Source organism: Lytechinus variegatus, chromosome 1 (genome assembly GCF_018143015.1).
Source record: "Lytechinus variegatus isolate NC3 chromosome 1, Lvar_3.0, whole genome shotgun sequence".
Lineage (NCBI taxonomy): Eukaryota > Metazoa > Echinodermata > Echinoidea > Temnopleuroida > Toxopneustidae > Lytechinus > Lytechinus variegatus.
In genome coordinates this window covers 24,469,419-24,613,597 of record NC_054740.1, presented here as the reverse complement: position 1 = coordinate 24,613,597, position 144,179 = coordinate 24,469,419, and the positions used below count along the sequence as shown (strand labels likewise).

The 144,179-nt window shown below is 36.0% G+C and overlaps 3 protein-coding genes and 2 long non-coding RNA genes across 7 annotated transcripts; 3 read left to right on the top strand and 2 right to left on the bottom strand.

Annotated features, from left to right (window-relative positions):
* The first annotated feature begins 2,932 nt into the window (after positions 1 to 2,932).
* LOC121409810 lies at positions 2,933 to 6,127 on the top strand. Its single transcript, XR_005969243.1, has 3 exons — positions 2,933 to 3,020; positions 4,945 to 5,074; positions 5,713 to 6,127. It is a non-coding gene; the product is annotated as an uncharacterized LOC121409810 (long non-coding RNA).
* A 5,141-nt stretch (positions 6,128 to 11,268) lies between these two features.
* On the top strand, positions 11,269 to 28,395 carry LOC121409784 (ankyrin repeat domain-containing protein 10-like). Of its 2 annotated transcripts, none has more exons than XM_041601669.1 (5): positions 11,269 to 11,658; positions 13,139 to 13,291; positions 14,676 to 14,767; positions 17,989 to 18,203; positions 23,493 to 24,301. In XM_041601669.1, the coding sequence occupies exons 1-5, from the start codon at positions 11,458 to 11,460 to the stop codon at positions 23,924 to 23,926; spliced, it is 1,095 nt and encodes a 364-aa protein (XP_041457603.1). In that variant the 5' UTR covers positions 11,269 to 11,457; the 3' UTR covers positions 23,927 to 24,301. The 2 variants fall into 2 exon arrangements, with proteins under 2 accessions (XP_041457603.1, XP_041457602.1); XM_041601668.1 differs by lacking the exon at positions 23,493 to 24,301 and adding an exon at positions 26,319 to 28,395 and having other exon boundaries at positions 11,271 to 11,658.
* Positions 28,396 to 42,340: 13,945 nt separating this feature from the next.
* On the bottom strand, positions 42,341 to 51,836 carry LOC121406328. Of its 2 annotated transcripts, none has more exons than XR_005968773.1 (3): positions 51,821 to 51,836; positions 45,229 to 45,267; positions 42,341 to 42,628 (listed from the first exon to the last, which is right to left on the bottom strand). It is a non-coding gene; the product is annotated as an uncharacterized LOC121406328 (long non-coding RNA). The 2 variants fall into 2 exon arrangements; XR_005968772.1 differs by lacking the exon at positions 51,821 to 51,836 and adding an exon at positions 51,475 to 51,510.
* Positions 51,837 to 52,774: 938 nt separating this feature from the next.
* On the bottom strand, positions 52,775 to 79,116 carry LOC121429940 (putative defense protein 3). The gene is made up of 4 exons (XM_041627202.1): positions 78,601 to 79,116; positions 61,461 to 61,695; positions 57,988 to 58,058; positions 52,775 to 52,836 (listed from the first exon to the last, which is right to left on the bottom strand). Exons 1-4 carry the CDS (start codon positions 78,833 to 78,835, stop codon positions 52,775 to 52,777), a joined length of 603 nt encoding a protein of 200 aa, XP_041483136.1. The 5' UTR covers positions 78,836 to 79,116.
* A 17,376-nt stretch (positions 79,117 to 96,492) lies between these two features.
* LOC121409768 (E3 ubiquitin-protein ligase CHFR-like) lies at positions 96,493 to 135,153 on the top strand. The gene is made up of 20 exons (XM_041601667.1): positions 96,493 to 96,637; positions 107,227 to 107,320; positions 108,079 to 108,124; positions 110,252 to 110,318; positions 111,062 to 111,145; positions 112,003 to 112,079; positions 113,783 to 113,867; positions 116,806 to 117,040; positions 117,528 to 117,603; positions 118,019 to 118,097; positions 118,420 to 118,484; positions 119,703 to 119,821; positions 120,668 to 120,771; positions 122,780 to 123,010; positions 124,207 to 124,290; positions 125,086 to 125,156; positions 127,092 to 127,182; positions 128,403 to 128,519; positions 132,248 to 132,323; positions 133,569 to 135,153. The coding sequence occupies exons 1-20, from the start codon at positions 96,538 to 96,540 to the stop codon at positions 133,603 to 133,605; spliced, it is 1,938 nt and encodes a 645-aa protein (XP_041457601.1). The 5' UTR covers positions 96,493 to 96,537; the 3' UTR covers positions 133,606 to 135,153.
* Positions 135,154 to 144,179: the final 9,026 nt, after the last annotated feature.

The window sequence follows — 144,179 nt, the reverse complement described above, 5'->3', positions numbered from 1 at the left end:
TTTTCACTCTAACTTTTGTATATCAATAGACAAATCATTTCACACCCGATCATGAAAAGAAAACAAAATTAAGTCATCAGGAACCATACAAAATTTGAAATTCATACATTTTATATTACATAACACATGGAGTAGCTGCTCGTTTATGACGTCACAAATCCAAAATTTTGAACTCTAATAACTTTCTAACCCTTTAACGGATTTTCCTCAAACCTTCACCAATATTTTTTACTATTTTTTCTGCTATTTTTACAACAAAGTTTTCTTCAGGGTGAACTTCCCCTTTAAATTAGTTTTGTAAATCATGAAAAGGATGAGTAAGTGGGGATCTTCCTTACATTAATAATGCGAGCGCAGAGCGCGAGCAGAAAATTTTTGTATACGTTTTGAACTGCTCGAAATTATACCTGTTATGGACTGCTTGCTTTTAGCCATGAAGACGTTCCTTTTTTTATCATTCAAATATTGCGAGCGCGAAGCGCGAGCTGAACATTTTTTACCTTTTTTACCTGAATAATGGAAATTCTAAGCACTTTTTGTAATCTTGGAAGGACTCTATGTATATAAGCTAAACATTATTGATGCGAGCGCGAAGGAGCGGAAAAATTCTGGACACTCTAATCATGTTTTGTAAATCATAAAAAGGATAAGTTATTATCAATTTTCATACATTAATAATCCGAGCGCAGAGCGCGAGCAGACACCTTTTTTATATTTTGATCTGAAACTGGATAATGATTTAAATAGAGAACAATCTGCGTATCTGACATGTCTGAATAAACGTGTGTTTTAGATTTCGACCTAGAATTTGGGTGTTCCAAGTACCTTTCTTATTATGAATATGAATAAAGCGAGCGCAAAGCGCGAGCTAAAAATATATGATATTCCGATCTAACAAAGGGTAAATTTAAGCTGTGTATTGCAAACACTTTGTGGGAAAATTGTGAATTATGATGGATCACAGTTAAAAAAGTGCTGATGTATTTTATTATTATTACTTTGAGTTTTTACACAGGACCGGGACATATTCTATAAGGGCTTATGTCGAAAGGGTGGGTGCTGTCGCGTTAGAGTGCGTCAACGCGAACGCGAAGATTCGTCCAAAGCCCCCCCAGTTTGGCCGAAAGGGTGCGTTGGGAGCGTTAGGGCGCGTCAGTGTCGACAACGCCCCCAAATGGCACAACCGGGGGGCGCGTTTCCATTTTACACCCTGGCGAAGGCATTTTCCGAAAAAGTAGCCAAAAAGCGACTAGTGAAGAGTCTACGTCTACGTTTGTTTACATTATCAGCTGGGCGCGCGATCCAAAGTCCGCACCGAAGTTATCCGCACAACATACCGTACTTGGAAATGCAGCTGAGCTTATACTTCCAGGTTCAACTTACGAATGTTTGCCTTGATCATTTGCCTTGCCGATTTGCTGATGCTTGTCTGTCTTTCTCTCTATCTGTCTATATATCTATCTCTCAAATTCTATCTATCTATGTAACTGCAGTATCTATCTATCTAATAATCTTCTCTGTCTCTCTCATTCTTTATCTAACATCTATCCATCTCAAATTCTCTATCTCTCTCTATCTACCCATCCATCTGTCTGTCTTTCTCAATTTCTCTCTCTCTACCTACCTATGTAACTACAGTATCTATCTGTTAATTTGTCGCTCGTCTCTCTCATTCTTGATCTATCTGACATTTATCTATCCCTCAAATTCTCTATCTATCTCTCTATCCATCTATCTATCCATCTGTCTGTCTTTCTCTATTTCTCACTATTTTTTAACTAGAGTATCTATCTATCTGTTAATTTGTTAATAATCTTCTCTGTCTCTCTCATTCTTTAATTATCTATTTAATATCTCTCTCTCTCTCTCTATCTATCTATCCATCTTTCTCTTATTCTCTCTATTTATCTATTTTTTTAACTTATCTATCTGTTAATTTGTCAATATTCTTTGTCTCTCTCCCTCTATTTAACATCTATCTATCTCTCATCTATCTATCTCTATCTATCCATCTGTCTGTCTTTCTCTATTTCTCTCTATCTATATATCTATGTATCTATCTATCTGTTGATTTGTCTACCTTCTCTGTCTCTAGCTCTCATTCTTTATCTTTCTATCTATCTAACATCTATCTATCTGTCTCTCAAATTCTCTATCTCTCTCCTTCTCTAGCATCATTCTGTCTGTCTTTTTTCTCTCTTTCTCTTCGTCCGTCCATATTTCTATCTACAGCATCTCTCTCTCTCTATGTATCTATCTATCTCCCCTCTCCCTCTATATATCGACCTCTCCGTCTCTCCCCTCTCTCTATTTATCTATCTGTCCATCCATCTCTCCCTCTTTCTATCTATCTATCCACCTCTCTCTCCCTCTATCTATTTCTATCTATCTGTAATTGTCTCTATCTATTTATCAGTCTTCTATATCTATCTTTCGGCAGCTTCTAAGTGTATCAATCCATCAAACTTCAATTTGTCTTTCCATTATAAGTATCTGTTTATTTTGATTTTGTCTGTCATTCTATTAATTTAGTTAATAATTTATATTTAGAAAAAAAACTATCATAAACAACGCGACTGCAAAAGCATGTTCGGATTTCACTCCTGACTGCCGCTCTCTCTGTACATGAAGTGCCGAGGAACTCTGTGCTCTGATCAGTAACTGTGCAAATTGCATGCGGTGGTGGACTCGCCTGTGTCGCACGTGCACGCTGCATGCAACCAGCGACGTGTGTAGACTCTTCACTAGTCGCTTTTTGGCTACTTTTCCGGAAAATGCCTTCGCCAGGGTGTAAAACGGAAACGCGCCAACCGGGGGGCTTTTCCCGAACCTTCGCGTTCAGTACATTTTTATTTTACAAATCGTCTTGAACGAGGTTCGCTGACTAATTAGGCCACGCCCACTCCCAAAGTTTTGATAAAAATGTAAAGTTTGTTTGATGTTTCGCCGCGATGATTCGAAATGAAACGAAGAAATTAGCAGAAGTGAAGGTCACCGGAGAGGTGAATGAGGATTTTACCGTAAGTAAAACCATTCAAAATGTCGTTCATATTATATGTAAGGTGATGAATAATTTGTGGTGCGTAATTATCAATTGAATTACAAGAAAAGATAATCTTCTGGCAGGAACCCTGTCGATACGATCGACAAACTTGACAGTACATAATCCAGTCTAGTCCCATACCCGTGTTTCTGTGTCTGCAGAACTAAGTATCTGACTGAGGTCCACACAACGACCCATCGCGACCCTGTCCATACACGTTTTTATGATCCACACAGGGCTGTAATTTTGCTAAGAGAAATCTTTATATTGTTTTACCTTTATGACATTCGGCATTATCGTGATATAGGGAACCACCGTTCACTTCATAGTCATACAGCAGCGCTTTATTCAGTCACACGCGCACGCACTACCCTATTTCCACCTCCATTCACTTTGTACACAAGTGCTCGTACACAAATCTACGAGTGGTTCCCAAAACCACGATTTGGCCTGACATTCTATATTAAAAATCATAATTTTTCTTTTCCTTTGGTTTTGTATTAATTTTGTTGCTCGGTGTGGTCGGGGATATCCTCGATTACCAGCGTGTGCAATAGATGTACACAAATCCAATGTGGCCATCCCAATTCTGTGTTTATCACGTTTATACAGTCATTGGAATTGGACAGGAGCTAAATCACATATTGATAGTGTGAGTGATAAATTGGACATTCTCAACTTATTTAGCATATAGGCTTAGCGAACACAAGTCAAACGAAATGGAGGCACTCGACAGCAGGCGAGGATTCAGGGGGGAGTTTAATATGTGGCAGAGGTGCGTTCACACCCAATCAAAATCTAGATATTATAAGTTTTAAATGGTGCACCCGTGGCAGTAGACCAAAAGCTTCGGTCCCTGTTTTGCTGGTTGTTCAGCTGAACTCCGTTGGCTTCACTCACCGAATACAGAGACCGAAGTTCTAGCGCGATCTGTACAGGGGACTCAATGGCCATATGTTTACGTACTTAAGATCGGATAAAAAGGGGAAGTGAATTTGCGCAACAGCCGAGGTATGTCACTATTTTGTTCCTTTTAACTTCAATTTTCTCCGTTTTGGGGAATTATTGCCAAGAGGGAATATAAATTTGCATTTTGGTCGCGTTAATTTTCAAAATTGTTATTCATTAAAGACAAAATTGAAGAGCCCCGACGGGGGGATTTTGCATTGTAAGTCCCCTAATGGTGGCTGCACAATAGCAAGCCGTCTGTGTATGAGAAATAAAAAAAAATTTTAAAAACTCCTCGAAACAGACAGCTGCCAGCTGTCTAGCTATCGTGCAGCCACCATTATGGGACTTACAATGCGAAATCCCCCAGTCGGGGCTCTTCAATTTTTCAATTTTATTTTTCATTTTTATCGTACCACATAAAGTTAGAGTCTAGATCTAGTCAAACCTAACCTTAAATAGCACGTAAAGGTACTTAAAGGTCCATTCATTAAAACAAAAATAAAGGGGAATATGCAATGGATCTCATCAAGCCCAAGTATTTTTTTGCCTTTGAATCTCATAATAAAGTACTATTGAACAAAGTCCAGTAAATTAAACCAGCAAGGTATCCATGTGCTATTGGGTTAGAAAAAACTTTTATTTTAATTCAAAAATATATTAATGACAAAAATGTTTTATTATTTGTATGATTAATATGTTAATGACTGTCTTGCTTATAATCAAGTGGAAATTATGTGAATTAACAAGAATTAATTGTTGACCGATTGTTGGTCGATTCTAGAAATTTCAGGATAATACAGCAAGAAAGAAAAATGATTGGTATATTTGAATCATTCCCCTTTATAAAATGTCAACAATATTCATAGAAAGTGCAATATTTTTCAATGATCACTGTGTCAATCTACATATTTCTTTGTTATATCAATGTAATATTAATGTTCTAATTTCAGACTGGAACTAGAGAGCTTGGCTCTGACTGGTCTACTACAGCAAGGAATGTGCCAGGGGCCAATCTGATGAACATGTGGCAGAAGATTTGGCAGTGGGTGAAGAAACACTGAGATTGAAATGCAACCACAGGTAACATGTAGACTAGTAAAATGCTATAATGATGACAAAAAAATGAAGGATATTGTTTAGGTTGCAGAATGTTAAATCATTAAAACCCACATCAATGATAATGAAATCACACTGTACCAGATTTTAAAGTCAGTTTGTAATGTAGACATTACATAGACATGAAAGACCATGACCATGCAAAAAATCATCCAGATGGTCATTTTTGTACATGGTTTTGGAAAACAGTGCGGGAGCTGAAAAACATAAAAATTACCATTTGGTCATGATTTTTTGCATGGTCGCTCACTTTAAAAACTCTACAGTTAACATGCGACCCCAGCCCCCCCCCTTCTGTTTGCGTAGCCCCTACTCACACCCCTCAATCCATTTTTCACTACTTGCTCATGTGTATGTACATACAAGCTACATTACGAGGAATAATTTCTCTAAGTTTCTCAGCCAGAGCATATGTCATTTACTATTTTTATTTTTGATTAACATAATAAAAGCTTGAACCCTTTGTTTACCCCCTTCTATATGAGTTCTGGTAATCAAAAGATGTTTTATTTCCTGTTTTTAGACATGTACATATACATGTGAGAAGAAATACAAGATTGTGGCAAATATTTTAATTAGTTCAATACTCTTTTTTCCTTCAGGTGGAGGCTTCACCCAAACTTTTCAGACGGATGCGAGATACAAAGTTACCCAAGTATAAATGGTTGAAGGTTTTGGAGAGCCAGACAAGAAGGCAGGAAATGTGATGTCACTTGTAAGTTAAAACACTCTTAAGTATGACTGCCTCACTTTGGCGAAGAAAGTAGTCACATTAAAAAAAAATTAAATTACCAGTACTGTTCTCTTCTTTATTTGGTCTTCTAGCAGTCAATATTTGAAAACAGTGACATCTATAAGTCTATAAGATAATAAGTGCTTAGATGCTTAAATGATTAATGATGATATTTCTTGGACAGTTGTAAAACATCCAATATCAATCAATGCTAGATGCTGTGACTTGCTTTCTATTGCCAAAGTAGTAAATGAATGTTCCATTGTTCTGCATTCCTATTAGAACCCCCACACACCATCACCCTCACACACCATCACCCTCTGCTTTGTCAGCTAGGAACACTGCAAAATTACCCAAAAAAGAACACAATTTTTTTTATATCTCTTGTAGGCCTGTATAAATCAGATAAATTTAATGACTACAAAAGCAGTCATTAAACCTCACTTATTCAAATGACTTGGTAGGGGGGGGGGGTGGCTCAGGATCTTGCCTGTAGATTGTGCACTCACTTCAGAAATCAGCAGGTTGGTTCTGAATCACGAAATAAAAAACAAATGTGATAATTTTGGATTTTGACTCCCTTTATTTTGGTATTAATGAGAAAAACTCAAGTCATTAAAATCAATTATGTATACATGTACATTTTAATTTTTTTCTTATGCATTTTTTTTTTGGTTGTTTAACCCTAAGAAGACGGGGGGGGGGTCGACATTTTTCGCGATAAATCAGCTGCTCAAAGTTTTTTTAATATGTCGCTCGCTGACTTTTTACTTTCAAGACTCTCGCGCAACTTTTGAGACCAAAATTGTGACCCCCAGGTACGCGTTTCCGAAATTACGCAACATTTCGTAAGTGCATGCAGACCCAAAATTGCTCAAAAACATGAATTTGTGTACAAATCCAATGCAAATAGTGTTTTTAGCCAAAATTCGTAAAATGTATCATTTTTCCTTTTACTGCTTAAAATCATTTAATTTTATCTTGTCTATGGTAAAAATAAAGTCCCCGTAAATTTCCATTGAAAACACAATGAAAAGCAAAAAGTCATAAAACAAAGAAATACATAAGAAATTTAGAAAACAATAGAATACATAAGAAAATAAATGTGATGTGTACATTTTTGAAAAATAAATTTGATCAGATGCCTATCTAGAGTATGTGAAACAAAAATGAGCATTTTAGGGGCTTTGTTGTCTCACCTGCATAGCAGAGTGAGACTATAGGCGCCGCTTTTCCGACGGCGACGGCGTCAACATCAAATCTTAACCTGAGGTTAAGTTTTTGAAATGACATCATAACTTAGAAAGTATATGGACCTAGTTCATGAAACTTGGCCATAAGGTTAATCAAGTATTACTGAACATCCTATTAGAGTTTCATGTCACATGACCAAGGTCAAAGGTCATTTAGGGTCAATGAACTTAGACCATGTTGGAGGAATCAACATCAAATCTTAACCTGAGGTTAAGTTTTTGAAATGACATCATAACTTAGAAAGTATATGGACCTAGTTCATGAAACTTGGCCATAAGGTTAATCAAGTATTACTGAACATCCTATTACAGTTTCATGTCACATGACCAAGGTCAAAGGTCATTTAGGGTCAATGAACTTAGACCATGTTGGAGGAATCAACATCGAAATCTTAACCTGAGGTTAAGTTTTTGAAATGTCATCATAACTAAGAAAATATATGGACCTAGTTCATGAATCTTGGACATAAGGTTAATCAAGTATCACTGAACATCCTGCATGAGTTTCACGTCACATGACCAAGGTCAAAGGTCATTTAGGGTCAATGAACTTTGGCCGAATTGGGTGTATCTGTTGAATTACCATCATAACTTTGAAAGTTTATGGATCTGATTCATGAAACTTGTACATAAGAGTAATCAAGTATCACTGAACATCCTGTTCGAGTTTCAGGTCACATGATCAAGGTCAAAGGTCATGTAAGGTCTATGAACTTTGGCCATGTTGGGTTTTTTTTGTTGAATAACCATCATATCTCTGTAAGTTTATTGGTCTAGTTCATAAAAAGTGGACATAAGAGTAACCATGTATCACTGAACACCTTGTGCGAGTTAGAGTAGTATTCAAAGTTAGAACTGCTGCTATATTGAACCGCGTGATGCCGGTGAGACTGCCAGAGGCATTCCACTTGTTTTCTTTTATTCTTCTTCTTTTTCTTCTTCCTCTTCTTATTCCTCCTCTTCTTATCATTATTATTATTTTTATTATTATTATTATCATTAAGCATATTTTATCATTATTATAATTATTATAATTATTATTATTTTTATTTTTATGATCCATAGGAGAAGGAGCATGCTATTATTTAGATTATTATTATTGTAATTAAAATAATTCCTTCGTTTTTTATTTTCTTCTTTCTCCTCCTCCTTTTGTTCTTCCTCGAACTTCTTCATCTTTTTCTTCTTCTTTTTCTTCTTCTTCTCTTCTTCTTCCTCTTATTATTATTCTTATTCTTCCGCTTCTACTTTTTCCTCTCCTTCTTCTTCTGCTTCTTCTTCTTCTTCCTCTTATTATTATTATTGTAATTAAAATAATTCCTTCGGTTTTTGTCTCGCCTGCGTAGCGGAGCGAGACATAGGTATCACTATTTCCGGTGTCGGCGGCGTCGTCGTCAACAATTGTGTTGTACACCCAATAACTTTCTACAGCTTCGAGGTGGGATCACCAAATTCATACCAGAGGTCCATCTCGTGAAAGCACAGGTCAAGTTCGAATATGAGTTGAATTTGAATAAGGTCAAAGGTCAATGAACTTTCCATGACTGGCTCTGTGCTATGTTGTACACCCAATAACTTTCTACAGCTTCGAGGTGGGATTGCCAAATTCATACAAGAGGTCCATCTTTTGAAGGTGCAGGTCAAGTTCGAATGTGAGTTGAATTTGATTAAGGTCAAAGGTCAATGAACATTTTACTTCAGAACTCAGTACTCTCTATACTTGAACCAGATTTTGTATTTTACTTGTTTATTCTTTAAAAGCTGTTGTTGTTATTTATTTAATGAGCTATAGTTCTTGACACCATTTATAATATTCACACAAATTTGCCAAAGGTACAATAGAAAAGCTGTCAAAGTTTTCACTCACATTGTTATGAATTACATTCTTTTTCACTAACATTAATTTCCTTACTTCCATGGAAGTCATTATACATGTAGCTTCATAGTATTAACAGCATTCTTAGTGTTATCTCATTTCCTAGGGATAAAGTAGGCCTATAGCATTATTGCATATGTAAACTGTCAGAACCACAATTCACCCCCTAAACTGCTGACAGCCTCGGAAGTCATACAGCATAGTTTTGACATACATTCTCTTCATGACTGCAATATGCAGGCGAGACAACGCTTGGCGTTTGCCTTGTCTTCTTCTTTTTCTTCTTCCTCTGCATCCCTCTTCCTCTCCTTCATATTATTATAATTACTATCATTATAATTATTACTAAATTTGTATTTTCATAATTGTTGTCTGTGATATTTTTTTGTTATTGTTGTTCTTCATCATTATCGTATAGTATACTCCTTTTTCTTCTACATCATTTTCTTCTTCTACTACTACTACCTCTTCTTTTTCTTCTTCTTCTTCTTCGTCTCCTTCATATTGTAATTATTTTTTTACTATCATTATTAATCATTGTTGTTGGTGATATTATTTTTCTTGTAATTGTTGTTTTTCATCATCATTATCTTATTCTCCTCCTCCTCCTTCCGCTTCTTTTTCTTCTTATTGTTATTGTAATTATTATTATAATTATTAATATTACCATTATTATTATTATCATTATTATTGAAATTATTATTATTATTGTTAGTATTATTATTACTATTATTATTATTATTATTAAAAACAAAATAAAACGCACCCTTTCGGCACTTCCGGGGGGGGGGGGGCTTTGGACGAATGGACGCGTTCCAGTGAACGCGACGTGACGTAACGCTCCAAGCGCACCCTTTCGGCCAAGCCGGGGGGGCTTTGGACGAATCTTCGCGTTCGCGTTGACGCACCCTAACGCGACAGCACCCACCCTTTCGAAATAAGCCTTCTATAAGGGCATTAAGTCATCATATGAAAATGATGACTATATCTTCCTATTTCTCTTCCTAAGCATGAGAGCGCGAAATCTGTCAATATTATGGCCTGAAAACTGGACATTTAAAGCACTTTTGTAATTATGCATAAGATGCATGAAAATATCTATCAATGCGAGCGGATATCGCGAGCCGAAATTTTTGATAAACTGTCATGTAGTTTGATTTAGAATTAATATTGGGATGTACATAACTCACTAATCAAAATGCTAGCGTGCAGCGCTAGCTGATACGTTTTGACAATCTGACCTGAATAGGGATATTTTGAGAACTTTATGGAATACAGGAAAATAATAGGTACCTGACAAATCAAATTTTGCGAGCGCGCAGCGCAAGCAGAAAATGATAATATTCAGACCATAACAGACATTTTTACAGAGCACTTTTTAAAAATCAATTAACAAAATAATGAAAGTTCAATTTCCCAGCTGAAATATGTTTTGTATATTGACTTCAAAGTTTGATATTTCAAGCTTCATATTGAGCAAGATATGCAAATCCCCTAAAAGACAATGCGAGCGCGAAGCGCGAGCGAAAATTTAACATCCTAACAAATAGATTTTTCAAAAAAATGTTTTCAAAATCTTCCCCTCATGTTATTTTATTCAATCATGTTTCTCCTTTTATCTTTGCCTTTCTTCTTTTCCTTTCCTTTTCTTTTTTTGCTTTCTTTTTGCTTTTTGCCTAGGGCCCCCCTGGATATGCACAGGCCCATGTAGTCCTTACGATGATGATGAATCATCATCACCATTAAAGGACAAGTCCACCCCAGCAAAAAGTTGATATGAATAAAAAGAGAAAAATCTAACAAGCACAACATTGAAAATTTCATCAAAATCGAATGTAATTTCGGTATGCAAATTAAAGAACTAATGACATCACCCATTCACTATTTCTTTTGCATCTTATTATATTAAGTATTCTAATTTTGGCATTGTCCTGTGGAACAAAGTTTCATTTCGCTGAGCATTTGGAATTACCATTGTTTAACATTTTATGGTTCAGTCAAGTTGGTCTTTATTGTCAAATCTGTCAATATTTATAATTCAAACAATACAAAAACAAGAGCGAGTGAGGGACATCATCGATGCATGTGATTAAATTGTGCGTATAATTATTTTGTGAAAAATAAGTAAAATTTAAAATGTCATTATCTTCTTATTTTACATCTGATTTGATGAAGTTTTCAGCATTTTGCTTGTCTGATTTTTCTCTATTGATTTTTTCTGAGGACCACAGCTCGACTTCAAAATAATGCTTGGCGCCAACTGCGTTCTGTAATTGTAAGTTGGCGCGCTCTCAATTTTATTTACAAAACAACAAAAGATTCAATGCCAGGCGTGAGATAGCAGGGAATACCCGGGCCGGGACTGAAATCATCTTTTCACTCCAGAAAATACTTTGTCTTTGAGTCCTCAAATCAAGATTAACACGAGGAGAAAGGCCTGCATTCATTCTTTTGAATAAGCTAGAATAATCGTGCGACGAAGGTGATGGAGACCGAATTCAAGAGAGATTTATGTGGCGCTGAAGATCTGCTTCAATCGTTTCCTCTTCACCGTGCATGTCGTGATGGGGATCTCTGTGCTCTGGCGGGCCTGCTCGGCGAGGCAGTGATGTCTGTGTGCGATGCTTCCATTCAGGATCCTCTCTTCGGTTGGACACCCGCACACTGGGCTGCTCACAACGGAAAGGTACTCATCGTTTGCTATTAAACAAAGGAATGGAAATTAAAGTGTATTAATTACACAACGATCTGATGTCAAATTAAAGGTCTAAAGGACAAGTCCACCACAACAAAATGTTTATTTATTCGAATAAAAAGAGAAAAATCCAACAAGTGTAACACTGAAAATGTTTATCAAAATCAGATGTAACTCAAAAGTCAACATGGGAAAATAAGTTATGACATTTTAAAGTTTCGCTTAATTTTACGAAACAGTTTTCATGGTTTTATTCGCATCCTGCTTGGTATGCAAATGAGCTAGGATACTGATGATGTCGTTCACCCACTATTTCTTTTTATAATTATATGAAATATGAAATTTAATCTAAATTTCTCATTGTCATTGTCAAGTGAAACTGAAGGCCCAGTTAATACCCTTACCAGGGTTTGACTCTATAATACTTTCTTCAATTACCATACTGGTAACAGTTACAATGTTCAATTATTCCATTTTTTTCAATTTAAATTACCAATTACTTTTGTCAATTCCAATTTTAATTACTTTCTATGAAAGAGATGAAATCAATTTGTATTCTGTATGTACTAGCACCACCAATTTCAACATAAATCTAAGTGAAAGAGAAAATGACAAGATGAAGGTTTTATATTAAGAGCATGGATTCTGCCTATTACTCTCTTTGCTGCTGAAGCAGTTGACAGGAAAAAGGTGATGAAATTAAATAATAAATTAAGTTTATTTTAAAGTAATTGAATTTGATTAAAAGTAACAGTAACAGTACTTGTACTTGAGTTGTAGATTTCCTTCCTCCGTTCTTCGGAGATTGGCAGCAACTAATTGAAGTCAAATAATATTTTTTTTCAATTGCAATTACAATTACTTTTCCTTTCAAAATTTCAAATACAATTACTAAAAAAATGTAATTACATAATTGATTAATTACCTTGCAATTGAGCCCGACCCTCACATTTGCATTGCATAGTGTTGATATTACTGAACCTAAAGTAAGAGTGAAGAGAAAAGTGTGGTTGTGCAAGTTTTATCTGATGAAATGGACTATTATCAGGGACCCATCTCTATACGGAGAGTTGCAATTGACCAAATCAACCACAACTATGGACAGCCAGCAATGGGAACATCTTAGCTGCATGTTTATTCAAAATATAAATTCAAAAATGAAATAGAGCCTTTGCTGTACAAGTATATTCATAGATCCATCTCTTCTTGAAAATTTGGTGTGCTCTTTGTTTGCAAAGGCCTTTGTGCAAATTTCCTGTACAAAAATTCATGACATTGATTGATTACCATCAAGTTGAGGTTAATCCGATCAATCGTAACTCTTTGTAAGATGGGGTCTATCAAGTATTGTCTAATGTACATTCAGACGGAATGATTCAGTACACATCCACTGTTTTTATGTCAACTCTTGTCTCTCATGCAACTAAACAATATTAACAATGGTAAATTTTCTTGCTACTTATTGTTTTAGGTCGAGTGTTTAGAGATGTTGGTGAAAGCTGGTCTACCCTGTGATATTGCTACCCATGGAACTGGTCTAACTCTAGCTCATGTAGCAGCTTTAGAGGGACAAATGGCTTGCCTGACATGGCTCACTCGAAATGGCATCTCCATCAATGCACAGGTATAACTCCCTGCCAACCAGTTACGGTACATGTTGCTGGCTATCAATGAATCAAATATTATGTACATGTAGGCTCGCTTTTTTGAAAGTTATAAAGCAGTGTTGCATTTACAGGCCTCGAAATAGGATTTTTGGGGGGCAAGGCCACTTTTTTGAGGGGCACTTTTTCACTGAGGCCAGGCAGCAGAGGGCACCAAGGCCATACAGAGGGGCACCAAGGCCACTTTTTAAGGGCATGTAATAAATTATTTGTAGGTGTTACAGTTTCGCGGCGTGGGGGGGGGGCTTTCCATAGTCGATGTTATACATCAGATTCATTACCAAACCACATTATTTACTTAAGAAAAAATGAACTTTAATAGTCTGACAACACTCACTGTATAAGGTTTTAAAAGAAAGTCGTTCGTAAGTTGTTCGTAACTGACGAACAGCTTTATGAAACACTCCCATTCGAATCACTGTACTTACGCATCGCGCGCGCTCGCCAGGACAGTACAGCGCGCGCGACATTTGTGTAGTACACATATGGAGCTCGCGCTCGTCCATTCTTATGCTGCATCTTACATAGCATACGTAAAGCGCGCTAGCGGCCGGCCGGCCGGCCAGCTGTGTATAGCTAGCTCATCGTTCGGTGCAGCTTCGGACTAGACTGCATACATGCACTGGACGTCGCTGGTAAAGCTAAGGTATTGAATACTTTTTGAGATCGGAGAAGTTTTTCTCGCTCAGAAAAAAAGGTGCAGACTTTCAAAAGGGGCACATTATATATCAGAAAAAGGGCACATTTATGAGAAAAAGGGCACCACTGCCGTATAAAAAAGGGCACATTTTTAGTGGCCGTAACTTTTAGCAAAAAGAAGAAGGGCATGACGGCCAGTAATGGGGGCATCGAGGGCCATGGCCGTCGATGGCCGTCGATTATTTCGAGGCCTGCATTTACATTTCATTTTAAAATTAGTTTTGTTAAAGACTTTATACATTTTAGGTATTAAATTTGTCTTGATTTACAATGCGAGTGCTGTCAAGATTTACAATTGATAAAGACTTTTTAGTAAGTTTACTAAAAAATTGAAGCTGTACTTGGCACTTTTATACGTTTGTAGAATTCCCATTTTTCATTATTGATGAATTTAAGGATTTTAAAAGCAACATGTCCTTTTATTCATTATGAAAAATATTACACCATATGTGTAAAAAATTGAAGAATACAAATATATTTTTCAGTTGAAAGTTTGAATAGGAATTTTATTTTAAGAATTTTCCTTGGAGGTTTTGAAATACTAGTATAGTGAAAGACATGTTTTGAGTTTGAGGAATGATTTAGTGTTCAAGAAGAATGTGATGGTTTGTGGAAGAATTTGAAGTGTTGTTTTGTTTGATATAGGATCATATGGGAGAGACAGCAGCTCATAAGGCTGTACGATGTGGTAGTGTTGAATGTCTACATATACTCAGGCAACATGGTGCTGATTTAAGGTAATTATAATCTTCCTCTATAAAAGGCTTTAATCCCTTCTTTTATCTGATTTTGTGAGCTGATACTGAACATGATTATACATGTACTTCATGCAAGTTACAGAGACCTTCAAAACTAACTAAAAACTAGTGCTGCAAGTCAGGCGGCATGTTCGGGTTCGGTTCGGCAGGGTTCGGCAATTTTTTTCCGAACTTTGGTTCGGTTCGGGGTTCGGCAATAAATGCCAAATTAAATTTAACATATAAAAAATAAAGATCGCCGACCCACAACCAAGTAATCTCCAGGATGATCTGTCATATATTTATAATCAATTTTGTTTCTAAAAAGAATAGTTATGAAAATTGTTGAACTTTCTTTTGTTTTAATCTTTAAACAAAAAAACCCAGTCATTTTTAAAATGAAAATTAAAAAAATCAAAAGAAAAAAATATTGATAACGAGAGAATCAGGACAGAAACAGAATTACAAAGATCAGAATATTTTTTTTCATGATTATTTCATGTAGCTATGATCATGATCGATTACGATGTCATTGCCAACGCAGCTTCTCAAATTGGAAAGTGTTGATCGGGAATGTCGAAACAGTAGACAAACAACCTCCACTCAACTTATTATACCGGTAAAATTCACATTCCAAAGAATATGAGTGTTTTAGAAAGTCCCTATTTTCTGAAAAGTTGTAAAATCTGGTCAATGAATTACTTTAAAAAGATAAAATATCAGTCCATTCTTGGCGCAGAGAGATCGACGCTACGTGACTTCAAACGTATTTCCCACACGAAAATGAGTACATGGGACTGTACTGTGTATTTTAGTGTCGTGAAATCACTTGGCGTTGATCGTCAGAACTTAGACGGAACTGATAATTTATCATTTCATTTTCAGTAATTGACCAGATTAAGAAAATATTGACAACAGAAAAATGTTTCAAGTTCGGAATACAAATTTTACCTGTATGATAGCAACCGAGAGCAGGTTGTTTGGACTTCCTGTTTCAACTTTCCTTTCCAACCATTTCCGGAACATCGATCAGGGAACATGCGTTGATTTGGTTTGAAGTTTTATCTTTTCTGTTTTTTCACCCTCATTCCTTCATCTCTTATTTATCTTTTATATTAATATGGAAATTTCAGGTGGAATATATATACTTTACCATTACTTTGTCAGTCACAAGGAATTAATTTATGTCTTGTCTTTTTTTTTTTTAAAATACAAAACAATTAAATGTACGTCCGATTACAGCAATACGTAATTCAACTACACTTTTAAACTGAGTTAAGCTAAAAATGTCCCCACATTTTATAAGGAAAAAAATATATTCATGTTTATTAAAAAAATTGAAAATGATAAAAATTTAATCAAACACGAGACTGAAACTGTCATACTTTGTCATTTACGAGGAATGAATTTATGTCTGGTTCTTTTCTTTATTAAATACAAAATGATTAGGTCCGATTACGATCACGATCGATTACGGCATACGTAATTACACCACACTTTTATACCGAGTTTAGCTTCAAATGTCCCCTCATTTTATCAAGAAAAAATATATTTATGTTAATAAAATATTCTTAAGTTGATAACAGTTCAATCAAAGACGAGATGGGAGCTATCATAGTGGATTCAAAAAATATATTGAGTGGAATTCTCTTTGTGCACAATTACTAACCAATATTTTTTTTTAAAATTTTATACTTAAATCTATGTAGTCATCGCACTTACGCATTTGCATATAAACATACTTTTTTTTACCGAACTTCCGAACCATGCCTTTGCGTTCGGTTTGGTCCGGTTTGGAAGTGCCAAGTTCGGCGAACTGCCGTTCGGTTCGGCGGTTCGGCTGCAGCACTACTAAAAACCTACCTTTTTCAAGAGAGTATCAAAGAAGTCACTTTTTTGTTATATAATTTGTAGAGATAGTAGGCTTCCCTTTTCCACTAATTATTAGAACTTAATCATACTTTTGTGTATTTATTCTAATTATTTTATCTATTTTTACTGTAATGCACAGTTGAGTATATACAAATAGAAATTGCACAATATGAATTCTTAGCGGTTGTCAAAATAGTAGGAGTATTAATAATTGCATCAATGTATGTAGTAGAAGCAGCAATAGCAGCAGCAGCAGCAGTAGCAGTAGTCGTAGTAGTAGTAGTAGTAGTAGTAGTAGTAAGAGTAGTAGTAGTAGTACTAGTAGTAGTAGTAGAAGTACACTATAGCAGTTTTAGTACTTAGTAGTAGTAGTAATAGTAATACATGTATTAGTACTTGTAGTAGAAGTAGTTTTGTAAGGAGTAGAAACAACAAGACAGCTTTTGAGCGTGAGCCCCACCCATAAGAATATGAAGGTACACTGTAGCATCTTTTGCCTCTTAACTGTTTGCCTTTCCATTATTTTCCTGTATTGTGTTGGTTTCTGCACAATCACTACCTCTTTTTATACCACTTTTTTATTGATTCGGTAAATTGTATTCGTAACACTTTTCTTTGTGGGTGTAATTATGATACAGTTCAAATTTGAATTCAGACTTTGATCCACTCTCTCATATGTGGCATAAACGGATTGTAAAATTGAGCAAATTAAGAAGGAAGATAATAAAATATGCTATTTTAATATGCATGATCAACACCAAAACGATGTATTCAGTTTATTTTTGAATAGGTAGTGGAATTTTAGTGGAGTATAATGGATTACATGTAATTAATATAAATGGAGCATTAAACTGGATAAAAGATGCAACACGGTTTCAGAAGGCAGGCACATTCAGCAATATTGATCCAATTAATCCGCAAGAAATCTGCATTTTCATGCGAACAAATATGCTAGCCATATATTGAACTCATCAATTTGATCTAAATTTACACTTTTCTAAGTACTATTGACTGGATTTGTGTCTTTCAATTTAGTGCATCAGGTTAAAATAATGTTAGTTTTCTGTGGGGACTTTTTTGGGGCACTACTTTTCAAAACCTGTATGAATTTGTATCATTTAAAGCTTTAAAATTGCAGTGAAAGGAGATTTTTGAGGGCTTTTTTTTCTAGAATTTTGGTTGCAAAATCACCCTGATCTCTTGTGTAATTTTCCCCCTGGAATGAATAGATCTGATTTGATGGATTCTGTATGTTATACATTTCTTCCAGCTTAAAGTATACAACTAGTGATAATTGGTGAAATGACAAAGTGGTCCTATTTTCTTTTTTCTCTATAATGTTTGTGAAGTCTTCGAAGTAGTATAGGAGCTACCGTCATGGACCTAGCCATTCAGAATCAGCAATCTCGGTGTATAGAGTACTTCAGGGCTGGTGGTGACAGTCACCTGACCAATCATATGACTGATCACATGACCTGTATGAATGGAAGACGTAAGAGAATGCAACCCGGTGAGGAATCGGAGCCAGACATGGACTCAGCCAAGAGACCGAAGGTTGAAAATGGTGGGTATAATATGCATTCAGAAACGATATGTAGTCGAGGCCTGATGGTATCGAGTCATGTAGCTGCTTGAGAAGACTTTTTCCCATAGAAAGTTTTTTACACATGACTTGGGACAAGGTAGTCCTCGACAACATCCCTTTTAACCCTTTGAACCTGAAAAGCCAAAAACGGCTTCACCATGAACGTGCATATACCCTAAAAGCTGGCATACTGGCTTCAAATCATGTGACTCAAAAAAGCTAGGGTTTTGGATGTCGGGTGACCTTTTTAAGAATGACACCATCTTGGAGATATTTGGTCGATAACTTCAGTTTATAATTTCTTTGATAAATGGCTTTTAGTTGGGAGGTTTTAGCCTTTGATAATGGGCAAAATATACCAAGGAGGCTCATGCGATAATACACTGATACGGACTATGCGTAAACTATTGGTGAATTTTACTTCCTTCAAAGCATTGATTTTGAGACAAAATTTGAGATTATTGCTAGTTCGGGAAGCTACACAACATCAGCCAAGCCAGGCTGGGTACCAGTGGCCTAAGGTGCCGCTTGAATGGCTGTGCTCGAATCATGAGAATAGGAGATCATTTATTTCAAATGTCCGTTTTTTTTTTCCTTTTGCCTATTAGCTTGACATCTGTAAATAATTCAGGGTGAGGGTCACGACCGTCCCAATTAATTCAGGGTTCAAAGGGTTAAGAAACCTACATGTATCAGTTACTGTGTTCAGTCTTGTCATGAAATATACGTGTAATTAGATGATCTTAAACACATAGGAGTAATGCCGAAAATTTGTTCACAAACTGTAAATTGATTGTTTCCATACATGTAAGTAATAGCAGAATTAGGGGTTAATTATAAAAGGGTCTCATATTTGAAATAAGAGGGGGTCTCTGTCCCCTTAACTCCGATTAGGGCCCTTGAGCTGCTGTTTGGATCACTATTAGAGTGTGGTGTATTTCAGATAAGAAATAACACTTTGTTTAGCCTGTTATACTGACGGGTTAAAATTGATTTACAACCTATTTAGAGATCCAGATGACCTCCACCACAAGCTCTCTCTCTCTTTCTGTTTTACCTTGCAGAAGTAGTTGTTTTATCTTGCAGAAGCCTCCCCTCCCCAAAAAAATATCTTGTAATTTTTCTCTTTTTGAAATGTGAATAGGGAAATTTGTAGTGTGTTTAATCTTATTCTTGGAGACAGTGGTAGAAAGTAAGAAAAGACAATAATTCAGACTTGGATTTTTCAGATGAATGAAAGTGTTTTTATTTTTAAGTGAAGACAAGTTTTAGAGTAGGTTTGACTGTTCCTGTATGTACAGTACATTGGAGTTCTGCAACATTAACATTTGCAAAGGAGTTAAAGGTTCATTCTTGCTCCTCATTTCTTCAATCTGCCTGCCAACTACGGACACAGCTGCCCAGTCACACGGCGACCTCACAGCACCCTTAATGCAGTACGATCCAACCCCAACTCAAACCCGACCTGATCTGACCAAGCTTCATGGCGATGAAAGTCTTGCCATCAAAACACTGGAAGAAGAAGATGAGATGGAAGCAGAAGACTTGAACAAGTTTGCTTCATGTGAGATGGCTGAAGATAAAGCTCTGCTGCCCTCTGTTGCTGTACTTCCAAAAAGAATCCCCAAAGAAGACCACTGGAAGTTTCAACCATTCTGTATATGACTGCGTGTGGGCAGGATCGTTTTGAATTATTTATCCGCACGTCCCCTCTGGAATGGAACACACATGTAGAGTTGCCACTTATAAATGTGATCAAATTGATCGTGAGAGCAATGATCATTAGACTTGATTTTGTTTTAGCAAGTGATCAGCAAATAATACTGTCTCCTCCTTTTCATCTTCACATTTTACTATTTATCTTCTACTCCTCCCTTCTTTAATTCTTATTCTCATTTTCCTCCCTATTATTTTTACTATATTCCTCATTTTTTCTATTTTCTGAAGAAAAGTGAAATAATTCCAGGAATTCATTTATTATAGAATCAAACTTTATTTACTGCATTTCATAAACCAAATATGTTCTCATGTCACCAAGATTCCAAAGAGATAACTCACAGCTATGCACTTATATTTTGCAGCTGTTTAGTAGTCAAATCTACATTTAGATCATGCAGATGAAAGATTTTGTATTCACTTTCACATAACAAGTTAACAGTGTTTTATAAGCCAAATTATATTATAAGAAAAAAAATGGAAATCTGTTTGTTTTATTGTCTGCTTGTGGCACATTACACTGTTGTTTGGGCTACTGTCAAGTACAGGGATAATGAATATTTTTTTACTCTTCAGCTTGGATGTGATGAAAACAATATTTTGTTAGGAGTACATGAATAGTTATGAATTCACAAATGCCTATGTCAGTGACTTGAAGAACCACCTTCATGGTTTATCTCAAATGACCTTTTACTGTTCCTGTGCAGTTTACTACTGTGAACAGGCTTATATTACTCATTTAAATCAAGTCTCAATTAAGTCTTATAGGACTCCAAGTCCAAGCAATTCTTCAAGGAAAAGATTTAAGAATTGTACAAACACTACTATATTTTTCTGTCAATCAACCCTGCCATGATTTTCCTACATGATTTCTATCAACTGTGCTTGTAAATTATCATCTTTCTTTCTATCTCACACATTCCTTGTTTCTTTTTCTATAAGGCTGACACGGCCCATCACAACTTGTGCAATATCTGTACTAAATTTTGTATGTTTTTATTAGAAGTGTATTATGCATATTTATTTTTTGAGTATTTATTACACCAATAGTCATTTGTTGTTGGCAGATGTGACAGTATTATTTGATTTATATGGAATTTTATATTCCAATTATTTGAATGTGCCTGAACTTAATGTACATGTATGGCAACATTAGGTTTTATAATTGCAATGCACAATTCACTTACGTGGTGTGTATATCATGAACCTTTCACCTACTTACACTGTGAAACAATTGCACATCTCGCAGCTTTAGAGGACCAACATGCATCTTGATTAAGGAATTTCAATCCAGCATGCCGCAATGGGTGATGTCAAGACTGATGTTGGCTTAGCAAGTGGTGATGCTGGATTTGGAATCACATTTTTTATTTCCTTCCAGCACCTAATCTGAGTTCAAAGAATATTCCAAATCAGAATATTGATAGCTTGACATCAATACTGTCCTCACAGCTGCCTAAAACACCGCTTTAGTCCCGCAACTGTCCCAAGACTGTAGCAGTGTTGCCCTCAGTATGGATGCTCGGGTACATGACAATCTATCACGGAAAACCTTGCCTTGCTATAAACTTGCAACAAACTATTACTCTCAGACCATAGAAAGAGCTCGTGACAGTCCCGCGGCTGCCATGGTTTGCCTTCAGTATGAACGCACAACACCTGGATAGACCACTTTTGGGTTTCTTTACGTTCCCTGCAAAGGGTTGTATAAATTGGACCAGAAAAAAGGCTACCAATTGATTCAAGTCAATTTTGTTGTTATGTGGATTATAAATTTGATGAAATTTGAATATTTTGCATATCAATTGATGTTGCAATTCTGACTAGAAGCAATAAACAAAAAAATGAAAATAATGTTTTGGTGGAGTATCTATCAAGCAGACATGCGTTTCAGGCACTGATCTGTATATTAAGATGAGTGGTTTCTGGTTATATCGGGTTCAATCACTGGGTGACAATCCGGCATGTATTTTTTTGAAGGGAGGTAATACAAATGACCCACTACAGTGTGAATGGATACGTGTAATTCATCTCAGGACTGTGCCGAGGTAACTCTTACTGTGACTGCATTTATACAATAGCTGGTTTATGGCGGTGACGCCATCTCACGACAAGCACTGGGATAAATTTGAAAACCACTGTGAAGACATACTGAAGGCAAACCACGGCAGCCGCAGGACTGTCACGATGCTATTACTATGGTCTGAGAGCAAGTGGGACTTGTCTTTGTCTATAGACCAGCCTTATCTTTGTTTTGATGCTGTGCTGATAAAAAGATTGGTCCAACGAGAAAAATGAAAAGTCAACTTGAAACCACCAAATACCAGCTACATGTAGCTAGCATCTAATTTAACATTGAATCTTCTGTGTTGACCCAATTCATCACTATCATCAATTGCATGCAAACATTGTGTATTTGTTTAGCTACATGTATATCTAATACCGGTACTCCATCTGCATTTGCTTATAAGTATAGGTGAAGGTTATTATTGCAGTGATGACTGCTCAAATTTGTCTTTTTACAGCTGTGCACAGCTACATGTGTTGATATTTATTCTCAACTTGTCTGTTTCATAAAGCTGTCTATGCATGAGTTTATGAACACTTGGAATGTGTTCTTGTGCAAATGAAGATTCCTTGAATTTTCCCAGCTATTTTAACCAGGTTGGCATGAATTCCAAACCTTTGGACAAAGGGTAGCCCTGAAATGTTCTTTAAGTGCCTGTTGCATTTTGGCTTTAAACATTTTTTTTTTATTTAAGGCCACCTACATTGTAATTGTCCACAATCGATTTGTGGTCATATAATTTGATAGAGTGTTTTCTTCTCATGTCATTTTGAATGGAAAATTGGTCTGTATATAGTCACATGCAGAAGTCTTATTGTTGTCAGGATGTACTTTGTATTTGTATTCAGATTCATAAAGAGCCAGCGAGGGATATGATGTTTGAGATGTTCATGTAAATTAAAATACTGCTGTTCTGTTTTTAACCATACTTGAGTGTAACGACCGTCACCACTACACTTGTGGTGAGAGTCGTACAATCTACATGTAGATGTATTTTCTTGAAGTGTGTCCAACTGTCCATGTACAAGTAATAATGCAGTTTGGACAATTTTACTTGGCTTGCATGTTTTACACACCATATATGCTGAAATTATGTTTGGTAAAGACTGCACCATATAAGTAAAATCAATTCACTTATTATGATTTATCATTCTATCCATGGAGAGTAGATTATAAGTCTAGATTTGTTTTTTTCATGTGCTGCACTCTGGAACAAAGCTGAATAACTTCCAGTTACCCAACTTAGAGACATTCTTTGGTTTACTATGCTATGCAAATGAAATAATGCCTGTACCACTTGAGAAGGGGAATATACCAAACTTTGTATGTGGTCTGGTGGTCTTAAAAATATTCCATTTGGGCTGATTTACAACACCTGTAATATATAGACACCCAAATAGTGTTGAATAGTCTATGAAAGCCAACTAGTCTCTGACTTTGACAGGAGACCTTTTTTATACTGGGTTTCCAATGTACTCTCACAGGAGTATCACATGCTGGAAGCAACCATTCTGCAAGACAACTAGACCAGATGATGGGCACCGACGGTCCTGACATCACTCAGGTGGCAGCGGTGGGATCATCAACTTTACACCATCATATGAACAGTTATTCTATTCATCCTGAGACCGTTGAAGACATGGCTGTTGAAAAGGACTCCAGCCTTCCATCTTGTCTTCAGGATACCCAGTCTGTAACAAGAGATAAGTCAGATCATGAACATACTGAGAACATGTGTTCTGAAGCGGTTGAAGGTCAGCAAAGACTTGGTCTTCAACTTCCTGTCAGATCTTGTGGCAGGGACTCAAGTGTTACTCCAACAACTCATCCAGATCACAGGACTAGGGATTATTGGATGGAATGCTATGTACCAACACCAGTTCCGAAGTGTAGGGCTCTTAGTGGCCACTATCTCTAACAAACTGTACTCCCAGATTCTTTAAAATTAATTACCTCTTTATTTGAAAATTCTATTTCAGATTTAATCTCAGAACGTTTTACCCTGTTAGATACAGTTTCAAATGTATATTAAGATTACAATAGATTTCCAGCAATTCTAGGACCTGTAAAATATTCCACTGTATTTTTTTTATGCTTATTTTGCTTATTTTGATAGGTGACATGATATTTGCTTCTGTGACAAATTGCTTTTTGGCTTTATTTTGTCTAAGATGTAGGGTTAGGGTTGCAGTAGGGCAGTTTTAGGGTAGGATGTGTTATGTACTACATCCAGGGTTTTGATAAGTGTGTGGAATTTATAGGCCCGAATTCACAAAGGTGGTTTTGAAAACCCATGGTTTATGCAGATTTACTGAATTAAAGGAAACCAAAACCCAAGACGAGAAGCAATCTTACTGGAAAGAGTAAAATGAGAGGAACAATTTAAAAAAAGTTTCATCAAAATCGGTTATGAAATAAGCAAGTTATGGGAGTTTGAAAATTCTTGTACTTTCTATGGGGTTGTCCACAAAATCAGCCATTTTGAAGCACGTTTGCCAATTTGAGGATCCCCATAGAAAGTACAAGACTTTTTAAATGTCCATAACTTGCTTATTTCATAACCGATTTTGATCGAACTTTTTAAAAATTGTTCCTGTCATTTTACTCTTTACAATAAGATTGCTTCTCTTCTCAGGTTTTGGTTTCCTTTAATTACGCTTAATTTAGCGCGTATCGGGCGCGTGTATGAAACATGTCCAATGCTGATGCGCGCATTTGTTACAGTGCGCCAAATTGACGCCTATTACCATGGTTAGATACGCTATTTTATTCACGAGTCCACTGCTTTTAATTTTATTCATGAGTCCACTCTTCAAACAGTGGACTCATGAAATAAAATAGCTTATCTAACCATGGTAACATGCATCAATTTGGCGCACTATAACAAATGCGCGCATCAGCATTGGACATGTTTTATACACGCGCCTGATACGCGCTAAATTAAGCGTAATTTATACAGGAAATCTGCATAAACCATAGACTCAACCGTGGGTTTTCAAAACCACCTTTGTGAATTCGGGCCATAAAGGAGCAGCATCGCGGGAGCAAATGTCATGGAAGTATTTTCTGTACCTGACATTTGTAATGTATGTTTCTAAAATGGAGTGCTTTCTGATTTCTGCAACAGTGTGCAAAGTGTTGGTAGTGTGTGACAAAGTATTCTGTTCATTTGGACACCCACTGCCCTTCTTTACTATGGGTGTGTTTGTTTATCAAATGTCTTAGGTTAGAAAAAGAATCACAAATTTAGGTGGAAGATAAAAAAATGTGAACTGGTGTGTAGTTTTCCCTTATGCTGTCCCCCTCAATTTTAAGCTCACCCACCATGCATTATTTGCAGAATTTAAACCGGGGGGGGGGGGGCACTTTTATTGACAAGTGGAAAATACGGTTTCTCTTAACCACCTCTGGGAGGTGGTTATTGCTCTGTTTGCCATGTTGAAATTTTCTGTAGAAACACAGCGAAAAAGCGTATCGTCTTTAGCAAAAGTGCGTGAACCCAAAAGGCCATTTCATGGTGTATTTGGCCTTTTCGATCTCGAAAGCTGACTTAACACAATGCATTGCGAGGTCATAAGTTGAATTTTTAGATTTGCGACACAGAATGTGAGTTAATTATTCGCTCTGTAGAAACAGGTTGGTTTATAAAGGATGATACCGTTTTCAAAACCACTTTTAATGATTCTCTGTAGAAACACGCCAAATGTACAGTATATATTTGATAAGGGCTCTTGTCTTATAGATCTACATAGCACATTCCTACACCACAGCATGATGGGAATAATACTAAAAGGGCACACAAATATCCATGGCCAATAAGAGGGTTGATGCCATGGCCTTGGGTTACTAGCAATTAAAGCCCTCTTTCACTTTTGATATTTTTTTCTAAAGTGGGACAGGGAGTACCACAAGGCACTATTATTCATGCCTACATGTTCACATTTATTCTGTATGCCTTTCAGACAAACAATTATTTTTTTATTTTCGGCGGCTACTTTTCACAGCTTACTGCCTATATCTGCCACATTGGATAAAACATGGCATTGGATGGGGATCTTCTACGGCTCCTTTTTGAGTTCCCACGGCTCTTTTTCCCCTTTTGCCTTTGATGTACAACCTTTGGTATTTTAACATGAACTCTAGACCTCAAAACGTTGTACCATTCTGTTTTTAAGTAATTATTACCCATATTTGTGTATGCATGTTTTATTGTCTTGTAATTCCTGTGATTTGCATGTCATTCTTGTTATGTTATTTTGAACCGGTCTGTGGTTTGTTTTTCCCGTGTCTTGTGATTTTTGTTTGCACAGAGCATGAACATCCACCGTCATCCCTTATGTGTAACCCTATGACAAGCCTTGGAGTGGGAACCTGTAGTACTGTTGCAGGACGTCATATACAAAATGGCGTGAACGGTACCTATTCTAATGGTGGTTCCATGAATGGATCTAAAGAGCTGGACCAGGAACTGGCACAGGACTATGGTACCGTGGTACCGTGCTTCCAACCCGTGTACTCTAGAAAGCCTATGCAATCAGGATACGAGGAATCTAGCTCCATAGAAATGGTCACTGAGGAATCGAGCGAATACCGTAACGGTCATGGTGTGAATGGATATTCAGAAAACGATGATAGACCTGCTGTAAGATTGAATGAAAACTGCATTCACACAATGTCTACGGGTGTCATGGAGCATAATGCCATGGTAGAACAGAGTGTAGGGTATGATACCACCCTGGAGACTATGTATAATAGTTACGACTCCTACCTGTGTGGACATGCCTATTGATGAATGTGAACGCATCTTGATCTCAATAAGCAGACACCCATTCATTATGGATAGTTGTGCATCTTAAGGGTAATTTTGAACTAAAATGGTTTGGATGAATCTCTTTTGTAAGGAATTATGGAGTCCCTTGAAGATAACGCTGGTACTGGTATCAAAACATACTATTAAAGGGGGGGGGGGGTGCAGTACTGTATGTAATTTGGGCAAATTGCTCCGAAGTGGTTGTTTGACTTAAATGAAAGTTGGCTAAAGAAGGATTTACCTTGTAGACCTTGTAGAATTGTTTTATTTGTACATTTGGTTTTAAGAAGTCTAACTTATTGTTTAGGGTAAACTGCTGCAATTTTTAATCTACCTTGTTTTTTTTATGATATAAATATGGACGGCTCTTTTGAATCAAAAGTAACTCCTACTTTTTGCAACATTTGTACTTAATTTTTTTTTTTTAGCAAAATGGGGACATTCTAGCTTATTTTTCTACTTTTTAGAATCCATTTCTAACTGATATCCTTGTGGAAAATACTTATGTTCTGTAAAAGAATGTGTACATTGCAGTGTGTTTTGTAAATGAGTAGGTTTTCTTTTTAGTGTCTATGCATAAACTTAAGGATTGTTGAATACTGGTGCTTGCTGTGCTTATATTTTTATATGTTTTCTAGCCTTTCATACTCTAGGCTTATCCAAAGAATGAAGTGTTCTTATTGTTCCATACGCAGTATCTCAAAGGCAATGAACAATAAATTTATGATTAGTCTTTTGAAGACAAATTTTTATTTTAACTGTTCACAATGTACTGCAAGTTCGTTTATCACAGTCAATTCTTAATGTGTAGAAATATGTCCAGGGGGCCGTTTTATAACGCTTTCTTGAGTTAAGAGCGACATCAAGAACGACTGGTGAACTTTTCTTACGTGAATAACCATCGCCAATGAATATACCATTTACTACAAGAAAGGATCACCAGCCGTTCTTAAAGTCGATCTTGACTTACGAACAGCTTTATGAAACACCCACCAGAGAAAGAATTATGGGGGATCGAATTGCCTCATGTTGATGTGTTCTATATTTTGTTTGAGTGCACCACTTCTGTTCTGCTTGGTGCACAAATCATCAATTTCAAAAAATTATTTCTTTATATCACTAACCAACCTTATTGGCAAGCTTTTATCAACTGATAATTAGCGCTTGGTTATGGGGCAGATCTTCATGATTAATTGTATACAATAGAGTACCGAAGCGATAACGTCACAAAAAACTTTTTTTTTGCATTTCAGCATTTTTTTTATACCATACCTCAGCAGGGCATGATGAAAAACACCCACTTCCAAAATTCGATGGGAATCGGTCGATGGGGGACTTACTTAGACCTCATGAACACCCATTGAAGTCAACTTGTATAGAACCTGGCAAATAATACACTGATTTCAATGGGGCTTATGACTTATGTATTCATAAGGTCATATCTATTAGAGCCCCCATGTACCGATTCCTACCAAATTTGGGTTGTGGGGGTATTTGATCATGCTCTACAAAAATATCAGAGGCCGCGGAATAGTTTTGAAAGTGCAGGGGCTGAGCCGAAAGTGGGGGAGGGTGCTGACCGTGCAAAAAATCATAATTGGGTCCGTTGCATTTTGCCATAAAATATGGCAAATAAACAAAAACTCTGGCAAACAAAATTATGTCATTGAAAAACCAGCTTTTTTCATCGCAAAGTTTTATACAACGGGCCCCAGATGGTGATTTTTTACGTTTTGTAAAGCCCCCGCTGCCCCTGTTTCTGCGGCCCCTGAATGTGGTATCTAAAACACTGAAATGCAAAAATGTTTTTTGTGACATCACTTTGGTACTCTTTACTATCATTGAATTGTTCAGCTCTATGTTACAGTATTTTATCTCCGTGGATACAGGATTTAGACTTGTTATCAGACCCCTGTCTTACCAAGAGTTACGATTGATCCAATCGACCACAACTATGGAAACCAGCAACGTCAACATCGAAAACACATGTTTGTTCAAAATATTTACTATATATGATGTATACATCATAATTTTATTAAAAAGTCAGTGTGCTTCTCTTTGTTTACAAAGGATATTGTGCTAATTTCCAGTAGAAAAAAACTATTACATTAATGGATTTCCACATACTTGAGGTTGATCGGATCAATCGTAACTCTTTATAAGATTGAGCCCTGATCTGTATTTATTGTCTCAAAATTGAAGGTTGGTAAAAGCCTAACCCAAAGTTAACTGTATGAGTTTCAAAAGTTGTCTTTATACTGTCCTTTTTCTTTTCAAGCACTGGTCTATTAGAAGTTGGCAGAAAGGGGCAACTGATTCCTTTGTATAGCTTACATGCAGAGTGATGATCAAATTGTGTATAATATGTGCATGTACTTAAAATTACTAGAAATAATTTAGTAAGACTTCTGAATGGATTTGGAAATGCAGCCATCTGAACATATGTAAAAAAGTGTGTGAAATCTGATCTCCAAACAAACTCTTGACTTTTCAAAAAAAAAATTTCTTCAAATTTTAATGTGAAAGAGATACATGTAAATAACGCATGCTAAGCACAAGCTAGGTGTTTCATAAAGCTATTTGTATAGTTATGAGCGACTTTACAAATGACTGGTGATCCTTTCTTTGGTGCTAAATCAACGTCAATGAAAATGCGTTGTTTATCCTTTACTACAAGATATGATCACCAGTCTTTCGAAGCCTTATGACTTTTTACTAATGCATACTGACGTATTTTTACAAGTAAAATTACCAATACCTGTCTAGCACCTAAATTTGTATTTTCCAGTAAGACAATCTTTTTTAAAGTCCACCTTGCCCTGTAGTCTATAAGTGCTTTTACAAACATTCCATGTTGCAATATTTGCCTTTTTTATGTATCACTAATATACATGTATTGATTTTAAACTTAAACCTTGGTTTTACACATAGATGAGATCATAGCCAAATCCCCCTTTTCTCAGATTTTGATCAAATGTGACCAGCCACTCCAAAACCAGCAGTAAATCGCCAAAATGAATTTTGAGATTATCATTGAGCTTCAAAAAGCACATCCCAATCTTTTATATAACTCGTCAAAATTGATCAATAGTAACTCACTTCAGTACCTGATTGAATGCAGAAGAATTTCAGCAAGACCTTAAAAAAAATAAGGAGAAATTAAAAGAAGTTTTGCAGTTTAGGTTCACTCCTACATTAGATATGCTCACTATGCAAGCTCAGACAAAACTTTCAAACAGTCCGAAAAATGGTGTCATAGAAGGTCTTTTTATTTTTTATTGAACTTTACAACTTCCAATTGGTCAGTATGAAGAACAGTAATGATCCTTCAGATAAACCGATTTTCTAATTTTTGTTTCTCGAAGACCAAATTATTTTTTTGCCATTTATACCTTGGTCACATTTGCTCTACGGCGGCCGTACGGTGAGTCAAAAACAGCCGTTTTATTCAATTTTATTCAAACCACCTATATTTAGCTTGTACAAAAATGTTAAAACGGCTGTTTTCGATTCGCCGTACGGCTGCCGTAGAACAAATGTGACCATGGTATTACAGAGAATCTTCCCTGGTGACTTAATATTTTTGGGTTTGAGCTGGCAGGTCACAAACACAATTGGGCAATTCCATAAAATGATCAACCTTTTTGTACGTCCGACCCCCATATTTATCAAGTCTTACTTCACTTCATAAACTGATGAAGGCATGGTCCTTTGAGAACTTTACAGATTGTCGAAAGAACAAGAAACCAGAGACAGACAATTTCATGAAGGTCCCACATATAGGGGGTTGGACGTACATATTTTATGGAATTGCCCAATTATGAAGTTTTTTATCAGAATTCTTTGACGTATTAAAGAAAAGTTTGACTAAAAAGAAATGAATGCATTTTATAATCTGTTCTGGAAAATTATTTGACATATTGAAAGTAATCGTGATTGTATTTCATTTTCAATTTCATTTCTGTGCGTTTGGACAGATCTTGATTATATTATTAGCAGAAAGGGAATCTATGATACCACGTTGTAACCACGCATAATTGTTATATCTGATGCCATCTAAAGTAAAGTTAAATGAAATAATTGATTATTTATTTTTAATGTTCGCTGCTCAGTGCATAATGACTTAAAATATACATCTAAATGGATGGATTTAATATTGGAATTTTCAAATTTTCAAATCATTTTTATACTTTCTGAACTTACAATGTATATCAATAAAATGGACTTTAATATATGTCTGGAATCGTATTCTAGAATTTCGAAATATTAGTGCATCTCTATTGAAATATTGAATGTCATTTAAATTATTCGCAATCTTTACAGTAATGTAAAGTTTGACAGTCAGATCTGATGGTATAAAAAACATGTTAAATTATTTACCTTACTCTGAGTTTGGGCCACATAGAAGACCACTTTGTATTGGTAAATGTATATACTCTGACATAACTTCTGAAATGATGGAATGAATAAGTAGATGGCAGTGTTTTATTACTCTTTCTGATCCCCTTCTCCCTACACCCTTACAATGAACTGGCGGAGGTTAAGGGGGGGGGGGGTGGATCAGGGGCGGAAGGTGCGGTTGCAATCCGTAATGAAATTATTAATTAAAAGTACCGGATCTGCAGCTCAAGAAATAGATTTAAATACTTGTCATGTCATTGAATTGATTGCATTTCAAGGGGAATTGGTGGGAAACTCGTTTCATTCTTGAGGTATATCTTGCAATCTGAATTTCATGTGACTGACTATGCAATGTTTGCATATTTTTGTTCACATTTTTTGTCTCACCTGTGAATCGTGTGATGCAGGTGAGACTGCCAGAGGCGCTCCACTTATTTATTTTTAAGAATAGTGTGTGTGAGGTACTGAATTGCTGGACTAAACCCACTGCTATGTGGAATTTGAGATGAGTTATATGATTTTAAAAACAGGGATGCCAGTTTTCAGGCAAAAGCCTGAATTCAGGCTCTGGCAATTTATTTTCAGGCCATACTTTTAGCATTTTTGTGTACAAAATATTGTATTCTAGGTGATTTTCAGGCCTTCTGATCAATTCCAACTGGCATCCCTTTTAAAGGATTTTTTAAAAAATAATCTCAATGCTACATGTATGTTTGCATAAGCTCTGACAGTTAGATATGCATCTTAATTGGAGAATGAAATGAATATTGTAGAAAACTTATAGGTTAATGAAATATATTGTCTCTTTCAATTATATGTTGATTTAAACAGCTTTGAAGATGTTGAAAAAAGAAGCTTATTTGCAATAAATTGCAAATTTTGATTGCAAAATGACATTTAATGCAGTCCACATATCAATTTTTAGGGCAACAATTTAGCCAGGTCAACACTTATGTACATTATGGGTGCATACGTTTAAGAATAAGTAACCCCTTATTCAATATGGTGGAACTTTTTTTCAAGGCTGTCTACAGCAATGTCCTTTGGCAGTAATGTTCATCAACCTATGGGCAGGATTCTGTGCAAAAATGAAATCGATTTGTTTACGGATGAGTGAGCACGCATCAAAGTGAGAAAATGTGTATTTTCAATGTCACAGACTCATTTTAAAGGGTAATAAGGTGAATATTGGGGGCAAATACGGTTTCAAATGTGACTTTAATTGCTGTTGTTTTTATCATCCATCATTTCTATCACCACACACTTACCGAACTTAACATTTTCATGGTTGAGCGAGCACATTCAAAAACTTAGGAATGAATACTCTTTATACTGCACAACTATTATTTTCCGAACAATTTCTCATGATCAGTTTAATTTATGGACAAATCAGTGGTGGATCCAGAATTTAAAAATGGAGGAGGGGCCTATAATCGGGGGAGCCACTAACATTTTCAAATTTTAATATGACCTTACAAGTTGTAGAGGATACTACCAAAAACCCATATGATGATACGTCACAATACAGGGGCCGCGGAACGGTTTTCAAAGTGTGGGGAAGGGGCTGAGCCAAGGGGGGGGGGGGGGAGGGGGGGCTGACCATGCAAAAAATCACAATCGTATGGTCATTTTTACATTTTTGTACATGATTTTAGAAAAAAAGTGCCCCCCGCACCCCCGCTTCCACGGCCCCTGCGATATTGTGCTCAACCATGAACATACGATGTCAAAATTGTGTGTGGAGTGGCTAAATGGTGGATATCAAGACGGCTTAACACCATAAAATTCACCTAAAAACAACTTTTGCCCAACTTTGTATTTGCACAATCTGAAAAACGACTCTTGTGACTTTCAAAAATTGTCATTTTTAATTCAATCTTTAATTACTACTGCATGACTCAACCGATCAATCTCATTTTTCCCCAGGAGTTGCTTAATGAGTGTAGAAAACCACCTACGAAATATCATATCTAGAAAAAACTCCGTTCAAAAGTTACAGCAATTTGATTTAGGGGGGATTTACTTTTTTTGTTGTGTGTATATATTATATATATATATATGTGTGTGTGTGTGTGTGTGTATGTGTATATAATTCATATAGGCATTATAGGGTTCAGTAAAAAAAAAATTCAATTTTGTGAGAAATTGATTTTTTATTGCGTATTTACCATAATTTTATGATTTGCAGGCCCGGTTTGCAGGAAAGCTGCTTCCATATGACGTCACAAACAAATAATCGAAATGCTATAACTTTTTTTGATGGATTTTTTCCCAACCCTTCGATAATATTTTTATTATTTTTCTGCTATTTTACAAAAACTTTTTGTCAGGATGAACTTCCCCTTTAAATCTCAATATCGTGTCGGATGGTGGCGTATATATGCAAACAATATTAAAGGTCAAATCCACCTCAGAAAAATGTTGATTTGAATCAATAGAGAAAAATCAGACAAGCACAATGCTGAAGATTTCATCAAAATCGGATGTAAAATAAGAAAGTATGACATTTCAAAGTTTCGCTTATTTTTAACAAAATAGTTATAATTATGAACGAGCCAGTTACAGCCAAATGAGAGAGTTGATGATGTCACTCACTCACTATTTCTTTTGTTTTTTTATTGCTTGAATTATACAATATTTCAGTTTTTATGAATTTGATGAATAAGACCTCCTTGCCTGAAGCACAAAATGTTAAAATAATGGAATTCTATGCACGTGTTCAGGGAGGAATGAAACTTCATTTCACATGACAATGACGAGAAAATCAAAATATTTCAGGGGCGGTATTATGAAAACCGTGTTAGCATAAAAACGGTGTTAGCTAACACGATTGGTATTCTGAAAATCGTGTTAGCATGAAAAACACGTGGTTCAAGTTGAAACACCGCGCAGGTCATGAAATACGCAGAGCGCAACCCCCATACGCGGTGTTAGGGAGGAAGATAACACGAAATTTGGTATTCTGAAAATGGTGTTAGCTAAAATTTTGTTCAAAGATAACACGAACATTTAACACTGCATTCAGGAGAGGTTAAGTTGGGATGACGATGGCTGCACTTTTTTTAGCAGAGGCAAACGTCAAAAAGAACATAAACGGACATATAGCTATCGTCTGGCAGAATATACCGTAATTTTCTTTCATTTTTCCAGCTTTATTTTCATCTATACTTTTCTCTCTACTAACAATGACTAAACAACAATTTCTTTGGAATTTCCTGTGAAAATAAACTTCAAATGCATCTTTAATTTGTGTTAATTAAAATCACCATCATAAATGCTCATGAGTTATTTATATAGTTACTTTTTGCCATAATATAAAAAAAAGAGAGGAGAGGAAGAAAATTCAAAACGTCTTAAAAAGAACTCACAAACAGAAATAAAGAATAGAATTGGCGATTGGGGAACTCTTCTATAATATTAATAATTTTCCTCCTTTTTCAATCGTTATATAATTCCAATAATTACACTTTTTTAAAAAAAAATTTCACTCTCAATGCTTCTGGGTTATCTTTAATTCATTTATCCCGCCAGTGAATCTATATGCTTCGGATTTTTTTTTCTTGGGGGGGGGGGGGGGCTGATCGCTGTACGCATCAAATTTTAATAAAGAAAAAAATAATTTTTGTATGTTTGATATTTATATGTCAGGATTAATTTTTCTTAAAGTGCTTTTCATGCTTTTCTAAATTTACATTGCATATTTATTTTTTCAAGTTCTTAAAATTACTAGGGGCATGTATGAATTATGCTTGCCCCCATATTGTAGGGGCAATCGTCCCCTGCCTGCTCCACAATCGATCGAGGCCTCTGTCTCCTGTCATAATTTTGTATCCATGCTCTCTGAAATAATTCATTCTTAATTGTCACAATCGCCCATCCCCATATCGCCTCTTTCTTGCTCTATCTTTTATTTAGCTGTATGCGCTTTCAAAAATGATGTCACAATGCAGGTTTCGTGTAAGATCGTATCTCTGTGTGTCACCGAGCGCGCACTCCCCTTTTCCCTGAAAATTTTGCGCGATTTGTTTCTTTAACAGCGCATTTGATTGGATTACATAGATGCAGAGTGGGAGGAGCCGAAGATAACACGAAATGAGATAACACGCAGATAACACGGTTTTCAGAATACCGATTTGGGGGTATGTTAGGGGTGTGTTAAATCAGAGAGATAACACGATATTTAACACGAAAGTTAACACGATTTTCAGAATACCGCCCCAGATTTCAAACAATAAAAAACAAAAGAAATAGTGTGTGAATGACATCATCGACTCTCTCATTTGGATGTAGCTGGCTCGTTCATATAACTGTTTTTGTGAAATGAAGCAAAATTCTGAAATGTCATAACTTATTTTACATCCGATTTTGATGAAATTTTCAGTGTAATGCTTCTTGATTTTTTCTCTTTTTATTCAAATCAAGTTTTTTGTTGGGGTGGACTTGTCCTTTAAGTTACGCCCCCTCCCCCTCTTCCCAACTGCACTAATACATGCTTGCATGGTATAAGCATGGACCTATTATTGATATTTGTGATAGGTCCATGGTATAAGCAAGGGACGTGGCAACAGAGCGTGGAAATTCAATTTAAATTTAACCCGTTATGCTCATTTCGCTTTTAAAGAATCTTCAAATTTACCCTGATATTAAACAGAAGAGGTTGATCAAAAACTTGACATCCATTTACATTTTTCTGTTTTCTTTAGTTTAATGATTAAGAGAAAATATTAAGTTCACGAAATCCCTGGCATTAAATATTCATTGTTTAGTAATAATTAGCGACATTGGCAAATGTTTACCATTACGAGTGGTACAAAATCTAATCTGGTGCGTTTATCTTTGTTACAAAGATCCAGATTCTTTTGAGAATTTCTTCCTCATTTTCCCCCTTTTTATTTTGCAATGTCTACTAAAAGTCCACTCTTGGAGGTGAAAAAATTTTCATTAAAATCAAGTGGATGAATATGTTACATGAACATATAATACAAATATTTTACCCTGCTGATTTCTATGAAAATAAAGTTTCCTAAAATAAAAGGGGCGCGAAAGAAAGCAAGTGGGTGAGCTTTAAAATCGTGTGCCATTTGAAAAGGCCTATCTTAAAAAAAACTTTTATGAATTAAACTATCAAATTCACCTTCAAATAGAGCGAAGACTTTGTCTCTCTATTCTCTTTTATTTACATTTTTTTTTCTTTACCTTTTCCCCTTTTTTCGGTGGTTGTGCCACCAGCCTTCAAAGTGCCCCCGTTAATCATTCCTATTTCCTCCTAGATGCACCATTGTTAACAAATCAATGTACCTTAAAGGGAAACGAAACCTTTGGAAGTATAGGCTTGTGTAGAAACAGAAAAATCAAAGAATAAGAACAAAGAAAGTTTGAGAAAAAAATATTGTAATCACTAATGCCATGGAGATCCTCCCATTGGCAATGCGACAAGGATGTGTGATTGTCAGATCTTGGGACTGAAATTCCCAGTCTGGTAATAGATTTGGTTCTGTTTGAAACGAAAGTAGTTACCACTTGCAATAATCACACAATCATTCAATATCTATATATGTAACAAATTTAATTCAGAGCGACCAGCTCTATAAATGTACATATAGTTAAAGAAATTGAACAATCAGAATTAAATCATGAATCACATGCATATCATCATAACATCAAACTGTATTTAGCAGTTAGCATCAGCATGAATAATATTAACCTATACTGAATATGTTGCAATATGTATCTAATGAGAGTGATTTATTTAATCAAGGCCTAATAATTTGGCATCCAAACGTGACAATATTTTTGGCTATTAATTCCACCAATTAAGTTTCATCAAAAGAGGGTTTATACTTGGATGAATACCTACACTGGACCGTAGTATATCTAATCTGGTTATAATTTATATAGTTCAGAATAAGGACCCCTTCGACATCGTCAATGACTATCGTTGGTCCGATGAATATAGTCGTCTAAGAGCGAGCTGCCGTGGCTTCGACGACGCGAAGTAATTAAAGCGAGGGAACTCTCGACGAAAAGCCAGTCCAGATTCGCGGACGAAATGATGAGGGCTGAGAGCGACAGTACGAAGATTGCTACGATGAATCACAAGTCACGAACTCTGAGTTCGAGGATGAAGTACGAGCCCAGCTCGTCCAGTTCTTTGGAACAGTCGTGCCTGGTGAGATGAGGGCAGATGTGGTGGCTTTACCTGGCCTGTGCTGCCTGGATCCAGCCTGCCAACGATGGGGATTAAGACTCAGCTGTGCCTGCACTACACTGCCTGCACTACACAGCCTGCAACATTCACCCAAAGTAATGGCCTACGAGAACCACACCCTCACACTCCGAGTTAAGACCAAATGTGGAAGGGTCTTCCTCTCCCGAGAATCAAACGATTTCTGATTTGCTTTTACTCAAACACCACTCCATCTTGACTCTCACAAAGACAAAGTCATTAACATTCTCAATATTCCTCTGCTTTACTCTTCCACGCTGAACATATCCAATTAAAACTACTTAACTATCCAAGCTTTAATTTCACCTATTCAAAACTCCCATCTCAAACATTCTCAACAATCTTTTCCTCTCATACATAAAAACAAACATCTATAGAATTTTAGAGCCCCATTGAACTTAACTAAATATATCAAGTTAAATGACCCAATGCTCATGACCTAAGCTTGTCAAGAAGTCAAAGTAAAATTCTAATCCTTACACCCCAGCGGGTTTGATCACTTACTTAAAGATACAGTTGATTGACTCTGGGACTATGACAAGAGTCAACCACCCAAATTCCTTTTATATATACAAGCTGAATGGTTACTAGGGGTTAACACTAAATAGACTTACAGTCGCATTGTGACAGTGATGTCACATGTGAACAACTTTCCCTTTGATGGACTATAAAATAATACCCCCAAAATTCATCTTTTTTGCTTTTTCTTTTGGTGATACAAACTCTTTGTTCATGATGTATTACATGCCCTCCTATATAGACAGAACACATGATCTACTGATATAGATGTGATAAAAGAGGCAGTTTGATAATAATAATAATAATAATATAGGATATTTATATTGCGCACATATCCACCTTGTTAGGTGCTCAAGGCGCTCCTATATTACCCGGCTAAGCTAGGCGTTTAAGTGAAACATACTAAAGTAATGGGGAAAGTTGGTCACAAGTAACATCACACCATAGAGATATATATTAATTAGCGTTATTAGTATACATCTCTATACAACACACATCTTTGTCGCGTTGCCAATGTGAGAATCTCCATAGCATTAGTGATCGCAATATTCAAACTCTCATAACTTTCTCATTATTTGTCCGATTTTTCTCAAACTTTCGTTGATCTGTTTCTTTGATTTTTCTTTTTTTTCACACAAGCTATTTTCTTCCAAATGTTTCATTCTCTTTTCATGAACTCTATTTTCATTTTCGGACTATCGAACAGATTTAGGGCCTGTCTGCAATTTGGTTCGTTTCGAAATATCGAACCTTCGGAATTATTTGAGCATGTATTTTATGTTCACTGCTCTTTCCGATGGTATAAACGTTAAATGTTGTTCTTGAATCCAAATCAGATTGATACACGTCTACTAAATTCCAAATCGCACACACGCACATCATCACCCACAAACTTAAACACGCCCACAGTCGCACACGCAAACACATCTATATCCACACTGTTTTCTCACGAATTTGTAAACGTGATAATCGTGAAAACTTGAAAATGGTGTCTGTCTTTAAAATGTCAACATGGATGGCGAATAAAGATCCGAGAATAATGAAATTCACAATCGTGAGTTGATCATTATGAATGATTTTTATTATTCAAATACAAATGTTTAGATGTAGATCGTTTAAATATTTTCCAATATTGGCTGGAATGCATTGAGCAAACAAAGCCTAGGAATTCGAAGCATTGTTAACGTACGCCATCCCACGGCTTTGTTTGGCCAGTATGTTCCGGCGCCCACTAATATCCTTGAAAATTGTATAGATCATAATTATTTCAGATTTTGTGACAAGCTAGTGCAATATTGAATTCAGCGAGTACATTGTAGGTGCAAATATTCTGATTAGACAGAGATTTCGAGGTTCAATCCATTGTTAATAGAGATTGAAACCCTTGGAACAATCTAGATTGCGTTAAAACAGAAAGAAATGAAAATAGAGGTCAATGAAAGTTTGAGAATTATTGGAGAAATAAGAAAGTCATGTGCAATTGAATTCTGAAATCGCTAGTGTTATGGACATCTTCCCCTGCTAATGCGACAAAGAGGTGTGATATTACACTTGTATAACTTGCTAATAACTCGCTTTTATACTTATTTACTTAAATTCTCACTTATACCGAGCTTATTTTGTAGATAAGGGCTCCATAACCACAAAACTGTTTTATTACTTGTCCACTAGTTTGATCATATTCTTTGATTTGTCTGTTTTCACACAAGATTACTTGTTCCAAGGGTTTTATTCTCCTTTAACACGGAATTGATCACCCACCTATTCTTTGTACAATCTCAAAATGCCGAATTGATTTCTGCAAAATTAGACATTGTTTTGTTCTATCAAATCGAATTTTTTTCAAAATTAAATCTACATGATTTTACATTGAAACACCCAAAGTCCTACTATATACTATTGCAAACAATGGCACACGTGCAACATTTTCCATCCAGCTTCCAGAATAGACGTTAGTGTATAATATCAGCCTTCATTATGAAAAGAAATTACGTTGCACTGACAATGCATGAAGACACACACACACACACGAATTTAAATGAATAATGAACAAACTACAACCGGGTGGCACCAGAGCATTGTGTTAGGGGGTGATCATGTGCCTCACAGGTGCGGACTTCCCCTTTTCCCCCAATTATAACAAAATTTTGCATTATTGATATTTATAGATAAACTGTTTAACCCGTTGCCTACTGGGACAGCGTGGGTGTTGTACAGTCCCATTATTCAGTAGTCAATAGGTTAATATATAATTTTTTCCCCTTTTATTATGTCGCCAGTCCGTTACTTTCTTTACACTTTTTAAAGATATTTCTAAGTCATAGGGGTCATTGCCTCTATCCCACCGCCGAGGTACCACCCAGGCTATACAAGAGATTGTTGTTTTTTTATGAAATAGAATAAATATAAAGTAAGTGTTCAACACTTATTCCAGTTAAGACCATACTATCATCACTAAATCCTTCTTAATAATGTTACATCATACCAAAATTATATAGTATTGACAGAGTGAAATAACACCAACAAACCGATTAAAATAAGAATGTGCGAAATAAACTCTCGCCTAATGAAACAAATGCAGATTTATGTATCAATGTAAATTAAAACTGTATGATCGAAATCACATAAAAAGTAGAGGTTCACCTATGAACTTGAATTATATATTATGATTAAAAAGCAACACACATGTTTATCTAAAATTTCACTCATGCTATTAAAACATTTTGTAGGAGGTCGGGAGGATAAACATATTTTGTTTTAGTGTTAATCTTCGAATTACAAAGTAAGCGATCGTTAATGAGTATACATTCTGCGTAATATGCAAACACTATTTTACTTAAATTTCAGAGGTAAAACTTGATCAGGGGCGGATCCAGCTTTCGCCAATAGGGGGGGGGGGGGCGAAAAATATTTTCAGCAACATTTCTCTCGATTGGCCGCCATAATTCTATTTTTGTTGGTTTTTCAGGGGGTAGTCCTAACCAAAGACTGAAGGTTTAAGTATATGTTAGTTTTTATTGTTATAAACAAGATAAGGTATCTCATGTGGTCTTAATGTATAATGCGAGCGCGAAGCGCGAGCAAAAAATTATTTGATATTTTATGTCCTTAGAACTGAAGATTCTGAACAAAGATAAGTATCCAACTAAACAATGCGAGCGCGAAGCGCGAGTCGAAATTTTATTACAGTAACGTGATAATTAAGGGACTCAATTAGGACTGTTTTTAGTGATTAATGAAGAGGATACAAGTATCGCCAATTAAATAATGAGAGTGATATTCCGACCTGAAAACTGGACGGTCTAAGCGCGTTTTTATTTAAAATGAAAGAACAAGCTTGTGTGTCTCAAACAATCTAATGCAAGCGCGAAGCACGAGCTTATTTTTTTTATATACTCACATGATACAGGAGCATTTTGACAAATTTTGGAAAGAATTTCCAAAGAGGATAGGTATCTCACAAATAAAACAATGCGAGCGCGCAGCGCGAGCTGAAAATTTTGATATAACAATTTGTGTAAATCAAACAAAATAATGAAAGCTTGATGTGTGAGCTAAAATATTGTATGCAAATTGATTTCAGAACTGGATATATGAAGTGCCATTTAATCCTCTTGAATGGGATTCATTACACAGGCAATGCGAGCGCGATGCCCGAGCGAATTGTTTTATATCAAGTCTATTTTCCAATTCTTCCCCTTATCTTTTTCTTCTTTCCTTTCGGGGTCGGGCCGGCCGTTACGAGGCTGTAAATTACACATCATGGGTATAATAGCTCTTTCTTACTTTTCTTCCTGCTTTTCGTAGTTTCTATCAAGATAAAGAATACACTTTTTTCTGCAGGTTGTCAAAAAATGGGGGGGGGGGGCGGGGCCGGCTCGGCCCCCTCCTGGATCTGCGCCTGTTGATCGTAGATAAACAGCGTGGTTGATGGAATTAAAATGTAAGCCAAGCTTCAGTACTTGATTAAGTTCTCCATGAGATATTTTTGGCCGTACGTTTGTTGTTGTTGTTGTTGTTTTTACTTCAATTGGGGCAAAAGTAGCTTTAAGAACATAAGTACCGTTTTATTAGTGATTTTTTTCCTTGTCCCCTGCAAAAAGGTAAGTAGCCCAATGGAAAAGAGCAATGTCTGTTTTCATGGGTTAACATGTCACGGTATTTTGATACTCCAAAATTTAACTTTTTATGTTTTTATTGGTACCTGGGGAATAAAATCTATCAATTTGTCAATCCATATCCTTTCAGCGAGGGAGTGAAGCATCAATGTCAAATGCATTTTGATTTTCTTTTCATTTAACTTTATAAATGATTTGCTTTATATTTAAAATGAATTCCAAGTGACAATTGCAGTTAAAAATTAGTATAAAAAAGAAAATGGACAAGGGGTGGGGTAGCTATATACCCCACGTTCCCAACTGCGTACGGCCATAATTATAGGGTTATAGTGATACACCTGGGTTCGATGTAAAATATTATCATTAGAATGATATCGTGACCAAACATATTCATGCACAACATGATATTGATTTAAATAAAAACTGGACTTTGTAGTTTGTTGTCTCCATAGCAACACAACCGAGCCGACGTCTAGGCAAATAACTGAAGCACACTGACGACTGCAGCCAGAAGAAGAATGCCAAATCCTGTTGAGAGCTTTACGGCTATATGATAAAAATTCAAAGAATAAATAAAGATAATTTTATTAGCGCACAAAGTTTCATGACATTAATGTTATGAGAATTGAAACCCGAAATGGCTTATTTCAAATGGGGACATGACATTATCAGCTAACATACTGTACTGTCATGACAGCATTTTATATGCATATATTTTTTTTATACATTGCTAATCTTTATTGTCAATATTCACTTTATCAGACTTTGCTTGATAAAATATTAGGCGTGGTGCTCATAAACTTTACTATATTTATTCAGAAATTATTATTTTTAGAAGTCCTTTTCTGCAGTATTTCGATATGAAAAATTCAGATGATACGAAAGGAAAAAAAAATGTCAGTAGTTATTTAGCCGCTCTTCTGTAAATTCCCTCAACAATTCACAATAGCAGGAACAGGAGAGCGTTTCTTCACCATTTTTGTCCTACAAGTTGTAGAATCTGATAACTTTTCTTGATCTTTATTGACAAGAGAGCATAAAAAATACTGTCAAAGAAAACATCTGACAAGTCCTGTCATGAAATTTTCCCCATTTTTTTTTATTCTCTTCCTTTTTAAAATGCATAATTTGTTCAAATTCGGGAACGACGCATGCTGTGCTAGTAGGGAAACTAAATGTAACGTTATTTTTTTTAATCAAATTAATATATTTATACAACACACACCTCTGAGAGTTCATTTAATTTCCTTTTCTTTTCCTTTCATTCTCTCTCTTATTTACTACTTAAATAATCATCAGGGTGGGGGTCGCACCATACATTATATTCTAGAAGAAAATTACTCTGAACTTTCCACTTAAAGATAAGTGCACACCAACATAATGCCATTGAACTCATAAATATCAGTGTGGCGGGGCTATTAGTGGTCGGCTGGGTGTGCCTCTCGTCTTTGAAAAAAGGATCGTCGGTTCGAATCCTAACCGTGGCGTAACTTTCTCTCACAAGAAATTTATCCACAAGGGAATACATATATAATGCACTCAATCCTGGGGAGGAGAATGTGTATTAATATTCATAATGTATGTTTGATTTGTATTTGCTTGTAATGTTGATAATGGAAATGGAAAATAAAACTTGAACTTGAACTATCCGGCAGAATCTTGAATTCAACAAGTACTGGAAGCACCAGATGGAGCTAGAACCGTATATAATTTGCGCCTTAAATCAACAAGCATGATAAATGGCGATTTTTTTTCTGTGGGGGGGTTGTTTTACAAAAAGGGTATATGCAACTATTATCTATTAAAAAGAGAGTTCACGTGAACATATATCACCTCGATTCGACGTGTATTCTTGTTATTTCATAAAAACATGATTCATGATATTTGCACACAATCTCGAGATCTCAATAAATATTGCCATGAGATCAATCTTTAGGGAGTGGTTTGGATCAAAATCAGATGCTGACATAGTGTAAATGTCAATATTGTTTTTCTTTTTACTATGGCATCGTGCCAAATGGTAAATAGTTTTTTATCTGAACTTTTAGTCATCAAGGAAATATGCAGATATTTGATCATGGTCGTTCATATAGAAAAGGGGTTAATTTTCATTGGGTAAAGTAGGAAGTACGTTTAAAAATAATTTCAGCGAATTTTGTGATTTTATTGGAGTTTTATCCAAAAGAATAACACATTCAACTTGTTCTTTCATCTTGACTTATTATTGTTATCAAAGGGTTCTCCGGTCTGAACATGAATACATCTAAATAGAGTATAATTCGCTGAACAAACTGCTGAAAATTTCATCAAAATATGATAAGAAATAACGAAGTTATTGAATTCTAAATGAATTCTAAATGTCGTGTCCCTCCTTTCCTTTTTCATATGTTATAATATAAATCACAATTATTCCATATTCCAAACATGTGTGTATGATGAGTCTCCCTTGTAACAGAATAAGTTGCAGTGAGGAATATCTCATGCATAAAGTGACTTGCGGCTCATTTTTTTTCCTTCTTGACAGAATTTGAATAAATATGATTTCATAAAATAAAATACAAAAGGAAACTTGAGAATATGACATCATCAGTTTGCTCATTTAATATTTAAGACATACATAGAAATTTCACTGAAATACTGCATATTTCAAAGTGTCATAAGGTCGATAGTCCTTGTCCGACTTTGTTAAAGATTTTCAGTGTTTTGTCTGTCTGACTTTTCTTCATAATTATGTTCATCATTTTGAGAATAGTTGGTGCTTTTTTCTTAAATGATATTATTACCATTTCCGCACTGCATTAACATTCGTGTCAAAACAGACCTATTGTTTTTAGCCCAGATAATTTTTGAGGCCGAATGCTAACAATGTACATCACAGGTCAAAAGAAGCGAAATGTCAAAGTTGTCGTGTACCTATTTTTCAATTTTTGATTATGATACCTGGTTCTCACTGTCATGCGATCCCTTACAAACGCCATGATTGGTCCTTTGTTACTGATTGCGAAAAAAAATTGAGCCATTCATTTTCTTTTCGCGATCAGTACGATTGGCACAACGGATCTGATAGATCTTATATGATCTGATACGATTACTTTAAGAGTAAGACCGCCGTTTCAATAACCCCGTGGGTTTGATATGTATCTTACCATCTGCAGTGGTCATTTCAGTAGTTGTAGTATTGGTAACTGTGGTAAAGAAAATGGAATGTGGTAAGCTATAGTGGTTTGAATCCAAAATCATAAGCAGTTACACACATCCTCCTGCACATTCCCACATATACATTAATATTGTATTCGACTTTCCTTTGATTATTTTGTTCATTATATATATATTCAATATATATATATATATATATATATATATATATATATATATATATATATTATAGATCTTCTTCAGAACTTATATATATATATACATGTACAGTGCGTATGAAAAAAAATTACACTTAGAAAATGTCCTGTAAAATTATACATTTGTAATATCCAGAAGATTTTTCCACACTTTAACTTTGGTACAGATCCATTTAAGCAAATTACGATATAACTGTCGAAAAATATTTCCGTTTGAGTGGGTACCACTTACTTTTGAAAAGTAAGCGAAAGATGATTTGCGCAGAACTTTGAAATAGTTCTGCGAATAAAAGTAGATCTAAATCATGAAGAACGTGTTGAATTTAGCAAGTAAAATTGATTTGAAGATATCTTTTACCTTTTTAACTTGTTTCCTTGCCCAAAACACTACGAAGAATGCATTGCGCCCCACCCCACTCTCCCACACACAGAGGCCATCGTTGCGATATTTGATTTACACTGAGCTGTGATTTACATGAAATGGTTCAGGCTTGATTTTCATTTTGTTAATCATTGTCAAGCTTGGGAAAGGAGTGGAGAAACAAGTATTAAATGAAAAATGAAATGTAAAGCCACTTTAAATGATAAAAACTTAGTGAAAAAATGCTAGAGATGTCTGATGTAAACTTTTGTTCAGACTTAGTTATGTGCTGAGATCCATCTGGCACAAAAAAGGTAAAGGTTGTGCTTACTAAGTGTTGAAATTTCAATTAGGTGGCAAAATTGTCACAAAATGCTTGAATGTATCCATTTACTACAATTGACAAAAAGTGCAATGGGAAATGGATGAGAATGTTTCGCAGGGTAAGTTTGATTTCCCCCTTTCCCCTTGACACAGTGTGAAAAGGAGAATTTCTGCACACACAGATTTCTGCGAGCTTTACAAAAATGGACAGTGCTCACTCAAGTGTAACATTCTGTCAAAACTTTTACTTTCATTGGATAGATGAGACCCAAACCCAAGATTATATGTGAAAAAATTACCCACATGTATATTTTTTAATTCCAAGGCCTTTTTCAAAGTGTAAACTTTTTTGATACGTACTGTATATATATATATATATATATATATATATATATATATATATATATATATATATATATATATATATATATATATATATATATATATACATATATATATATATATATTGTAAAGAAATGGATGAAGAGAACAATGGTAGGCGTAGCTTAAATCAAGGTTCCCCAGAGCTATCTACCCTTTGGAAAAATTGGTGATGCCGAAAAATATCTCTGCCGGGAATATATATATATATATATATATATATATATATATATATATATATATATATACAGTGCGTATCCAAAAAAAGTTTACACTTAGAAAAAGTCATGTAAAATTATACATTTGTAATATCCTGAAGATTTTTTCTCATTTTCACATTGGTACAGATCCATTTAAGCAAATGACGATATTACCATGGAGCTGATATTACTGTCGAAAAATATTTCCGCTCGAGTGAGCACCACTTACTTTTAAAAGTTAGTGAAAAATATTTGCGCAGAACTTTGAAATAGTTATGCGAATAAAAGTAGACCTTAATCATGAAGAACACATGGAATTTAGCTAGTAAAATTGATTTGAAGATATCTTTTACCTTTTTAACTTGTTTCCTTGCCCAAAACACTTCGAAGAGTGCATTGCGCCCCACCCCACTCTCCCACACACCGAGAGCCATCGTGACGATATTTGCTTTACACTGAACCGTGATTTACATGAAATAGCTTAGGCTTGATTTTCATTTTGTCAACCATTGTCAAGCTTGGGAAAGGAGTGGAGAAACAAGTATTAAATGAAAAATGAAATGTGAAGCCACTTTAAATGATAGAAACTTAGTGAAAAAATGCTGGAGATGTCTGATATAAACTTTTGTTCAAGTTCAGTTATGTCCTCAGATCCAGCTGGCACAAAAAAGGGTAAAGGTTGTGCTTACTAAGTGCTGAAATTTCAATTTGGGTAGCAAAATTGTTACAAAATGCTTGAATGTATCCGTTTTATTTCAGTTGACTAAGGGTGCAAGGGAAATGTGTGAGAAATGTTTCGCAGGGTAAGTTTGATTTCGCCCTTTCTCCTTGACACAGCGTGAAAACAAGCATTTCTGCGCAAACAGATTTCTGCGAACGTTACAAAAATGGACAATGCTCCCTGTAACATTCTGTCAAAACTTTTACTTTCATTGGATAGATGAGACCCAAACCCAAGATTATATGTGAAAAAATTACCCACATGTTGTATATTTTTTGATTCCCAGGGCTTTTTCAAAGTGTAAACTTTTTTTTGATACGCACTGTATATATATATCTAACCCCTCAAAACAAGTTCTGCAACTCAATGTTGAGGAATGATATTTATTTTTGTTACTGAGGTATGAAAAATGAAACTGGTATCACAATTCCTCTTTACAATTATGTGCCATCAGCTAGGATTATGTAATCATGGAATGTGCATTTATTCTTAATATAGGGAAACGTGAAATATATTCAGTGAAATATATGTATATACATATATATTCAGTGAAATATTACAAATATTACAAAATGAATTGTTTTCTATAACCAGAGTCTCCATTTCTATAGAATTTCGACCATGCAGGCGGTTGACAGTGAATGCTTTGCAAAAGTGTCAGTGGTCAAGGGTGCTATTGTTAATAAATGAGATGTGCTTGAACTGTTGAATGCTATTCGGGGAGTCAATGATGAAGGGTGTTTCAGATGAAAACTGTAAAATATGAAATTTTTGCTTTGTTTAGTGCTTGCTTGGAGTGAAAGCTTTCATTAAAATTCAGTAACAATGAAACTAATATCTTATTTAAATGACAAGGTTTAACATTATTCCAAACACATTCAATTCATTGCGCTAATGAGAATATACACAATGTGTGGACTTTCAGGCATCAATGCATGATCAACATCACTTAAACTCGGTCCATCCTCGAAAACAATGGGATATTCGCTATTGGAAAGAACGAAATTTGCAACATTTGATTTTTTTTTACTTTGCTGCATATTTATCATGTCTGCGCATTATTTGATAACATTAGCATTACAAAATAATGACACATGATTGTAAAGATGAATATTCACGCTTTCCAATGATACCACTTTTACATGATGATAGCACACTAAAAATAGAGGGAAGCTCGATCGAGCTTAAAAATCGAGACTTTCGACCTGAAAACTGGTAAGGACGTTTGAAATAAACAGCACGGTAAACAAGCGCGAAGCGCAAGCTGATTTTTTTTTCTGATTTAGAACTATAAGCAGGACTTCGAAGCAATGTAACCATGAAGACTATGGGCATAGAACTCGCAATCATAAACACAATGGGTATCTAATAAAACAATTTTTTACATTGTTAATCAAAATCGGACAGTCTTTGTAATAATGAAAGGGATGGATATCAATGTATGTTGCGAGCGCGAATCGCGAATTTTTTTTATATTTCGACTTGAAATTCAAACATTTTTACACGTTTTTATATAAAGAAAAAAAAAAGATGCAGCATCTGTAATTGACAAGCTGTGTATCTTAAAGGTCAAGTCCATCCCATAAAAATGTTGATTTGAATCAATAGAGAAAAATCAAACAAGCATAATGCTGAAAACTTTATCAAAATCGGATGTAAAGTAAGAAAGTTATGACATTTTAAAGTTTCGCTTATTTTTCATAGAACAGTTATATGCACAACTTAGTAACATGCAAATGAGAGAGTCGATGATGTCCATTACTCACTATTTCTTTTGTTTTCAATTGTATGAATTATACAATATTTCAATTTTTACAGATTTGACAATATAGACCAACTTGACTGAACCATAAAATGTTAAACAATGGTGATCCACTTGTTCAGGAAGGAACAAAACTCAATTCACATGACAAGGGGAAGAAAATCAGAATATTTCATAATCATGTAATAAAATATAAAATAAATAGTGAGTGTGTGACATCATCAGTCCCCTCATTTGCCTACCAACCAGGATGTGAATAACTGTTTGGGGAAATTAAGCGAAACTTAAAAATGTCATAACTTTCTTATTTTATATCCAATTTTGATGAAATTTTCAGTGTTTTGCTTGTTGGGTTTTTCTCTTTTTATTCAAATCATTTTTTTGTTGGGATAGAATAGTCCTTTATTGAATATAATGAGAGCGCTAATTAAAGGGGGTATCTCACTGGGCTTGAAACTAGTTCGCGACTACAAATTTTGCTAGTTGCAGAGACGTCTCCGCGACATCTCTGAGACGTCTCATGAAAATTACAGAGTCTCCGAGGAGTCGCAAGAAGATTAAACATGTTTAATATTTTTGGAGACTGTTTCTAGTCTCCGCGAAGTCTCCGCGACGTCTCCGAGAAGTCTCCATCAGTTGCTGCGACGTCTCGGAGACTAATGATATCCGCGACTGCTGAGACGTCGCCGCGATGTCTCAGAGACGTCTCAGAGACATCGCGAAGACCTGCTGGAGACCAAAAAAAAATTATAATACATTGCGGAGACGTCTCCGCGACACTTCTTCACACTGTTTGACCCACTTCAGAAACCACGTGACTGAACGCGTGCTGAGTTCTTGACTGTCTGGTGTCAGAAATACGAATGATATATATACATGTAGCTGTAGACCTAAGTGTATATAGGCAGGAGGAAGTCTCGGATACGTCTCAGCGACGTCTCAGCAACCTTTCGGAGACCCTGGCAAACTACCAGCCAAGTCACCGCGACTGCCCGGAAACATCTCGGAGACGTCGCCGAGACTGCCTGAAACGTCTCGGAGACTCGCTTGCAATTAAGAAATGTCTCAAGGACGTCGCAGCGACTACTTGGAGACTTTCCCGCAACATCGCCGCGACTGTCGGGCTAGTGCTTGTCACCTGCTCTGGAGACGTCTCTGAGACAACGCAGAGACGTATCCTTGGTGAGAGCGCAAGCCATTTTTGTTTCCGAGACGTCTCCGCGACTGCAGCAACTGATAAGTTGGAGACTGTCGCGGTGACGTCTCCGTTGGTGAGATAGGGCCTTGAGCGCGAGCTGAAATTTTTGAAAGACCTATTCTGACCCGAAAGGGTACATGTATTTTCAAGCACTGTCCAATATGAAGTAAAAATTGGGAAAGGATATGAATCTCACTAAAAATGTTTTTTAATAATTTGACCTTTAGCCTGGACATTCTATTCACTCTCTGTAGAATAGCGCAAGCTGACAATTTTTGATATCTTGACTTAAAACTTAACATTTTCACACGAGTAATTGAACAAACAGCGGGCATTAAGCGCGAGCTGAAATTTTGACATACCAACCAGAAAGGGAAATATTAAGAACTGCCAAATATGAAGGGAGATTGTGGAGAGGATATCGATCTCACTTAATATATGATACGAGCGCGAAGCGCAAGCTTAAATCTTTTTGAGATTTAGAACCGCCCTGCGCTTGCATAACAGAAAAATCATAATTTTTTCCAACATCTCAGACTTAACTTCGTTTACCCTGTCCCCTCCTCTCTCTGATTCTACTCCTTCCTTATGTTTTTCTTTCATTTTCATTTTGTCAGTTGTACTGGTAAAGTTATTATTTTTTCCATCGAGGCTTCGCCCCTCGAGAATAATAGCAATGTCAGTCCAACCCCGGACGAATAATATTTGTATACTATACTTTCTCAAAGCCTGATATATTTGTATCTCACATTTACAATATTTTTTTGAAGCATAAAGTTGAAAGATTGCAAAAGTCTCATCAAACGTTTGAATTTGACAACACTATATGCATGTTTTACTATCAAATACCTTTTCATTTAACTGCAGATGTCAACATGAGGTGGTTTCAGTTCAAAATAGTGAACAGAATTATTTATATGGAAGATGCTTTGTTACGATTTCAATTAGTTACATATGACTTATGTACTTTTTGTGATAATAATGAAGAAACTATTATGCATATTTTTTGTTCTTGTGCCCACACAAACGAAATATGGTCTCAACTTGAAATTTGGTTTTCTCGCAACAACGTCAATTAGATATGTATCTTACCATCTGCAGTGGTCATTTCAGTAGTTGTAGTATTGGAAACTGTGGTAAAGAAAATGGAAAGTGGTAAGCTATAGTGGTTTGAATCCAAAATTATAGGCAGTTACACACACACACACCCACCCATACCACCCCCATATTACGAACAACGCGGTTGTCCCTTCGTAACTGATTGCGATAGAATCTGAACCATTCAAGTTTTTCTATACGATCAATACAATTGCTGTCAATGTCGACCGATCTAATACGATCATTATAGTTACTCCACGAGTAAGACGACCGTTTCAATCTTGGCGCGGAATATGACAGTGGGAACCAGGTAAAACCCCGTGGGTTTGATATATCTTACCATCTGCAGTGGTCATATCAGTAGCTGTGGTAAAGAAAATAGAAAGTACGAAGCTGTAGTGGTTTGAATCCAAAATCATACGTAATTACACACATACACACGCACACACCACTTCCACCCTTACACATACCTTCACGCACACATATAATTATAATGATAATAATGATATATGATAAAAATACATTTCATGAAACGTTGGAATATTTTTTTTTAATTATTGAAAATCCCCGTGTAACGTATACTAGTACTCGATTCACCTTAACGTCACTCATTTTTACCTACTAAATCCATTGTTCTGCATAACATCGATTTTCCTCATTTCGCTTTTGGCAGATAATGATGATGATAATGACAATGATAGTAATAATAATATCAATGATGATAATATTTAATCTTTAAACTATAAATAATAAGAGTATCGATAGTAATCATAATCCAGACTTTTTGGGGATCTGTTTATACAATTTTTTTAAACAGTAAAAACGCTGTTTAAAACTTTATTGATTTATAAAGTTTATGCAACATCGCTTACATTAAGACTAAGTTGTTTAAGTTTAAACAACCATGCTTGATTTATTGAAAATTAGGCCCAAATATTATAAATTAATTGTGTTGTTTAAGATTTAATAGACTTATTTAAATGTCTAAGGTTCACAATATCGTAAAACGCGTTGTTCAAAAAAAAAATAGGTCGGCCTCATCAGTTCTGTTTACCAGTTCAAGAAAGCCATTTAATTCCATATATTTTTCCGAGAGGATAACGGATTGCATGGACTAAGCTGATCATTCTGAGGTGGTTAATTATTGTTCTAGTGCATGGAGTAGTGTGTGTGCAATGCTTTGTAACCAAAACAAAATGGCGCTATATCAAAATGACATTTGAACTAGATTGGATTAAACAGGATTTCACCGAATTAGGAGACACTAAGTCTCTTCATCCCTAATTTGCAATCTTCAAGACCCTCTATGAATTTCAATACACTTACCCCCGGCAGTTGTTGGCTCTCGAGTCACAGCTGCAATGAAAGTTTTTAAACAGGAAATGTTATAATAAAAAACAAAAAAGTTTGTAACATTTAATATCTCGAATATCCAAGAAAGATTTTGATACAGTCACAAACGACGAGTACAAAAAATGACATTCTACTACAAGCATGCTACATGCACTCCAAGAAAACAGACTCCTGCCGTCACTTGCATAAAACTATTTACCTGAGATAACTCCGGTAAAAACTAAAAAACTAAGGTTAGTCTGATTTTTGCCATTGACTTTAACACAGGGTAAAAATCAGGTAAAAAATACCTGAGTTTTCGCAAGTAAAAATTTTTATGCAACAGGCCCCTGGGGTGTTTCATAATAAAATGAAGTATGACTTTAGTCTGATCAATGAATTCATGCCTTCTCTTCCTCGAAACTAGACATTTGAGTGCGACTTTAAGTCATACTTAAATTTTTGTGAAACACCCCCAGTGCCCTGTCTTACAACTAGTTACGATTGATCCGATCAATCTCAAGTAATATAGAAATCCAGCAACATCATTACATTTTCAACAGGAATTTTGCACATTGTCCTGTGTAAACAACAAGAACCACACTGAATTTTCAAGGAAACATTGCTATGAATGTATGAATATACATGTAAATCATATCTAGAAAATATTTTGAACAATCATGCATTTAGATGTTGACGTTGCTGGCTTTACAAAGTGGAGGTTGATTGGATCAAGCGTAGCTCTTTGTAGGACAGGGCCCTGATCGCTTTATGACCTATGATGTATTTCATCATTTCATTTCATCGGTCGGTATTGAGTCCGTATGGTTGGTGAGACTGAAACATAAGCCTTCATCAGGTCCCGTCTTACAAACGATTGATCCCATCAATCACAACTATGGCAAGCCAACAAAGTCAGATATAAAGTTTGTTCAAAAGGTTTTCTATATTAATATGAATGTATATCTATAAATTCATTGATTTCTTGACGATTTGGTGTGTTTTCGTTTTGTTTAGAAAGAACATTTTGCAAATTTCCTGTAGAAAAAAATATGATACTGATGAATTTCCATAGAGTTATATTGATTGGATCAATCGTAACTCGTAAGACGTGGATCCTACACTCTAAAAAAAGTTTACCCAAAAAGGAGTAAGGGAACATGCATGTTGGTAAGGTAAAAATACCCAACATCTTGTAAATTTTACGCAATATTGCGTTGAATTAGCCCAATATGGGGTTAAGAAAGAAACAAGCAAACATGCATGTTCCCTTTTTACCCAATATTGGGTAGAATTTTACTCAGTATTTTTAGAGTGTATAATATGAGTAAAATTCTATTGTGCATGGATTACAATTCCAAAGATGTTTCTCTTATCATCACGACCCAGACGTACACTGTAAAAACTGTGATGTTAAAACTGACACCAATTGGTGTTAATAGAAAAATACACCCTGAGGTGTTAAAACACACCCTAGAGATTGAACATAACACCAAACATGCCAAAGAGTGTAAATGTAACAACCAAAGGTGTTGTAATAACACCACACGTGTAAAACTAACACCACCAAATTAACACCGGTGTAAAATAACTGGTGTGGTCCTCTATGTACACCGGTTAACACCACAGTTTTTGCTGTGTAGGCTTTTCAGTCGGAGGAAGCCAAGTCGGAGGAGAAGTCGGGGTATTGCCCGTCTGGATAGAGATACTCCGACCGGTGGGGTATCGCCCGTCTGGATAGAGATACTCCGACCGGTCGGGGTATTGCCCGTCTGGATAGAGATACTCCGACCGGTCGGTGTATTACCGTCTGAATAGAGATACTCCGACCGGTCGGGGTATTGCCCGTCTGGAAAGAGATACTCCGACAGGTCGGGGTACTGCCCGTCTGAATAGATATACCCCGACCTTCCTCCGACTAAGATAGTCCTCTATCAGGTTTCCTATCTAGGTCGGAGTATCTCTACACCGACTGCAGCTTCCTCCGACCGAAACAGCCTTTGTCTTGCACTGCAAAAACTCCGGTGTTGATTTAACACCAGCCCGGAATCTATATATGTCCACACCAGTGAAGTGTTAAACAACACCAGTTTCATTTTGGTCTAACACCAGAAAGGTGTTTATACAACACCAATTGGTAATAATACACCATCGGTTTCATTCCAAACTGGTGTGGTTTTAATACCTCTCTGGTGTGGACATATATAGATTCTGGGCTGGTGTTAAAAGGCATCGGACTTTTTGCAGAGTGCATGGTTGTGTTGATAAGATCTTTGGAATTCTACTTCATGCACGATAGAATATTATTTTACTCCTATACTAGGATCCCGCGTATATATAAACGAGGCTAATTATAAACAACTAAACTCTTCAAATTCTTTTGCTGAATCATGCGAGAAATTTTCATATTCAAAAGAATGAAAATTAGATAAAATGAGATTTAAAATAACGTGTTATTCATCATCCAGATTATGATTCTCTTAAGTTTTTTTTAATGTTATTTATGGTAATAGGCATCATGTTGGCATTGCTTTTGAGAAAATTTACGAATTTTACAAAGATATGAAATCCTATTAAAATTATATGAATCAGTCTATTCTAAAAATTCTTATTGTGATCAACAATCAGAAAACGATAATGACGATGGTGATGATGCATAATGGTGATTATGATTATGATGGTGTTGACGATAGGACTATCAGACTATGATGAAGATGATGATCCCATTACGTAGTTGCAAACTCTACCACTTTCGGCGGTAGACTATTTTATTTGTACCGCATATTACACATTGAAATTTTCACTTCCAAACGATTCTTTTATTTTTTCAAAAGATACTACCGCTTTTTCAAATATTTCACAATTTCTACGAAATAATAAGATGGGCAGTGTGATATTACAAACGTTAACATATAAGAAAAGGTCCAAGCCTGAAATGTTCTTTTGACCCGTGACTTCTGACCCAATCATTCTCATGAAAAAACATACCCAAGGGTCATGTTTACGAAGTGTAAACATACTTGATGCAGAAATAAAGAAATTAGAAAAAAAATGCCCAGAATCTTAACCTTTTGACCTTCTGATGACCTTTGACCCCATCATTGTCAACAGCGCAGTTTGGTATTACCAAGCGATCAAAATTAATGTAGATGAAGAGATGAGAGAAAGCAGCACAAAGCCTTATGGACATGACCTCATATCATTTGACCTTTGACCCCATCATCCCAATCATTACCAATTCTGAGATCAATATGATGAGTCACGATTTTTATTTTTTTTTCGTCACAAGTTTCGATAAAACGTTCCAGTTCTTCTTAATGTCATTCCCACAATCCTGAAATTTGTCCCGATAATAACTTTTTTTTGATAATTTCTTTTCAAGATTCACTACAGACTAGTCAACATGCCAATGCCAGCTACACTCCGGCACCATATCTTGCAAGAAAGAACCATACACTGAAATTTGCTTTGCCAAAATCGTCAATTGATTCCTACAAATACTCCTTCTTCCCAAGGACAATCCGAATATGGAACCACCTGCCTTGCGAAGTTGTAGACAAAAACGGTACACCAGCATTCAAAGAGACTGCGCTTCCAATGACTAGAAATCTGCAGCCTCCAACCGGATCTCTTGTTCTTTAAGATGTATCCAGGTTTTTACTTGCACAACACACTCCCCTTTTATTGTAAAAAAGAGATCTTCACTATGGCACCGATCTTTCCCGACACATTGCCAGTGGCGTAGCTAGGATTTTTTTCCGGGGGGGGGGGGCACTGGGGGTCCTTGCTTTTTCAGAGCGGGGGCACCATTTTTTACCGGTATGTGTGTATGTGTCACAAGGGCGGATCCGACTTTCGCTATAGGGGACAGGGCCCTAAATTACTAATCTTCACCTATATATTTTGCCCGATCAGTCACTTCTTAGTTTTATTCTTATAAAACAACATAAACATGAACAAATCTCATAAGCCTTATAAAAGTGCGAGCGCGAAGCGCGAGCGATTTTGTAATTATTTTTTTTTTTTTTTCCTGAAAATTTAATATTCTGGGCAACGTAATGTGTGATCCTGAACAAGATTCATATGTAACTAGATGGTTACTGCGAATGCCAACCACGAGCAGAAATTCTTATTAACTGCTCTAGCATTATCAACAAAGGATCTGTTGAGGACTGCTTATACAGTTACCCACGAAGAAGGTATATATTTCAATAATGCGAGCGCGAAGCGCGAGCAAATTTTGTTGACATTCCGACCTAAAAAGGGTCATTCTAATCACTTTTTGTATTAATAAATGGGATAGGTATGTAACTAAACAATTGATGCGAGAGGAAGAAAATTGAGATTTTAGACTTAAAAGCGGGACACTCTATTCATATTTTGTAAATCATAATAGGACATAGTTAATTGGGTATCATTAATAATGCGATTGTGAAGCGTGAGCAGATTATTATTGATATTCTGATGTGAAACTAGATAAGTACATTTTAAATAAAGAACATGCATGCTATCGCGCATGTCTTAGATTTAGACCTAGAACCTGGGCATTCTGAATACATTTGTTTAATGTAACATTATGGAATACACGTAGACAATATGAACTTGGCAAATCAAACAATGTGACCACGCAGCGTGAGCTTAAAATGCTGATATGCAGACCATAAAATATATAAAAAAAAACTATAAAACTATATAAATGATACTCATTAAAAATCAGTGGTAGGGTTGATCCCTTTCATCTTGATATTAAGTTCCAGGTCACACACTACTTATCAAAGACCGGGGTCAAAGATCCACAAGGGTTAATGAACTTGACCATTTTAATTTTTTTTCAGTATCTCTCGTGTTATGATTTGAATATTTGAGACAATGTCGAAAGTATAGGTCCATATTGCATAAAATTTACATAAAACCATTCGGCAAATAGATGAATGAAATTTCAGGTCGCTAGTCGAAAGTGTATTTTATCATCATAATGAATAATGCGCAAGACGAGGCCTATTCATCTAGCGCTGCTTCTATGTTGAGGCGAGGTGAGAATGGCAACGGCGTTCTCTTTATTTGATTATGATGCACGATGATCATGATTTTGATGAATGTTTTACTTTTGATTACGTTGATGGAGATGTCAAATGTAGAGATAAAAATCGTTTACCTTTAACTGCAAATACTTACCGGCACCTTCAGTCAGTTCGTCTGATTCGAGCCCCACGTAAAAGGTATCGTGGTCAAGGGCTACAGTACCACTGGAAAAAATATTGTATAAAATAAAAAATCAAAAATGTTCAGAACGATGATAATGATAAAATCAACATAAGATGTTGTTTATATTGATTTAAGGATTATGATGAAGTTGATAAAAACTATGGGAAACAATATTATTATTTGATAAGTTAGAACCCCTCCCTTTCTTGACTGCGCCCCCTCTTGGGGTTATGAATGCAAATATACAATTTTTCAGTGGGATTATTTCATTGCTCGTCAAATTGTTTAGAGGAAATTTAATGGTAAATGGTAGTGATTTTTCACCTGATAGCCAAGAAATCATGAATGCTTGTAAGCAAACAACCAGAGGACAGACGGTCGGGTCCCCTCCGAGGGACCTGGTAATGAGGATTTAAATGGCTTACTAAAGGGCACTAGCGCACCAATTGGGAATCGAACTCTGGTCACCGTATATTATGGAGATGCCGTGGCCGAGTGGTCTAAGGCGCCTGGCGATACATTTTTTTTCTAGTTATCCTCAAATGAGGTACTTTATTAATCATAAAATATCAAAAGATACAGGTTTTTACATTAACAAAAATCACATATCACACAACAAAATTTTACAAGAAATATAAAAATACAATAAAGTATGTTACTTATACTACCAGTCACAATTCCTCGGCCCGCTGTCACCCGTCGAGAACCAGAGAACAATAGATTTAGTAAATACATTGTTCTCCGGCTCCAACAGGCCAGCCAACAGCGGACCAAAAAAACCGTGACTGGTAGTGTATTCACTCAAAGTAAAAACGTATCTTCCGCAACTCAGTTTCATTAAATCTTTTCTGATTATACTTTAAACTAAGGTAAAATCTTATTTCTGCTTTCAAATCTTTCAATAGATAGTTTCCATGAAACACATGTTTCTTGTTATCATTACATTCTTTGACATAATTCTTATATAGGGTAAGGCGGGGAAGTTGAGCATACGGGCAAGTTGAGCCACCACTCCCAGGCTAATAATGAACGAGTCAGACATTGTGGTGGTGTCATATATTGATGACCCATTGCATAACCCTTAACACCACCACTTTGTTTTCAACTTTGAAACAAAAAGTACTTTTTTAGAGGGACAAATACAAATTTCACCCAAAAAGTAAAAAAGGGTGTAAAATAGATAAGTGCTTTTTACCCACACACGTCTTTAAATATATAATAGAAATAAGAACAATACTGTTAGTCCAGGTATGGATTCGTATTCTTGTCATACTCTTTTACATGATGAATGCATAAGTAATGTGTGGATGTGAAAATATTGCAATAACTTTGGACTGGGGTCATTTAAACCAAATCAACATGGGGCAAGTTGAGCCATGGTAATTCTTATGGTGATGTATAATAATAAAAAAATAAAATGTAAAAAGCCATTGATATGCAGGCAGAAAAGAGCAAATTCACATGACAGTTCCTTTACTTTTGGAAGATGTTAGTACTTATAGAGAATTAGCAAGTGAAAAGACTTTAAATGAAAAATTGACATCCTAGTTCTTCCCGCATACATTTTGTACATAGTTTTTGTGGCCGGGGCTCAACTTACCCAAGACGGTGGCACAACTTACCCCATAGATGGAGCAAAATGAGCCATTTGACATTGTATTTTTCGAAGGTCACGATGACTTTCAGTGTGGGGGTAGAAAGTTATATATTGGTGAAAAAGATTTCCCAAGAATCAAATGTAAAGGCCATGTACTTATTTCTACAATATTACTAATCATATCAATTCTAACATGCAAAATGCAAAAAGTGTCACAACTTACCCCGCCTTCCCCTACAGTATATATTGGGCATAATTAAGTATGAAATTGACGGGTTTTGTTTTTCGGTTGCCTATATCCTATCCTATAATAATATTTTTTTTATTTCATTAATGTCAATATCAAGGCCAAAAATATTCCGAACAAGACATGAAACTATTTTCCAAAATAACTTCACTTTTTTTGCATGTCAATAATACATGGAAAGTTCGGGGTTCGATCACCGGCACATATGCCCGTGAGCAAAGCATTTAATGTAAATTGCTCTTTTTATCCTGCTTTCAAATAAATAGAAATGATATATGCATTACTGTTAACTTGGTGTGCACTTGTTTAATAAAAAAAGGATTACGAATCCAATGCTCTACCGACTGACCTACGGCCGGTCGCATTAATACGTTTAAAAACAAATTAGTTATCTTTGTCCCAAATTATGAAACCCTGAGTTCATTTTTTTGGCCTGATCTTCCAAGTATTTCTTAACAAAAGCACACTATTATAGAAAGATTTCCCACCATCTCAAAAACCTAATAGTACATTAATAAATGAAAGACTAATTGAATAAATAAATAAAAATAAGTAATATAAATAGCTAATTTGAAATAAAATCACTGAAAAGTGTCTGCATTTATATAAATAACAACAACAATAATAATAAAGATCATAATAATAGTAATAGTTAATATAATAATGATAAAAAATAATAATGAAAATAATAGTAATGATAATAATAAAAGCAATAATGATAATAATAACAATAAGAATAATGATAATTATCATAATAATAATTACAATAATGATAATAGGCTAGGGCCTAGTAACAGTGATAACCTTTTGACGTGAAGGGCGAATCTCTTGTCCCCCCCTTCCCACCCTCTCCCCGCCCTGTAACGTAAAAGGGACATCAATAGTAAAGAATACATGTATATAATTATTTTAAATCTACAATCATAATTTTGACAGTTATTCCGAAAAAGTATATCATCGCAGTGCAAAATATTTGGTTAGCATACCGGGGGGGCCACTTACATTGACGAGTGGATACCATGCGCGACCAAAAAAACACGTAAAAAGGATGTCCTTTTCACGATAGGGCACGTTACGTACGTAACGTGAAAAGGGTGTCAAAAACACAAAAATAATGAAAAAAGGGTATCTATTTCACTAGGAAAATTACGTGTTTAGGGTCGAATTTGCGGGGATGATAAAACAAAATTAAAATGTTTTATAAAGGATGTCCTTTTTGCCCCAACACTACGTGTTTAGAGTCCTATTTGCGCGAGGTGTAGAAGGTGGGGTCGTATACTAAACCAAATAACATGAATAAGGTAAAGCCGACAAACAAAGGACCCGTTACAATAAAACATTCCTGTACTTGTTTAGGGGTTCATTTCAGGGAATATTTGCCAAGAGTATCGTTTTGTTTCCAATACTTGTTAAGGGTAGGGTTTCACACGCCAATACTTGTTAAGGGGTGCTTTTTCAGAATATGGAAATTACGTGTTTAGGGTGCTTTTCGAGACCCCATGGTCGCGCATGGTATCCACCCATGAATGGAAGTGGCCCCCCCCCAGAGTTAGCATACAAGGCGCAATATCTGATATTTAGATTTGATGCAAAACTCACAAGAATGTAATATTCCCTGTTAAGTCTGAAGGGGCATTCCACGTAAAGGTTTGCATTGTCTTCTCTGTGTTATTGGTGTGGGTGACTGTACTGCCTGGATAGTTGCACGTGAGAAGTTTTCCAATTTCATCGTCGGGTGCCGTGAAAGTCCCCACCACGGTGTCATCACTAACCTTACGAGCCTGCAACAAGAAGCCTTGGAAACTGTCCGTACCAGAAGCGATCGTGATCGAAACTGTGAATTACAAAAAAAGAGGAGTAGAGAGAATGAGAAGGAACCTCAGAGGGGGAGGGGTAATTGGTGAATGAAGAAAAATAGAAAACGGGATAAAAATGACGAGAATAGGAAGAAAGGCGAATGGGTGGTCATGGTGGTAGAATATAGATAGTATTCATGGGATACAAGACGGGAAGTAATTTGTGACTAACTATTGTAACAGCGAATGTGAGTGATTAATCCGATTAGGTACTCATTTACATATACCTCACCAGGGTCGAGTGCAGCACACTTTTGATCAATTCCTGGCTGAAGGGAATAACGAAATGCCTGGGCCTCGAGCCCACGACCCATGCATTATTGTTTAATAGAAATTTATGCAGGCAAGGGTTCACAGTCAAATCTTATTCGGAAGATACTGATCCAAACTTATGTTAATAATATAGTTTCGCTCGATACACTCACTCATAAGACAACAAAACGGAATGTTTTTGAAAGCAGATAAAATCGATAAATGAGGTCACCATGTATGATAGGCGAATAAGCTTGTTGGTTTAGCGGTTCTAATTCAAACATTTTGATAAGTGAAATTAGTATACTTCTTTATAAATTTAGTGCCTCTTTTCCATGTGAGTATATAACTTAATCATAAAATACAGTTGCTGCCTATAAAGAATAACATATGTTTCGTATTTAAATAACAGAAAACAATATGTTGCGATAAAAAAATGCTAAATCAAATGATCGATGTATTTCCCTTGGAGATCCACAAGGATCTATATTAGGTCCCTTACTTTTTTTTTTTATTTATATTGATGATATGTTAAAAGTTTTGAATCATGGAAAGTTAGTAACGTAAACGCTAACGATACTATATATGTAAGTGCTACGTCTATTCATAAAATACAGGTAAAACTTCAGGGTGGCCAGATGTCCCGTATTTCCCGGGATCGTCCCGTATTTTGCTCCTGTGTCCCGGCGTCCCGACAAACCCTTCCCGGGACGCCTATTTGTCCCGTATTTCAGAATATTGAACAAAATGTAGTTAATACATTTAAAATTGACGAATTTTCATCAAGTAACCAACAGATAACGGATAACGAAACAGAGGCAACATTAAAATTGATAATTAAACCTTTGCAAGTTCTTCGGTGATTTTCTTGCTAATTAACCCAATACATTGCAAACTGGCCTCCCGCCTGTGTGCGGCAGGTACTGGCTATAGGCAATTAGGATCGGAGCCGATTCTCAATGGTGCAAACAATGACATGATAAACAGTTTTTCCACCAAAATAATCACAAAATCGGCGGAAAATTGTATTATATTATGGATTCTCAGGTTACTGATTTGGAGATGTGATCGAAGAAAGAAGTTTTATGAGTTTTCATAACTAGATCTAGTTGTTACAGCTTTCGTTTTGAGTCTTGTTGTGTATCATGCCGCGATGTTTCATCTAATTTTTAAGTTGACAATGTCTCACTTTGAAATTGTATTCATTTCTGAAACATTTTATTTTTTATTTGAAAGATATATTTAAAAAGCACCAAATATCATGATTTTTGTGAGATGATTGGATTTTTTTGTTTGCTTGAAGTTTAAACTTTTCTTTCTTTTCTATCCTTCTATATATCCTTCCTGCTTGCCCTGTTTGGTTCCATCTATCTTTATTTCCTATCTTTCTTTCATGATCCTTCCTCTCTCTCTCTCTCTCTGTTCATTTTTCTTTCTTTCCTTATTTCTCTTACCTGCCTTCTTTTTCAAAGTTTTATTTCCTTCATTCTTTTTTCCTTAAACTTTTTTTGCTTCCTTCTCCCCTTCTCCGTTTTCTTTTCGTCCGTTCTCTCCTTCCATTTTTTCTTTTTTTTTTCATTCTCTCCTCCCTTCATTCTTTCCTCTCTCTTTTTCCTCCTTTCTTTCTTTCTTCCTTTCTTTCTTTCTTTCTTTCTTTCTTTCATTCTTTAGTTTATTTTTCGTTTATTCTTTTCCCTTATTCCTTTTATTCTTTTCCCTTATTCCTTTTTTCCCTTCTTCCTTCCTTCTTCCCTTCCTGTTTTTCTTCTTTCTTTGTTTCTTACTTTCAAAGAATGAAGAAAACATGACTTTCCTTCATTTTTTCTTTCCTCTTCCTTTTTTCTCATTTATTTTGTCTTTGAATTTACACATTTATTCATCTTCCCTTTCTTTCTTTCTACATCAATTCAAAGAATGACGTTGACTCTTTTATTCTCTTTCTTTTATTCTTTTTTCCCTTCATTTTCCCCTTCATTTTTTTCTTTCTTCTCAATTCATCTCCTTTCTTTCGTTTTTTTTCTTTCTCTCCTTCATTCTTTCGTTCACCCTCCATTCCAATTCTTTATATTTTTTTTCACAAGGCTAACATCACTGTGTATATAGCCTTCTTTGTTGATCTTTTTTGTCGATTGTCCCGTATTTCATTTTGTGAAATCTGGTCACCCTGGGTAAAACTTCAGAATGGCTTTGATGCAATCGCTAAGTGGATCAAGTTGAATAAGCTATGTTTAAATGTTGATAAAACCAAATTGTGATCAGTAAAAAAAAGACTAAATGTATTAAAAGTGCAATTTCTGTTAAGTATTAAAGTATTGAAATTGAGAAGTGTAATAGTTTTAAATGTCTTGGTGTTATTATTGATGATAATTTGTTATGGTGCAATCACGTTGACTATGTATGAAGAAAAGTATTTGCAGGACTTGCCATGCTCAGAAGAGTCAAACCATATGATGATGAAGCTTCAATTAAATTTTTATATGTATGTCTTATTCAAACACAAATGGATTACTGTTGTTAAATTTGGGGAAATAGATATTTAGGTCAAACTGGTAAGTTGACTAAATTGCAAAAGAGGGCAGCAAGACCTATTTTAAACTGTAATATATACACCCCCTCTAATGAAATGTTTACTCGTTTAAGATGGATGCCTTTTAAGAAAAGAGTAGAATACTTCAGGTGTATATTTATTTATAAATGGCTTCATGACTTATCAGCAGATTGCTTTAAAAATGTTTTTAAAGAAATTTCTCAGGTGCATCATGTAAATACTCGACGAAGTGCTCATCATGATTTAGTCATTAGTCCAGGATAGAAGAGGCATAATCTTGTTTTTTTATATATACAATATTTTTTGATGGTTTCTTGTCAATTCGAGGGTGCTGATTACGAATCTGGATGATGCCACTCGTGTAACCTTGAGCATTTTCCGCAAATTGGCAAAATCCAATATGGCCACCAAAATATGCAAATTACCCATGAAAATCCTAAACTTGTCCACACATTAACTATGAAATGCATGAAATTGTATGGTAGGAGTGAAATATCCCTGAAAAAATAATTTTTGACAAAATTTTTATTTTCCTGATATTCAAAATGGCCGCCATAGGCTCTTGTATACTCTATTATGTACAATATGAATAGGGAAAACTAATTTTCACAAAAATGAGCACTTAACTGCAAAAACTCGCGATGTATGAATGAAGTAATAAATGCAAATCACCATTGCAAACGAGATAAATCATTTATTTTGTCATGTCTGGGAACATTTCTGTATTTTGATATCTAAAATAGCCACCACTGGCCCAAACAGTGTTGCGTACAATGGCAATGGGGGCCAAAAAAATCACAAGAATGATCACTAAAATGCATATTATCAAGATTAAATAAAGTGGAATACTGCCTAAAAACATAATTGTTAACGAAATATATTATTAGTATGCCATGTATGTGAAGAATGTTTCATTTTGATATTCAAAATGGCTGCCAAAGGCCCTAAACGTATTATGCACAATTTGAAAGAGGAGCAAAGAAATCACAAGAGAGAGCACTATAATGCATACATATGTGATTAATGGGATACTGTCTAAAAACATATTTTCTAACGAAATATATCATTCAGGTTTCAAGTTTGTGTTAAATACTGTATTTTGATTTTCAAAATGGCCGTCATAGACATTAACAGTATCATGTACAATGCAAAGTGGGAAACCAATATTCACAGGAGTGAGCACCATAAATGCACGTAATAGTGATCTATGAGCAAAATATTGTCTGAAAGCATAATTTTTATTAAGATATATTATTTATTCTGCCAGTTAGGCGATAAATACTGTTATTGGAAAGTCAAAATGGCCGCTACAGGCCCATATGGTATTATGCACAATATGAATGGGAACAAATTATTTCAACAGAATTTGGCTTTGCTTGGCCAAATGGTGATGTATGAGTGAAATATTGTCTGAAAACATGATTTATAACAAATTTGTATCATATCTTATATAATATAGGTTATAAATACAGTGTTTTAACATTCAAAATGGCTGCCATATGCCCTTTTTGTGAACATTATTTTCTCCACTCAAATTGTATATTATACGATAAGGGCCTATGGTGGCCATTTTCAATTTTAAAATGCAGCATTTATCACCTTAATTACACAACATTATGATATATCTCGTTAGAAACCATGGTTTTAGACAACATTTAACCCTTACATCACAATTCACAATTATATGCAATACTTAGAGTCAAGGAAAGCCAAATACTGTCAAAATTATATGTCCCATGTTACAATGTACACAATACTTTTAGGACCTATGGCAGCCATTTTGGATTTCAAAGTACAGCATTTATTACCTCCACGACCAATATGTGATGTATTTAGTTAGAAATCATGTTTAAGACAATATTTTTACTCGTATATCACAGTTATATGCATTTTATGATTCTCACTCTTGTGAAAATTTGTTTCTCCATTCGCATTGTGCATGATAAATATAGGGCCTATGACGGCCATTTTGAACATGTTGAATGTCAAAATACAGCATTTATCACATAAATAGCATATTAACAGTGATGTTTTTAGTCAGTATTCCACTCGTTTATCTTAATAATATGCAGTTTAGTGCTCACTCTTGTCATTTTTTTGGCCCCGGCCATTGCCATTGTACATAATACTCCGGGTCAGTCGCGGCTATTTTAGATATCAAAATACAGTAATGTCCCCATATATGACATAACAAATGATATATCTCGTTATCAATGATGATTTGAATATATTACTTTGTTCATACATCGCGATTTTGTGCGGTTTAGTGCTAATTTTTGTGAAAATTAGTTTTCCCTATTCATATTGTGCATAATAGAGTATACAATGGCCTATGGCGGCCATATTGAATATCAGGAAAATAAATATTTTGTCAAAAAATATTTTTTCAGAGAGTATTTCATTCCTGCCACACGATTTCATGCATTTCATAGCCAATGTGCGGACAATATTACGTGCAATTGTGGTGCTCACTCCTGTGAATATTGGTTTCCCACTTTGCATTGTACATAATACTGTTAATGTCTATGGCGGCCATTTTGAAAGTCAAAATACAGTATTTAACACAAACTTGAAACCTGAATGATATATTTCGTTAGAAAATATGTTTTTAGACAGTATCCCATTAATCACATATGTATGCATTATAGTGCTCTCTCTTGTGATTTCTTTGCTCCTCTTTCAAATTGTGCATAATACTTTTAGGGCCTTTGGCAGCCATTTTGAATATCAAAATGAAACATTCTTCACATACATGGCATATTAATATAATATTTCGTTAACAATTATGTTTTAGTCAGTATTCCACTCGTTTAATCTTAATAATATGCATTTTAGTGATCACTCTTGTGAATTTTTTGACCCCCATTGCCATTGTACGCAATACTGTTTGGGCCAGTGGCGGCTATTTTAGATATCAAAATACAGAAATGTTCCCATACATGACATAATGAATGATATATCTGGCTAGCAATTATGACTTGCATATATTACTTCATTCATACATCGCGAGTTTTTGCAGTTAAGTGCTCATTTTTGTGAAAATTAGATTCCCTATTCATATTGTACATAATAGAGTATACAAGAGCCTATGGCGGCCATTTTGAATATCAGGAAAATAAAAATTTTGTCAAAAATTATTTTTTCAGGGATATTTCACTCCTACCATACAATTTCATGCATTTCATAGTTAATGTGTGGACAAGTTTAGGATTTTCATGGGTAATTTGCATATTTTGGTGGCCATATTGAATTTTGCCAATTTGCGGAAAATGCTCAAGGTTACATGAGTGGCATCATCCAGATTCGTAATCAGCACCCTCGAATTGACAAGAACCCATCAAAAAATATTGTATATATATATAAAAAACAAGGTTTGGTCAAGTGTCTATGGGGCCTATCCTGGACTATATAGGTAAATGCCGTATTGATTATTATATCACTGCTGTATATCATGATGGCTGCGTTCTATGGAAGAGTCTCCCCCAAAGTGTTAAAAATGTTAAAACCCTCAACAATTTCAAACCCTCTGTTAAAAGACATTTCCTCAATCTTGCCTAGGCCGATCAACTGGGATGCAATACCATTTCCCCTTTTAGGACTGATGCTATTAACTATCATCTCTTTTTTTTAATGTATTACTTTATGTAATCACTTTCTCACTTTAGTCACTTTATCATGCTTTATACGTCTTTTTTTTTTACAAAATCATATGGACTGATGACTGTATATCACCATTGACTGCTTTTAATTGTATATAGTTGTGTTGTTTGTTATCCAGGGCCTCATGGAAGATCAACTGTTGTTGAATGAGCTACCCTGGTGAAATATGAATAAATAACAATGAAAAGAGTAGTAAACATACGCAGCACCCCCCCTCCTCGGAAAATCTTGGGGCCCCCAGCATACGAAAATTATTTCAATGTTGACGTCATTTACGTCCCATAAGTTATGTAATATAAAAGTGCAAAAATTTCAATTTATGATGGTTCACGACTATTTTTTTTTCTTCATCTTTTATTGTGGGATAATTTGGGTATTGATATACTAAAGGTACAATAAAACGCCTTTATATATATATATATATATATATATATATATATATATATATATATATATATATATCATATATATATATATATTTTTTTTTTCTTTTTCTCATTTCCAACAAAACAGTAAACGAAATCCATTAAGAAAATACAAAAAATAACAATTGAAATGTATGAAAGAAACATGAAACACAATATATATATGAAAGAGCCGTGGTATAGTGGTTCTGACTCTCGCCTTGTAGACAGATGGTCGTGTGTTCGAATCCCAACGCGGTCTAGGGTCCTTTGGCAAGGCGTTAATCCACACTTTGCCACTCTCGACCCAGGTGTCAAAGAGTAACCGGTAGGATGCGAAAGATATTGTATGTTTGATTTTGCCAGCGCCATGTGGCTGCGACGAATGCAAGGAATGCTCCCCAAGGAGTGGACATTGCGCAATTTTCGTGCTTGATTGAAATAAATCCAATGACCGAGGTAAAAATATGTTTTAACGCGCTTTGGGCTATTCTGGGAAAAGCGCTTTATAAAAATTGGCTATTATATATATGTATATATATATATATGTATATATATATATAATAATAACGTTTTATTAACCCAGGGTAGCCACTTCAGTTAGGAAACTGCTCTACCAGCGGGCCCTGTTACAACCGATAATGTCGCAGCAACGCATAATGTCGCAGATTGCGACATTTTTTACACTGCATGTATTCCGATTTTTACTATTCTTTTTAATTTATGTTTGGTTCTTTGACTAAGGTTTATCGATAGATTTTTATAGAATTATTTAGACAGGTTTCATTTCTTTATTCACTTTTGTGATTACAACAATTCTGGTTCTACTTTCTGTTAACGTTAAGGTGGCCAGATGCTCGCAGGTTAGGACTTCATTGACCTCCCGTATGATTTGCTATCATTGTCATCATCATCATTACCACCACCACCATCATCATCATCATCATCATCATCATCACCACCACCATCATCATCATCATCATCATCATCATCATCACCACCACCATCATCATCATCATCATACTGTTCCGGCACAGAAAATTTACATACAAATCAGTTATCATATCTTCGATCTTAAAATCTTGGTAATATCGTTTTTTCTTCACGAGTAATGACATAGACATTTTTTCTATTTTCAATACAAACAATGCATCATGTAATAAATATTACTCAACTGAAGATTTTACTTCTAAATTTAGAGACACAGAACACAAATTCAGTTTGCTTCACGTTAATGCCAGAAGTTTGAACAAAAACTTTGAATCATTGGAATCATTACTCTTTACTCTAAACAATTTCAAATTCTCCATTATCGGTGTCACGGAAACATGGCTTCATAATAATTCACCTAACATATTCAACTTGCAAAACTATAATCTTATAAGGCGAGATCGTGAAGATCAAAGAGGAGGTGGTGTAGCATTTTACATCAATGAACATTTGCAGTTTAAAATAAGAAAAGAAATATCATTAAAACAAAGTGAAACTCTATTCTTAGAAATCATGAAGCCGAAGGGCAAAAATATAATTATTGGATTAGTTTACAGACCCCCTCATGGCAATGCAAATTTATTTTGCGAAGAGCTTGAAATATGCCTTCATACCATAACAAAAGAAGATAAACAAATATATCTAATGGGTGATTTTAACATTGACCTGTTATCCCAAAATAATGACAACGATTTATTCCTACACACTATGCATTCATTTGGTTATTATCCCCACATAGATCAACCGACCAGAATTGATAGCCATTCATCAACACTTATCGACAACATATTTTCAAACATACTAAACAGAGATACTTCCAGCGGACTAATAATATCTGATATAGCTGATCATTTACCGGTTTTCTTATTATGTGATAATGATATTTCAAAAGAAAATTCACCTAAATCTACAATGTATAGTAAAGAATCCCCAATAAATATTGAATCGTTTAAAAGTGATCTTGCGATTGAGGAATGGTTAGATGTATTTAATGAGTCAAATTCAGATATTGCTTACACAAATTTTGACCAAAAATTGCAGAAATATTACGATAAAAATTTTCCTCTATCACCTATCAAAAAAAGAAAAGCAAAAATGCCATGGATTACTAAAGCTATTCTACGATCCATACATACCAGAAATAAACTATACAAGACATTTTTAAAGAACCCTTCTATTCAAAACAAAAATAAATATAAAACTTATAGAAATAGACTAACCAATATAATTCGGGCTTCTCGCAATTGTTTTATTCCGAGAAACTTAACAAAGTTAAATCAAACATGAAAGCCACATGGGAGATCATCAACGATTTGATTGGCAAGAAACCCAAAGTATTACCTAAAGACAATTTCACAGTTCATGCTGCTGCAATAAATTCAGATGATGTAGCTGATACCTTTAATTCCTTTTTCGTTAACATAGGACCCTCTTTGGCAAACAACCTTGCCAGACCAAACCAAAGTTTTGCAAAATTTCTTCCCACACCCATCAATTCTTCCCTATTCTTGAACCCCACAAATGTTCAGGAAATAATTGAAATAACAAAAAATCTCAAATCCAGCAAATCAAAGGGATATGATAGAATTAGTACTTTCCTTCTTAAGCAGATCATACATTATATTGTCACTCCATTGTGTCATATTTTTAATCTGTCGATCAGCACCGGTAAATGTCCAGATCCCCTAAAAATTGCAAAGGTAAATCCTGTTTAAAAAAAGACAATCCACATGAAATAACAAATTATAGGCCTATTTCTATTCTCCCCAGCATATCCAAAATATTAGAGAAGATTATTTACAAAAGACTTTATAAGTTCCTAGATACTTTTCAGTTTCTAAATTCAAACCAATATGGATTCAGGAAAGGGCATTCAACTGATCAGGCTTTAATACAAATATACGATAAAATTACAAATGCATTGACAAATAAAGAACACATAATAGGAGTATTCATGGACCTAAGCAAAGCATTCGACACTCTTGACCACCAGATTTTACTTAAAAAACTTGAAAATTATGGAATTCGGGGAATCACACTATCATGGTTTGAGAGTTATTTGACTGATAGAAAACAATATGTCACTCACAATAATATTTCTTCTAATTTTCAGACAATAAAATGCGGAGTTCCACAAGGATCGATCCTTGGCCCCCTACTTTTCCTTATATATATTAATGATTTTACTACTGTAACGCCTTTATTATCATTTGTATTATTTGCCGATGACACAAACATTTTTTGTTCACACACTAGCTTAGAAACTTTAGTAGATACATTTAATCGTGAATTACCTAAACTATCTTTATGGTTTAAATGTAATAGGCTATCACTTAATATAGACAAAACAAACTTTATGTATTTTAAGCATACAAGTTCACATATTACTGAGTTTCCATACGACATAAGCATAGATAATATTCCACTCAAAAGGAAAAAAGAAACAAAGTTTTTAGGTGTCACAATAGATGAAAATTTAAATTGGAATGAACATATACGTTGTATAACTACTAACATCTCCAGAAACGTAGGTGTACTTTACAAAATGAAAAACATAATTCCTCATACTACACTCGTTTTACTCTACAATTCATTGATATTGCCGTATATATCGTACTGCAGTATAGTTTGGGCAACGTGTGCAAAAACTAAAATTAATACAATATATTTATTACAGAAAAAAGCAATTCGAATTTGTACTAATTCGCAATATTTATCACACACAAATCCATTATTCCATAAACTAAAGACTCTAACTATTTTTGACATAAATTCATTTCAAAGCTTACTGCTTATGTTCAAATACGTAAATAACATGCTCCCACCTTCATTTCACAATTTTTATACTATGAACACATCTATCCATTCATACCCTACGCGGAACTCTTCTAATTTCCATTTAATCAACCCCAAATTGCTTATTGCGCAGAGATCCATAAGACACCATGGTCCTGATTTGTGGAACTCTCTACCAGAATCTATAAAAAGATCCACGTCCCTTTACTCATTTAAAGCAAACGTTAAATCCATGTTGATATCAGAATATTTGAAGTAAAATTTCTGTGTCGTTGTGTCATTAAAGCATCATCACCATCATCATCCTCTCCATCACCTTCATCTTCACCATTTCACCGTCATCTTCATCCTTATCATCTCCATCTTCAATGCTCAAATTAGATTACTGCTGTTTTTCATAAAATGTACTGTATATCGATTCTGCTGTATTAATGTATTATATTAATCAATGAGTTTTAACCTGGGGTTGTCATTTTTTCAAGCAATCTGCTTATGATGACAATCCTTCTCCTGCAAATTGTAAATGTTAACTAATTTGGTATGAGATCAATTTTGTTTGTAATGATAATTTTAGTACATTTAGTTATGATTCATGCCAAAAAAATTATCAATATACTATGTTTGTTATGTTATAGAAAAATGTATTCTATACGAATTATGTAATTGCAGAAGTAAACAATAAAATCAAATCACAATCTGCGAAATTTTGTCAAGAGCGTCCGACGCATAATGTCGCAGTCAACGCATAATGTCGTAGTTTTTCTAACGCATAATGTCGCAGCAAACTGTCAACGCATAATGTCACATGTTGCAACGCATAATGTCACAGCGGTATTTTCTTCAGGAATCGAGCTACAGATAAGATATAAAATATGCTTTCACTTAGTATTTTGAGACACGAGAAAGAGAATGAAATTATTTGGAAATCAGGATTACTCTTTGTATGGATATTTATCGGTTTATTGCCATTTCGTCTACTGCCTTTTCCCCACTGTCGCATGGTCTGATATAATTTCGTCTACCATTAGTTAGTCAACTATCAACATAGTCCAATAACCATTTCGTCTAATTACCAGCTCGTCTAATAGCCAGTTGGTGTAATAGCCGTTTTTTTATATTATCATTTAGTGTAATTGTATTTTTTCAGTTGGTCCAATATCCACTTAATCCATTATCATTACGTCTATTACCTATTGGTCTAATAACCACTTGGTGTACTCTCATTTTCGTCCATGTTCCGTTTGGTCTAACTTCAGTTGGTTCGCTATGCACTTTGTCTAAACCCATTTCGGCTAACAATCATTTGGTATCGTTGCCATGGGTCCAATCACCAATAGGTCCAATCACCGGTTCTAGGACAATTACCCCCAGACAACTACCCCTTGACAACTAGCCCCCGAGGACAATTACCCCCCAGGACAATTACCCCCTGGACCATTATTCCCCAGACAATTACCCCCGAACAATTACCCCCCCCAGCAATTGCACCAGAGGACAATGATTCCCCAGTTATCCCCAAACAATTACCCCCGGAAAATCCCCCCACCTCCTCTCCGGCATCGATGTTAGAATGGGGGGGGGGGGGGCACTCGACCAAAAAAGTGGTAGGGGTATGCCGCGGGCGAGACAAAAAAAAAACCGGGGTCCTTGGAACAGATCGCCAGCGTGTGAGTGCTTATTCATCCCTATGGAAAGGGCATGCGTGCATGATGCAGCTCACCCGGCCGCCGGGTGCGCTCGCGCAGAGGCGATGGTCTTACGGTGTCACGCGCGTAAAACATTCCCCATAGACTTGTGTGTTAAAATGGCACTTTTGAAAAATTCATAAAAAATAAATATGAAATTAGAGGGTGGAATGTTTACTACCATTGGATAGGATATATATCTGGCATTCCATATCTGACCAGGAAAGGGTAGCGTAGCCAGCTCATTTTAAAAATAAATTGCCATTTATGAAGATAACTATGAATGGATCAAATTCATCGACTCAAACAGTAAAATAGCCCTAATTAGTCCGCCAGTCAAAAAAATAGTTCCAAGTCACTTTTTTATCTTCCCAATTTGGGCGAAGGAAGTTCAGTAGTTACCATTTCTAGAATCAGTGTTAGATTTTGAATCATATTCATACAGTTTTGTCAATCAGCAACATCAAATTGAGAAAAAATCGAATGGGTTGGGTCGAACGAATATCTTGAGCCCTCCTGATGTAATTAGGCTCATGGCACCTTACAGCTCGATGCAGCCGCATTTCACCAAAATTGCAGCTCATTGGAGCGGATCAATGCGACCGGAACGGCGTAACGAGAAATATGCCAATAAGCTTTGGAGCGGATTTCTTTTTTCTTTTTCTCGATAAGAAGAAAATGCTTTGCTTTGGAGCGGCTTTCTTTGTTCTTTTTCTCAATAAGACAAAGATGCTATATATGCCTTGGAACGGAAATTTGAGTGTAAAAATGGGGGTCCCCTCCGCGGCACATTATTATATACTGAGTGCCCCCCCCCCCCCCCCCCCAGGGCGTGAATCATTGTAAGTCTTAATCGGTGGCACAGGTTTTCAATATAGTTTCTACTTTATCTTATGTTAATAACTTTCTCTCTTACTTTTCTTTTTCTCCCTTTTTCTCTCTTAATTTCTTCTTTTTTATTTTTTCTTTCCGCCTTTTTTCTTTATTTTTTTTTGTTTAGCAATGCCTTCTGCATCATGAAAAATGGGGGTGGGGGCTTGCGCTATATAGCTACTCGCATATACGTGTAAACTGGCCCTCGTACTAAGTTTTCATAGAACAATTGAACATTCATGAAAGGACACGATTAGACATAATAATCACAAATGCCTAATTTCTCTGATTCCAACTGATCTGATTTTTTCTTTATTCATTTGGGGTTTAATTTCAGGAAAAAAATCAGGCAAATAGATAAAACGTTAAAAAGACACCTTCATAGGTAGAAATATTGCAAGACGGTAACGCAATCATCAACACTACCACTGACAAGTAGGACCTATAAACCTGTACTTTAAAACAATTCATCTAACAAGAAGCTAAGAATTATGAAACAATATTTATTGGTGCACATTCCAGACTAAGATGTGGCTTTAGTTTATAACTTATACAGTGAGCACAAAAAAAAATATGCAAAGATAATACACACAAGAACGCCTTGTAATTTTACCATTTAGGCCCTAAATAGTAAAATTACAAGGTGTTGATCTTGTGCTACCGTGACATAAAAATTATGATAGAATTCATGGGTTTCGTAAGGATATGCAGATGGAGTTCACTTTTTACGGCTTTCTTACTGCGTTCGTTTGATTCCAAGATACTGGAGAATGCCTTGGGTACTTCTTACGTCAAACGTACGACCGTTAATTGTATGACTCTGTGCACTCCCTTTGTCTAGGGGGTTATTGTCCCCGGGGCAGCGTAATTGTTCCCGTTTTTAATTGTCCTCTGGGGTAATTATCCAGGGTAATTGTCCTCGAGGGGGGGGGTATTTTTCCTAAGGGGTAATTGTCCGGGGGTAGTTGTCCGGTGGTAATTGTCATCGGGGGGGGGGGGGTAGTTGTCCAGAGTAGTGATATTGTCCGGGGGGTATGTGTCCAGGGGGGGGGGTAATTGTCCTAGGGGGTTAGTTGTCCAGGGGGTAGTTGTCCGGGGGTAATTGTCTTCGGGGTAGTTGTACAGGGTGTAATTGTCCGGGGGTAGTTGTCTAGGGGGTAATTGACTGGGGGGTAGTTGTCCGGGGGCAATTGTCCAGGGGGTAATTGTCTGGGGGGAAATTGTTCTCGTGGATAATTTTCCTTGGGGAATTTTTCCCGGGGTAATTGTCCTCAGGGGGAAATTGTCCGGGGGTAATTGTCCTCGGGGTGTAGTTGTCCTCGGTGGGTAATTGTCCTCAGGGGGTAATTGTCCAGATGTAATTGTCCGGGGGGATGTAAAATTGTCAGGGGGTAGTTGTCCGGAAGGGTGATTGTCTGGGAGGGGGGTAATTGTCCTGTAGAACGGGTGATTGGACCTATGGCAACGATACCAAATGATTGTTAGCCGAAATGGGTTTAGACAAAGTGATAGCGAACCAACTGCAGCTAGACCAAACGGAACATGGACGAAAATGAGAGTACATCAAGTGGTTATTAGACCAATTGGCTATCAGACCAAAAGGTAATAGACGTAATGATATTGGATAAAGTGGATATTGGACCAATTGAAAAAATATAATTACACTAAATAATAATATAAAAAAAATGGCTATTAGACCAACTTGCTGTTAGACGAGATGGTAATTAGACGAAATGGTTATTGGACTATGTTGATAGTTGACTAACTAAAACCGGTAGACGATATTATATCAGACCATGGGATAGTGGGGAAAAAGGTAGTAGACAAAATGGCAATAAACCGATAAATATCCATACAAAGAGTAATCCTGATTTCCAAATAATTTCATTCTCTTTCTCGTGTCTGAAAATACTAAGTAAAAGCATGTTTTATATCTTATCTGTAGCTCGATTCCTGAAGAAAATACCGCTGTGACATTATGCGTTGCGACATGTGACATTATGCGTTGACAATTTGCTGCGACATGTGACACATTATGCGTTAGAAAAACTACGACATTATCGCTTGTAACAGGCCCTGCATAACATAACATGTTATTATTACCCTTCTCCAATCTAAATCCTGAGTGCCTAGCAAGAAGGCAGAGGGTCCCATTTTTATAAGTCTTTGGTATGACTCGGCCGAGGATCGAACCCACGACCTCCCGTTCATGAGGCGGACGCTCTACCACTGAGCCACCCGGTTATATGTCTTGTATATTCATCTTAATTATACATTTGAAACATAACATGGATCATTATATTTGTAGCTGAAAATAACATGCTTGAAATGGAAAGGTCCACTGTGAAGCTATTCTTGTAAATCGTGGACCCCTCAAATCAAATTATTTGATTAAATCATTAATGTTCAATTACATAATTGAAATAATGGTAGTGGCAAAAAGAGAGGAAGGATAAAGTGGAATAAACAATAACATAATGCATAAAAAGAGTAATGTGTGAAGAACAATGACGAGAGACGATGAGGAGAACATTTCTGCATGAGGCCTAAAATAAGAAAATGTTCCACTGGTGATGTATAAGGGGGAATGAAATAAACGCGCAAAGGAAGCGGATCAAAGTTTACGCCTCTTGAGAGGTGGTGACGAGTTATTTGGATACCAACAATAATAACAATGAAAGTAATAATAGAGATAACAAAATGTGAAAGATATTGACAATCAAAATAAGAAAAATAAAAATATAATAGTAATAATAACAAAAATAATCACAACATTGACAATAAAGAAGAGACAATCTACATGTTATACAACAAGGAGAGCTAGGTTTTATACATAGCCAATAAAAATGTCTTTTTAAGTTTCCTTTTGAAGACTGCGAGTGAAGGGGAGTTTTTCAAATCTATGCGCAAATATTCCAAAATCTAGGACCTTCAAAAATCAGTGTAGTTTGTGTTGAAAGTGTTTTTAGTAAAGTTAAATGAGACTTTTCAGACTGTCCAGTGGGATATTTATGAAAAGTATGATTCTTTTTAAACATGTCATGAAAAACTAAGGGGAGAGCAACATAATTGAATTTATACATAAATTCTCCAATGATGAAACAAGTAGAGATCTTCTACTTTGAAAATATTGTGTTCATGGAAAAGTGGATCCGAGTGGGCATGAAACTGAGCATTGCAGATTATACGAATTGCTTTTTTGTAAAAATATAATTTTTTAGAACAGAGTTTGATGAGTGTTTCTCCAAAGCAAAAGTCCATAATTTAGGTAGGGTAAAACAAGAGAATAATAAAGAATAAGCAAAGATGGTTGTGAAAGAATTTAGTCTGTTAATGATACCAATATCTCGAGAGATTGTTTTGCAAATATTTCGATATGTATAATTTCCAGGAGAGCTTGCTATCGACCAAAACACCTACAAATTGTGTATGAGAACTTTCTTAAGTGGGGTATTATCAAACATAATTTGAGTCGGTAATGAAGCTAAGGATTTACTATATAATATATAATTCGTATTCAAAGACTAAATGACCATGATGACATTTTATTGGTTCTTATCAATTTTAAAACATTTCGCAACTCTGTATTGATGACATCAACATGTTGAGCTTCTTTAAAAATTGGGGCTCTGCAATTCTCAGTTATAACTCTTACATCTATTCCAAAGGGCCTACCTTCAAGTTCACCTCCTGGATTGTACTCCGAGCCTTCAACGGTGAAGCTGTAGGGGCTATTGGCGTTATCTGCAGGATCTATAGTCGTGCTTGTACCCTGATCTACATGCCCTGGTGTGGCAGTATCACAAGCTGTATCTGGTGCACCATTTTGATATGCCGCGGTGACGGCGAAGAGCGTTGACAAGCCCACGACAACTAGCAACAGAGATGTTTTCACACTGGATGAACCCATATTCTCCCCGTGTATTTCTTTATAAATCTCTCTAAAGCACTAAAAAGATTCTCAGTTAATTAATAAAAAATATTGCAGCAGACGGTCTTGATAGTCGAACTGGTCGATGATATATATTTTTTTTTGGTAAAAGAGTTATTTTCAGAGTCCGTGCAAGGAATCGCGTAGAGACAATAAGACTGCAATGAGATGCTTAGGCCTACTCAACTTTTATGAAGCAGATAAGTGATTTTCGATATGGCCACTTTTACGAACCGCTGCCAATGTATATTGACTTTGCATTCTAGTCAATATTTTCTCTCGCTTGTGAGATAACAAGAATAAAGTCATGTAAGTTGCCTATTTGCATGTTCCGTTGACGTACAAGGAGAGGGCATGGGGTATCACCAGGTGCTGATCAAGGATTTTTTTTTTTATTTATCTCTATTTTTTTTTTGGGGGGGGTGAGCATTTTGGGTAACGGAAACATCGCCTCTGTGAATGGCGATAACTTTTTTCTTTTTCTTTTCCTTATTTCTTTTCTTCTTCCTCTTCTTTTCATTCTTCCTCTTCTTCTTTTTTTTCTTCTTCTCGATCCTTCTCCTTCATCATCATACTTATCCCATATATGTATATGTAACTGATTAATGTTGATGTTGTTTAAGTGTTATTTTAAGGAATTCATTTCGTTGTATAATTTCTATTTCTGTAAAGTGCATTGAGAGCGCTACAGTATATAAGAACTAAATTATTATCTTTTTATATGCACGGCCCCTTGTCAAATTATGGCCTAAATGAAAAGTGATGATTTATACTTACCTTTGTTGAGCACTATAACCTTGTTGTATAACAGCAAATGTGACCCTAAGGGGCCTCGCAGAGACATTTGAAAATGGAAGGAGGGGGGGGGGGGCTGAGATCATCTTAATGTGTAATTTCCGCATACATTCGTAATTCCGAAGCTTCGTTATTCCGAAGGTTCGGATATTCCGAAGGTTCGTTAGTCCGAAAACGAAGTGAGGTTCGTAATTCCGAAGATTCGTTAGTCCGAAGACAAAATGATAAACGAACCTTATTTCGTTTTCGGTTTAACGAACCTTCGGAACATCGAACCTTATTTCGTTTTCGGATTATCGAACCTTCGGAATAACACCACAAATATTCGGATTAACAACATCGAGGTATGGGCAATTTACGTGTTTCGGAATTACGAAGTGTAACCGTAATTTCATATTCACACAACCCAGTACACTCTTTTGAATACTAACTTTCATTTTTTCGGCATCATTTTTTTGCAACTTTCAGTAATCATTTGAAAATACCAGGTCGGTTGATCGCCCCGCGCCCTTCATCCGTCACGCCGCCATCGATGACTTCTAAAAATAGAGATGATATCGTCAGATAGGGGAAATCGTTTCCGGAAAATACCTTTTGTACAACTAAACGAAATGAATAAATGTATAAGGAAGTTCATCACCAAAATTGAGGCTGACCATAAAAATATGATGCCAGTATACAAGCAATTCGCTCTCTTTGTATACATATTGTATAAAGAAAATAATATTTACCCAAATCTAATCATGATTTATTGCAAGAAAAGATTCCTTGTTCATTAATGCATTAATTACAGGCTGATCCAGGGGGAGGGGACACAGCCGGCCCGTGCCCCCCTCCCCTTGAGAAGCAAAATTAAAATTTGTAATGTAAAAATACCATTAAAACAGAGGTTTCCCCCCTCCCTTGAAACTGAAGAAATTTTTTTTTTTTTTTTGCTTTTCAATTTTTTTCGGGTACGAAATATCCAAAACTGGTGGGGTTTTTTTTTCAAAATTTTCCTCCGAAAAATTTGCTCTCCCCCATTTGGAAAATCCTGGATCCGCCCCTGGCACGCCATTCGGGATAAGAAATCGATTTTTTTGGTGTGATATTAAGTGTGGGTGCGCTAAAGTACAATTAGGCGTGGCTTCTTGAGATGTGTATTATGTACATGAACATAATTCCTGACGCAAAAAGGGGTATCTATTTCAATAGGAAAGCTACGTGTTTAGGGTCAAATTTGTGAGGGTATAAAAAAAACTAAAATGTTTTATAAAGGATGTACTTGCCCCAACAGTCAACAGTGTACGATTTGCACGAGGTGCGGGAGGTGGGGCCGTACTAAACCCAATGGTGTAGGTAAGGGTAAAGTCCGTGACATAACACTGTTTAAAGTATTGCATCAGACCAAATGATTGAAGACGAGTTTGCAATTGGACAAATTGGCATTAGACGAATTCAATTTCATTTTGTCTCTGTCACTGTCATGGATTCATGCACTTTCGAAACATGCCATTTATGATATGATAATCATCCCCAGGGGGCCACTTACATTGACGAGTGGATACCATGCGCGACCCAAAAAAAAACACGTAAAAAGGATGTCTTTTCACGATAGGGCACGTTACGTACGTAACGTGATAAGGGTGTCAAAAACACAAAAATAATGAAAATGGGTATCTATTTCGTTGGGAAAATTACGTGTTTAGGGTCGAATTTGTGGGGATGATAAAACAAAATTAAAATGTTTTCTAAAGGATGTCCTTTTTGCCCCAACACTTCGTGTTTAGAGTCCGATTTGTGCGAGGTGTTGAAGGTGGGGTCGTACTAAACCAAATAAGGTAAAGCCGACGACCGAAGGACCCGTAACAATAAAACATTCCTGTACTTGTTTAGGGGTTCATTTCAGGGAATATTTGCCAAGAGTGTCGTTTTGTGTCCAATACTTGTTAAGGGTAGGGTTTCACACGCCAATACTTGTTAAGGGGTGCATTTTCAAAATATGGAAATTACGTGTTTAGGGTGCTTTTCGAGACCCCATGGTCGCGCATGGTATCCACTCGTGAATGGAAGTGCCCCCCCCCGGTAATCATCCCTTACGGAGAATAGTTAAATATTTACATGCCCTGCTAGCGACGTGCCCCGCCTTTCGTGTTTTCTGGGTACAAAGGACGAATAATTCTTTATTGATCGTTGGCGGGAAACTCACTTTATTTGATTTCGTATACATGAATCAAATATTTTGAAGCATTATCATCTTTCCTGCCAGTCGCCCACTAACCCACATTTCCGTTAACGTTGAATCTAATCAAAATACATTATTATTGGGTTTTTTTGTTGGAAATTCCCAAGATCTAAGAAACAAATGTGACGGAGATTAGATGGAGGAATATCAGATTATGATCCTTAGAGAGTGAATCAACTTTAATTCGCTGGGCTGATGCTCCTATTTCTTCACAGCTATACTATGCCACTATTACCACTATACTTCTACTACTACTACTACTACTACTACTACTACTACTACTACTACTACTACTACTACTACTACTACTACTACTACTACTACTACTACTACTACTACTACTACTACTACTACTCCTACTACTACTAGTACTACCCACACTTTTTGAGGAGGGGATGGCCTGTACAAACACCCCCCCCCATTTTTTACGAAAATGAAAAAAATCACAAGAGATAATTGTTTTATTGGTTAAAATTCTTCCTGAAATACCGCTTAACAAATAAAACAATATTATTGAATCATAAAATACAAATAAAGCGCCAGTTCACCATTTCCAAACGAAATACTAATACGTCCCTATTATAACATTGAAGAGAAACCCCCTTTTCTTCCAATTTATCAATGTTGCAGTCTTTGGGAATGGATTAAGGTGGAATGTCAAATTTTTAAAAATGTAATCTCTAATAAAACCATGAAACCATCATGGGGTAAAAAAGATATGGAAAACAATGGCGTTACTATGGGGGCACGTGCCCCCCAAAAAAAAACGAGGAAAAGGGAAAAGAGGGAAAAAGGAAGAGAAACGAAGTGGGAAAGATTAAAATATTATTCATTTTAATGTTATATTATTATATTTATAATTATGTTGTTACATTACATAAGAAACATTTTTATCATACTGGTAACTTTATGAAACATAATTTTCCCAGGGCCTACGTCTCCATTGTTCCTGGTGCCCGCATTGTCTGTTTAACGAAACATATAATCCTATTGTACTAAAACATCCCGTTTTCAAGTCAATATAAACCAAATATATTTCCTAGCACTATCATTGTTTTACGTAGTGACATATGCTTTTTTTTTCCTGACTCAAAATGTGATTGCCCCACGTTAAGGTCTTCGTATAAATGAAACATTTCCTGTCCGTGATTACGTTCGCATTATTGGATTGGTGAGACATGTCTGCTCTTCATGAATTCCTAAATCAGTCCTTAAAATTTCCTTCTCCTGATCTGAATATCACAAATTTTCAGCTCGCGCGAATACGTATGGTCCTAATTAATTCCTACAAGGAAACCTTAGAATGCCCCACTTTAGGTCTGAATTATTTAAATTTTCATCTCGCGCTTCGCGCTCGCAATATTTGATTAATGAGATGCGTATGATAGTCATGATTGCAATGACTACAAAAAGTGTTTCATGTGTTCATATGTAATTCTAATAAAATCAGCAAGCACTTGGCACTCGCATTAGATGACTATGGTGAGATATGCATACTCTTAATGGTTTCCTAAATATGTTCATTAAAACCTCGCATTGTTTAGCGAGACAGGTACCTATCATGATTACACAAATTTGATTATAATGTCCCTTTTTAGGTGTGAATATAAAACAAGTGGAATGCCTCTGGCCGTCTCACCTGCATCACGCGATTTAACATAGCAGCATTGCACTTTGAAAACTACTACCGTATTACTCGCACAAGATGTTCAGTGATATTTCAACGTTTAATGAACTAGACCAATACACTTACAGAGATAGGATGGTAACTAAACAAATACCCCCAATGTGACCAAAATTCATTGACCTCACATGACCTTTGACCTCGGTCATGTGACCTAAAATACGCACAGGAAAATCAGTGATACTTGATTACTCTTATGTCCAAGTTTTATGAACTAGACCAACATACTTTCAAAGTTATGATGGTAATTCAACAAATACCCCCATTTGGCCAAAGTTCATTGACCCTAATTGACCTTTGACCTTGATCATGTGACCTGAAACTTGCACAGGATGTTCAGTGATACTTGATTACTATTATGTCCAAGGTTCATGAATCAGATCCAAAAACTTTTAAAGTTTTGATTGTAATTCAACAGATACCCCCAATCAGCCAAAGTTCATTGACCCTAAATGACCTTTGACCTTGGCCATGTGGCATGAAACTCATGCCGGATGTTTGGTGATACATGATTGACTTTATGTCCAAGTTTAATGAACTAGGTTCATATATTTTTTGTTATGATGACATTTCAAAAACTTAACCTCAGGTTGAGATTTTGATGTTGATTCCCCCAATATGGTTTAAGTTCATTGACCCTAAATGACCTTTGACCTTGATCATGTGACATGTGCCTCTAATAGGATGTTCAGTAATACTTGATTAACCTTATGGCCAAGTTTCATGAACTAGGTCTATATACTTTCTAAGTAATGATGTCATTTCAAAAACTTAACCTCAGGTTAAGATTTGATGTTGACGCCGCCGCCGTCGCCGTCGGAAAAACGGCGCCTATAGTCTCACTTTGCTATGCAGGTGAGACAACAAAAAAAAAATCAGCTCGCGCTTCGCGCTCGCATTATTGGATAAGTGAGATACATATTCGTTTAATGACATCGTACTTAAAAAAAATTCTCTATTAGGTCAGAATAACTGGCAACTGAGCGCACTCACTCAGTGATTCAAAAATTTTGCTGGTGCCCCCATGCCGTGACCTACGATAAGCCACTGTGGACATATCATTGACAATACCTTGCATATCTTAAAACATGATTGCAAAAAAGTGGCGAAATATTTCAGTCATCCCCTCACCCATCAACACGGATTTACGCCAGGAAATACTACTACTAATGCTACTACTACTATACTACATAGTGCTAATGCTATTTACTTATTAATATGTATACATAATAATGCATACACACACACATACATATACATATATTATGGAAGCTTAAAAGTACCACCGAGATGTTGAGATAATTATTGTGGGAAGTCGGCATCATGATAGCAAAAGATGAGATGACGAGACCTGGGGTGGTATTCTGAAACTCTGTCATAACTTTTGTCATAAATTTTGTCATTTCTCTCCGAGATGTGACACCGCTATGATTGTCACAAATCGGTATTCTGAACATTGTCTGTTCCATGTCATATCTCTCAAAGTTCCCACCCATCTTTTCGGAAGCAAACCAATCAAAATCAGCGTTAGTTCCCAGTGGGAGCCCTTCTAGCCAATAGAAAGGCCCCGTGGCAAGTAGGGCGTATCCCCAAAACAGTTGCTGGCATCGCGCAACTACGCGTATGAGCTGTGAAGAATTTTAAAGGAGAAGTAGAAAAGTAAGGAAAACAGAGAAAAAGAAGAGAAATAAATATGTAGGACCTTACTAATTGTAGCATGAAAAAATAATTTTGAAAATTGTCATGGTGATGAGTGAAACTAATACCACAATCTAATCTAAATTATTTGCTTGACATTCAGTCGGCAGGGTATCGGGATATTTGGTACTAAAAGATATGACAAAATTTATGACTGCTACCCCCCTGTCATAACTTTTGTCATATCTTTTGCTTGTATAAAAGGATTACGCGCATTTAAAGCTGCGTATTTTTGCTGCGCGCTAAAGAGAAGAGACAAAATTTATGACAATTTTTGTGACAAAAGTTATGACATCCACCAGAATACCGATTTTGTCATATCTCTGAGATAAGATAAAATATGGAGAAAAGACAATGTTCAGATAACCGCCCCAGGATCTCACCATGTCGACATCTTGTAGAAGAGATGATCAGATGACATTAAGATCCAGGGGTGGTATTCTGTAACTCTGTCATAACTTTTGTCATTTCTCTCCGAGATGTGACACCGCTATGATTGTCACAAATCGGTATTCTGAACATTGTCTTTTCCCTGTCATATCTCTCAAAGTTCCCACCCATCTTTTCGGAAGCAAACCAATCAAAATCATCGTTAGTTCCCAGTTGGAGCCCTTCTAGCCAATAGGAAAGCCCCGTTGCAAGTAGGGCGTATCCCCAAAACAGTTGCTGGCATCGCGCAACTACGCGTATATTGATGCGCTTAATTACAAAGAGAGACAGGGAGCTATGAAGAATTTTAGAGGAGAAGTATAAAAGTAAGGAAAACAGAGAAAAAAAGGAGGAATAAATATGGAGGGCCTAACTAATTGTAGCATGAAAAAATAATTTTGAAAATTGTCATGGAAGATGAGTGAAACTAATACCACAATCTAATCTAAATAATGTAATTGTTTGCTTGACATTCAGTTGGCAGGGTATCGGGATATTTGGTACTAAAAGATATGACAAAATTTATGACTGCTACCCCCCTGTCATAACTTTTGTCATATCTTTTGCTTGTATAAAAGGATTACGCGCATTTAAAGCCGCGTATTTTTGCTGCGCGCTAAAGAGAAGAGACAAAATTTATGACAATTTTTGTGACAAAAGTTATGACATCCACCAGAATACCGATTTTGTCATATCTCTGAGATAAGATAAAATATGGAGAAAAGACAATGTTCAGAATACCGCCCCTGGATCTCATCATGTCGACATCTTGTAGAAGAGATGATCAGATGACAAGATCCCAGATCTCGTCATGTTGACATCTTGTAGAAGAGATGATCAGATGACAAGATCCCGGGGTGGTATTCTGTAACTCTGTCATAACTTTTGTCATAAATTTTGTCATTTCTCTCCGAGATGTGACACCGCTATGATTGTCACAAATCGGTATTCTGAACATTGTCTTTTCCCTGTCATATCTCTCAAAGTTCCCGCCCATCTTTTCGGAAGCAATCCAATCAAAATCATCGTTAGTTCCCAGTGGGAGCCCTTCTAGCCAATAGGAATGCCCCGTGACAGGTAGGGGATATCCCCAATTCTGTTTCTGGCATCGCGCAACTACGCGAATATTGATGCGCTTAATTACAAAGAGAGACAGGGAGCTGTGAAGGATTTTAGAGGAGAAGTAGAAAAATAAGGAAAACAGAGAAAAAAGGGAGAAATTAATATGTAGGGCCTAACTAATTGTAGCATGACAAAATAATTCTAAAAGTTGTCGTGGATGATGAGTGAAACTTATGCCAAAATCTAATCTAAATGATATCGTTAAATGCTGGACATTCAGTCGGCAGGGTATCGGGATATTTGGTACTAAAAGATATGACAAAATTTATGACTGCTACCCCCTGTCATAACTTTTGTCATATCTTTTGCTTGTATAAAAGGATTACGCGCATCAAAGCAGCGTATTTTTGGTGCGCGCCAAAGAGATAAGACAAAATTTATGACAATTTTTCTGACAAAAGTTATGACATCCACCAGAATACCGATTTTGTCATATCTCTGAGAAAAGATAAAATATGGAGATAAGACAATGTTCAGAATACCGCCCCCGGATCTCATCATGTCGACATCTTGTAGAAGAGATGATGAGATGACAAGATCTTCGATCCATGCATGATCATGTCATCTGGGGAGCGTTTCATGAAAGGACTTGTCGGACGTTTTATCCGACAAGTACCAGTTTATCCGACAGTTACCATAGGAACAGTGCCTCTCAGCCAATCAGAATCAAGGAAAGATGTCAGATCTGACAACTTGTCGGATGAAAATATTGATGAAACGCTCCCCAGATCATCTCTTCTAAAAGATGTAGACATGACGAGTTACGAGATCATGACATCTGATAATCTCTTCCACTGGATGTAGATGATGAGATGTTGAAGATCTTGTCATGTCGACATGACGAGATCTCTTCTACAAGATGTCGAAATGACGAGATAAGGGATCTTGTCATCTGATCATCTCTTCTTAAAGATGTCGACATGATGAGATCATCTCTTCTGAAAGATGTGATGAGATCCAGGTCTCGTCATCTCATCTTTTGCTATCATGATGTCGACTTCCCAAGATAATTATCTCAACATCTCGTTGGCACTTTGAAGCTTCCATAATATATATATATATATACAAACATACACACATATATATATATATATTTGTAGACAAATCATTTCACACCCGTTCCTAAAAAGAAAACAAAAATAAGTAATCAGGGACGATAAGAGATGTTAAATTTATGCATTTTATATTACTTTACATGTGGGGCAGCTCCTCGTTTGACGTCACAAATCCAAAATTTAATATTTTATTAACTTTATTAATCTTTAATGGAATTCCTTCAAACCTTCACCTATATTTTTACTATGTTTAACAGAATGAATAGATTTTACTCGTTTTGATCAGGTGGTTTCTTTAAAAAGACTTTTAAGAATTTTATTAAACGAATATAATTTTTTTAAAGATTTAATATAATGTCCAAACATTTTTTGAAAACGGGATGGTCTGAGCCAAAGGTCTGAGCCAAAGGTGTGCATGGGGGGGGGGTACAAAAATCGCAATAAGCTCTCTCAACATCAATAGTCACAAATACGTCGAATAGGCTCGAATTCATGAGTAAAATGTGGCGTGCGTGTGTGTGTGTATTTGAGTTTTGTCAGACATGTGTCAATCAGATATGATTATTTACTTCTGGAACCGACCTTTAACGTCACCATCCGAAAGACGTGACCAGGAGAGCGTTTCATGAAAGGACTTGTCAGACGTTTTATCCGACAGTTACCACAGTAACAGTGACTCTCAGTCAATCAAAATCCAGAAAATTTGTCAGATCTGACAACTTGTCGGACATAAATGTTGATGAAACGCTCCCTAGGGCTCGAACACCGAACCTCTGCATCAATAATATTTGTAACTTCCCCCACATAGCTTGGATTACATGCAGGCGCATGCCACAACGCCCACAACGAGCGGGCGCTCGTTTAATATTAAAGCAGCGGCACTGGCAGGCAAATACATCCCGATGAACGATAGTCGTATTAAAAATGGAAATATACTGTATAAAAATAGATATGTGATATCAGTGAAAGTAGATGCATTTGTTCGCATACATTCGTAATTCCGAAGCTTCGTTATTCCGAAGGTTCGGATATTCCGAAGGTTCGATATTCCGAAGGTTCGTATTTACGAAGGTTCGTTAGTCCGAAAACAAAATGAGGTTCGTAATTCCGAAGGTTCGTCAATCCGAAAACGAAATGAGGTTCTAAATTCCGAACGTTCGTTAGTCCGAAAACTAAATGATTATCGAATTAACCTTATTTCGTTTTCGGATTAACGAACCTTCGGAACATCGAACCTTATTTCGTTTTTAGAATATTGAACCTTCGGAATAACAAACCTTCGGAATAACGCCACAAATGTTTTCGGATTAACGAACATCGATGTATAGGCAATAATACGTGTTTCGGAATTACCAAGTGTAACCGCATTTGTTAGCCATTATACTAAACGTTTACGCAATCTCAAAACACACTTCAAGTTTCTTTCAGCATAGCAAAGTACTGATTTCTCCAACCATCTGACCTTCTTATCACAGAAATTGACCATTGAACACGAAACATGAAATACATTGTTAACATAAATTCTAAATCAATAATAATTTGATATTGTTATTATCAGACTTCAGACCAATATACAGGCTTCATTTCTCACTCAAAAGGCAATCGAAAAAAAAACAGGGCAGGTATCCACCCGTACAAAGGATACATACTGTCACATATATTATAATGTAGATGAGAGTGTTTTATATGGCGATACACAAATTAAAAAATAAGAATCGTTCCGAAATTGAAAAGTTAAAAGTTAGATCGCATTTTAATTCAAGACAAATCGTCTGAACTTGTAAATTCAAATTAATAAACACCACATAATATAGAACAAAATTATATATATAAGTTGACAACAACTGATTTCATTTGATTTTTCTTCTACATAACAATATAATATAACAAATATATATTGACAATAAATCAGGCAGCATAAAATTAGTAGCATAGGATGAATTGTCAATGTAAGCAAAAAAAAATATCACAAACCGAAACACATATTTACCATATAATCATATTATGAGCAGAATGTATAATAACGAATTAGTAAAGTATTAATTAGGTATAATACAAAAAAGAGAACAAACATTCTAACAAGCCAACACTTGCTATAATATATAATCAAGAAAAAAATACAAGGATAAATAAAGATGATGAAGAAGATGATGATGATAACGATTATGGTGACGATGATGATGATGAAGATGATGGTGGTGGTGGTGGTGGTGATGATAGTGGTGACGGTGGTGGTGGTGGAAATAATTATAATGATGATGGAAAAGGAATAATAGAACGCGATTATGACACAAGAAAGTTTATTCTACATATTCCGATAGTAACATGATCTTAACTTTAGCTTTGAATGAGTGTAGGGAGCATGGGTGTCGATCGGTAGGCCTATTCTTGGTTGGGGGATGATTGACAAGGGCGCCGGAAGCGGGGGGGGGGGGGGCAGGGGGGCACTTGCCCCCCCCCCCCCAAATAAAATTTTTGGGGGGCAAAACGAGATTTTGCCCCCCCAATGTGCCCCCCTGAAAGTAGAAAAATGATAAATTATTTAAGGACAAAAGCAAACGAAGGCACTTTTCTGCCTGAAAATTGTCATTTCCATTGTCAAAAATGAAAAAATTTTGCCCCTGACGGGGCAAATACATTATCATAGTAAAGCCTCGCGTCTTCCGACGAACAGTACCTCTGTGAAACATACCTTTGATAAGCCCCTTTTCCATCTTATTACAGTGTGATAACGTTTAACCTTTTAATGAATACATTTCAGACTAAAAGCAAATGGCAAATTGATAGTGGTCCACCAATGATTAGGTTTATAACTCTATGATGCTGGCTGTGTCGTCTAACAAACGCGCGGTCGCCCAGCAGACCGGACCCGATATCACAAACGCGCGTGAACAACGTATGGAATCTATGTCGTAGCTGTCAAGCCCAGAAACCATAACATCTCGAGAAACCTGTTTCAATTATTTCATTTTCAACTTAATATAAATTGAGTTAATACAGTGCTAACAAGTCAGTGCCCTAAAGAAAATACCAAGGTCATTTCAACTCAATATAGACATGTTATTTGAAAATTACACGCAGAATAATCATGTGTAGAGGATTATAATTTATAATTTGTGAAAATGGTGAATCCCACTCGAAAGCAACTTGAGATAATGTTTAGACATGAAAAAAATAAAATCATTTGTGAAAGTGTTTTCTTGACCGGACTCATTTCATCCGAGATATGAATAAAAATGTAAATAAAGAATATAAAAGAAAAAAATAAGCGTTACAGTACTGCTCTACTATAAAAAAAAAATCTTAAGATATTTTCACAGCCCCGTATTTTCCTCTATTCCTTTTCATTGGCATGATTGGAAGGCGTTTTGTCTGATACTATTTCAGCTCATATGACATAGCACTTATGTATTTTAGATTTCAAAACTTCTTCCCAATACCTGTTACTAATCAGATCGAGATGGCAGCTATGATCTCTGGTTCATCCCAGCTTTTGTTATTCATGGGCGTTTGCAAAAATAAAAAAACAATCCGGGAGTGGGTGGGGCTGCAAGACCTAAATTTTCGAAGAAACTTAAGAGCGAGGGGGTTTGTGATGGGGAGCTTGAAAATTTTCTAGAATAAAATTGAAGGATTTCGTGCACACTTTTGGTGATTTTTGTGAATTTTGCCCTCTCGATCGGCGGCCCCGGCTGCGTACGGTCATGTTTGTCATCTTTAAAAGGCCTATATTACATTGGTTTGAAACAATTTCGTTTGCAATAAGGCTCGGAATTTGCTGGAACTGCGACCCTGATCATGAAGAAACACCAGTCTGGGTCAGAAGGGAGGAAACAGAAGGAGCAAAAAGAACTCCAAGACTGTTTAATTTGAAGAAATTTATTTTTGAATGCTCTTAGAAATGCAACTTTTATACTCCATTTTTACACAAAGTCCTTACCGTGGGGGGGGGGGGGGGGGGGTCCCACAGCCTCTCCCGCTCGATCGCTTCGGTATCTCACACTGTCAAAAATATTGTGCCCCCTTCGGGATTTTGCCCCCCCAAAACTGAAAGTGTTCCGGCGCGCCTGATGATTGATACAAATGTTCTTATGGATGGGGATCTTTCAACATTACCCCCACTAAAATCACAAGTTAGGACATTTGAGAGTGGTTGATATGCATGGTGTTCTTGGAGATTCCTTCATTGTTGTAGTGTATACTGTACTTATATATACATGTATTTTTTTTAAAATTCAATTTGTGTTACAAGTAAGCCTATTCTAAACCCATACGAAAGAAAAAAATGACAAAAATTGTCTGGACCATGTACACTCTAAAAAATGAAGTGCTATAATTTAGCTCTTAAAGAGCGTGTATAGTGACTGCACTTCGGAGTGCTGATTTGTCTAGTTCAAATTTGAACTAGAAAAATCAGCACTCCGAAGTGCAGTCACTATACACGCTCTGTAAGAGCAGAATTAGCACTTCATTTTTTAGAGTGTACAAAGTGATCTGTTTATTGAGCATGATGATGTACAATTTCTCTCTTAAATCCAACCCGACTGGCAATATCTTTTTTCTTCTTAATGCATAATGATAAAATGCAGATTCGGACAAATTAAGACTAGCACAAATTACAAACTGTGTGGCTTTTCGTGCGCCATCGGGCTTACCATCATTCCTTAGCCGATTTTTAACCCTTGATTTTAACATGTTTTAAATGCTTTATAAGTGCATGAAACAAAAATAAACGATTCTAAGCAACTGCGTAGCCAGGATCTCATTTTGGAGGGGGCCGGCGGTGAATATAGCGCCCCAATACTTACAGAGCGCGCGAAGCGCGCTCCCTAGGGAGTGGGTGCAGGGAGGGGGAGCGCGAAGCTTTTAGTGTTTCATAAATTAAAATGAAAAGGAGCCGTTTCTCTTGTCTCTAGTACCTCCAATTCGGTTGACTATACTGCGATTTTGAACCTTGTTTTCAAAAGTGATTGTGAGCGCACAAGAGGTATACAATGGAGGAAATAAAAATGATAATAACTCCGCTCGAAGCGCGGAAGCTAAAGCGTTTTATCAATTTTTCTTGCCATAAAAGGGGTCCCGAGAAAAGGTATTCTCAAAGATATATTGAATACTTTCTTTAGAAAGATCAGATTTGATTACAAACAATTTAGCAACAGTGCATATTTTAACTCGCAAAACAGAGGAGAAGATTGGTAGAGGAAGATATTTCTCCCCGCGCAGAGCAATGAAACTCTGAAATTTCAAAGGGCGAACGTTTCATCAAATGTAGATATCTCTAATACCCAATCGGCTCTGATTCAATTGATTTTCTAAGATTATTGAACTTCATTACAAGGAAAATAGTGCGCAAAAAGTTGAAACTTCTGTGATTAATTGAAATTATCTATCTATATAAAAAAGGATGCCTATTTTTTTTTTTACTTATCCTGAAGCGCTTCATTTTGAATATAAAGAAACTTAAGTGTCATTCAAAATTTCAAACTGAGGGCGCAAAACAGGACAGGAGATATATACATGGAAATGACATGAAGTTTAATACAATTTGATAAAAAATATTGTACTTTTTTTATTTAATACGACACGAATTTCATACCTTCCTCTTTTTAAATTAGGAACCTGTTTGCCCCAAAATTATGGTTGTTTAGCAATGAGCTGAAAAGCGGGAGAAGTTGACTTTATGGAGGTGACGGCAGAAACTGATATAAAGATTTTACCCGCTCGGAGCCGACCAGACCAGAAGTTGCGCGATCAATTGAAAAAATATATTTACTTCGGCCTAACCTTACTCAAATTCATGCCCTAATGTATACAATTTTAACTTTAACTGGCAAGAAGCACATAGCTGAGATGGAAAAACAGGCGAGGTTAGAGAAAATGTGGGGGAAACAATGGAGAACTTCAATATTGTCATTTAACCGCGCGCAGCGCGGAAGCAAAATTCATATATAAATTTAGAGCAAGAAGAGTGAAGGAGTTTCTCTTTTGAGAAAAAAATAAAGAATAAAAAGAAAAAAAAACACAAAGCTACCTTTCCTCCCTTCCCTTTTCCTGTTCTCCTCTCTTTTTCCCTTCTTTTTTTTTCTTTTTGGGGACGTTTTTTGGGGGCGACCGCCCCACCGCCCCCCCTGGCTACGCGCCTGATACTAAGTCTCTATAGCTGTTTCTTTTTCTTGAAGCGGACTTTCAGATTCCTTTCTCATTTCTTTTTCTGCTTTCTTGCTTGAAAAAAGTTTCGTATTTTGGAATAATTTTTGCGCTTTTGCATCCATTTTTAGCCTCAGATATGTCCGCGATATAATTTGCTCAAGAGCTTCTACATGTATGCCCAGCGCGTTTTGTTAGATATGCGCAAATCTTGTTAATTTCGCGCATTGGAATTTCATGGTTACAATAACTTATTACTTATTTTACATAACAAAAATGAAGTGATATTCAAAAGGGTTGTAGATTAAATGGGACAAACATCATGCACTTTGATGTGGGGAGGGGTAAATCTGAGAAAAGTTATTTGTAGTTTTCAAGATCTATACCCCTCTGGGATTTACGTCCATGGGATTTTCCCCGTTTATCTTGCCATCCTTTTACTCCCGTTTATTTTTCCACCCTTTTAAATTAGTTGATTCATTAAAATTAATTTATTCACCACTGGTGGATTCGGAACACCCTATCAACAAAAGTTGTTTTTCGTCGGGATCCTTTTATGTTATGTGTTAAAAAATTTCAGATACATAAACATATCATTCCTTTTCATCGTGAACCTCCACCCGTCTGTTTAAAAGTCCTGGGAGGAAAAATGGTTCTTTTTATTTAACAACAAATTATTACGAGGGAAACAAACTGATTGATGGCATACTATAATATAATCATCATGATCATATTTTTCATTTTTTCATTATCATTATTATAATTTTTCTACCCTAAACTATTGGGGGATGATAATACAGGCCATCCCCCCACTTGAAAGATGGGGGAGGGGGGATATATCCACCCCATCCCCCCCCCGTGATCGACACCCATGGTAGGGAGCAAAATGATTTAATTGAGTTTGGGAGAGGATTCCAAAGGTCAGGACCATGATGTCTTACGGATCTCTGGGCACTACGTAGTTTTGGATCGACTAAATGTAAATTAGAAGAATTACGGGTGGGTAAAATCATGAATGGTTTTATTCAAAGTATAAAAAAAATTTAAAAATGAATTTGGTAGCATCCCATCTTAATACTTGAATATGCATGAACAATAAACTCTGTAGTGTACTGTCATAGTTTTTAATTGGTAAAATAATGGTTTGGAGCGAGATAAATATTGTGATCCGGAAATGTGAAGCGCTTTTTCTGCAATAAGTGAGTAAAATAATAAGTGAATAAAAGTCATTAAATAATAAAAAGATAATGGGCCTAATATCGATCCTTGTGGGACACCGCATCTGATTTGTATAAGTTGAAGAAATATCGTTATACAAGATATATTGTTTTCTATTGGTTAAATAGCTTTGAAACCAGGAAAGGGCAACCACAAATTCCATAAGAGTAAAGTTTTTAAAGTGAAATTTAGTGGTCAATCGTATACCAAATGCCTCAAGTTGATAGATCCATAAATACCCCTGTTACATTTTCTTTATTGGCTATAGAATTTATCATATAATCGAATGAGCTGAATCGAGTCAGTTGAATGACTTTTTCTGAAACCATATTGATTTGAATTGAATTAATTGTGTGTATCCAAAAACTTGTATAGTCTCTTGTAAATAATCTTATCAATGATTTTAGATATACTATAGACAGAATTAATCGATATATAGGACTATAAATACTTATTCAATGAGGGTTATGAGTCAGAGGGGCTGCAATACAAGGTATTGTTTAAGGAGACAATTGCTAATTCTATCGTGGCCCTGTGCTTTTGTTATTTCTATAGAACGTAAAAATTACCACCATTATAATTTTGGCGTGGTCAGCCTCCCCCCTTTCAAAACTATTCCGCGGTGCTCCATGCTGCATGCATGCTAGGCCTATAGCTGGGCCCCTGCATCAATTTGTATTTATTTCATATTCTATTTGTGCTCTATTGTCACCTCATGCAATTATGATCAGTTGTATCACATCTACGTTAAAGAATAACAAGCAGAGTTTGTTCTCGAAGCCCCCCCCCCCAACAACAAAAAAGAGAGAATGAATCACGTATTCTGTATTATACTGTAATAAATAAAAACAAAAAATCAAGTCAAGACAAGATGTACCCGTAGTGCGACGCGACATAAAGGTACCCGGTACCACGCATGCGTCGTACATACCAAGAGATATGGGGCCGATTGCACGAAAGGGTCTTTCCAAGGACCGTCTTTCGTGTCGCCCATCTTTTATGATACGCTATAAGCGGGGTGTTTCTGAAATTTGTGATAAAGAATAAGATTTGTTAGCTTGCTTTTAAATCAAATTTTATACAATTTCATGATATATCATATCATTTTATATACAAATATTCTGTTAATTTTAAAGGACGAATGAAAAATGTTTGGAGATGATTTATTTAAAATGCGTATCACATGGCGCATCATAAAAGATGGGCGACACGAAAGATCAAGACGGTCCTTGCAAAGACCCTTTCGTGCAATCGGCCCCTGACTGAGAATTGAGACTGCGGCAACTAACTCAAGAAATTTCCTTGAAATATGGCAAACAGTCCGTGGGCACAATTTGTCTGTATAAGTGAAGAAGATGGTCTCATTATCCCAATTTCAAGCGATGTATTTTCCATTGGGAGAGCTAAAGGTAAGGGCTAAAACAGATCTTATTCTTACGTGCAGGCGGAAACCGCATCGCAGCGGAGATCCACCGGCTACTGGCTGGAAGCTCTGCCGCTGCCGGCTGCCAAAGGCGACTGGCGCTTCTGTGCTTTCGAACAAGCAGAGTCGTGAGTTCTAAAGACCAAGCAAGCTGCTCGCGCTCGCCGGCCCGCGGGCGTGGCGTGGCGTGGATCGCGCGAAACTCGTTCTCCTGTATTAAAGTTAGCCAGAATGCAATTGGCAAAATGAAGGCTTCACAGTCTTATTACTAGTGAAAAAAAAGATAAAGAACTGGAGTTAGCCGGGAATGAACGAAATAATGAAGGAGAGAAAGAAAAGAGATGAACAGAGAAGAAAGAAAGAAAAATGAAGGAAAACATATAAGAAAGAATAAAAGGATGAACGATAGAGTAAAAGAGAGAAAAGGTTTCAATCATTGTTTGAATTGAATACAGATACTTAGAAAGAAAAAAAAGAAAAAGGAGGAGGAAAGAAGGAAAGAAGGAAAGAAAAATGTTTCTGGAAGAAGAAACCGGGAGCGTTTTTATAAACACTTTCATCCGACAAGTTGTCAGATCTGACATCTTTCCTTAATTTTGATTGGCTGAGAGTCACTGTTTCTATGGTAACTGTCAGATAAAAAGGACTTGTCGGATAAAACGTCCGACAAGGAAGGAAAGAAGGATGGAACTGGAAAAGAAAGAACGAAGGATCCGGAAAGAAAGACAATAAACGTAAAGGGAACAAAACAGGGAAAGCAAAAAGGATAGAAGAATGAAGAAAGAAGGATAGAAGAGAAAAAAAGAACAAAAGTTAAAACTTTAAGCAAACAAAAATAATCCAATCATCTAACAAAAATCAATGATATTTTGTGTTTTTGGAATATATCTAAGTTAAAATCTGAAAAACTAAAATGTTTTAGAAATGAATAAAATTTCAAAGCAAAACATTGTCAACTTAAAGATTAGATGAACATCACAGCATCATACACAATAAATTTCAAAATGAAAGCTAAAACAACTAGATCAAGTTATGAAAACTCAATAACTTGTTCCTCTGATTATATCTCCAAATCATTAATCTGAGAATCCAAAATATGATTATACAAATTTCCTGCTTATTTTGTGAGTATATTGGTGGAAAAAAATGTTAATCATGTCTTTTTGCACCATTGAGAATGTGCTCCAATCCTACATGCCTAGCTAGTAGTAGCCTGCCACACACAGGCAGGAGGCCAGTTCGTTTGCAATATATTGGTAGCCCAGTCATTTTAGCCAAAATTTTGACCAAACTTGGATCAAATTGCAACAGAATTTTTTCTATCACAATGCATTTCTGTGAGGTCTCTAGTACAACATACTAAACCTTCCGAATAGGGGAAAGGGATCTAATTTGCATAAATCCAAGATGGCTGCCAAAATTAATTGATATGCCTTATCCTTAATATTTTTTGTACAGATAATGGAAAAATCTTGAAATGAATACGCAATTCACTATGATTAAGATATCATAAATCGATTGCAAGCATTTCCGGAACTGTCCGGTTCATATTTTTCGAAAAATGTGAGAAATTATTTCCATGTTTTCGGTCAGAAATTGCATGTGCGTTGAAATCTTTCTGTTTTATCATTAGCATCAACAACTAATGCAAAATATCAGCATTTGACAAGAAAGGGGATATATCAACGAGAAAATTGATATGCTTCATAACAGTATTAATGTCTTAACTTGCTTAGATTAAGCGCAAATACATTCGAATGTATTATGCGATATTGCGACAAAGTGACACCAAAAACCAACCTCCGTGTCCAGTCAATCTTTTATATCGACTACAACGCGATCGCTGGCATGCCTTTGAAGATAGTACAATATATTAAATCGGTCTAGCCTCGCCTTTGTTGGTGTGACTAACACGCGTAAATACAATGACGTATAGCGATACAAAGGTGTATATTACTTAAATTGATGTGTGGACAAAGGGCTTTTTCTGCATATTAAAGTAACTTTTATGTTAATGAAATCTCTTAGAAAAAGTTAGAGGATGCATTGCTCTGCATGCTGCATGCAATTACGTTCAAGAACATAACAGCATAGCCCCGCAATAGCTTGTCAAAGTTACCACCCTCAACTATTAAAAATATCGTGCTTTTTGGAGCCCCCAATGTGACACAGCGGTGGTTTGCTACAAACAAGAACACTTTTATTGTCTTGAAATCACTTGGAGGCAAAAGAGCAGGCTTTTCTCTATCAGTTACATATAAAGAAGTGATGGCACAGCAAGTCCTACCCTTTCAGGGGTCTTCCGAAGTCACGAAACCCCTTTTTGTATTTTGCTCATTTCTTGGAAAATTCGCACAATTTTTAGCCCCATTGAGGCAAAAGGCGTTTCCCCTTTGCAGTAAACCGATTTAATTGTTTTGTAAGCACTTGGGGATGACAAAATAGATTTTCTTCTATCAGCTAAATCTGGTACAGCAAAGTCTACCCCCTACGGGGTTTGCTAAAGTCAATCACCCTTTTCCATATTTTGCCAATTTATGGAAAAATCTATAAATCCGGAGCCCTCATTGAGGCAAAAAGATGTTTCTGCTACAGTGTAAGCCACTTTTATTGTTTTAAAACCACTTGGAAACAAAAAAAGTAGCCTTTCTTCTATGTGCTACGTATAAAGAAGTGCTGGCACATCAAAGCCTACATCCTTTAGGGGGCTGCTGAAATCACCCCACCCCTTTTGCGTATTTTGCCCATTTCTTGTAAAATTTTGGAGCCCCATTGAGGTAAAAGGCGTTTCCCCCTTTGCAGTAGACCACTTTTATTCTTTGGAACCACTTGGAGATAACAAAATTAGATTTTCCTCCATCAGCTACATACAATGAAGTGCTGGCACAGCAAACCCAACCTCTCAGGGGTTTGCCAAACTCACCCATCCCTTTTCCATATTTTGCCTATTTATGGAAAAATCTATCAATTCGGAGCCCTCATTGATGCAAAAATGTTTTTTTTTATATATATATATAGCAAACCACTTTCATTGTTTCGTAACCACTTGGAGATAAAAAAAAATCCTTTATCAGCTACATATAAAGAAGTGCTGGCTCAGCAAAGCCTACCCCCTCAGAGGTTCCCTAAGTCTCCCCACCCATTTTGCCTATTTTCCCCTCCTTATTTTATTTATAATTTATGGGGAAAATCTGCCAATTTGGAGCCCCTATTGGGGCAAAATGTTGTTTCTGCTCTATAGCAAATTTCTTTCATTGTTTCGTAACCACTTGGAGATAAAAAAGTAGATTTTCCTCTATCAACTACAATAAAGAAGTGTTGGCTCAGCAAAGCCTACCCCCATGTTAGAGTTTCCGAAGTCTCTCCACCGTTTTGTGCTTATTTTTTTCCTCTTTCTTAAAACAAAATTGCAGTGTTTGACCCCCCCCTATTCAGGCAAAAGGCATTTCTGCTATGTGGTTGTCACTTTTATTATTTGAAACTTAAAGATGAGTAGGTTTAGTTTATCAGCGCATCGACCCTTCCCTCTTCAGGGACTCCAAATTGACAGATTTCCCCATAAATTGGCAAAATACGGCGCATCGACCCCTTCCCTCTTCAGGGGCTCCAAATTGACAGATTTTCCCATAAATTGGCAAAATACGGAAAAAGTGTGACTTCGGTATATAGTTTAATAGTGGTATGATAGGATGTGGCAGGTCTAATAGCTACATCTTATTTTTCTCTTGAACGAGCAAGCAGTAAATGTCATTATTTTGGTGTACAATGTCACGTGACTAGCATATGATAGTTTCCGTGCCTAGACCCTTTCATGTTAAACAATTAATAGAGTCCAAACAGAATCGAATTTATGCATTTAATGTTAATAGTAACAATGTTCTTGAAGTATACATTTTTGCTTACTGATATTTATGATATAGCGATAGTTTGAGGAAGTCGATGTTTATAGTATATCGAGGCCGGAATTGATATGATTTGTAATCGGGTCTGAGTACATAGTATACACTAGCGTCGTCTGCTACGTAAACGTAATGAGCGAATATGGCCAAAATTAACCATTATGTTTATGCAAATTAGAACACTTTCCCCTATTCGGATTTTCTGGGACTTTTAGTATGGTCTTCTATGGACATCAAAGAAATGTTCTGCATTGGAATAAATTATGTTGCAATTTGTTCCAAGTGAAAAGTTACAATGACTGGACTATGGGTTAGCAAGAAAATCACCGCAGAACTTGAAAAAGTTATCAATTTTTTGTTGTCTCTGCATCATCTGTTGGTTATTTGATGAAAACTTGTCTCTTTCAAATGTATTTACTACATTTTGTTCAGTATTCTGAAATACGGGACAAATGGGTGTCACAGGAAGGGTTTGTCGGGACAATGGGACAAAGAAGCAAAATATGGGACGATCCCGGGAAATACGGGACGTCTGGTGACCCTGGCTTACCAAGCCAGGCCAGGAGGCTCCCTGGGGCCCGTTTCTCAACTCCGTAAAGACATAGATCTCCATAAGTCTAATTTCTTGAGTCAGAGATCGTGAGCTACTTGTCTGCTAACCATAGTGATTTTCCATTAAAAAAGGATCTTTTCCGTTTCTGAAAACTGTTATCCGTTTCAACATGGTGATTGATCTAAAAAATGGAAATCCTGTTGTTTTGTCACTCAAAATGTACAGAGCAAAAACCTGAATTCCGTTTTGCTTTTGCAAAGGTGAATTCCATGAATTCTTACATGAAAAGTGTATGGCAAGTTCCCTCTAGTCTGCGCAGTCCCCCTTGTCTGTGCAGGCCCCCTTGTCTGCACATATGGTATCTGCGCGATTCTAGTAAAAGAAGATATGTGGCAATCACAGACTTTACACATACATAGAGAGATATTAAAAGATCCGACTCAAAATGGTGGGAAAACAATGAATTTCGGGCATTTCATGTGAAGGCCTCAAATTGCAACCTTTTTCATCAAAATTCCCGAATCGCGTGCAAAGTGAATGAGTTTGCAGACATGGGGTACCATTTTTGTTTCAATCGAAAAAGGACCACCCGAGGATTTTTCCAAAAAAATCATATATTTCTTTAAAAATTTTCATTAGATATTTGGTTCACATGTAGGGGAAGGCGGGGTAAGTTGAGCATAGGGGCAAGTTGAGCCACCAGCCCCAGGCCAATAATGAATGAGTCAGACATTGTGGTGGTGTCATGTATTGATGACCCATAGCATAACCCCTAACCCCACCACATTGTTTTCAACCTTGAAACAAAAAGTAGTTTTTTAGAGGGAAAAATATGAATTTCAGCCAAAAAAGTAAAAAAGAGTGTGAAATAGATAAGTGCTTTATAAACACGCACGTCTTTAAATATAATAAAGACATAGTAAGAACATTATTAGTCCAGGTATGGATCTTCATTCTTGTCATAGTCTTTTATATGATGGATGCATAATAAATGTGTGGATACAAAATTATCGCACTGAGTTCGGACTGGGGTAAGTTGAGCCAAACAGCATGGGGCAAGTTGAGCCATGGTAATTCCTATGGTAATGTATCTTAAAAAACAAACAAACCATAAAAATCGATTGAAATGCTGGCTGAAAGGAGTAAATTTACATGGCTGCTCTTTTCCTTTTAAAGGATGTTAGTATTTATAGAGAATTAGCAAATGAAGAGACTTTAAACAAAAAATTAACATGCTGGTTCTCCCTTCATACATTTGTAGGGGAAGGCGGGGTAAGTTGTGACAGTTTTTGCTTTTTGCATGTTAGAATTGATATGATTAATAATCTTGTCGAAATAAGTACCTTGCCTTGAAATTTAATTCTTCTGAAATATTTTCCACCTATATATAACTTTCTATCCCCACACTGAAAGTCATCGTGACCTTTGAAAAAAACGATGTCAAATGGCTCAACTTGTCCCATATATGGGGTAAGTTTGAGCCACCTTCTGGGGTAAGTTGAGCCACAAAAACTATGTACAAAATGTATGGGGGAGAACCAGCATGTCAGTTTTTTGTTTAAAGTCTTTTCACTTGCTAATTCTCTATAAATACTAACATCCTGTAAAAGGAAAAGAGCAGTCATGTAAATTTGCTCCTTTCAGCCTACATTTCAATCGATTTTTATGGTTTGTTTGTTTTTTAAGATACATTACCATATGAATTACCATGGCTCAACTTGCCCCATGCTGTGTGGCTCAACTTACCCCAGTCCGAACTTAGTGCGATAATTTCATATCCACACATTTATTATGCATCCATCATATAAAAGACTATGACAAGAATGAAGATCCATACCTGGACTAATAATGTTGTTATCATGTCTTTATTATATTTAAAGACGTGTGTGTTTATAAAGCACTTATCTATTTCACACCCTTTTTTACTTTTTTGGCTGAAATTCATATTTTTCCCTCTTAAAAACTACTTTTTGTTTCAAAGTTGGAAACAATGTGGTGGGGTAAGGGGTTATGCTATGGGTCATCAATACATGACACCACCACAATGTCTGACTCATTCATTATTGGCCTGGGGCTGGTGGCTCAACTTGCCCCTATGCTCAACTTACCCCGCCTTCCCCTACATAAGTTTTTGTGGCTCAACTTACCCCAGAAGGTGGCTCAAACTTACCCCATATATGGGGCAAGTTGAGCCATTTGACATCGTTTTTTTCAAAGGTCACGATGACTTTCAGTGTGGGGATAGAAAGTTATATATAGGTGGAAAATATTTCAGAAGAGTTAAATTTCAAGGCAAGGTAGGGGAAGGCGGGGTAAGTTGTGACAGTTTTTGCTTTTTGCAAGTTAGAATTGATATGATTAATAATCTTGTCGAAATAAGTACCTTGCTTTGAAATTTCATTCTTCTGAAATATTTTCCACCTATATATAAATTTCTACCCCAACACTGAAAGTCATCGTGACCTTTGAAAAAAACGATGTCAAATGGCACAACTTGCCCCATATATGGGGTAAGTTTGAGCCACCTTCTGGGGTAAGTTGAGCCACAAAAACTATGTACAAATGTATGGGGGAGAACCAGCATGTCAATTTTTTGTTTAAAGTCTTTTCACTTGCTAATTCTCTATAAATACTAACATCCTGTATTAAAAAGGAAAAGAGCAGTCGTGTAAATTTGCTCCTTTCAGCCTGCATTTCAATCGATTTTTATGGTTTATTTGTTTTTTAAGATACATTACCGTAGGAATTACCATGGCTCAAGTTGCCCCATGCTGTTTGGCTCAACTTACCCCAGTCCGAGCTTAGTGCGATAATTTTGTATCCACACATTTATTATGCATCCATCATATAAAAGACTATGACAAGAATGAAGATCCATACCTGGACTAATAATGTTGTTATCATGTCTTTATTATATTTAAAGACGTGCGTGTTTATAAAGCACTTATCTATTTCACACTCTTTTTTCCTTTTTTGGCTGAAATTCACATTTTTCCCTCTAGAAAACTACTTTTTGTTTCAAAGTTGGAAACAATGTGGTGGGGTTAGGGGTTATGCTATGGGTCATCAATATATGACACCACCACAATGTCTGACTCATTCATTATTGGCCTGCGGGTGGTGGCTCAACTTGCCCCTATGCTCAACTTACCCCGCCTTCCCCTACTTATTTCGACAAGATTATTAATCATATCAATTCTAACATGCAAAAAGCAAAAACTGTCACAACTTACCCCGCCTTCCCCTACTCCTAATAATATAAGTAGGAGTGGGCTATAGCTACATGTATACATGGGTCAAAAATACTTTTTTTGTAATTTCAATATGACAACAGTTTGTTTTATTCCTTGTAATGTATCTCAATGTGAAATGACAATATTATTTGTCTCAGGTCTGAGAAAAAAGTGTGCTGGCCCAGAATCCAAAATGGCCGCCTAAGCAACCCACAATCACAGTTTTGGCGACAACTTCTTTATTTGGTGGTCTTTTTTCTGATTGTCTATTCATATGTTTTTTGGGGCAGGCAATTTGTTTTTCCTAAAATTTATAGAGTTAAAATGTAATTATACCAAAATTTTTCAATTTTTGTAGCCTTTCTTCAGCCCAAAAGTAGGTTTTATCGTCCTGGGGTTCTTGGATTTGGAGTAGATGGTACGAGGTCAACAATAGCAAGCAGCTTCATATAGCTATATTGCTTTTATTCCTCTACTTTGAGTTTAGCTACAAGACGCACACGTATAAATCCTGCTTCAACTGGTCTAGTGTGCAAAATATTTTAGCATCGAGTTGGGATTCATGATATTTATCGGCCAATGCAAGTATTTTTTTATCTAGCACTGCTGATTATGTTGTGGCGTCTTGTAGCCAGGCTACGATAACAAAGACGGCAAGATGGCGACAATGACAGACTGAGTAAACGCTCCTCTACTTTTAATATTTTCATTCATTTTATGTTTAATATTATTAAAAAATGTGACTCTTTTGGGCCAAATGATATCGTAGCCAATTTACACAAGTTTGGGTTAAAAACCCTTAAGAATATGTGTGTTTTTGAGCAAATTTATTGTTGGCAAAATAATCAGTGCGTGTAGTGCAATGGCATCCCATCCCTGGCTCCACGGAGATTAAGCATATCAGTGACTAGGGAAGGTGATTTTCTGCGATCGGGGGAAAACGGACAGAATTCACGGAAAGGGCCTTTTGAAAAGGAAAGTGGGATTTCAAATGGAAAAAATATTTTTCCTCAAAATACACAGAACAGCAACAGCAATTTCTCCAAAATAAGGTACTAAATGGCCACAAACCCCAGAAACATGATCTCACTTTGCTACAGTCATGACTATTCACACATAGTGACTGCACTCTACTTCAACACACGCGATCTAACCCCGTACCCGGGCCGGGTTGGGAAAAACAATATTCACATGCACACATCGTTTTGGACAACACGGTCGTGTGTTGCTGCCCTCTACATGATCAAAGATATAACAGTACGATATTGGGGTCTTGAAATCCAAAATGACGGATAGGTGAAAATCATTGACTGCTGAAAACGATGTCCAAAAAACCCCAAAATTATGGATGAAATTTCATTTAACCATGAAATAATGCTAATAATAGAGAATAAAAGATGTATTGATGTTAAATGTGTTTGTGAACCCACATAGATCTGATTAGAACAGATTCTATAGCATTGTTGGTACAGTGGCAGATACAAATTTTGACCAGCGCGAGTGTTGTCATATTGCTAGTCAATGTGTAAACGGAATAGACTTTGTACACAAAGTCTATGGGGAAACAGAATTTCCATTTTCTGACATGCTGAAACTGAATTTATGATTTTCTAAAACGGAAAAGGCAATTTTTTTTAAACGGGAAATCGCTGTCCCTATATGATATTAATCCCCAGGAGCCTCCCGGCTAGGCTGCCTTTAGAATCCAATGGCAATGTCATGAACCTCTGATGTGTAGATCTAGCCAGGGATGCTCCTAGAGAGTAAAAATCATTTGCTAACATGTGCTTACTCTCCACTTGTGCACGGAGCCAGGGATTGTTCCCCATCATTGGGGATACCGCGGTCAATGACGCAATTTACACCTCTGAGATTTCTAACAAACTTTCCCTGTAAAAGATCTCGCCCTAAATCATGTAAATGGGCTAACTTCGAAGTAAATTTAGCATCCAATGTCATAATCGATTATGAGAGCAACAGTGTTAGAACAAGGCATCACACTTTAGTTCATGACATAGGGATTCTAAAGGTAAGCCCTAACTTCATTTCCCACATTTATCTGTTTATAGAATGTTAATTTCTTTTTCAAACAAATACATGTACATCTTATTCATTTAAAAAATAAACCAAAAATATATTTCTTGAAGATGGGGAAAAAACTTGCTGATGTTTATGTATTTGAAAAATAAACCAAAAATATATTTTTAGAAGATGGGGAAAAAACTTGCTGATGTTTATGTAACCAGCATGCTTTCTTTGTTACATGTAGTAGCTTTAATAGTACATGTATCTAAGCTACTAGACCCTTATAGAGGGTGGCAGACTCTATCTTGATACTTAAGTTGATATCCATGTAACAAGTAATATCTTTTTATATATTCATTCATGCATGTTCACAATGAACAATGTAAAAGAATACACAGATAATATATAAATATATATAAAACACAAGTGAATAATGAACATAGAAAGCTACATTAAAAGCTTGATTGGTTGAAGCACCTTTAAACTGGTATTGCATCAAAGAAAGCAAAATAAAAATGTAAGAATAAGGAAGAGTGGAAAGAAAGAGAAGAATATGAAACTGATAGACTGCCAATATATAACAATTCATAATAATTCAACAAAGTTCAAAATTCTTAATCTTGTATAAGCCCTCCCTATCTGTAATCTGTACTGTAACAATGTAACAGCAGCTTCTATTATTAACTGCCGTCCGACATGATTACGACAATTTTGAAGCAGGCCCGTGAGCACCTCTAATGTTAATGGGATATTTAAAGAAAATAGTGTGTTTGTTTGGGTGAGACTATGTGCTGTCTTGTGATAATAAGATATCTGGTCGCATGTCAAATATTACAATATGATTTTTTTCATTTCGTCTACATAGCCTGTGACCTGTCAATGCCGGATAATAAATTCATATCAGGAAGACATTGCAATCTGTCCAGGAAAAACAATACTATCTGGCTGGAGGATACAAGGTTGGTCAAATTCAAACTGTATTTCATTTTGGGGATGTTTGTAGGTCTATATTGACTTGGTCTTCTCGATAGTCTACTACCACATGGGCTAACCCACTTGGTCTATCAATTTGGGCTAAATGTCTTTTGGTCTACAGGTATACTACACTTGGTCCACTATTAAGCTTAATGCCCAGTTGGACTAATTTCCACTTCGTTCCTATTGACTTGACTCATAATTTGTTCATCTTACAATACTGATGTTTAATAGATCAAGTGGATATTAGATAAAATGAACTGAAAATTAAACAAAAATAGAAAATGGACTATTATATGAACTGATGGGTGTTTCATTAAGCTGTTCGTATTAAAGTTAAGAGTGACTTTAAGAACGACTGGTGAACCTTTCTTACGCGTGTTACCATCGCCAATGAATATACCATTTACCAAAATAATGGAGCACCTGTCGTTCTTAAAGTCGCTCTTACATGTAACTTATGAACAGCTTTATGAAACGGCCCCCAGTGTAGAGGAAATGTGATTAGGTGGTGTGGCAAAAGACCTAACGGAAAGTAGACAAAGTGGGTGTAGACCAAGTGGCAATTTATTGTTCATGGCATATCACAAAGGGCATTTAAGAATATGGCAAAAATATGTGGAGTGATGAGGGAAGAGCAAGAATCTATGAATTTGTTACAAACCCATTTCAAAAAAAAAAAATGAATTCTAATCCAGTGAACTTCATTTGAATTTCATTTCTCTCTTTTTTCTTCCTGCAGTACTAATGGTACGTGGTTAAATGGAGTCAAGATTGGCAAAGGACAGGTAGGTTTCTTACATAGTATCTGGTGAGTGTTTCATATAGATGACTGTAAGTTACAAGCGACTTTACGAAGGACAGGTGATCTTTTTGTCTTGCCTGCGTAGCGGAGCGAGACATAGGTACCACTATTTTCGGCGGCGTCGTTGTCAACAATTGTGTTGTACACCCAATAACTTTCTATAGCTTCGAGGTGGGATCACCAAATTCATACCAGAGGTCCATCTCCTGAAGGCACAGGTCAAGTTCGAATATGAGTTGAATTTGATAAAGGTCAATGAACTTTCCATGATTGGCACTGTGCTGTGTTGTACACCCAATAACTTTCTATAGCTTCGAGGTGAGATCGCCAAATTCATAACAGAGGTCCATCTCTTGAAGGTGCAGGTCAAGTTCAAATGTGAGCCGAATTTGAATAAGGTCAAAGGTTAAGGTCCATGAACTTTCCATGACTGGCACTGTGCTGTGTTGTACACACAATAACTTTCTATATCTTCGAGGTGGGATTGCCAAATTCATACAAGAGGTCCATCTCTTGAAGGTGCAGGTCAAGTTCGAATGTGAGTTGAATTGTTAGGTCCATGAACTTTCCATGACTGGCACTGTGCTGTGTTGTACACACAATAACTTTCTATATCTTCGAGGTGGGATTGCCAAATTCATACAAGAGGTCCATCTCTTGAAGGTGCAGGTCAAGTTCGAATGTGAGTTGAATTTGATTAAAGTTAAAGGTCAATGAACTTTCCATGACTGGCACTGTGCTGTGTTGTACACACAATAACTTTCTATAGCTTTGAAACAGGTATTAAAGATATCTGACTGGTACTGTATGTTCGGATGCTTTTTGCATCTGTTTGTTCCACTAATGGCATGACCTTATCTGTTTGTTCCACTAATGACATGACCTATAGTTTTGACATGCAGTCTCTTCATGACTGCAATATGCAGGCGAGACAACGCTTGGTGTTTGCCTTGTTTAATAGGTAACGTCAATGAAAAATCTTGTGTTCATCATTTACCACAAGAAAAGATCACCAGCTGTTCATTAAAGGGATGGTCCGGGCTGAAAGTATTTATATCTACGTGTAAATAAATAGAGTAAAATCCTGAAAATTTCATCAAAATTGGATAATAAGGAAGTTATTGAATTTTAAAGTTTATCAATATTTCGTGAATACAGTTATATGCACATCATTATGAATATTCCTTAAGTGGGCTGATGATGTCACATCCCCACTTTCCTTTTTCTAATATGTTATTACATGAAGTCAAATATTTTTTCATACATTTGTAAATGATGTGTCTCCATTATGATGAAGTAAGTTGCGGCAATAGATAACTAATGCACTTTTTTTATAATCAGTTGTCTAAACAATTGTTAGTTCTTGGTAGAAAAATTTTGAATAAATCTAATTTTCTATAATAAAATACAAAAGAACAAGTGGGGATATGACATCTGCCCAACTAATGAATATTCATAAAGACATGCCTAGAACTGTTTTACCGGAAAAGTGCAAATCTTTAAAATTTAATAATTTTTTTACATGTATTTGCTATCCGATTTTGAACAATTTTTCAGCATTATGCTCTGTGAATTTTACGCTTTTTATTGAGACATAAATATCTCCAGCCTAGACTACCCCTTTAAGTCGCTTGTAACCTACATGTATGAATAGCTTTATAAAACATCCACCCGTTTTCATGTGCAGTCTAGGTTACCCCCCCACACACACACACACACAAAAGAACAATAGTGGATATAATGAATACAAGATAGAACAAAATAAAATGAATAAATTTTAAGAAAAATTGAATTGAATTTTGAAAATGAAATTAATCAGTAAAGTAATGATGACATAAGAAGATATTAATGATGACAGTAGAATAATAAAATGAAGTAAACAAGTTGAGTAAAGAAGATGCATGAATTTGTTTGTATACAAAATAGGATATCATCTGAGATACCTACTAACAGGAATTAATTGAATAGAAATATGGCATCCAAGCCTGCCGCATCAAGTTTTCCTGTACATTTGTGCATTTCCACATTTTATACCATGTTTAGAAATTGACTGCAAGAGAAAGTAATAATGGTAATCGGCTTATTTTGTATTGAATTTCAACATTTTCAGAAACAAAGATTGTTTCACAGGGATGAAATAGCAGTTGTACTCCAAGAGGGCAAAGAAGGGGCTAGAGGTAAGTAAAATGAAGAAACAAAAATAAGCACAATTTGATAGGAACTGTGATAATCCATTTGCCGGTAAAATAAAAAAATAATCTGTTGGGTTCTTTGGTTTGGTTCTTGCTTTTCAAGTGAAAATTCTTTTGATATACCATAGCAAAATGGAAGTCACATTTCTGCTTAGTACATTTTCTATGGCAAAACAAAATTCCATTTTAGATCAAGTACGAAAATGAATTACAGGTTGTTTTTTTTTTTAGAAGTGGACTGGAAAATCAGTATCCTGTCTTGTTTTTTCGATTTTTTTTCTCTTGAATAAAGCTGGCAGAAGTAATTGTTAAGGAAATTTGCTTTTTAATGGCAATTTCTCCTTTATATTTGGAAGGGTGTGATTTACATGTAGGTAGGTAGAGGTGTAGGTAAAGGTGAACATTAGACATTCTTATTGGAATATTGCAATTGTTGCATTAAATTTGTGGGCACTAGTGCCCCCCTCTCTCCTTGCTGTTAAATTGTTGGGATCAAGTAGATACAACTTTAATATGGAGATCACAAAGGGAATATTACAAAGCAAGGTAAACACTTTATTTGTAAAATAAGAAAGCAAACACAAATAGTCCTGAGTACCTGCCTCTCATTGGTTGGACTTCAACTTGCATTCGATGTTTGATGTTGCATTTAAATAAAACTCGTACAATTTAGCTCATGATCATTAATAACCTTAAACACTCTATTGTTCTATTGATTTATTTCTTAGATATTGTTTACCGATATGAAGACGTTGCAATGCTGGAGGCTGAGCAAGAACGGCTGGATCAGACACAAGAAATGGATGACCCAGGTATTCTTTTGCATGTATCTCATTGAAAACAATTTTGATAACATACAGTCTGTATGATTACAGGTCTACGTGGAGTTGTGTATTCGATTATGCATTATTAACCCTTTTTGTGCATCAAGGAATTAATCCTGCAAGGTACCTATTCATTTTACCTGGGTTCAGTGTAGCACAATGTGATCAATTTCTTGCTGACAAATATTAAACGTGGCTTGAATTCAAACCCACGACCCTCTGTTTCATTGTCCAGAGGCAGAACCACTTCATTCTTTCATTAGGACATAAAACAATATACTACCTGGCTTATGTTTATACTGCCCCAGATGAATTGGTACTTAGGAGAAAACCACAAATCCCTGATTATTATTGGCCTATGGGAAAGTTGTCCTTGCCCTTTGTCATAATTTACTTACCGAGTTGCCAATTTGAAATCTACATGTACATAGTCTTAGTGATCTCAAATCTAAAGCAGCTACATGTATAACTTTCTATTGCTTGTCCGATTTCTTTCAAAGTTTCCCCATTCTCTGTAATGTATTTTCCTCTTTTCCAACACAACATTTTATGGCCATGACTGGATTCTCCTTTAAAATATAACGGTGCTCACACCTCTCTGAGTGGCTACATGTACAGTACCTCTCTATAGTTGCAAATTGTCTTCCATTCGAAAGTAGCCACCATAGTAGCCACCAAGATTGTCTTCCATTCAAAAGAAATATATGTATGTTTGATAGAACCTGACTATAAAGGTCACCAACCTCCAGTAACCAGTTTTCTGGTTCCCTCTATAGACAGGTTTGAGTGTAAATTACTGTAAGGTGGGGTTTTAAGATTGTCTCTTGACTTTTTTTATTGTTCAGATGAAAATACAGAAGATTATGTGTTCGAATACAAAGAAGATGAAGAAGGGGCTTCCAGGAAGAGGAAAAAAGATGAGGTATGCAGTGCAAAAATTTATATATTCTGTATTTTTTGAAGGATTATAAAAGTCCATTTCATTAAGGCTTACAATTTTGGTGTATAAAAATCTGATAGTTATTGTTCCTGAAAAAGATTATATATTGTAAAAAGTAGGTAGCAATTGATACCAAATTGATTACGGTAGTGATGTGATTTAACATGCCACTCTTTCGCAGTTGCAGAAATGTAATTATTATTGTTCAAACGTATTATCATCAAAGGAAAGATGCAAATCCAATAATAATTGAACAGTCTATATCACCATTTAAAAAATTGTTTTTCTTTCTTATATTTTTTAGGGTACATTTTTAACCTAATCGACAAGTGTTTGTACGATTCTGCATTTCTGTCTACAATTTTCAACTCAATCAACAATTAGCGCAATATTTTGCTGAACAAATGTTTTTGACTGCGCAGCTGTCTGATTTTTTACATTAAAATCTTTTGCATCATTTGAGACCAAATTTGCGATGCCCAAGTACGTAGTTCAGAAATTACGTAACATTTTGTAAGTGCATGTCAGACTCAAAATTGCTCAAAAACATGACTTTGTGTACAAAGTCAAAGCAATTGTGTTTTCAACCAAAAATCATAAATGTACAGTGTATCAATAATTTTGTTGTTATGTTGGTCTAAATGGACTTATTTTAGGCTGTTTATGATCCCAAAAGATTCCCTGAAAAAGTTCATTGAAAACACACTGAAAAACCAGAGGTCGGAAAACAGATTGCATAAAACAGGATGATACATAAGAAATTGATCTGATATCGTAATTTCTTTTTATATACATTTTCTAAGAACCCTACAAAAAGTTTCTACACCAGAAAAAGGGACATTTAGAGCTTTATTTAGGGAGTTGGAACAAAGAGTATGATTTTGCATACAAATCAAATACAAATAATGTTTTTTGCCATAATTCATAAATGTATCTTATTCATGGTCAAAATGAAAGTCCCCTGCAATATCCATTTAAAAGCAATGAAAAACCCAAAGAAGTACATACATACACGATTTTGGGTCTGCATGAACTTACAAAATGTTGCGTAATTTCAAAATTGCTTACCCGGGGGTCTTAATTTTGGTCTCAAAAGCTGCGGGAGACCTGAAAGTAAAAGTCAGCGAGCGACACAGTGAAAAAAAATTTTGAGCAGCAGATTTATCGCGAAAAATGTTGATGGGGGTTGATGGGGGTTGAATCAGCCCTCTCCCCAGTCTTCTTAGCGTTAAAGCTCAGAATTGACAGATGATGGGCTAACCCACAAAATCTGGTGTCTTTATTAATTAGATGGGTTGAACTTTTCATACATAAGTTATGACCAGTTTCATACAATGTATGCAGGTCCATGAAATATTGCACCTACTAAATTAATTCTACTGTGCTTACAACTTTGAATTTTATGATTAACCTGCCTGTAGCTGAGCTGCCGTAGTGGCTAAAACAAAGAATGCACCCTATTGGCTACCCATTCACCTTACCTGGGTTGATCAAGGCGAGAGTCGGGCACTACACCATACCGTTTCCATGTATGTGTATTGACCAAAAGCCAATTTTATTTCAGTGCAAATATTTCCACTCCATTTTGTCTTGTTAAAGACACAACTGACTATATTTTATTGCTATGGGGCGCACTGTTAATTCAAGGAGCCTACCACAGTTTCTACATATTTTTTCTCATGAAGGATTCTGATGATGGAAGTAAGCCTGCTGCTAAAAGGCTTGAAGCAGAAGGAGAGGAAGATATAAACAAGGATGATAAAATTCCATGTAGGTTTCATTGAACTGTATTGATTTTAGTAGCTATGTTCTTGTTCCTGAATGCAATCTAAGTGGAAGAATTCAGGATGGTGTTTCATGAAACTGTTTATGAATTTTTAAAGAATAACTAGAACATGATCTGAGTTGCTAAGTCAGCTCTACACTGTTACATAGTATACCGCAAGAAAGGATCACCAACTGTGTGTAAAGTCTTGCGTAACTTATCAGCAGCTTTTGAAACCCCCCCCCCTGGGTTTTTGTCTCACCTGCGAAGCAAAGTGAGACTATAGGCGCCGCTTTTCCGACGGCGGCGGCGACGGCGGCGGCGGCGGCGGCGTCAACATCAAATCTTAACCTGAGGTTAAGTTTTTGAAATGACATCATAACTTAGAAAGTATATGGACCTAGTTCATGAAACTTGGCCATAAGGTTAATCAAGTATTACTGAACATCCTATTAGAGTTTCATGTCACATGACCAAGGTCAAAGGTCATTTAGGGTCAATGAACTTAGACCATGTTGGAGGAATCAACATCGAAATCTTAACCTGTGGTTAAGTTTTTGAAATGTCATCATAACTTAGAAAATAAATGGACCTAGTTCATGAAACTTGGACATAAGGTTAATCAAGTATCACTGAACATCCTGCATGAGTTTCACGTCACATGACCAAGGTCAAAGGTCATTTAGGGTCAATGAACTTTGGCCGAATTGGGGATATCTGTTGAATTCCCATCATAACTTTGAAAGTTTATGGATCTGATTCATGAAACTTGGACATAATAGTAATCAAGCATCACTGAAAATTTTGTGCAAGTTTCAGGTCTCATGATTAAGGTCAAAGGTCATTAGGGTCAATGAACTTTGGCCGAATCGGGGGTATCTGTTGAATTACCATCATAACTTTGGAAGTTTATTGGGCTAGTTCATTAAACTTGGACATTAGAGTAATCAAGTATCACTGAACATCCTGTGCACGTTTCAGGTTACATGACCAAGGTCAAAGGTCAATGAACTTTGGCCGAATTGGGTGTATCTGTTGAATTACCATCATAACTTTGAAAGTTTATGGATCTGATTCATGAAACTTGTACATAAGAGTAATCAAGTATCACTGAATATCCTGTTTGAGTTTCAGGTCACATGATCATGGTCAAAGGTCATGTAAGGTCAATGAACTTTGGCCATGTTGGGGTTTTTTGGTGAATAACCATCATATCTCTGTAAGTTTATTGGTCTAGTTCATAAAAAGTGGACATAAGAGTAACCATGTATCACTGAACATCTTGTGCAAGTTAGAGTAGTATTCAAAGTCAGCATTGCTGCTATATTGAACCGCGTGATGCAGGTGAGACGGCCAGAGGCATTCCACTTGTTGCAGATATGAATATCTAGTTAAACTTGTAATTTCACTTTTGCCCAAAAGTTCTTGGTTTATATGCGTGCCTTTTATTTAGAGGGTTGTGATTTCAGTAATGTTGTGAATTTCCTATAGCAATTGGTTGTTGTCCCTGGTTACTTGATAGTTATATTATTATTCCATGACTGGTTGCCTGTTTTAAACACCCGCCTAGATATGTGACATCGTGCTATGTAAATGGGGAGGGGGGATTTACATGTAATCGGGATTCCCGCATTCATGGAAAATCCTGGAAAAATTTGCTGTCATGGAAAGTCAGGGAAGTCTGGAAATTGGGAAAATTTGTTAAAAGTCATGGAAAAGTCATGGAATTGCATTTACAGCTTTCCAGTTAGTCGTGTCTCGCAACTCTCATGGTATCCTGGTCAGAAACGGCCCATATAAATGATATTACATGTACATGTCATGAGTAAGATAGTGGGTGGAATGGATGGCTGTAAAGGGAAGTGGAGGCCATCATAATGTGTGTCTGATTTTGGAAACCGTGCCCGAAAGGACGTCATGGAAAGCTGCAATTTAGTCATGGAAATCTGTTTTCAAATTTCTGTGGGGACCCTGGTAATGCAGGGTCCTGTCTTACAAAGAGTTGCGATTGATCTGATCAATCACAAATATGGAAAGCCACTAACATCAACATCTAACATAATTATGTGTTAGGGCAAAATATTTCTAGAAATGACGTATATTCATGCATTCACTGTTTCTTGGACAAATCAGTATGCTTCTCTTTGTTTTCAATGGATATTAAGCAAATTTCCATTGAAAAAATTATGACAATGATGGATTTCAATATATTTCAGATTGATCGAATCGATCATAACTCTTTGTAAGACGGGGCTCGGATGGTCATCTACTCCTTAACAAATGTTCCCGAGTGGCGGATCTCCATGTAGCTGGATGAGACATACTACTTTGGATTTACCCACCATTGTGCAATAACAATTTGGCGTGGAAAATGTTACTGTATCTTACCTGGCCAGATTTGCTGCTGAGATTCACTGGTCTTACCTATAAAGAAGTGGTATTGCTGACATCTGGGTTCTATTTCTTTAAAGGTAATCTATCCCAGGAAGTCAAGAGGATATTGTTGGACATTCGTACGCGCTGCAGATGGCGCCAGCTGCCCATTGACACCAATGTTACACGATACTTACATGCACCTGTCCTGAATTCTACTGCTCTTGACAATTCTCTGTTTGCGCATGCTATAAGCTGCTTTTCGAAGATCCTGGCAGGTTGGCTCCGCCTCTTGCTTCTGTGAGAAATGACATCGGCAGATGTTTGAACCAGCGCCAATGTAGTTGAAAGCAGCGCAGCGTATGTGTACAGTGCAAGTGCTGCACGACTGGCTGATGATTGACAGCTGCATGCAGATGACGGCAATGATCTTCGTAATGAAGATGGCGGTGAGTGCAACAAGTTGCAATACCGTCCAGAAGCGCCCTCTTGAATTCCCTGGTGGAATTACCTTTAAAACGTTGAACATTCTGATAGTCGATTGCAATATTGTCATTCAAATACTCGTAGCTGAAGATCCTGCAGAAAAGCTAGCAGGAGAAGCAGCTTCATCCGTTGCAGTTGAATCTTCCAACGCAATAGAAGATACTGATAAGGCTGCTGCCTCTGAAAAGGGAGATGGGGATACTGAGAAGAAGAAAAAAGAAGGGGTAAAATCTCCAAAGGAGGAGGAAGAAGAATCAGATGACATCCTTGAGACCCTTATATGCAGCATCTGCCAAGATATACTGCATAAGTGTATCAGGTATTTAAAGATTTGACTATATGTCTGTCATTTTGTGGTCCGTGTTTTCGTTTATTTTATTCTCCTGCTGCCCTGATATTATTATCTCCATCAGCTTTTCTTTGTCTATTTATCAGGCTATCCATCAAATGATCAATGTCGTCCTATATGTTTATCTACCTATCTATCCATCTTTCTATCTATCTATCCATCCATCCATCCATCCAATCTATTTGCATAATTATATTTAGCCATCTATGTTTTTTTGCAATGATTTTTTCCATATACAACATGAAGAGTGTATGGAATATCACTAAAGATTTCACGTCGGGAACTGGGGTAAAAACTTACTTTTTCTATAATTGAAAAATTATGACAAGGACCATAGTTGGCCTCTGGAACCAGTCAAAATCAATGCTTTCCATGGTATTTAACATAATAGATTATTTCGCCGAATGTTATCTAGCTCTCATACATGCATCTTTTCTTTTTCCATTTTGTGGTACAGCCTTCAACCTTGTATGCATAGCTTTTGTGCTGCATGTATATCGGGATGGATGAAACACTCGAAGAGATGTCCTCAAGTGAGTATGCAATGATGATGATGATGATGATAATGATGTTGATGATGATAATGATGATGATGATGGGGATGATGATGATGATGGTTGTGATGGTGGTGATAATGATAATGATGGTGATGATGATAATGATGATGGTGATGATAATGGTGGTGGTGGCAATGATGATGGTGATGATGATGATGGTGGTGGTGATGGAGATTGTGATGGTGATATTGATGATGATGGTGATGATGATGATGATAATAAGGATGATGATGAAGATAGTGATGATATTGATGATCATGATGATAATCATCATGGTGTTGATGATGATGGTGATCATGATGATGATGATCAGCATGTTTAGCGCTGTTTTTTTCATATTCAATAGATATAAAACTGTGTTATATGATTTTGTGTATATTTTATCTTGCAGTGCCGAAAACATGTTAAGCGCATAGGCCATAATTACATTGTTAACAGCCTAGTGGATGCCTATCTCAAGCAAAATCCAGGTAAGATTGAAAAGAGTTTCTTTGATCATCATTTTAAATCCTTTCCTCTGTTTCCAATGGACAGGAAATGACATGTCAATGTAAGATTCACTGAAGATTATGTCATAATGAATTGACTTGTAAACTCTGGCAAGAATTCACAAAGGTGGTTTTGAAAAACGTTGGTTGAAACCATGGTTTATGCAGATTTCCTGCACAAATTTTGTTTAATAGATGGCATGTATTAAAGAATGTCCAAAGCCGTCATGTATTTTTATTGCATTGTGAAATAACTGTGAATCAAATTGAATTGAATTGAATATTTGTTTTGCATGACTTGCAGACAAAAAGAGGACAAAAGAAGACTTGGAAGAAATGGATGCCCGTTGCAGTATTCCATTTAATAAGGTAAAAAATATTCCTTCTTACAGTAAATTAACAGACTGCCAAAGAATTATTTTTGTTAATCACTCTCAATTTTCAAATTCTGTAGTACATGTAGGTCTTTTGATTGATAGGCACATTCATATTTTATTGAAGGGAAAGAATCTAGATAGCAACCACATACCACTGCTTTTTAATGTATTGTGTTTGGATTGATTGCCTGATCAAAATATCAAAGTATTTTTGTTTTTTAATATAAAACCCCTTTTCAAGCATGGAATAGGCTGAAAATTTCAGAATATAATCTTTGCTCGTAGGTTTCGAATATCCAATTACAAAATTTGTAAAGTAAGTGCTTGAAGGGCTATTTGAAAATTTTTGCAGGAGTTTCTGCATTTATTGTAAAGTCAAAATGAATTTACAATACATAGACGTAATCGTAGTATGGCATTAAAGTACAATGTGACAAATTTATAACAGTGTCATAACAAAATTTACACATGAATACAATTAAAGGATAAGAAAAAGTAGTGAAAAACAAATGCAGTGGCAAACTATATTTATAAATGCTTGAGTAATAGTAGCCAAAAAGGAAGGGCTACATGGAAACCAATTATATTCCATAGGCCTGGAAGAAAAATCTGACATCTTAAATCATCAGAAAAGGAGAAAGATAAAAAATGTAGAAATGAAGTGTGTACAAGTGGCTTTATGTGCATGTGTGATATTTAAGAATACTTCAATAAAAGATATTTTTCTACAAAGATTTGAAAGAAAGATAGATTCAGTGAGTTTAATATCATTGGGCAAATCATTCCAGACGTCTGAGGCATGATGTCTGATTGTTTTGTGTGCTAATATTTTTTTCGGGATGGTGAGGTGGATGTTGGATGAGTGGCATGTAGGATATGAATGAATGTTGCTGTTGTATACAAAAATATATTGAAAGGGTGTAGGTATTGAATATTTTGAGAACTTATACTGTACTTGTAAATGGCAGTTTGGAAAGTATGAATGTCCTGAGTCTTTAAGGTTCCGAAAAATAGGATCAGTATGTGCTAAAAATTGCGAGTGGGAACAGATGTGGAGTGCTTTCTCTTTGAGTTGCAGAATTGAGTCTGTTTTCATGCAAAATGTGAATGTTATGGGTGAAAAAAATAACGACCACTACACTGTTGTGATTTCGGAACGTAAGATGACACTTGGAATTCTTATGGCATGCATTTTTGTGTACTATTGCAGACATTTGACTATGACCCCATGTACGATGAGGATGAAGAAGGTGATTATGATCCTGATGATGAGGAGGATTATGAGGAGGAGGAAGAAGAGGAGGAGGAATATGTTCCACCACCACCACCGTACGTAGCTCTTTAGCTATCTTATAACATACTTGGCAAATGTCCTGATTTCATAGGGGCAGACCCTATTTTGAGGGGGGGGGGGAAGAAAGCAGTAACGTGTTACCCAAAATGATCGTACATGTATGCCCCTATTTGTGTGAGTATTTGTTCTTAGGATTGGGTGGGAATGCTTGCTTTGTCCATATTCCTAATTTTTTTTTATAAATCCTATGATGCACTTTGCACTGTCCTTATTTCATAGGGACAGTCCATGTTATGGGAGAAAGAAAACAATAACTTTTCACCCAAATGATCCTATGTCCCTATTTTTGGACTTGCAATATTGGCAGGTATGTTAGATATATATTCGGGTTCTCCGAATAAATTTTATGTCTCGACAGCCTTGCGATTAATATGCAAATTTACAATCGGTTACTGACCTGTTTCTTGCAACTACATGTAGTAGTATAAAACAATTTGTTATGGATTTAAAGTGATCTTTCAGTTATAAAAGTTGGCCGTTGATTGAATATATTTCCTAACATCCATTTAATGCTCTTTTTCTTTTCATTGAAATCGTAATGCCACGTGTATATAGATGTCAGGTTTGGTAAGATGAGATCTAAGGCAGAATCTCCCTTAATGAAGAACTAATTATCTGGATGTGTAAATGAAACCCTTGTGCCAGATTAGTTGAGTAGAAAATATGTAAATGGAGATGAATTTGGAGTTGGGTAGCTTTCCAGGCTAAGAAAAAAAAAAAAAATCTACATATTAGTTCATAATTACATGATGCAAACATTTCAAACATTGGCCAGGATATAAATAACATGCATAGTTCAAACATTATAAACTTTATTCCAGTGCCTGTAGACAGTGTCCCCACTATGTACAGCCATTGGACAGAGATGCTGTCATGTCCCTTCAAACCTCTCTGGATCCATCAACAAGCACTGCTGCGGTGCCAGGTTTGTATGGAAGCTTTCCTAACACTCAAATTACAGCTAAAGGCAACACAATGTATTGAAACAAGCTAATGCAGAGGCCATACGGTCGGTCCGACTGTACTTTTTTCTCTCAAACTTCCGCAACAGAATGCATTGAAAATTTGTCTGAGCGAAGGTGAATCTTCCATTGCTTCGCTTTCTTTCAACTCCTGTCGTAACGATCTGCGACAAGGTCATGCGCAAAAGTGTGATTGCAACCAAATATTCTGTTGGATTCTAGGCAGAGTTAGGCTGCGCATTTCTGCTTTTGGCGCACATAGCAATACATGTACATGTATGCAGGTTAAAACACTGCCACACTGATCATCATATTACAAGATCTCAGATGGCATCATGTTTGCATCCTGTAGAAGTGATGGTTAGATTTCAAGTCTCCATTCATGTGTAATTTTATAAGATAATGTATTTATTGGTTGATTTCACCTTTATTAATGACACATCACATGCTCATTCTAGTAACTCTTGAAAGGGAACATCTTTTTAAAAAATTAAATTGAATAAATGGAATTATCATCAACAACATATTTCAATCAGCATCATCAATATTGACACTTGCTTATGAATCCATAACAAAACAATGTTGAATCTTGTTTGTCTATATGAAAAAAAGGAATGAAAGGATACAATGCACTTTGTATCTTGTATATTTCATTGCATATTTCATCAAGTAATGCATGTTTGTATTGTTCCATTGCATCTTAACCCTAAATCTCCCACAGTATTTTGATTATTGTCATTCCCAGTTGGGGCGGGGCATTATGGCCCCCCTTTAGTCTGAGGACATATGGTAAGGTCAAAGGTCATTTTCAGGTCAACGTTAAAGACTCTCTTATGACACCTAACTCTGCAACCGTATGTCGCTTTTCAACCAAACTGGGATGGTAGATGGACTTGGGGGACGTGCATGTTATGCTGCAGTCGGAGGTCACATGATAAGGTCAAAGGTAATTTTCAGGTCAACGTTTAAGTTTACATGCAAGACTTTAACTCCGCAACCGTAAGTCGCTTTTCAACCAAACTTGGATGGTAGATGGACTTGGGGGACCTGCATGTTATGCTGCAGTCTGAGGTCATATGGTAAGGTCAAAGGTCATTTTCAGGTCAACATTAAAGTTTACATGCAAGACTCTCTTATGACACCTAACTCCGCAACCGTATGTCGTTTTTCAACCAAACTTGGATGGTAGATGGACTTGGGGGACATGCATGTTATGCTGCAGTGGGAGGACACATGATAAGGTCAAAGGTCATTTTCAGGTCAATGTTAAAGTTTGAATGCAAGACTCTTAACTCCGCAACCGTAAGTCGCTTTTCAACCAAACTTGGATGGGAGATGTACTTAGGTGACCTGCATGTTACATTGTAAGGTCAAAGGTCATTTTCAAGTCAACATTAAAGTTTACGTGCAAGGCTCTTATGACAAGTGTTATTCCATCCCAGTCATTTCACAATGAAGTTTCGATATAATCCTCTTGCGTGCCCTCACAAATCATGATATTTCTGGTTATTTTCATAAGTAGGCGAGACACGAAATTGCTTTGCCTTGTTTATTTTATATGAATTAATTTGCTTATTTATTCATGAAATCATACTTTTTGCTCTGATTATCTAAATAAAGCTCCTAGAATGCTATTTTTTGGTGAAAACATTCTTTATAGCATTCCTAACAATTGTGAATGAAAAAAAAATTCTGGTACCAAGACCGATTTCTTGTGTATTTTATTTTTTTTATTTCTTTTGTATTTCTTTGTTTTTTTACTTTTTTTTTATTGATTTTTCGATGGAAATCGTTCCAGACTTAAATCTGATCATAAATGAGGCAAAATTAATTCAAGTCAGTGAGAAGCGAGATCAAAACAGTTTGGGCAGCAGATATATCGGGAAAATTGTTGAGGGGGGGGAGGCATTATGCCTCCCCCCCCCCCGAGAATTAGGGTTAATATTATTTATGTGTTTATTTGATCTCTAGGGAATGCTCCTTCCACGTCTTCAGGAGATGCTGCTGTTCCCTCCACCTCTTCAGCCACGTCTTCATCTCCGTCCAAGAGAGTCCGAATAGCTGTTGGAGGCGTACCTGTCCCCATGCCAACCCCTCCACCATTTCAGTGCAATCTTGATGCCTTACAACACGTAGCCTGCACGTGCTGCCTACAGCCTATGCCAAACAGAACCAGAGCACCAGATATTCCCCCACAGATATGTGAGCATATTGGCCTTATCTTTTGTTATTTGTGACCACCCACCCCAAAACCATCAATAAGTTGCCCAAAATGAATTTTGAGCTTGAGAATGGCACATCTTATGCTTTAAAACGATATATCATATCGTCAAAATTAATCAACTATAATCCTGACAAGTACTTGATTGAAGGCAGAAGAATATTGGTGCGAGTTCAAAAAAAAAAATAAAGAGAAATACATTTGAAGTTCGGAGTTCACTCAAGCTTGAGATGTCACACTGTGCATTTCCATTGAAACTTCCAATAGTGCACATTAATTATGATAATAATAGTAATAGTAACATTTATATAAGGCTTTATTCTTGGGTTTCTGAGTGCTTTACACTATCATTATTACCCTAGTCATAAGATCCATCACTGTTTCACACATTAAGTGTACCATTCCCACTCTCTGGGGAGTATCCTGGCCAGGCAACCATTTATCGGTGCGCACGTGCCAATCTAATCACATTGGTCAACGTTCACATCCATCCTGGGACCCATTTAACACTTGGATGGAGAGTGACAAACGTTGATAAGTGCCTTCCCAGAGGACATTAGCGTCGGGTGGGATTCGACCCTTGGTCAAGTGACTGAACCACTACACCGAGACACTCCAAAAAGAAATGTCCACAAGGATGTCAAAGAAACTCTTTAATCTTGTCATTTATTCAAATTTACAACTTCAAAATTTGACAGTGGGCATGTACATGTAGAGTTAAAGCATTACTCTTTCAGATAATCTGCTATTTGAAGACTGAATTACTATTTTTTTGGAGTGGCTGGTCACATTTTCCTGTAGGTTTGAGTTATTATTGTTATTATTATTTATTCGGCCATTAAAAACATGCAAAAATTGTACAGTGTAATTACAAAAATACAATCTGAAATTGGATAAATGAATATGGGTAAAGAGAAATGAAAGAAAAGAAGAAAAGAGGAAGAAAATGGTTTTTCGATGGGCCAGGGCTCGCAAAAGTAAAATTCAGTACTATTGCCCAGAGGCATGCGAGCCCTCATGGAAAAACTGTTGAGAAAATATTGCACATTCCAATATACATTAATTTACACATTATCAAAATTCAAATAAAATACATTCTACAAACATTTTTAAATTATTAAAGAGTGGGACCTTCTCATTGTCGGCATTTCTCACCATTCTTTGATTCCTGCTGCAGGTCGTATCTGCCGAAGGAGCTTTTGCCATATGTACTGGGGTTGTAAGCAGTACAACTGCCTAGGGTGTCTCAACAGGTTCCGAGGTGTGTATCATAAGCCAAGAAAGAAAATTGAGAACTAATATGTGTGTTCTGGAGCATCTCTTGAAAGGATTTATTGGTCATTTTATCGGACAAACTCTGCTTTATCCGACAGTTACCATGGTAACATTGGCCAATCAAAATCAAGGAAATTTGTCAAATCTGTCCACTTGTCAGACAACAAGTGTTGATGAAACACTCTACTGGATATTCTATAATGACTGAATGGGCACATATTTTTGCAGGACACAACTTTGTGTGTGTAAATATATATATATATTTATATATTCGCATGGATCATTGTTATAATATGTATGTGAAGAGTAGAGCAGATTCAAGGATGAAGCAAAGTATACACTATGTTGTAAAGCTTTCGGCCGTGGCCTTTAGTTTTTAGTTGCTAAACAAAACAAATAAAGCAAATCATAGAATAAGCAACAGAACAAACTTAATCGATTAAAATAATAGCAAAATCAAAATCAAAACAAGTATGAGAAATCTATTAGGAAGTTGACAATTCCTAAAGTAATACAGACCTGTACCCTTGCATGTGTCAACCTACCATAAGCCGAATATGTGCCCAAATTTAAGCATTTTTTTTTTTGAGAACATGTACCTCTTTCTATGTCAAATTTCTCCCCAGACAAACAGATTTCTAGGGTCACAAAGCTTCAAATTTACATGTAAACACGGGTACATCTACTTCACAAAATATAAGACATTTACAGTAATGTTTGCTTAAGATAGTATTTAGAATGCATAATGATGTATATTTTTTTCCATGTCTCTTCTGTTTAGATATGAAATTTAGTGAGAGTGTTCTGGATACTATCATTAACAACAATAGATATGAATCAACAATATTCAAAGTGAGTAGTTCTCTTCAATTGATTATTTTCGTAATACATGTGGGCAAGTCTCACCTTCATTGCAACATAACTGTGCTGACCCACTGAGATTGGTCCAACACGGTGTCCTCAACTCCTTCCAGTAATCACAGAGCTTCTCTTTCTGGTGATTACAAATTTCATTCAGACGCAACAAGCTTTCTCAAAAACTCACTTATACATGTATATGTAGGTCTACTGATTAATCCTTATTCTTCTTTGCCTGGGATTTATTGTACATTGCAGACCTGCCAACTGTCCCGATTTTGTCGGGATCGTCCAGATTTACAACTTTCAAAATGGCAAAAAATTGTAAACTTAGTGTGTACTTTCATGCATCGTTGCATTCTGACGTGTAACTGAGTTGATTTTTTAGAATCACGGGCGCGGCGCTTCAGAAAAATGCGTATCAAGTTTCAAACTCTCAATATCCATAGTACTATTTTTCAAAACCCTGCGCAGCACCATGTCTTGCTGTAACTTTGATAGCAGAAAGTTTCCTTTTCTATTCTACTTTGTAAGATACCGTCCTAAATTTGCAAGAAAATAAGATCGTGAACTCTGAAGAAAATCACTTTTTTTTTTATTTTAGAGTAATTTTCGGAGACTCCACTTCTCAAATCTGAACTAAGCCACTTGGTGCTCAGGAAATTTGGCGCAGATCTCGCAATTTTCAGACCGAAATTAGGATTTTCTGTGGGGATTTTTGGAGAGTAACGGTCAGTGCTCTAGTGTATACACGTATTGGCGCTAATGCAGTTTCATACCTGCCCGCGTTGCGGTGATGATTGACTGGTAGCTGTATTTTGCGGTGGTGATTGACTGATAGCTGTGCTCTGTTCAGTTGCTGAGCTGAGCTGCGCTAGCATAGACATAGCCTAGCCTAGCTTGAGAAGTAGTTGACATGGTGATGTTAGCTGTCAGGCTGTGGTGCATTCAATATTTAATAAAATAATTTTCAAGTGAGTTTTAGTCAAAAAGTATTTATGAAAAGGATTCCTCTGAATGCAAATTCTGTTCAAATTTGATAAACTTCATCCTTTTCAATTTGATGGACAAAAATGGATATAAAAAAAAGTTTTGAGCGTCCATTTAATATAATATACAAGAAGTAGTGAGATGCAAACAATAAACATTAGATCTACATGTAAATGGACAACAGTAAAGGAAATAATAATTCAACGATCGATAACAATGACGAAAACATAAATAGCAATTAAATAAACAATGTTGAACACTAAATAAATTTGTACATGCAGGAAAAACTGCAATGCAAAACCATGCGCTAAATCACTTTTTTAAAAATGGCTCTCGTTAAATGAAAAATCGCTCCCTAAAAATAAAAGTAATTTCAACACTGCGGCCTAATCCCCCACAAGGGGCCCTGCCCCTGGACCCCCGGCCGGTGGTTGTCCAGATTTTGGGTTTCCAAATGTTGGCAGGTATGACATTGTAATATTTCTTTAATTTTCCCATTCACATTCATGACCCATGCTATCTTGCAAGATAAAAGGAAAGAGAAAATTAAGTCGTGGGATTGCTTGACTTGGTTTTTTTTCCTTTCAAAATGTTTTATAATTCTCATATTTCACAATGTGAAAATTCAAGGTGCATTTCAGGAAACAAAGGTTTGGAGAATCATGTATTGAAGACTTAAAATGTTTTTTTTTATGGAGCTTAACTTTCTTTTATGGTTAGCCATGTTACAATTAGCACATTTGTGCACAGACGGTTGGTTAATTCAGTGTATAGAAAAGTACAGTATACTTACACAAATATCTGCTTTGTAAGTTTATGAAAAAAAGTGCATGAATTGTGTGTTCTTGCTTTCTTTATGACAATGCAGAATATAAAAATTACTTTCCTGAAAGTGTCTGAATTTTGTAAATTTCTCTGTAACATTTTGACTTCCTGTAGGATTTCATGTTATCAAAGGGCCATCATAATATCCATCTTGTACTACAAGAAGTATTGAGTGGACTTGCAGCTAATAATTACAGAACAGATGGTGAGTTGCTGTAGATACCGGTGTGTTGGTTCATGTTTGTACAGCGTGCGTCTCACAACCAGGAGGTCGCAAGTTCAAACCCCAGCCTTGTCAGACTAAAAGACAGATAGATGGGAGTTACTATTACATGTACCATGATTGGTGTTAACATTTAAGTGATCGAGCCTCGTGAATCTGGCACTGCACAGTGACTGCCACTCCCTAGGATTAATCCAGCAAAAGTTTCCAAGCTGGAGCACTACATACATGTATGAGATATAATGTAGTGCTATTCTACTTTCCACTTGATTGTAAATTGAGTTCCAACCAGAATTAAATCCTTGATTGCTTATAATCTCTGAAGTGTTCACCTGTTTGAGTTTGTAGCCCCTATTCATACCAGACCACTTTATGTGGGCAATGACCAACCTTTTGTTTTTTTGTAATTCTGACCTCCATTTTCCTCTCATCAAACCTTATCCCATGAACTGCGCAAGTTGTCATAATTTTAGGGTGTTACAACTTTTCCCATGATTAAATGACAATCCACCCCAACAAAAAGTCATTTTGAATAAAAAGAGAAAAATCCAACTAGCAAAACACTGAAAACTTCATCAAAATCAAATGTAAAATAAAAAAAAAGTTATGAAATTTTAAAGTTTTGCTTAATTTCACAAAATAGTTATACATGTACGCACATCCTGGACGGTATGCAAATGAGACTGATGACGTCATCACCTCACTATTGCTTTTGTATTCTATCACATGAAATATTCTAATTTTATCCTCATTGTCAAGTAAAACAATGATTGATTCTTCCATGAACACTTGGAACTGGCATTGCTGAAAACTATATGATTCAGTCAAGTTGGTCCCTATTGTCAAATCTGTAAAAAATGAAATTTTGTATAATTCAAACAATAAAAAACAAAAGAAATAGTAAGTGGCGGACATCATTGACAGCCTCATTTGCATGTCACCGAGTTGTGCATCACTGTTTTGTAAAAAAATAAGTGAAACTTTAAAATGTCATAACTTTCTTATTTTACATCCGATTTTGATGAATTTTCAGCAATATGCTAGTTTGATTTTTCTCAATTTATTCAAATCAACATTTTTCTGGGGTGAGCTTGACCTTTAAGAAAAGAGAGACGGATCATCAGACATACAAGCATTATGGTACTGGCAGAGTTGTGTATTTACTAATTTCTTGCTTCTGTCTTTGTGTTTTCTACCTTTAGAGACCCAGTTAAATGGTATTTCAGGGCATAGTCCTCTTTGTTATACCTGTGCCTTGAGGATATTCCAGGGTACTGCATATCTCTACAGAGCAAGCATTCCAAAGAATGATCTACCAAGTAAGCTTATTAGATCTTCCTCATCGAAGAATTTTATTAGATTTGATTTGATTAAATTTAATTTGATTTGATTGAATTTGATTTCATCAGTTGGGTGATTCCATACGTGTCGTACGGGACATTTAGAGAACATTTGACAGTTTTTGACAAGAAAAAACAAAAAATATTCCAGTAACTATAGGTGGTCATCAACTACTACCAGAGTGTAAGAAAAACCAAGACTTAACATGACTTGAATTCACATCCTGTATAATACAGATTAAAAATAGTAATGTGTCGTACGGACGCAGAAAAAGTGGCTTTTTTAGAAACCTCAAGTTTGTACTCACAAGTCTGTGAGTTGGGCAGATAAATTTCATAGAAACTGAACTCAAATTGACACTCAATTACCCAAGAACAAACACGTTTACAAAAGAAAGCAAAATAAACATTCATGAATAAATAAAGCAAATTATAATTTTCGAGAACATTGTGGCGTACGGGACATTCAAAATGTGTCGTACGGGACATCTCTAAATTGAAGCCAAACTTTCTTACTTTATGTCACTTTGACTTCTTCAATCACATTATTTGGCTGATGATAATGATAATCCCATCAAACTAAGACATTCATTAGGTTAGAAACCGCTATTAGATGAATATTTCTGTCAATATATCATAAACAAAATAATGTGTCGTACGGGACAATTGTGTGTCGTACAGGACACTTGTGTGTCGTACGGGACACTTACAAGTGTGTCGTACGGGACACTTGTGTGTTGTACAGGCACTGCGTGTTGTACTGGGCAGCCTGAATAAATAAACATGAACTTTTTATCAATCAGAAGGAGCATTGCCCCTAAATTCTTGCTTATTTATGAATAATCTTTTAATAAGCAGTCATTCAGGACAATACAATTAAGTAACCTCAATATATACAATTGGGAGCAATATGTTATAATTTTTTTCATGATGGGAAATGTACGAGTGTTCACAGCATTTTTACGAGCTGAAAAACTTCAGGTTTTGTGTGAAGTTATATTTTAGGGAACTACTTGATGATTTCCAAACACTATTTAAACAATAAATGAATGAAACTTTGTGTAAATTATGGGGCTAAAATGATCATGATGTTATGATTTTTTATATAAAATGTATATCTACATATATGTCACAACTGTCACTTTTTTCCTTTTTTGGTCACAATTTTTTTGTCTAAAGAAATGCGGTTCTACTTTTTCAAACCCATCTGCATTTCATGAAACCATATGGTTTGTCTTATTTTCAAGATTTTTTTTACAACTTGAAAAACGTAAGGAGTTTCAATATTCAATAAGGGAAGTCCAAATAGATGATCATGATGATTGATATGATTTTTTTTTTACATCTTATAATAATTCCACATTAGCATGCAAGAGGAAGTCATCTTCCAGGCTAGGTTGAAATATAAAAGTTTTCTTTTCATGCTCAATGAAAAGAAATTAACCTGCTCTGATCAGTGAAAATCACCAGTTTAGCTGAAGGGATTCACAAAAGAATAAGCCTACATGAAATCAATTAAAATGTTTAGAATCACCTATTTCATGTTCTATGGAGATAAACAAAGTACTTTTTCAGTTCACTTTATGTTAAATCAATTAAATGAATTTAAATATGCCTACTATTTATGGTTTCTGAATCCAAATCCTGCAATTAGATGCATTATTATATTGTGTGTCGTACGGGACATGTCCCGTACGACACAGCGTGTGTCGTACGGGACATTTTTTAATAGGACAATAATTGAAAAATGAAGGGCAGTAATTAGATCCTTATGGGATAAATCGATCACCCATGGGTCAAACAAAGAGAAACTCATTTTATGAAATTGCATCATCAAAAATAAAATTGTAGGAAAAACTTTTGCATTGTCATGTGTCGTACGGGACATTGCCAAAAATAGGTTCGGAAAAATCAGGGCTGCCCCTATTATGGATCATGAAAATGTTGTAGATATTATTTGGAACCATCAATGATATATTATTCTATTGACCTGCAATATTTTCAATCTTCTCTTGCTTTGCAAATAATTGTTTCAGGTGGAATTTGTACTTGACTATTCAATGAGCAAAATTATTAAAAATTTAAAATTCCATTGTTCTCCCCCCAAAAAACTATATCTGTCTTCACTTTTGGTTAAAACTCATAATTTTCATAAAATTTAGGTATCATAGTAAAATATTACACTACTTATGACTTATTGAAAGCATGTTGAAATTTATGATATTTTTGAAGTTCTAGTGTGGAATCGCCCAGTTAGAATTTGATTTGATATGATTGATGAATCGATTTGATTTGATTGAATTTAATGTGATTTGATTTGATCAGATTGAATTTGATTTGATTTACTTTGATTGATGAATCAATTTGGTTTCATTGAATTTGATTGAATTTGATTAAGTTTAATTGATGAATTGATTTGATTAGATTGATTTATCTTGATGTTATTTTCTTTGCTTTGATTTTTTATTTTATTTGATTTGATTGATTTGATATGATTTGATGTGATTGAATTAAATTTGCGTAGATTTCATTGATTTGATTTGATTTAATTCATTCATATTCTAAATTCTCAAAGACATATTTTGAATCCACTTGGTGTACTAGCAGATGGCCTATTTTGCAGATTGCAAGTCATTATCATGGACCACCATGGTCATACCCATTTAGTCTAATATTACTTTGGTATAATTACCATTTGGTCCAACTATCACCTGGTCTAACTGCCATTTAGTCTAATGCCATGATTGTCTTATTTCTTCCTCATCTACTTATTGACTTTCATTTTGTAAATTGAAAATTTAGTTTGTAACAATTCATCTGATTATGTAGACTAGGTGGTCTAAGACCAAGTGAATATCAGATGAAGTCAGTGTAGCATAACTGGAAAGGAGACGAAATGGTATTTGGTAAATGGGCTAAATTGCAACGAGACCAGTAAATGAGCTGGTTGTTGATTGACTTGGAATGGGCCTTGTGGCATGACGCAATGTTTGGAAAGTAGACAAAGTGGTTGTAGACCTAATGGTAATTTATTTGCATTGCAAGATTAGTCCATTTAATTCTGTGGGGGCTTCGTGGTCTAGTGGTTAAGACTTTCGTCTGTCAATCTGAAGGGCATGGGTTCGATTCCAAGTCATGGCGTGTTTTTCTGTAGCAAGAAATTTACTACATTGTGCTGCACTCAATCCAGGTGAGGTAAATGCGTATCAGCAGGAAGTAATTCCTCAAAAACCTGTGTGCACTGGAATCGTTAGACGAGCTTAGCCGGGTAATATAGGAGCGCCTTGAGCACCTAACAAGGTGGATACGTGCGCTATACAAATCCTATATTACCGGTATTTATTTATTTGTCATACTCATAAGAATGGGCAAAGAAGAGATATTTGGGTATAGTTTTTTAGTTTCCAAAGGGGCAAGTTGTATATGTGTGTCATTACATACTTTGTTTGCATTGCCAATGGTAGGAATTTCATAGCATTAGTGATTTCGACAATCCAATGCTCATATTTTCTTCTTTGTTTTGTGTGCTCAACTTTTAATGATGTTATCATTTGATTTATGTACTTTCACACAAGCTACATGTAACTTGCTCCAAGGGTTTCATTCTCCTTTAACTGGTCACCTGCTAGTTGTTGGGTATTGTATTGGATATAGAATTGAATGAACAATCAAATTCATTTGATCGTGTCTTTTGTGTTGTATTTCAGTTCTTGTCACAGCCAGGCCTGACTGCCATTGGGGAAGGGCCTGTAGAACACAGTACAATAAACCACATCATGCTGCGTAAGTATTAATACACACAGTATACATCATTAAGGCTATTAGTGAGAATTATAGACACAAGGTACTTTTAAAGGACAAGTCCACCCAACCATAAGTTGATTTGAATAAAAAGAGAAAAATCCTACAAGCATAACACTGAAATTTCATCAAAATCAGTTAAAAATAAGAAAGTTATGACATTTCAAAGTTTCACTTAATTTCACAATACAGTTATGTGTACATACATCCTGGTCGGTATGTAAATGAGGAGACTGATGACGTCACTCATTCACTATTTCTTTTGTATTTTATCATATGAAATATTCTAATTTTCTCATTATCAAGTGAAACAAAGATTAATTCCTCCCTGAACATGTGGAATTAGCATTGTTTTGATACTATATGGTTCTGTCAAGTTGCTCCTTATTGTCAAATCTGTAAAAAAAAAGATGATATATTGTATAATTCAAACAATACAGAACAAAAGAAATAGTGAGTAATGAACATCTTCGACTGTCTCATATGCATGCCACTGAGATGTGCATATAACTTTTTTGTGAAAAATAAGCGAAACCTTAAAATGTCATAATTTCTTATTCTACATCCGATTTTGATGAAATGCTTAGCGTTTTGCTAGTTTGATTTGTTTGTCTTTCTATTCAAATCATCATTTTTCTGGGGTTGACTTGAACTTTTAACGGCTCTTCAAAATATACATTTTGAGATAACCATCAATGATACAGAGAATACATAAGCCTGTAAATTTATTCATACAGAGAAACTAAAATGTTGGAGGTGAAAGTAATTGTTGTCTAATTAGTGTGGTATGATTGCATTGAATGGTAAATTGGTATGTTATCATTCAAGTGGGCCTGTATTACAAGACGACGCAACTCAGAATATTGCAATATTGCTGGCCAGGGGCCCATTGCAGATAGAGTTGCGTTTCAACGCAAGCCAAAAAATCAATCGCAGGTCCCAAATGCACGCTGTTGATTGGTTGAAAATCAAGTTGCGCATGAGTTTTAGAGTTGCGATTGATTGCAACTGTTTCTGCAACGGGCCCCAGATGTGATAGTGATTGGGATCCTTATTTGATAAACCATCCTCTAAAACCATGATCGGTCAAAAGAAGAACTCATCGTATAGTCTTAAAAGCAAATTTGCCTGTTCAGTATTATAAATGCCTGAGCATGTGATCAATTTCAGCTCATGTTATCCCATGGCTTATGGTGTGTATTTCCTACTTCTGATTTTATACCACAGGAATTTCAACCACATTTGCGATCAAGTTCGATTCTGATGATGTCCCACATATAGTCTGTAATTTCGGGATCAAGGAGCGTCTTTCCATTTTGCGACCATTGACCTTTGGATGGGAGTGATGACAGTGCAAGTGATCTGGAATAGTAGGGTTTGATCTGCTCAGTATTGTCTTTGAAAATTACATTTTATTTTATCTGTGTGATGTTTAGTCATATATTTGTTATTTATTTAGAAGTGAAACACTGCCTGTTTCAGATGTGCTTTCTTTACAAAGCTGATTTAATTTCTCAATTATATGAATTTTGCAACTTTATGTGCAGTCAGTATCATTGAGGAAAATGTTTTTTGTTCTGGAAAATGAATAATGGTTGTGACAGTACATTGTTACACGTACTCCCCTACATAGACATACATGTACATTTATGAATTTATTTACATTCCTATACACACACAGAGGGTGAAATATTAACTAGTTTTGAACTAGCTAGTAAATTATACAAGTTACATGACAAAACATGTATCCTGGAGGGAGTTATGGGGCCTAAGCGGCATATCGATGACCTTGAAATTCCATATTTTGACACTTAACATCTTCACTTTTTGAAAACCTTTGGAACTGGGAGTTGGTATGTTTGCTTTGATTTTGTTCTCTCTTTCATGTCATTATTTATATAAACATAGAGACCATCAAATAAACATTCTAGAATTTTAGATTGGGCACCCTAACCGAAGATCACTAACACAGATAAGCACATGTGAGGCAGCGTATCATAATCGATTGATGATAAAAGACCAGACGAAAAGCTTGAATTTCATGCTTATTTTTGCTAATTTCTCAGCAATTACATAATTTCTTGCAGAATCATTTGATACAATTTTTTTTTATAATTGTATGTACAGACACTTGGATGGTCATTTTATATGATTCTGTATGAATTCATTTTTAAATTATTACCACAGCTGGCATTTATCTTTAAGTGCAACCTTTAGACATGTTTGAAACGTTGTTAGACGTTCCCCAGGTAGGTACAAATGACATGATCTAAAGATCAAATACATGTACAAGCATCTTACTGATAATGTAGTTCCATGCTCATGCGAGTAGTGCTTCCACAAAAAAAATCTACATATTTAAAGCCAAGTGTGGAGACTCCTTGTGGTATCAACTAACTAATCGAACTAGTAGTCATAAACATAAACTAAAATATCTGACCTTAACTTATGGGAAGGGGGATCTGACGACTATCTCGTAAACAGACGCTCGCCTATACGATGCTGAGCTTCGCTCTGTTAAGAATTGTAATATGTCTGAGTTTCTTGCTGGCAGCATGGTTGTTGACTGAATGGTACGTCCTGCGCCCAACTGGTCCAAGTTGGGGTTTACACCCCAAAATATTTTCTGTAATTGCCCAAAATGTTTCATTTGAAAATATTCCTTTGCAAAATAATTACCTATGCCCTATCACTCTCAAGAATATTGTGAATCTACCTGCTGAATACAGAGTTTCATCCCTTTATTTACTATTTAAATGTAGATCGTTCCAAATAGGAGCAATCATTTCATACTGCAGTTTTAATTTTATTTCAATTCGTGCCATTCTAGACACTAAGGATGAAAACAGTTTCTTTCTTTCCTTCTTTTTAATGGCATTTGTTTAAAGTGTATGGAAGATTTGTTAGTTTAGAAAAAATGCATAGCAGAACAAACTTTTTATCCCCCCAAAAGGTACCTTTTTGGTGATATTTTTTTATATTTATGTATTTATTGGTATAAAATCAATCTCAAATCAATCAAATATTTACAAGTGATCCATGATTGAAAACAATCATATACATGTACATAATTATACAAAAGGGGGGGGGGTGGTTGTGGCAGAATAAAAGAAGCATTACCTGGATAAAATCTGCCTTGACCTGAAAAACCTGTATAAAATCTACCACAACATAAACAAATATCACAAAAAGACAATAAATAGAAAAAAACAAAACAGGTAATAAAGAAAAAGATGAGGGATCATTGTAAATACAAAAACAAACACAAGGCGCTACTGCCAAAGGTGGAATGCATAGCTTCAAATCGTGCAACAGCTCTGCATTAAAAACCTACAAACCAACAACAAGCATTCCAAAAAAACAAAGGTGCATTACACAAAGTCTTAAATTTCATATTAAAGTAGCGAAAAGAAAGAGTAATAACCAAGAATTATGTGTCTCCTATGGCACGCCAGAAGAGAATCAAATATTTATATTCGACACCAACTAAAAAATTATTTGACGCAGCAAAATTCTATTTGACACAAAATATATTTGACAAAAAATGTATTCGAAAAAAAATATATTCGATAAAAAATATGTTTGACAAAGATATATTTGACAAAAATATATTTTACACAAAATATATTTGACATAAAATATATTTGACAAAAATATATTTGAAAAAAAATATATTCAACAAAAAACATATATTCGACAAAACATATATTTGACAAAAATATATTTGACAAAAATATATTTGACACAAAATATATTTGACAAAATTGTATTTGATATTCGACAAAACATATATTTGACAAAAATATATTCAATAAAAAATATATTTGACAAAAATATAATCGACACTAAATATATTTGACAAAAAATATATTTGACAAAAATATATTTCACAAAAATATATTCAACAAAACATATACTCGACAAAACATATATATGACAAAATTATATTTGATAAAAAAAAGATTTGACAAAATTATATTCGACACAATTTTAATTCACACAATTTCATTGACACAATTTCATTCGACACAAATGTCTACTCATTTGACAAAATTTCATTCGACACAATTTCATTTGACCTAAACATTTGGCGTACCATACATGCGATGCCAAAAATTCATTCGATATGGCGCGCCTGTACGTACGGGTACGACTACATCGTCGTGTGCATGCGATATATGCGCGCGCAGTCTGCACATGGCCGGCCATCAGAATGGCGCATCCCCATCCGAATAGTGATCTCCTTGAGGAAATACACCAAAGTGTCAGAACTCTGACGGAAGCTCTATCCTGTTGGCAGAGACAACCGTCAACTTCAAGACCAACACCAAGGTCCACGGCCGTGGCCTCTGCCAGCTGTGGGGCCGCGGAGTCAGGGACTGCACCCCAACAAAAAGTTGACTTGAATAAAAAAAAAATCAAACAAGCATAACACTGAAAATTTCATCAAAATCGGATGTCAAATAAGAAAGTTATGACATTTTTAAGTTTCGCTTATTTGTCACAAAACAGTTATATGCACATCCTGGTCAGTATGCAAATGAGGGACTGATGACATAACCCACTCACTATTTCTTTTGTATTTTATTATGTGAAATATGAAATATTTTTATTTTCTCATTGTCATCATAAACAAAGTTTTATTCCTCCCTGAGCATGTGGAATTACCTTTGTTTTAACATTTTATGGTTCAACCAAGAAGGTCCTTATTGTCAAATCTGTGAAAATTGAAATATTGTATAATTCAAACAATAAAAAACAAAAGAAATAGTGAGTGAGTGACATCACCAACTCTCTCATTTGCATATCACTGAGTTGTGCATATAACTGTTTTGTGAAAAATAAGCGAAACTTAAAAATGGCATAACTTTCTTATTTTACATCTGATTTTGATCAAATTTTCAACATAATTCTTGTTTGATTTTTCTCTATTGTTTCAAATCAATTTTTTTCTGGGGTGGACTTGTCCTTTAAGTAAGAGTAATATGATAAACATCATCTAAAGTCTCCCAAATCACCATACTTAAAGGTAGTGTGATAGAAATAAGATTTTGCTATGACAATGGGTCACAGTATTTCTGGGACACCTTTAGGTTTACTCTTGTGTAATGTTTCAGTTCAAACTTCTGAGGAGAGTTCGCCGACACTAAATGTAAAATACTGCTGTCTATGAGAGCTCAGATCTTCAAGAAAGATGGGGTTGGGCATCCTCTTGACAACATTCTTGGAACACTCCTGGGATATATCAGTCTTTGAAGGCCAGATGAACACACCCGGACGTTCAGTCTCCTCCATGTATTTGACGACAATGTCGCTGCCCACTGTACCTATCACCTAATATGAAAGTAACAAACACAGACAAAATACTAAAATTAAACCAATGTTGCCAATATGAAGTGAAATTCTTGATACCTTAGGTTACCTGTTTTAACTCAAACAGATGTGGTTACGAGTAATTGCACACTCCAAGAAACATATTTCCGATATATTTAGTACAACAGGACAAAATAAATGCAGTGATTCAGCTGTAATATTCAGTGATATAAGGTAAATATTTATAATATTGTAAAGACTCTAAAATTAAAATTATGAAGATTCTGCTGTTAGTCATTTTTAGGATTCCTTTATGTTCGGGAGGGATTTCCAAATTGTAATGATTTGATATCATGGCTACGCATTAGAAAAATCATTCATATGATTCTTCTCTTTTTTTTCAGAGCTCAGGGTCTTCCTATAGTTACGCAGACGTGCGGCTTCTTTACGTGGACAGCAGCAAAAAAAAGAAGATTAAATAAATAAAAACTACTGTTCTATGACAAATGCCTCCTGGTCGTAACTTTCTTATTGCTGTAAAGTTTCATTTTCAATGTCAGTCTGGTCCTCGTTGCATAAAACTTTACCATTTGGCATTATAATGGTATCTGTACTTTTGTGGTATTAAAGTTCTTCAGAAACCCTGATGCTGAATGGCTATGATACCTATTTTTTTGCGGTAGTTACCAGTTGAAATCAGAGAAGAATTATGCAACGGGGTCCTAACGCTGACGAAATAATTTCATAGACATAGTATTCCCGTATTCAATAAACCAGTTGCTGCGGCGTGCTTAAAGCTGGAAACAAGACTACGCGCTTACGTTGACGGTTGACCGAACATGCGATCTAGTACTGAAGTATACATTCACGCTCACCTGATTGGCTAATCAGTTCGAAAGTAGACTAGTTTGTATGTAGTCTTGTCCGCAGGCTTCAGTGACGCACAGCAACTTCAAGTCAGGAAATCTAAGCATTTTGTCAATATCTCCTGTATCAGATAAAATGCTTTGCCGAAGTGGGTATTTCAATTCCATAAGATTTGGCCAAGAATTCATCTTAGAATTTTGATGAGTATTTCGCTTGGATTTTTTGCTTAACTTAGGACAGATCTGACCTTTTTTCCTAGTGTTCCATAAATATAACGAAGGAATACACCCTTAATTCATAACAAAAATGGCCGATCGAGACGGGGGTAGAAGGAGAGAACTTTTCGTTTTTTGAGGTTCCAGTCTGTGCCCAGATTTCAGAAAAACTACCACTCGTTAGACCTTCATCCATATAATTGTGGTAAGTGCTTGATTTCTGTTTTAACTATTTATTCGGAGAATTATTTTGACCATACTTCACGCTTGTCAGGTGAGTATGCCTTTACCCGTAAGATCCTGGGCTCCCACCCTCGTAGCGGGCGGGAGTTCCCTGGGTTACCCAAGGCGTAGCTTAGGAAACTTACATAATGATATGAATGCATTTAACAACAACCTAGAAGAAAATGGCAGCTTTATTTCACCACTTACATCAACACCAACACTGGTATTCCTAGCTAGCCTTTAGTTTTTTTCTGTGTATGAGAAGGAAAAATTACCATACATCCATAATTTTACTTTTTTTCATTTCATCACCATTACCTTCTGGACACTTGCACGCTTACCATCATCAGGAATGAGATCAATCGCCCATGTGCACTCAGTTGCTGAGTCTTTGAGTACAATCTCTGCCAACATTGGGTTAAGGATGGAGACACTCTGTCTGGCATGGAGCAATATTCCTCCCAGGATCTTCCCCAGTGCCCTCATCTCTCCATTTATCAGCTTGGAAGTGGAAGCAAGTGTTGAGGGTACCATTTTGCCTGCAATATGGTGATAAAAGAATGGCAAGTCAAATATTGTGCATTCAACATTGTTTTTCCTGCAGACAATCAAGATTGAGACACATACATGTAAATCAATTAGTATGGCAGTTTGAAATGAATGCCAACTTTTGTTACAAAAAAGTTACATGTACGGTATGTACAAACTGCATGAACACAGGCTTTAGTTTAATGACCAATATTAGGTGATTTACCTTGTAGTCGTAAGCTGCTTTGTCATTCAAATTACAATAGTCATATAGTCACTAATACTAATACTACTAGTACTAATAGTAGTATGATGGTGGGCCCAAAGTCTGCGCACCGAACAATTTCAGTTAAGATTTAAGATGAATTTCTTCTTATTTCACAAAATCTTTCAGTTGACAATGTTCCTTACATCATAATGAGTTAGTGTGCCAAATATCTCATAAAAATTTGAAAGAAAAATATGATTTTCTTGGAAAAAACCTCAGGCAGTCATTTTCAGATTGAAAAATAAAATGGTACCGGTACCCCATGTCTGCGCACTCATTCACTTGCACACGATTCAGGGATTTTGATGACAAAGGCTGCATTTTGAGGCTGTCACATGAAATACCCTTAATTCATTATTTTTCCACCACTCTGTGCCGGATTTTTTAAAGAATACCTGTCTATGTATTGCATGTGTAAAGTTCGTGCTCGTTGCGTATCTTCTATTAATAGAATCGCGCAGATATGCGGGTGCGTAGACTTTGGAGACCGCGCAGACATTGGGGGAACTGACCATACGTGTTCGGGCTGTTAGGGGAAACCCCAGATCTGGACATTGCAACGCATGTACGTACTACATGGGCAATATCATACACTGTTTATTTACCTACAAAGCAGCCGTCCAAATAAATGAGAAACCTCACCTGAGTTTGACGTAGATCTACATGTATGGGCATAATCGTGATATAGTGTACTCAGGCTTCCGGCGCAGCGGCTCCAGCTCCGTACTGGCCTGCTGCTAGCTGCCTGATGCGTCCCGTCCGACGTCCCGGTTACTACGGCGTACGCTAACCCGGGCGCTGCACTAGTACTATCGGCCGGTATCGCGATTGATGGCCCAGCTGCATGATGATTTGTCGAACAAAATTTTGTAGTAAAATGAAATTTTGCCGAATGAAATGATATTTCATCGAATTAATTTTAGTCGAATAAAATGTTTTTAGCTTTGAATACTATTTTTTCGAATTGAATTTTGTCAAATATAAAATTATCAAATGAAACATTGTCAAAATTTTTTTTGTCGAAAGTGTTGAATGAATTTTGGTCGAAATTTTTTGTGGAAAGAAATTTAGACGAATATATTTTTGACATCGCACATATGGTACGCCAAATGTGTAGGTCAAATGAAATTGTGACGAATGAAATTGTGTCAAATAAAATTGTGTCAAATATAATTTTGTCAAATATTTCTTTGTCAAATCTATTTTTTATCAAATATAATTTTGTCAAATATATGTTTTGTCGAATATATGTTTTGTTGAACATATTTTTGTCAAATACATTTTTTGTCGAATATATTTTTTGTCGAATATATTTTGTGTCAAATATAGTTATGTCAAATATATTTTTTATCAAATATATTTTTGTCAATATATGTTTTGTTGAATATATTTTTTGTCGAATATATTTTTGTCAAATATTTTTTGTGTCAAATATATTTTTGTCAAATATATTTTTGTCAAATATATGTTTTGTCGAATACATGTTTTGTCGAATATATTTTTGTCAAACATATTTTTTATCGAATATATTTTTTGTCAAATATATTTTGTGTCAAATAGAATTTTGCCGGGTCAAATAGTTTTTTATAGTTGGTGTCGAATATAAATACTTGATTCCCTTCTGGCATGCCATAGTCTCCATACAAAAGAGAAATAGAGCAAACAATTGCTAATCTATTTGTAGCTTGGCAAAGTACACTGGCTTAGATTAAAATGAAATAATGACAAACATGTTAATGGCATAAACATACAGTACACAGTAAAGCATAGAGGGGGTTCGATGACATCTATCAATCATGTAATCAGTAGAAGAAAGGCCCACAAATTCCTGCAGAATCTGATCAACTGTAATGGTGTCATTCTCTTTTGAGCCAGAGCCATCTTTTTCAGGAACCCCATGAAAAAAAATTAGGTTATTTCTCCTCCCTCTGTTTTCCAAGTCATCCACTTCCACTTCCGCCTCCCCTTTTTGATGATATTGATTTTAAGGATTGAAGAATTATTAAACCAACGTTATAGAATCGTAGAATGGTCGATACCTGTAAATTGACTGGTAGAGGATAGTTCTTCTCCATGTTCCTCTACAAGTCTGCTTGAAGCATGTTGATGATGTAGATGACATTTTCCTTGGAGAAACGATATCGTATTCTAAATGCATCTTCGTACGATTCTGAGGAATTCTTGTCCCTTGGACCTCTCTGTGGTCTCACTTCTGGAATCTGTATTTATGTAGGGGACAGTTTCATGTTATAGCCTTATTTCTTTAAACCCTTCATTATTTTTTTTTCTAAAAATTGAATGTTTCAAACAATGTTAAACCAAAGGTAGACAATACAGAGAATATATTTCTTCATTACACATGATGTACTGTACCTTTCGAAGATGAGGCGGGAAATCATATATGGTTGAGACAGCATCCTGCATAAGACGAATCGTTTGCCCAGTCCTGTAATAAAGCAAGCATCTTCAAAATGATCAAAGCAAATTACAGAGCTCTTGTTTCAAACAATGTTAAACCAAAGGTAGACAATACAGAGAATATATTTCTTCATTACACATGATGTACTGTACCTTTCGAAGATGAGGCGGGAAATCATATATGGTTGAGACAGCATCCTGCATAAGACGAATCGTTTGCCCAGTCCTGTAATAAAGCAAGCATCTTCAAAATGATCAGAGCAAATTACAGAGCTCTTGGAGGGAGTCCATGAAGCTCGCTTCATATTGACAATCCACACTGTAAGTACAGACCGACGGTTATATGGGAATCTGCAGCAAATGTAAACACATGAAATCAATTGAACTTTTCATTGTAGAGGGAGCTATACAGGATTTAAAAACAAACTGCAGAGGCAAAGAGAGAAGTTATTGGGTTACCCGAAAAGGTAATAAAATCGACTGATTCCACCATCAAAACAACTTCTTTCCATTTCCTTCACGTCTTATCAGTTTTAGGACATACGCAATCATATAATGCATAAATGAAGTGAAATGATGACAAACACATTTTTGAGAATCTCCAAAACTGTCCACTCTCTTAAACCACATACAGCTAGAATAAGCAATGAGACGTACAATCACAAGCTTTTGGCCATAATTGGGCCTTCTTCAGGTATCTTGAATTTTAGAGTGAATGCTTGACTGTTCAGTTGCTTGTATATAGGTGTGTATACACACCTACATACAAACAACTGAATATCAGGAAGTTCTCGATAACCAACATACGCATGTCCCTCTCTAGCTGGAAATGTTGAACAAATTTTTAACACAGCACACGCTGGGATGACTCTTCTGTTGCCTTTGCCAAGGATACCATGCACCCAATATGTGAACATCCTGTATGCGCAGTATTGGTAGGATCTGTAAGGATAAATGATGGATAAACAAAGTAAAAATTAGGAAACAGAACTTAGGTTAATCTTCATTCAGACATTACACAATCAATTAGAAGTACATGAAAGTCATTCAATCCAAGTTAAGATCAAGTTAATTCATTTTTTAGCTTCAGGAATAACTTTCATGATATCGCATCACAATTTGCTCCATATTTTTTATGGAATGCAACACATAATTTATGTTGTGTAGCAAATTTATTTACAATTTACAAAGCATTGATTGATATACTTGTAACCATAGAGGGTAATTTCAGGCTTAAAAAACAACAACTGGTGAATCTAATCAATGAAGCTAAAAATTGACAAATGCATTAGTCATGTTCATGTCTCTGCCAGCTGTACTGACTTCAATCAACACAACTTCACAAGAGTGAATTTGACCTACACGCTCTCAAGCTCTTCAGGGAGTCTGGCTCGGTGTTCCATGCAGTCGAGTCTTGCAACAAGAGCTGTCCGGAACACTGCTTTCACTAAACAGACTTTACTAAAGTTTTCGTGAGTAGTGATGCATGGAATGTTGTCTTCTTCCAAAAGTCAATTGCAATTTGCTACCTCCTTGCAGCAGCGGCACTGAATTGGCCAACCTATGGGAACACAGTTCCCGCAGGTACACCAATGATTTTTCGCCATAAGATTGGGTGGCGGTGGTGGAGGAGGATCTTCATCAGATGTTGGACATGAGGCTGAGGTGTGAGCTGCTGCAGTCTTCTCTGGGGCATGAATCTAGACTGATAAATCCAATGTTTCTTCAGAGTTTTTCAGTCCTCTTACACAGACGAATGATGACCATTGCGATCGCAATGGTGGGCGATCCACTGTCTCATAACTACAGTGTTTTTACTGCTGAAATTGGTCATATGGTACAGAGTCCTACAGCTATATAGCCAGTTGTTCAGGAACTTCTTTTACATGTATTTCTCCATCAGGAAGTTCTCGATAACCAACATACTCATGTCCCTCACTAGCGAGAAATGTTAAACGAATTTTTAACACAGCACACGCTGGGATGACTCTTCTGTTGCCTTTG

Coding starts and splice junctions, on each gene's coding strand:
- LOC121409768 (XM_041601667.1), top strand. CDS start 96,538: ATGGCAAACAGTCCGTGGGCACAATTTGTCTGTATAAGTGAAGAAGAT. Junction 111,146..112,002: donor ACAAGAAATGGATGACCCAG/GTATTCTTTTGC, acceptor TTTATTGTTCAG/ATGAAAATACAGAAGATTAT. Junction 112,080..113,782: donor GGAAGAGGAAAAAAGATGAG/GTATGCAGTGCA, acceptor TTTCTCATGAAG/GATTCTGATGATGGAAGTAA.
- LOC121409784 (XM_041601668.1), top strand. CDS start 11,458: ATGGAGACCGAATTCAAGAGAGATTTATGTGGCGCTGAAGATCTGCTT. Junction 11,659..13,138: donor GGGCTGCTCACAACGGAAAG/GTACTCATCGTT, acceptor TTATTGTTTTAG/GTCGAGTGTTTAGAGATGTT. Junction 13,292..14,675: donor GCATCTCCATCAATGCACAG/GTATAACTCCCT, acceptor TGTTTGATATAG/GATCATATGGGAGAGACAGC.
- LOC121429940 (XM_041627202.1), bottom strand. CDS start 78,835: ATGGGTTCATCCAGTGTGAAAACATCTCTGTTGCTAGTTGTCGTGGGC. Junction 58,059..61,460: donor ACAGGGAATATTACATTCTT/GTGAGTTTTGCA, acceptor TATTTTTTCCAG/TGGTACTGTAGCCCTTGACC. Junction 52,837..57,987: donor CGAACTGACTGAAGGTGCCG/GTAAGTATTTGC, acceptor CTTTCATTGCAG/CTGTGACTCGAGAGCCAACA.